This window comes from Dermochelys coriacea, chromosome 27, assembly GCF_009764565.3.
Source record: "Dermochelys coriacea isolate rDerCor1 chromosome 27, rDerCor1.pri.v4, whole genome shotgun sequence".
NCBI classification, from domain to species: Eukaryota; Metazoa; Chordata; order Testudines; family Dermochelyidae; genus Dermochelys; species Dermochelys coriacea.
In genome coordinates, this window is record NC_050094.1 from 6,042,754 (window position 1) to 6,186,396 (window position 143,643).

Below are 143,643 nucleotides of genomic sequence, written 5' to 3' on the forward strand. Positions count from 1 at the left end.
CCAACTCATTCATCACCCCTCAAACACACAGGCTTGGAGAAGGAAAGAGAACACATACAAAGTTTTTGAGAGAGTACTGAATATGGAGTTTCAGAACATGTGCATTTCTGGACAAGTGTAGAAGAAGTGCGAAAGGCTGGCCCGTGGCTGTTTGCATATCCAGTATTCACTGTGCATTGCCTTAAACACATGTTCTAGAGTCAAGTCATGCCTGTTTAATATCTTGTTCTGGAAGAATCACAAGGATAAAGAACTTGAAGTATCTTGCACATTAACCCAGATAGCCTTTATTCTCACAATGGAAACCTGGGAGGATACTTTCTTTTTCCCATTTTCCTTTGAGACTGAGATTGAGAGGATACTGCAAAGCATTACGCCATCTAAGTAATTCCTACAAAATGGCTTTTGTTTCCATATTTCTTATCATCCCCTTCTAGAGGTGAAAGAGTTGAAATGGACCAATTGTCCCCTCAACCTGCATGAATCCTTGAACATAGCTGCTGAAAGAAGGACGTGTGAGGCAGTAATAGAGGATACTTCTTACATGTAGAATTGAAGGAGGCCAGTCTATCATCTTGTATTACATCTTTAATTTTTGTTAATTCTTTTTCTATCCAAATTGTCTTAATCATAGAATCATAAAATATCAGGGTTGGAAGGGACCTCAGGAGGTCATCTAGTCCAACCCCCTGCTCAAAACAGGACCAAACCCAACTGAATCATCCCAGCCAAGGCTTTGTCAAGCCGGGCCTTAAAAACCTCTAAGGAAGGAGATTCCACCCCTCCATAGGTAACCCATTCCAGTGCTTCACCATCCTTCTAGTGAAAAAGTTTTTCCTGATATCCAATAAGCATGGAGTTGGCCTTGATCCTGATGCATGGGTTATCCCGTAGTGGTACGAGAAGAGAATTAGTAAGATCGGATGCTGTAAGCATCTTAGTGCATTGCAGGGTGCCCCATGTAGATGCAAAGATTGGACTTTTCCTTTAGGGTATGGGTAGCCTCTTAAGGCATATAAAATAAGAGAGGGAACCAAATGACATAGCTAAGCTTTTTTCTATTTCAAACCAGGCCAATGTGTATGCAGAGCAACTGGAGGGGAACCACCTTATAATAGGACGCATTTTGGAATGGTAGATAATACAGACACAGATCTAGCAACCCCCGACCTCACGTTGTCCAATATTTTTAAGGGTCTTGTGTGACAAGTGAGGCTGGTTTTTATCTCATATAAATTGCATGATTAGCCTATTTATTTGAGCAACGAGTGAGGGAGGGAAAGACCTTGAAAGGCAACAGGCTAATGATATAAAATCAGTCTTGTGCAGATATTCAGTCTGGCTATTTCTATTTTCCCCAGTAAGGATACAGGGAGGAGATGCCACCTCTCTACGTCCTTGGACAGTTGTTTTTATATGTAGTACATATTTATAGAAACAATTTTGGGAAGATTAGGACAAAATACCTAAGTAAGTTATTTCTTTGCATATTGGAAATGGAAAACACTGAGACTGAGAAGGATCTGGTCTTTTGGATACATTTGTTGCTTGTGATTTATTCCAGTTAATGCAAAAACGAGAGCTCTCCAGAAATGTAAGCTACACTCTATAACGATGAGATTAATGAGGATGGATTCTTCAATAGTACAAAACTGTCATCTGCATATAAATTGATTTTGTATTCTTTCCTGTTTATAGTCACACCTTCAGTGTGTACATTGCTAGTGGTTCAAGAGAGAGATTAAAAAGGAGAGGCAAGAGGGGACAGCCTTGTTGTCCCTCTTTCTAGTTGAAATATGGGAGAAATAATTCCATTAGTTGATAGTGCAGCGATGGGAGACTTGTATAATACACTCAGACAATTCAGGATATTGGTGCAAGTCCAATTTTTGTTTTGGTTTTTTAGGACATCCATTAGATAAGGCCATTCAACCCTATCCAAGGCCTTCTCTGCATCTAGAGATAGGGCTATGGAGGGAACATCTGACAGCAGAGCTTGCTGGATCAATTGAGTGATTTTTCTCATATTCTCAGCAACCAGGCTTCCTTTCATAAATCTACACTGATCTGAGTGTGTAATTGATGGGATGCGGCTGCTAAAATTTTTGCAATTAGTTTGCAATCTGTGTTGAATAGAGATATGGGACAGAAATTGACACTGTTGCTACCATCCTTGTTCTTCTTTAATATTAAAGTAATTAAAGCAGTTCTCATGTTGTGAAACACGGTTCTCTTTTGGAATGTTTCATTGAAGACCTTTGAAAGAATAGAAGAAAGCTGATTAGAGAATGTTTTGAAGAAATCTGCCAGAAAGCCGGGGGGCCTTGCTGGAGTTTGTTTTTGTAGCCTGTTCAATTTCTTGTGTTGAGAAAGCTTCGTCTGTAAACAACGCTTGTTCTGAAGTTAGGGTATTAAAAGGCAGGTCTTCAATTAAATGATCCAATTGATTAGAGTCAGATTGGTTGTCTGATTTCTAGAAAGCTTGATAGAATTGCGTACATTGATTATTTACATCTGTTGGTTCCAGGATGGCCCTCCTGTCTTCTTGTAATAAGGAAGAAATATTGTTGTTGGCTAGTTCCATCTTAAATCTTCTGGCAAGTGGCTTACCTGTGTTATCTTCCCATTCAGAATATCTTTGTTTGACCCTGTTGAGTGTAAATTTCAACTTGGTTGGATAAGCATTCATTATATTTATATTTGGCATTGATAATGTAGGAGGTTTTCATTATTGGGTCCATCTTGTGTGTTTTCTCCAACTCATCTATTTCCGTGGCCGAAAAGTCTAGTAACTTGAGTCCTTCTCTCTGCTTTTGGGAGGCCTACCTTATGCACTCACCTCTTACAGCAGCTTGCAGAGCTTCCCAAAAGATGTAACTGAGGTAACCGAGTGCTTATTTTCTTGTATAAAGTGAGAGATGACAGAATCCACTGTGCAATTAAATTTTGCATCTTTTAGTAGCAGTATGTTCAGATTCCAGCAAAGACTTTAATGAGGTGTAACCAGCATCTATGGTAAGTATAATTGGAGCCTGATCTGAAATTATCAATAGTGCTTCCAGGCATGCTGGAATCAGTTCTGAAGACACAAGAAGAATTCAATTCTGGAGTAAGATGAATGTACTGTGGAGAAATACGTATATTCACGCTCCGTGGAGTGTCTTAGTCTCCAAACACCTTTTAAATCAAGTTCATTCATTAGTAACGAGGGGTTGTCCTATTGTGCTTTGAGTGCTGGGTCTCATGTAATTGGATTTGTTCAGACATCTGTCTAGCATTGTATTCCAGTTACCTCCCAGTATTACAGGAGTGTCTTTTAGAAAGAATGTCTGCAATGTCTTTGAAAAATTCAGAATTACCTCCACTTGGATTGTAAATGCTTCCTAGAATTAACTTTTTTGAGTTGAAACATCTTCAGGAAGAATGTTTCTTCCTTCAGAATCAAACCAAGACTGTATACATTGAAAATTTAATATTTTTATGAATTAAGATGGATACAAAAAGATCTGTAGTTAAATATCATGTGCCTTACAAATATACTTTGGAACAGAAAACAAAAAAAAGTAAGACTTAAAACAAGCCAGAATGGGCAAGTTCAGATCCTGATGGCTTCAGTTCTATCTCTCCTCCCCTCCCTATATTATCTAATAATATCCTAAACATCTCTAAATGCATATTTTAAGTCAAATCTTACCCTGTAAATGCCATTGGGTAGTCTAAGAACATGTATAATGTATTCCTACCTACAGAAGTTTTGATGTATAGTTATGTATATGCAGACTCATCACAAGAAAATTTATAATTGGTTTGGTAAATCAAATACTAATTAGTACAAAATCTAAATACGAAAAATACAACATAAAAAAAGTTTCATATTCATAGTATGTCAAATGCCCTGCGCAAATTGAATAACTAGTGCTATTTAAGGTTAGGTTGTAGTCTGTTTTACATGTCGTGAATATTGACTGTTCCACAAGGGACTTGTGGTTACCCTAACACAACCCATCAGAGGCAAAGCTAGTGAAGAGATTCTGTCTAGCAGTGCAAGCTGTGATGATAAGTGCAGATAATACTTCAGGCAGTAGATGGTGCTATATCCCCCAGCTTAGTGTTCATAGTGTGAAACGGTTACTCTGCGCCTTGCGATGCTATACATTTGTTATTGCTCAGTTTTAAAGGAGATCAACTGAAGAGTTCAGCCTATCTGGTTATTTGCTATCAATTGGAAGTTTGTGTAAGTGACTATTAATATGTTTATAGGGATACCTAGAAAAACAAACTGATTTTTAAACTTGTTGAGGTTTGCTTTTTATTGGGTTAAAAAAAAACCCATTCTGCTATTTTTTGGTCAAATCTGATCTCAGTCTTTGAAGTGTCTGCCAAGCTTCAGAAGGGGTTTGGCAAAATCTGGCGGTGCATGCTGAATCCATGGGGAAGGTGAATGGGTACTCGATCCTGTATCCGACGTTGATCCCCCTCAGGATTTGCTTTATGGAATGCAGCCCTCTTTTTGTTAAGCTCAGCTGAGAAGTCAGGGAAAAGAGATTTTGTGGCCTTTGTACACAAGGGCTTCAGCTCTTCTAGTAGCATTCATTAATGTTTGTTTACCATTGAACTTCAGCGGCTTGAAGACGATGGGCTTGGGCTTGTCAGATTCCCACCATCTAATACCAGGCATTTTATGAGCCCTTTCAACATCTAATGGGGGAAGCTGAGGGTGGGTTTTAAATAGGGATTTTAAATAGGTCAGGGAGAAGTTTCTGAAGAAATCTGATAATATCGGCCTTCTCCAGACCCTCAGCAATGACCAACAGGAGAAGTTTGTTTCTTCAAGTTCTCTTTCCTAAGTCATCCTGGGTTTCTTCCAGTTTGTCTAGTCTAAGCTTTAAGGAGGAGGCCATTTCTTCTTTAATTTCACTGATTCAAGGGCAGCCTTTGGCAGCTAATTTTCCAAGTGAGCCATTTTGGGATTTTGCATCACGCACATCTTTAGAGAGCCCTCGGATACCTTTGGAAATTGAATCCAGGCGGCCTGTGAGGAATTCTTTCAGTGTCGCGATATCCTGGGCTAGGTTCTGCTATGGCCTTCTAATCCCCCTTCAGCTGTTTGGGTAATGCAGGCTGAGGTCTTTAACTGCTCCTCATTTATTCATTGGGATCCATCTTCAGCAGTTTGAAGTTTATCCAGAGGTTTAATTTAACCTTTTATGACAGAAACTTATTGCCAGTTTGCTAGGAAATTAATAATTAGAGATGAATTGACATGCGGAGGTCTAGGACTAGGCAGCCATCTTCCTCACAGGTATCATGTGATCCTGGGATTTCATTCTTTCTAACGCTGTAACTTGGCAAAAGCTGGGGCCCCCCAGATCAGCTACCTCACTACTGGTGCTTTCTCCCCACTGCTTTCCAGGGGAGGAGAGGGAGCAGGCTCACTGGGTGGGTGGCCAGCAGTGGCAGAGCTAAAGATGAATGGCTTGGTGTTTCCCAGGTGCTGAGCACCCACATCTCATGTGGAAGTCAGTGGGAACTGTGGGGAATTCAGTCCTTTGGGGATCTCAGCCCGTAAATGCCAAAGTCTTTATGCAGCCCTGAGGAAGTTGAAGGGATTGCATAAGAGGGCAGAATCAGACTCTAGAAGTGTCTCCAGAGTGACCCTACAGCATCTCAGTGGTGTTCACATCTGTGTACAACTGATGTGAGAGCAGAATCAGATAATAAACTCTTCTCTGTTAAATGAAGGCAGCCCCTCTGAAGTCAGTGTGGTTGCACCAGTATAGCTGAAAGAGACATTTGGCCTTTTGCATCATATCCTGCCCTGAATCCAGGTGCTCAACTGCTCTTCCATCAACAGGAGCTGCACATCTGCAGAGGAGTGTCGGTTTGCATCTTTTAATTGTCCTTCTTTCTTCTTGAATGTTGTATGGCAGGGAGTTATCTGGCATCCTCCTAGACAGGAATAAGTGCAAAGCAGCGAAGAACCTGACCATGGACCAGCTAGAAGGTAAAATGCCCCAGTTATCTGTCTTTCACCTTGAAAGGCAGGTTGACAAAAAGACTGTTCAAGGTTTATTCTTTAGCTTGTTAGATCTTTATTTTTTCTACTGCAATAGCAATTGTGGGGACAGCCCCCACCTGAGGTCAGGGCCCCCTTGTGCTGGACATTGTACATACCCAATCCCTGCCCCAAACACCTTACAATCTCAGCTGACCAGACAGACAAAGGAAATAGGGCTGTCAAGTGATTAAAAAAATTCATTGTGATTAATTGTGCAATTAAAAAAAGTAATTGTGGTGAATTGCAGGATTAATTGCACTGTTAAACAATAATAGAATACCATTTATTTAAATATTTTTGGATGTTTTCTACATTTTCAAATATATTGATTTCAATGACAACACAGAATACAAAGTGTACAGTGCTCACTTGCATTGTAAAAAAACAAAAGAAAGAGTATTTTTCAATTCACCTCATACAAATTCTGTAGTGCAATCTCTTTATCGTGAAAGTGCAACTTAGAAATATAGAATTATGTACAAAAAACTATTTTATTTTTGAATGCAATGTAAAACTTTAGAGCCTACAAATCTACTCAGTCCTACTTCTTGTACAGTCCATCACTCAGACAAACAAGTTTGTTTACATTTTCAGGACATAATATTGCCCCCTTCTTATTTACAGTGTCACCTGAAAGTGAGAACAAGCATTCGCATGGCACTGTTGTAGCCAGCGTCGCAAGATTTTTACATGCCAGATGCACTAAAGATTCATATGTCCCTTCATGCTTCAACCATCATTCCAGAGGACATGTGTCCATGCTGATGATGGGTTCTGCTCGATAATGATCCAAAGTAGTGCGGACCGACACGTTTATTTTCATCATCTGAATCAGATGCCACCAGCAGAAGGTTGATTTTCTTTTTTGGTGGTTCATGATCTGTAGTTTCCGCATCAGAGTGTTGCTCTTTTAAGACTTTTGAAAGCATGCTCCGCTCCTCGTCCCTCTCAGATTTTGGAAGGTACTTCAGATTCTTAAACCTTGGGTTGAGTGCTGTAGCTATCTTTAGAAATCTCACATTGGTGCCTTCTTTAAGTTTTGTCAAATCTGCAGTGAAAGTGTTTTTAAAATGAACATGTGCTGGGTCATCATCTGAGACTGCTATAACATGAAATATATGGCAGAATGTGGGTAAAACAGAACAGGAGACATACAATTCTCCCCCACAGAGTTCAGTCACCAATTTAATTAATGCATTATTTTTTTAATGAGCATCATCACCATGGAATCACGTCCTCTGGAATGGTGGCCTAAGCATGAAGGGGCATACAAATGTTTAGCATATCTGTCAAGTAAATACCTTGGAATTCCAGCTACAAAAGTGCCCTGCGAACGCCTGTTCTCACTTTCAAGTGACATTGTAAATTAGAAGCGGGCAGCATTATCTCCCATAAATGTAAAACAAACTTGTTTGTCTTAGCAGTTGGCTGAACAAGAAGTAGAACTGAGTGGACTTGTAGGCTCTAAAGTTTTATATTGTTTTAGCTTTTAATGCAGTTATGTAACAAAAAAATCTACATTTGTAAGTTGCAGAGATTGCACTACAGTACTTGTATGAGGTGAACTGAAAAATATTATTTATTTTGTTTGTCATTTTCCCAGAGCAAATATTTGTAATAAAAAAAATATAAAGTGAACACTATATACTTTGTATTCTGTGTTGTAATTGAAATTGATATATTTGAAAATGTAGAAAAACATCAACAACTATTTAATAAATATCAATTGTTATTCTATTGTTTAACAGAGTGATTAAAACTGCAATTAATCATGATTAATTTTTTTAATTTTAATTTTGTAATTTTAATTGTTTGAATTAATTGTGTGAGTTAACTGCGGTTAATCGACAACCCTAAAAGGAAGTGTCACTCCCTCTTTTGCAGATAGGGGACTAAGGCACAGAGGGAATAAGTGACTTGCCTGAATTCACACAGGAAACATGTGGCAGAGCCAGGAGCTGAACCCAGGTCACATGAGTCCCATAACCACAAGATCCTCCTGCCTTTCCTCTGGTTTCATGATTCTCTTACCATATTGTTTCATTGACCTGGGTAGAATCTTTGTGTTGGCTTAAAAAAACAATCCTAGGCATTATGCCCCTTGGTTTCCAAAGAGCGTAGTACATGAAGTTCATACATCCCACCTGATGTAACTGGTGGTATTTTCCCTACATGCCCACAGCTTTCCACCAGGCCTATAGTTTCTTCAGTAGGGACGTAGATGGCAGTATTGACCTAGAAGGCTTGGAGACTACTGCAAAGAAGCTTGGGATTAGTTTAACCGAACAAGAGGCCTATGATGAGCTGTCATATGCTGATATGAATGGTGAGTGTACACAATCATCCCTGGTTTAGTCCACAGTGGTACGTTCCAAGGGTCTGTGTTTGTGAGTGTGTGGTGTTGTGCTCCCTTGAAACTCCTGGCACTGGGGGAGAGCAGGGTGTGGTGCTAGACACTGTTCCTACATGTCACATGAAGCAGTCCCTGCCCTGGGGAGTTTACAGTCTAAATAGGCAAGACAGAGGGTAAGAGGAAGGAAGGATTAGGTCGGCATTTGGTGACTTGTCAGAGGCAGCCCAGCGAGTCTGTGACAAGCTGGGAACTTGCACCAGCTCTTCCGTGTGCCTTTAACTCATCATCTCCTGCACCTGATTACAGAACGTGACTCCTATAGGGAGTACAAAGAAAGCACATTAAGGCTACATGAAGGGTGAGATCTCATAGCCTCAAAAATCTGAGAGAGTTAAAGGTGCCACAACATCCTGACCTCTGTCCCTTGGGGCGTGGGCATTGGGATGAGGCGGTCCATCGCTTGCTGTCTGGCAGAGGTTTGTGCTAACTCCAGCTGGAGCAGTGGAGGGCCCGGTCTGTTACAAAGTGAGAGACCAACTCAGTATGAAAGCAGGGCTCTTGCAGGGGAAATGGGCAAAGTGGTGGGCAGGTGGGGGCAGCTGTTCACAGGGCTAGCTCCAGGATGGGCAGGAAGTGCACGAGGCTGACAATATGCTGATCCAAAGGGGTAGGGGCAAGGGAGGATGGGACTATGCCCATCTCCTCATTAGGCAGCACTGTGAAGGGCACCATGTGAACGGGTGATGGGAGTTTGCCCTGCCGCTGTGCCTGCTCCCTCAAGAGGAATCCTGGCTGAGTCCACAAGAATTCTTCCTTGGGCTGCCCTGACATTAGCACACATCACTCACACACACACGAGGAACCCAGACTAGAATCCCAGTCTTTCTGCTCCCAGAACCGCCCCTCTGCCAGCCAAGCTAAAGGACACCTCCTCAGCAAGTATCCAAAGCAAGTCCCCCTGTGTCCTCTCTGTGACAATACAGACTCATACATACAAGACCCCTCCTCAGCCCTTTCCAATGCAGCCAGTGGCTTAAGGCCACGTTTGGGCCCAAAATGTATTGGCTCCTTGGGTTTCAACCTGGGATTCACTAAGGTTTTCTTCTCTTGTAGACCTCCCCCCTCCCATGCACACAGGTCAGAAGCAGGCCAGCCATACAGCTATCACTAGGGCCCTACCAAATTCACGGTCCATTTTGGTCAATTTCACGGTCATAGGATTTTAAAAATAGTAAATTTCATAATTTCAGCTATTTAAATCTGAAATTTCACAGTGTTGTAATTATAGGGATCCTGACCCCAAAAGGAATTATGGGCGGGTGGGTTTCACAAGATTATTGTGTGGGGGGTTGCAGTACTGCTACACTTACTTCTGCACTGCTGCTGGCTGCGGCGCTGCCTTCAGAGCTGGGCTGCTGGAGAGCGGTGGCTGCTGGCCGGGAGCCCAGCTCCGAAGGCAGAGTCGCCGCCAGCACCAGCGCAGAAGTCAGGATGGGGTCTGGTATCGCCACCCTTTCTTCTGCGCTGCTGCCTGCAGAGCTGGGTCCTCAGTCGGCAGCTGCTGCTCTCTGGCCGCCCAGTTCTGCAGGCAGCAGCGCAGAAGTCAGGGTGGCAATACCACGAACCCTGTAAAATAAACTTGCAACCTCCCTTCAACTCCCTTTTGGGTCAGGACCCACAATTTGAGAAACACTGGTCTCCCTGTGAAATCAGTATAGTATAGGGTAAAAGCACACAAAAAAAACGGATTTCATGGTCCGTGACATGTTTTTCATGGCCGTAAATTTGGTAGGGACCTAGCTATCACTCTCTGACACAGGCTCCCTTCAGCAGCCTGGTCTCAGAACTTAGACAGACCCATGCTGATGACAACCAATGGAGTGAGGGAGGTATTATTATGCACTTGTCTAGCGTGGATCTTAGCAACAGAGCCCCTTCTCCACCAGCACTCAGGGGAAGGCGGCTGTAGCCAACCTGGCCTGGAGTAGGCCCATCACTACCCTCTCCCTGGGGTGAAAGGCGCTTGATCAGTGGGAAATGCTGTTTACCTTGCAGGAGATGGGAAGGTGAACTTCTCTGATTTTTTGACCATTGTCAGCGACAACAAGCGCTTCATCCAGGCTGTAGGTGAGTGCGGTGAACCGGGCCCAGCCAATGGGATTGGCCACAGTCCCCCCGGCGATGTTAGTGTGTGGCCAGAGAATCCCACTTGCGTAGAGGCATTGGTGTTACCTGAACCTTGGGGCAATTGGGAGTTCACGTGATGTGGACTCAAATATCAACATCTGGGGTCCCCCAAAGAATGAGCTCGCGCACAGCGGGCCCCCATTCGAAACAGCTGTACAAAGCCTTGACAATCCAGCTCAGGGGGAGGAGGCATCTGCTGGGCTCCATGCTGAGGGGCCTGGGGGCACAGAGAAGAGTGCAGGTACTGGCACAGCTCCCCAAGGTAGCCTGGCTCATGAGGAGGAATCACCATGAAAGGGGAGTGATGATGGGGAGCCCAGGAACCCTGGGGCATATAAGCAGGGTTCAGATAGCCAGGGTAAGTAAGTCAAAGCTGTGCTCCACATACTCAGTCTGAGTCTCTCTGGCTGGAATACCAGGACCAAATCTGCCTCTTCCAAAGCAGAGGGGGAGCAGCATTATCTGGAGATACTATGCTTCCTTGGGCTATGGGAGAGGGCAGTGAGAAGTACCCCTTGCTACAGGTGTAGCTAGCACTTGCCCCAGTGCATCAGGCAGGAGACATGCTCCCACACATGCATACACCATACTTTGCCCAGACAAAACATTGTTGGAGGTACCTAGTGCTGACTGGGGTCTCTGAAGGAGATGGGTTGGTGGAGTGGGTGCTCTGATTGACGTGCATCTCCTCCCAGCCCCCGAGAAAGACAGCATGGAGGACCTTGATTCTGTCGACACCTCAGGAATCCTGTTCTTTGAGGTCCTGTCAAAGCTGGTGGAAATTTCGGCTCTGCCAAGGAAGGCCATGCTTGAAATAGTCAGGTGAGTGCTAAAAGCTCTAGCAAGGTCTCCAAAGAGGGAAAGGAGATCTCCATTTCATAGGCTCGGCGGACTCAAACAGCGGGCCCAGGGCCAGACTTACAAAAGTATTTAGGCACCTAAAAATGCAGCTAGGCACCTAATGGGGTTAACAAAAGCACCTAGGTGAGTTAGGTCCCTAACTTGATTGGAAGTCAATGGGCATTAGGCCTCTAACTCACTTAGGCACCTAGTGGAATTTACAGTAGTGGTTATCTGCATCTTTCCATACCTAAATACCTTTGTAAATCTGGCCCCAGTTCTTTAAGCACATAAGTGAGCAGTGTACCTGTGTAGGCAAGGGCAGCCATATAAATGAGGAAAAAACAGGGCCCTGTAGATATATTTCATACCTCCCCCCTCTGCCCCCTGGAGAACAAAAACACACCTGTTCTATCTGCTGTATGGCACACACCAAAAAGCACATCGCTCTTCTCTACATAGCCCTTATGACCTTACCTCCAGAACACTGCCTAAGCCTCCCAGCCTGGCTGCTTGCATCAAGCTGGAGCATTGTCTCCTGGCTTCTCCTTGGCAAGCTACACCTTTCCAGGGTATGAAAGACGAGGATGGCTGCAGGCTGCATGAAGGAAAGTTGTGGGTAGCAGGGGCCGACCTCCGGGCTAAATCAGGATCGGCAACCTATCTTTAAAGGTGACCTGCAAAGAAAAAGAGGTGCTGTGGTTTGCTTCCTTATGATGGGTAGAGAAGGCCTTGAAAGGATTTTTTCACCCTTAGGAGTACGGTTTTCAGGTCTTGCCTGTCCGGGTCTGGTTGGAGGACTTGGAGGTATGGTCTCAGAGCTTTCTCTGCTCTTTATCAGCAGGGCGGGGAGCTGAATCCTTAAGACAGAGAGCCCTTCTCCCAAGTGTTTTAAGATGCTTTGGAAAAATAAGGGCGCTAGACTTGGTTACTCTTCCTCTCAATGAACCGTCTCTTCCACCATGAGCAGTCTTACAGAAATCAGCAGGGTACAGTGCTATTCAGCTTGCACCAGGGTATCCCAATGGGCTCCAAAGAGCGTTAATCTATCTGAGTAGAAATCCCTTCCTTCTCATGGTGAATCAGGATTCTGTTTCTAGATATTGCAGGTTCCATAATCCGACCAGTTCTCTAGCTGTCCAGAGTCTCCAAGGAGACGTAAGAGCTGAATTTATGCTAAAGTTCAAAAAAAATTAAAAATAAGAAAAAAAAAAGTTTCAAATCATCCCCAGCCTCCTCTATGCAACATAAAGCAGGAAAAGGACACAAGCTCCATTCACCTTTGCTAGCTCCCTTTAAAGAAGGTGAAAAGGGCTGTTCACTGGCTATAGCTGTCCTGTGTGCAGAGTGTTTGGTGACACTGCGCCATCTTTTGTCTTCTAGTTACTACCGGCAGAAGTTCCTGGCGTCCACTGGCAGGCGGGCCTGGATAGATGCTGGCAACTTAATGGATCATGGGAAGAGACTCCACACGCTCAAAAAAGCCCCGACTCCTCGGAGAGGCAAAGTCACTCCTATGTCTGCCTTTGCAGGCGCTGCCCGCATCTCAGTGATGAATGACAAAGAGCTGGAAGCCTATGTGGAAACCCTCAGGGGTAAGAACTGCACGTGGCTCAGCCACTTGTGTTGTGTGTCTGAGTGGCACCTCCACTGAAATTCCCAAAGAGGCAGAAGGCCCATTTGGGGGTCACTGGTATTCACTGCAACATCCTAAGTCCTCTTTCCCTACCGGACTTTTGGGCTTTGGATCAGGGCCTAGGTTAGCAAACATTTTTTTGCTACCTGCACTCATGCAAAATAGACACTGCTTGGACTCCTTCGGGGACTGCACAACGACATGAGTGACAGGAGGAAGCATAATCTTGTAGTGAAAGTGCAGTTCTCCTGGGTTCTCTTCCCAGCTATGCCACAGACTCATTGGGTGATCTTGGGCAAATCACTTCAGATTTATAGAAGTGGCCACTGATTTGGGATGTCTCCAAGCCAAGACTAGAACCCAGATTTGCCAGTTCCAGATCACTTATTCGATGAGAAATCAAATGGGGAGGAGGGGCAGGATGGGACTCTTCCAGGCTGCACCCACAACATAAGCTCCACCCCTGTGAATAACCATATCAAAATATGATCATCTATTCTCTGAGCTGCACAGGGCACCTTGAATGTAGTTCCCCCTTCAGTGGGGCTTGAATATGCCTCTGGGTTCTGATAGGCTCTTTAGATTTGCTTCTTTCTTGATCGGTAAAAAAAAAAAAAAAAGTCTCTCCCAAATGCCACCCATTGATGGCACCAAAATGGGAAGTCACTCACAATAAATTTCTTACATGAGGAATGAAATCGTTGACACATGCATTATCAGAATGGTCACCCTGTAGAATAAACATAAAATGGGAGAATTAAAGTTAGCTTAAGTTTGGTTAAAGAAATATGGGTTGTAAAGAAAGGCCTTGAAAGTAAAGAGTTATAAGGCCCATAGCAATGAAGTAGGGAGGCCGTCTGGTTCAAAGGATAACTAATGAGATAAGGGGAAGTCTCTAAAAAGGCTTCTGACCAGTACGGGTGACTGGTTTTAAATAAGACAAAGAGAATCTGTTTCAAAAAGAGCCAACATGGCCCTTCCCACCCCACACACCAGTGTTATCTCAAAAAACAGGGCGTATGTTAACCCAGATACAAAGGAAAACCTGTGTGTCAGCAAGAAGGAGGGGAAGAGATAAGGAGGAAAGGCCTTGGAGAGAAAGGTTGTAATCTTGTCTGGGTTAAGACTGGAAATAAGGGTGAACTCTCTCCAGTTGGCTTTGACCTGAAGTCAGTAATTGGCAATGACATCACTCGTTTGTTAAAGGGTACCAAAAAGTAAACTCTTCAAGGGTTCGCTGCTAATACTACCTGACCACATCCGAGCGAACTAATATGGGTCTAAGCACCCTTGGGTCAAATGCTTGTAAATGCTTATAAATGTTTTGTTACTCTTTGGCTGTAGTAAATTGCTTATTATTTAGGCTTTGTAGGCATGTTTAGAGCAGTTGTATAAATACCTTTCAGCCTCTGGATTTAATAAAGGAATTTATGTTTAAATTAGTGTCATAAAATATCCTGCATAAACAATAATTCCAATATACCACTTAGCTCAAAGGAACCTTAAATAACTGCTTAGTTCTTCTTGGTGGCTGCTTAGTGTATAATAGCTCATGGGCTACCAAGGAGTCCATCTCCAGTTCTTCGGACCTATGGCTAAGACTTTCAGAGGTGGTCTCTAATTTGGATGTCTCCATTTATGGTTTCCCAACTTTACATGCTTGTGGGTTGATAATTCAGAGGTCCTGAGCACCCACAACTCTGCCTACAGCTGGAATAGTCAGGGCTCAACACTTCTGAAAATTAGGTATTAGATCTGTAAAGCTGGGCACCCAAAATCAGAGGCTACTGGCTCATATTTTCAATGTGTTTTACGGAAAGTAAGGTACAAAAAAGGAGGAAAAGTGAATAGGGGAGACCTCAGAATGTGTGTAGTCCTGCCTTGGTTGGATTGGTCATAGAATGGAAGAGCCAAGGGCTAGAAAACAGATGGTGGGTACTGTGTCCAATACGTGATATCCGTTCTTTTCTTTTCCCCTTTGCTAGCAAACACTGTCCCCGCCGACAGTCCTTATGCTCAGGTACCCATCTTCCCATTGCTTCCCAACCGGGATGGAATGACAGTACCGAAGCCAAAAAAAGACTTACAGAAGCTGGAGATTCAGAGAAGGAAAGAGCCTATATCATCGTTTGAAAACCACTTTTTCCATAAAAGAAACTGGCTGCGCGAGGTAAGATAAGGAAGCAGTTAATCTATGTAATAACAGATGACGCACAAGGGCAAGTCTGAGTTGTTGTGCTGTAGACTCTTCCCCATTGAAATGTGTGGGGTTAGCACACATCCTTTCAACACTTAAATTCCCTTGGACTAAGTGGGTCAAATTCAATGATGTCAATGGGGCATGACTCTGCGTAAGCCTGGAGTTGTCTAAGGTGATGTAATATACACATTGAGGGTGACGGAAGGAAGTGTAAATTACACAAACTTAACTTCCTTTTAGACCTTTTTAGAGTCACACTGAACACGGCCAACAGAAAATTGTTCCCAGAAATGTTCTTGAAATTAATCTATGAGTACTATATAGTTTACCCTGCAGTTGGTGCAGCTGGCATACTGTGGCTGTATACATGTTCGAGATTAGATAAAGTGGGGAATTCTGGTGGTTTGTATATCTGGCATTCACCAGAGGTATAATGGATAGAATAGCTCTCCCCTTTGCAGCCTAGAAAGCCCGATACCTCTGGGTGACTATTCCAGGTAAGACAGGGATACACTTTTACAGGGAAGCAAATACCCTTGATTTCTCTTAAACATATTAGGCTAGCTGAAAAGGGTGTGGGTTTGATTCCTGTCCTAAAAGATTTGAGGCAGGAGATGCTGGCTGAATTCCCCCATATTCCCAACTGCCACAGATATAAAGAATATATGATAACATGACAGGTTTCAGAGTAGCAGCCGAGTTAGTCTGTATTCGCAAAAAGAAAAGGAGTACTTGTGGCACCTTAGAGACTAACAAATTTATTTGAGCATAAGCTTTGGTGAGCTACAGCTCACTTCATCGGATGCATTTGGTGGAAAATACAGAGGGGAGATTGATATACACACACAGAGAACATGAAACAATGGGTTTTATCATACACACTGTAAGGAGAGTGATCACTTAAGATGAGCCATCACCAGCAGCAGGGGAGGAGGGAGGAAAACCTTTCATGGTGACAAGCAAGGTGGGCTATTTCCAGCAGTTAACAAGAACATCTGAGGAACAGTGGGGGATGGGGTGGGGGGGAGAAATAACGTGGGGAAATAGTCTTACTTTGTGTAATGACTCATCCATTCACAGTCTCTATTCAAGCCTAAGTTAATTGTATCCAGTTTGCAAATTAATTCCAATTCCACAGTCTCTCGTTGGAGTCTGTTTTTGAAGGTTTTTTGTTGAAGGATAGCCACCCTCAGGTCTGTAATCGAGTGACCAGAGAGATTGAAGTGTTCTCCAATTGGTTTTTGAATGTTATAATTCTTGACGTCTGATTTGTGTCCATTTATTCTTTTACGTAGAGACTGTCCAGTTTGACCAATGTACATGGCAGAGGGGCATTGCTGGCACATGATGGCATATATCACATCGGTAGATGCGCAGGTGAACGAGCCTCTGATAGTGTGGCTGATGTGATTAGGCCCTATGATGGTGTCCCCTGAATAGATATGTGGACAGAGTTGGCAACGGGCTTTGTTGCAAGGATAGGTTCCTGGGTTAGTGGTTCTGTTGTGTGGTGTGTGGTTGCTGGTGAGTATTTGCTTCAGATTGGGGGGCTGTCTGTAAGCAAGGACTGGCCTATCTCCCAAGATCTGTGAGAGTGATGGGCCGTCCTTCAGGATGGGTTGTAGATCCTTGATGATGCGTTGGAGAGGTTTTAGTTGGGGGCTGAAGGTGATGGCTAGTGGCGTTCTGTTATTTTCTTGTTGGGCCCATCCTGTAGTAGGTGACTTCTGGATATTCTTCTGGCTCTGTCAGTCTGTTTCTTCACTTCAGCAGGTGGGTATTGTAGTTGTAGGAATGCAAGATAGAGATCTTGTAGGTGTTTGTCTCTGAGGGGTTGGAGCAAATGCAGTTATATCGTAGAGCTTGGCTGTAGACAATGGATCGTGTGGTGTGATCTGGATGAAAGCTAGAGGCATGTAGGTAGGAATAGCGGTCAGTAGGTTTCCGATATAGGGTGGTGTTTATGTGACCATCGCTTATTAGCACTGTCGTGTCCAGGAAGTGGATCTCTTGTGTGGACTGGTCCAGGCTGAGGTTGATGGTGGGATGGAAATTGTTGAAATCATGGTGGAATTCCTCAAGGGCTTCTTTTCCATGGGTCCAGATGATGAAGATGTCATCAATGTAGCGCAAGTAGAGTAGGGCTGGAAATATCCTACCTTGCTTGTCACCATGAAAGGTTTTCCTCCCTCCTCCCCTGCTGCTGGTGATGGCTCATCTTAAGTGATCACTCTCCTTACAGTGTGTATGATAAAACCCATTGTTTCATGTTCTCTGTGTGTGTATATCAATCTCCCCTCTGTATTTTCCACCAAATGCATCCGATGAAGTGAGCTGTAGCTCACCAAAGCTTATGCTCAAATAAATTTGTTAGTCTCTAAGGTGCCACAAGTACTCCTTTTCTTTTTATGATAACATGATAACCTGATGGGTTGTCTTGGTGGGATGATTAAAGGAATGAACCCCACCACGGATGCAGAAGAGAACAGCCGGCTGTCCGTCCCACAAAACAGCCTTGTTTTCTCACTTCTGAATCTCAAGATATGATCAAGTTACCCAGACCACACAAGACACTTACTGAGGATGTCTACTTTCTCTGTTCTCCTCTGCATCACACACCCTGAGACATGTGGACAGCTGATGGGAAATCATGGCTGTGCATGAGAACACTGAAAGATCTTTTCCAAGCAGCAGGCTGTGCTTCCTCCTCTTGGGGACAGTACTGGAGCATAGCAGTACTGGAAGTAGATAGGGCCAAACCCTGCTCTTGTATATTGCAGTGTAAATCTAGACTAGTAACCCCATTGTCTTCAATGGATTTAGTCTGGATTTATACCAGTGTAACTGAGAGCAGAATTTTGCCTTGTACATATGTTCTGGTACCGTTGCATTGCTGAACTAGGGCTAATCAGGTCTCATGTTTCAGCCTGAGTGCTGCAGGAAGGGATTTCCCCAAATGTGATACACTAAACAATTGGCCAGGTGCCGTAGACAGGGTTTTGTTGTCCCTGAAAGCAGTAGTTCACAGCCACTGCCTGAAGCAAGAGGCCTGTCTTGATGGACCATTGGTAAAGCCTCTCTTTCTGTCTTTTTCAATCAGGGAACTGCGTTCAAACCTTCTGCTTCCTTCAGAGACCGGAAAAACTCCCCTAGTCTCAGCCCTCACTTGATGGAGAGGCGACACCGTTTGACTATAGAAGACCTGCGTGAGATACGACTAGATGTGAGTATGAAGTCTACCTCCCCGTCCAAAGAATTCCTCCCTCCTTTGTCTCTGGTATTTTAGGAGATAACCAGTTTTACACTCTATCGGATCCTCGCCAATCAAACACACTCTTCTTCCAAGGACTGGTTGACACAAGGCATTAGGAACGGCCTATGGAGTCCCTTTCATCACCAGGGCACTAGTTTGGATGCCAACTGGGTTGTTAGCGATGAAAAAATAGCTATTTTATGGCCTTTATAAAAAGAGTTCAGTCCTGGTGAACTGGGGCCACATCACATGAACCAGTATCCATAGATTCATAGATACTAAGGTCAGAAGGGACCATTCTGATCATCTAGTCTGACCTCCTGCACAGCGCAGGTCACAGGATCTCACCCACCCACTCCTATGAAAAACCTCACCCATGTCTGAGCTATTGAAGTCCTTAAATCATGGTTTAAAGACTTCAAGGAGCAGAGAAGCCTTCCTCAAGTCAACCATGCCCCATGCTACAGAGGAAGGCGAAAAACCTCCAGGGCCTCTCCAATCTGCCCTGGAGGAAAATTCCTTCCTGACCCCAAATATGGCAATCAGCTAAACCCTGAGCATATGGGCAAGATTCACCAGCCACATACTACAGAAAATTCTTTCCTGGGTAACTCAAATCCCATCCATCTAATATCCCATCTCAGGGGATTTGGCCTATTTACCCTGAATATTTAAAGATCAATTACTTACCAAAATCCCATTATCCCATCATACCATCTCCTCCATAAACTTATCAAGTAGAATCTTAAAACCAGATAGATCTTTTGCCCCCACTGCTTCCCTTGGAAGGCTATTCCAAAACTTCACTCCTCTGATGGTTAAACCTTCGTCTGATTTCAAGTCTAAACTTCCTGGTGGCCAGTTTATACCCATTTGTTCTTGTGTCCACATTGGTGCTGAGCTGAAATAATTCCTCTCCCTCTCCTGTATTTATCCCTCTGATATATTTATAGAGAGCAATCATATCTCCCCTCAACCTTCTTTTAGTTAGGCTAAACAAGCCAAGCTCCTTAAGTCTCCTTTCATAAGACAAGTTTTCCATTCCTCGGATCATCCTAGTAGCCCTTCTCTGTACCTGCTCCAGCTTGAATTCATCCTTTTTAAACATGGGAGACCAGAACTGCACACAGTATTCTAGGTGAGGTCTCACCAGTGCCTTGTATAATGGTACTAAAACCTCCTTATCCCTCCTGGAAATGCCTCTCCTGATGCATCCCAAAACCGCATTAGCTTTTTTCACAGCCATATCACATTGGCAGCTCATAGTCATCCTATGATCAACCAATACTCCACGGTCCTTCTCCTCTTCCGTTACTTCTAATTGATGCGTCCCCAATTTATAACTAAAATTCTTGTTATTAATCCCTAAATGCATAACCTTACACTTCTCACTATTAAATTTCATCCTATTACTATTACTCCAGTTTACAAGGTCATCCAGATCCTCCTGTATAATATCCCAATCCGTCTCCGAATTGGCAATACCTCCCAGCTTTGTATCATCCGCAAACTTTATTAGCACACTCCCACTTTTTGTGCCAAGGTCAGTAATAAAAAGATTAAATAAGATTGGTCCCAAAACCGATCCCTGAGGAACTCCACTGGTAACCTCCCTCCAACCTGACAGTTCGCCTTTCAGTATGATCCGTTGCAGTCTCCCCTTTAACCAATTCCTTATCCACCTTTTGATGTTCATATTGATCCCCATCTTCTCCAATTTAACTAATAATTCCCCATGTGGCACGGTATCAATTGCCTTACTGAAATCTAGGTAAATTAGATCCACTGCATTTCCTTTCTCTAAAAAATCTGTTACTTTTTCAAAAAAGGAGATTAGGTTGGTTTGGCACGATCTACCTTTTGTAAAACCATGTTGTATTTTGTCCCATTTACCATTGACTTCAATGTCCTTAACTAATTTCTCCTTCAAAATTTTTTCCAGGACCTTGCATACTACAGATGTCAAACTAACTGGCCTGTAGTTACCCGGATCACTTTTTTTTCCTTTCTTAAAAATAGGAACTATATTAGCAATTCTCCAATCATTTGGTACTACTCCTGAGTTTACAGATTCATTAAAAATTCTTGCTAATGGGCTTGCAATTTCAGGTGCCAATTCCTTTAATATTCTTGGATGAAGATTATCTGGGCCCCCCGATTTAGTCCCATTAAGCTGTTTGAGTTTCGCTTCTACCTCAGATATGGTAATATCTACCTCTCTATCCTCATTCCCATTTGTCATGCTACCATTATCTCTAAGATCCTCTTTAGCCTTATTAAAGACTGAGGCAAAGTATTTGTTTAGATATTGGGCCATGCCTAGATTATCTTTAACCTCCACTCCATCCTCAGTGTTAAGTGACCCCACTTCTTCTTTCTTAGTTTTCTTCTTATTTATATGGCTTAGAACCTTTTACTATTGGTTTTAATTCCCTTTGCAAGGTCCAACTCTACTCGACTTTTAGCCCGTCTCACTTTATCCCTACATGTTCTGACCTCAATAAGGTGGCTTTCCTTGCTGATCCCTCCCATCTTCCACTCCCTGTATGCTTTCTGCTTCTTCTTAATCACTTCTGTAAGATGCTTGCTCATCCAGCTTGGTCTACAACTCCTTCCTATGAATTTTTTCCCCTTTCTTGGGATACAGGCTTCCGATAGCTTCTGCAGCTTTGATTTAAAGTAATCCCAGGCCTCCTCTACCTTTAGATCCATAAATTCTTCAGTCCAATCCACTTCCCTAACTAATTTCCTTAATTTTTGAAAGTCAGCCGTTTTGAAATCAAAAACTTTAGTTGCAGATTTATTTTTGTTAATCCTTCCATTTAGTTTGAACTGAATTAGCTCATGATCACTTGAGCCAAGATTGTCCCCTACAACCATTTCTTCTATGAGGTCCTCGCTACTCACCAAAATTAAATCTAAAATGGCATCCCCTCTAGTCGGTTCAGCAACTACTTGATGAAGGAATCCATCAGCTATCGCATCTAGGAAAATCTGAGCCCTATTATTATTACTAGCACTGGTCCTCCAGTCTATATCTGGGAAGTTAAAGTCTCCCAGGATCACGCAGTTTCCATTAGTATTTACTTTATTAAAGACATTAAAAAGGGCTCTATCCATATCCAAATTAGATCCCGGAGGTCTATAGCACACCCCAAGCACTATCGTAGGAGAGGCTTTACTAGTTTTCTTCCCCAATGTAATTTTTGCCCATAATTTTTGTCCATCCCAGCTGGCCTCATTGTTCCCCTTTTTGGAGGTCAAAGGAGATGGCTGTGGCCACCTAATACTACCCTTTCACCTAGCAGCCATCCCGTCAGGGTAGGGCTGAGACACGAGTGAGGGGCAGCATACAGATATTTGCATTGCCACACTGCCCAAGCTATAGAGAAAGGACTTCAGCTCCCAGTGCTGTCAATCTGACTCCTTCCAGACAGAGAATAAGCAATGTCTCTCTGGAGTTGCTCCATTTTGCTTGTTGAAACATAAAGCTGCTTAGTATATGGAACAAATTCAGACCCGATGTAAGCAAATACTACTGCCACTGAAATTGCTGGACATGCGAGGTGATCAGCGTCTCTGAAAATCAGACCACTTTTATAGGGACTTAATTTTAAGTACTCAGTTTGGAAACGCTGGCCCTGAGCCTCACTGCTCTGCATGGACATTAAAGATTCCATCTGCTATTATCTGTAACAGTTAGAGGAGCTGACTCAGTCTATTTGACTTCCCTCCCCGCAAATTGTTCGCAACTTTTCAGACTGATTGCTGCCCTCTACCCTCCAGAGGTGGCTGCATTTCAGTGGTGCTTTGAAGCCTTTTGAGACAAAAGGTGCTACAGAAATGAATGATTATCAGTAACTCAGATAGTACAAATTAGTGGGTTGCTGGTTCTCCATACCCCTGTTCCACCCTGATTGTCTCCTGGCATCAATTGCTCCTCTCCCAGAGGCATATGCAAGAGTTAGGAGCAGCAAGTACAAATACCTTTGGATATTACCACTTAGATACAGTAGCAAAAGGATGGGGACTTTAGAAATATTGTAGGCACTGGGATATATGCACAACCCTTTATAATACAGTGACTGTAGTTACACTGAAGTTCCAGTGTAATTACAAGGTGTAACCCATACAATTAACTTTCTGGTGAAAGGATTTTAACTAAGGATCTGTATTACTTCATAGTAATTTCAAGGAATTGCATGAAGTGTGAAACCAAAGGGATAATAATGAATAAATCAGTTAATCTTTCAGTTACATAAATTGGTGATATTTACTGGCATCTAATTGCAGTCAGTGCTTGATAAAGGGCATCTAGGATCTTTTTTTGACAACCTCACACCTCCCATCTGTCAGACTTCTGCAGTAGCTGGTTTCCATTTGGGTGAAGATCTGGCTTCATGCTATTCTGCAGCCTATTTTATTCTCCATAGGTGAAGAGGGTAACTGAAATGTACAAGCAGGGGATGGCACTCAAGGAGAGGAACAGGATGCTAAGACTGTGGCGGAGGTTGCATGGTGGCCAGATTGGGCTGGAGTCAGGGAATCACAGTTTCTACCACACTTTCTCCACCTACTCCTGGTCATGGAACACTCACCAGGAGCTGGTGACTCCCAACGAACTTCAGCACTACGATAACAAACTGTACCGCAGAGAACATTCCTCAGCCTGCTCTGATGACAGCGAAGTCAAGGGTGGGATAAGGAAAGGAAAAGAAAGGAAATGAGAAGAAAGAGCCATGCTGTTCCATTTTCTTACTGTCATCCTCCCCACCCCATTCCTTTTCTCTATAACAGTCTCAGACTCTTACACGGGTCAGACTGTCCAAAGGTAGGAAAGAGAACTGTTCCCCCTTTGCATACTGGCGAATACAATGAGAATTAAAAGAGAAACATGTTTTTCTTCTATCAGTCTCAGCTCTTTCTCTGTAACAATCACTGAATTCAGGAATATCACTATACAGGTTACACAAGAGGATAGATTTGGGGTAGGGGTGTCAAGATTCCTCTATTCTATTCCTAGCTCTGCCACTGACTTTCTGTTCCTTGGCTTTCCAATCTCTGAAATGGGACTCACACCTTCGTCAGAGGGAGGGAAGCTGTAGGGGATTCAACGACTTATGACCAGGGCTGTCGATTAATCGCAGTTAACTCATGCGATTAACTCAAAAAAATTAACTGTGATTAAAAAAATTAATTGCAATTAATTTCATTGTTAAACAATAGAATACCAACTGAAATTTATTAAATAGTTTTGGATGTTTTTCTACATTTTTGAATATATCAATTTCAGTTACAACACAGAATAAAGCATACAGTGCTCACATATTATTTTTATTAATATTTGCAGTGTAAAAATGATAAACAAAAGAAACAGTATTTTTCAGTTCACCTCCTCTAAGTACTGTAGTGCAATCTCTTTATCGTGAAAAGAAAAGGAGGACTTGTGGCACCTTAGAGACTAACAAATGTATTTGAGCATAAGCTTTCGTGAGCTACAGCTCACTTCATTGAATGCATTTGGTGGAAAATACAGTGGGGAGATTTATATACACACACAGAGAACATGAAACAATGGGTGTTATCATACACACTGTAAGAAGAGTGATCACTTAAGATGAGCCATCACCAGCAGCAGGGGGGGGAAAGGAGGAAAACCTTTCATGGTGACAAGCAAGGTGGGCCATTTCCAGCAAACAAGAACATCTGAGGAACAGTGGGGGGTGGGGAGGGGGAGAAAAAAAATGGGGAAATAGTTTTACTTTTTGTAATGATTCATCCATTCACAGTCTCTATTCAAGCCTTAGTTAATTGTATCCAGTTTGCAAATTAATTCCAATTCAGCAGTCTCTCGTTGGAGTCTGTTTTTGAAGCTTTTTTGTTGAAGTATAGCCACTCTTAGGTCTGTGATCGAGTGACCAGAGAGATTGAAGTGTTCTCCAACTGGTTTTTGAATGTTATAATTCTTGACGTCTGATTTGTGTCCATTCATTCTTTTACGTAGAGACTGTCCAGTTTGGCCAATGTACATGGCAGAGGGGCATTGCTGGCACATGATGGCATATATCACATTGGTAGATGCGCAGGTGAACGAGCCTCTGATAGTGTGGCTGATGTGATTAGGCCCTATGATGGTATCCCCTGAATAGATATGTGGACAGAGTTGGCAACGGGCTTTGTTGCAAGGATAGGTTCCTGGGTTAGTGGTTCTGTTGTGTGGTGTGTGGTTGCTGGTGAGTATTAGGTTCAGGTCGGGGGGCTGTCTGTAAGCAAGGACTGGCCTATCTCCCAAGATCTGTGAGAGTGATGCGTCGTCCTTCAGGATAGGTTGTAAATCCTTGATGATGCGTTGGAGAGGTTTTAGTTGGGGGTTGAAGAATTATAACATTCAAAAACCAGTCGGAGAACGCTTCAATCTCTCCGGTCACACGATTACAGACCTGAGGGTGGCTATCCTTCAACAAAAAAACTTCAAAAACAGACTCCAACGAGAGACTGCTGAATTGGAATTAATTTGCAAACTGGATACAATTAACTTGGGCTTGAATAGAGACTGTGAATGGATGAGTCATTACACAAAGTAAAACTATTTCCCCATGTTATTTCTCTCCCTTACCCCACCCCCCACTGTTCCTCAGATGTTCTTGTTAACTGCTGGAAATGGCCTACCTTGCTTGTCACCATGAAAGGTTTTCCTCCTTTCCCCCCTCCTTCCTGCTGGTAATAGCTCATCTTAAGTGATCACTCTCCTTACAGTGTGTATGATAAACCCATTGTTTCATGTTCTCTGTGTGTGTGTGTGTGTGTATATAAATCTCCCCTCTGTATTTTCCACCAAATGCATCCGATGAAGTGAGCGGTAGCTCACGAAAGCTTATGCTCAAATAAATTTGTTAGTCTCTAAGGTGCCACAAGTCCTCCTTTTCTTTTTGCGAATACAGACTAACACGGCTGCTACTCTGAAACCTAACTTTATCATGAAAGTACAACTTACAAATGTAGATTTTTTTTGTTACATAACTGCACTCAAAAACAAAACCACGTAAAACGTTAGCGCGTACCAGTCCACTCAGTCCTACTTCTTGTGCAGCCAATCGCTCAGCCGAACAGGTTTGGTTACAGCTGCAGGAGACAATGCTGCTCGCTTGTTTACAACGACACCTGACAGCGAGCCCAGGCGTTTGCATGACACCGTTGTAGCCGGCCGTTGCAAGATATTTACATGCCAGATGCGTTAAAGATTCATATCAAGCCTTCATGCTTCAGGCACCATTCCAGAGGACATGGGTCCCGGCTTTTGATGCTCGTTAAAAAAACAATGCATTAATTAAATGCAGGACCGCCCTCCGCGGGGAGAACTGTATGCGGCCTGCTCTGCCAGTGCAGCTGTCACATGGGGGAAGAAGGAGCAGCTGGGCCCTTGCTCCCTGAAACCCAAGGCTGTGCGAGGGGGGCTGGGTGACCCCACTGCTCTGGGTGGGACGGGCCCCGAGGCCCGGGCGCGCCAACACCCCTTGCCCCACGCGGGGGGCCGGTGACCTCCCGGCTCATGGGGCTCAGCCCCCGCCCGGGCCAGCTCTCCCGCGCACGCGCACGCGCCCCGGCAGCTGCGCGCGCAGGCGGCGGGCGGGAAGTGGCGCGAGGGCGGGCCAAGGTAGTTCTCTCTCCGGTCGGAGCTCGGGTCAGGCGGCGGGTTCCGGGTCCGGGTCGCGCAGCCTGTCATGGCGGCGCCCAGCGGGCCGGAGGAGGAGGAAGAGGCGGCGGCCCCTGGGAGGAGGCAGCCGTTCGGGAGCCGCTTTCTGACCGACCCGAGCCGGCTCTTCCAGCACAACGCCTGGTGAGGGGACCCCCCCCCCCCGCCCCGGGGGCACGACCCCCCCTTTCTGCGAGCGGCTTCCCCCAGCCCGGGGGGCACCGAGCCCCCCACCACGCGCAGCCCGACCCCCAGCCCTGGGGGGGCACAGACACCCTCCTGCGGACAGCGCCCCCCCCAGCCCCGCTGGGTACTGACCCCCCATTTCTGTGCGCTTGCGCGGACTCCCCCAGCCCTTGGGGGTCACTGACATCCCCTGCACACAGCTCCCTCTCCCAGCCTGGAGGCGCCAACCCACCCCCAGTCCAGAGAGGCAATAATCCACTCCTCTGTGCGCCCACACAGTCTCCCTCCGCTCACAACCTCCCCCAGCCCAGTGGGCACTGACACCCCCCACGTGCAGCCCGACCCCCGGCCCCAAGGGGTACTGATCCCCCCTCTATGCGCTTGCGCAGACTCCCCCAGCCTACGGGCCACCGACCCCTCACCACACACAACCAGATCTCTAGCCCCGGGGGGCACTGACGCCCCCACTGTCCTGAGGGACAATGATCCACTTCTCTGTGCACTCACACAGCCCCCGGGGGTGCCAACCCCCCCCCACACACACACCTCCTCCAGCCTGGGGGGCACTGACACTCTCCATGCGCAGCCTGACCCCTCAGACTCGAGGGGCACCCTGCGAAACGGGGAGAACCGCCCCCCTTTCCATGTGCACACAGTCCTCCCCCCTAGGCCCCAGGGGAACCAAGCCCCCACCCGCCTTTCCATGCAGACCATCCCGCCCCAGGGGAACCAAGCATCCCAATGGGAACTGTTCCTTCTTTCCAACTGCACAACCTGTCTCCTTCCTCACTTGGTGATAGGGTGACCAGATATCCTGATTTTATAGGGACAGTCCCGATTTTGGGGTCCTTTTCTTATATAAGCGCCTATTACCCTCCACCCCATCCCGATTTTTTTACATTTGCTGTCTGATCACCCTACTTGGTGATCCAGTTTTGGATTATATGACTCAAAGGCGCTTCATAAAAGTAAATCCTCAATTTCCTTTCTCTGGAAATGAGGCATTCTTAGGGATCTACTGTTCTGTTTCTTTAAGTCTTTTGTCTCTATCAAATAGTATTGAAAGAATAACCCATTTTAGGTCCTGAATAATTTCGCTAGGCCCCTACATTCTTCTTTGTCCTGTCTCGTTTGCATCATCTTGCTTCGCTCTTTTTAAATTATCACTTACTTTAATGTCTGCACAGCTGTGTATGCACATTAAAACTGTCAACATGCTTTTAAAATCTGAAAGTTTCCCTGTACCCAGTGCTATCTCTAGGATATTCATGCATATTGTTCAATATTAAATTGTGTATGAATTAAAGTGATTTTAGTATATGACAGGAGTGTTGTCTGCTTTGTCAATAAAGGATGCCTATTTGTGTCAAATGTGATAGTGATTTAGTGGTGTGGATTTGTGTCCATTGAAACTGGATGGGCATCCAAAACCATTCACACACACCTCTGAACAGCCATCACATGTTATGTGATCAGCTTTAGATCACTACCTAACTGGCCCAGAGTTGAATTGGAGACCAACAGTTGAAAACCCTATTATTACCAGTTCAGTGAGCCGGCTAATTCCCTCCCTTTGTTTGCTTATTAAGAGTGGTTTTGGTTCTTAATTTACCAGATATTGAAATGCTGTTACACTGCCAGCAGCTTTCTTTCCCCCCCCCCCCCCCCCCGTCTTAACCTTCCTAGCTAAAGCAGCAAAGAGTCCTGTGGCAATAACGTCTGTTAGTCTATAAGGTGCCACAAGACTCTTTGCTGCTTTTACAGATCCAGACTAACACGGCTACCCTTCTGATACTTTTCTAGCTAAGTAGCTTATTTTATTTTTCCTAACAGGGATAATGTAGAATGGTCTGAAGAGCAGGAAGCCAGTGCAAGGAACAAAGTTCAAGAGAACAGCAGGCAGCTTGTTCCACAAGACAAACAAGGTACTTCTAGATGTCACTCTATTTCTTACAAATCTTGATGTAGCAATACAATAGCTGACTATTCTAGCCAAAAACAAAGATTCATCTTCATTTATTCCCCCCAAAATTTTCCAAAACTGCTGATTTTAAAGATTCAGGGTCTGTTTAGTATGTGCCGCTAGATGCCTTTTGAACTTTTCCCATAACTCATCCCATTAGACTTTAATGACAGGTTTCAGAGTAGCAGCGTGTTAGTCTGTATCCGCAAAAAGAACAGGAATATTTGTGGCACCTTAGAGGCTAATTTATTAGAGCATAAGCTTTCGTGGGCTACAGCCCACTTCATTGGATGCATAGAAAGGAACATATAGTAAGAAGATATATACATACAGATAAGTTGGAAGTTGCCATACAAATTGTGAGAGGCTAATTAGTTAAGATGAGCTAGTATCAGCAGGAGAAAAAAGCTTCTGTAGTGATAATCAAGATGGCCCATTTAGACCGTTGACAAGAGGGTGTGACTTTAAGTGATCTTGGTTGGGAGGATCACTTTGGCCTTGAACTCCCTTGTTGATGTTTTATGTATTAATAGGAAATGCCATAAATCATATAAACAAACTTCACCTAGTATAAGGCAAGGGGCTGATTCTGTTCTGCCTTCATAGCTGTCTATCTCTCTAGCAGCTTAATGACTTCTAACATTTAATCTTCAAGTTCCTTGCATCATGATATGCTGCTTGTGAAATAAACTCAGTCTTTCTCCTGTTAAGCTATAGGCAGTATTGGAGGTGCCTATATTTATCTGCATTAAGTTAATGGTAATAGTTGAAACAGAGACTAAGAAAAAGGTTAGTTTATTCAAGATCATGCATTGAATGTTTGGCATCAAATCATAGGATTGGAAGGGATCTCATGAGGTCTTCTAGTCCAGTCCCCTGCACTCAAGGCAGAACCAAGCATCATCTAGATTAGGGGTGGGCAAACTTTTTGATCCAAGGGCCACATCGGGGTTGCGAAACTGTACGGAGGGCCAGGTAGAGAAGACTGTGCCTCCCCAAACAGCCTGGCCCCTCCCCTATCCGCCACTTCCCACCCCCTGACTGCCCCCCTCAGAACCGCCAACCCATCCAACGCCCCTGCTCCTTGTCCCCTGACTGCCCTGACCCCTATCCACATCCCTGCCCCCTGACAGGCCCCCCGGGACTCCACTCCCAACCCTCCCTGTTCCCCGTCCCCTGAGTGCTCCACCCCATCCAACCTCCCCCTGCTCTCTAACTGCCCCCCTGGGACCTCTGCCCACTTGAGCCAGAGCGGTGGTGGCACGGCTGTGGGGGAGGGGGAACAGCAGGGGAGGGGCCAGGGACTAGCCTCCCTGGCTGGGAGCTCAGGGGCCGGGCAGGATGGTGCCGCGGGCCGTAGTTTGCCCACCTCTGATCTAGACCATCCCTGGCAGGTGTCTGTCCAACCTACTCTTAAAAATCTCTAATGACAAAGATTCCACAGCCTCCCTAAGCAATTTATTCCAGTGCTTTATTACCCTGTTAGGATATTTTTCCTAATGTCTCATCTAAACTGCCCTTACTTCAATTTAAGCCCATTGCCTCTTGTCCTATCCTCAAAGATTAATGAGAACAATTTTTCTCCCTCCTCCTTGTAAGAAGCTTTTCCATACTTGAAGACTGTTGTGTCCCCCCTCAGTCTTCTCTTCTCCAGCCTAAACAAACCCAGTTTATTCAATCTTCCCTCATAGATCATGTTTTCTAGACCTTTAATCATTTTTGTTGCTCTTCTCTGGACTTTCTCCAAATCTTTCCTGAAATGTGGCACCCAGAACTGGACACAATAGTCTAATTGAGGCCTAATCAGTGTGGTACTAAAGTTCTAAGCTGGTTCTTTCAAATTCCCTTCACTTGCTCAGACCTTGGTGCAGGAGATATTGGCGTATCCATCACTTAAACTCACAGTAGTTTTAAATCTGAATCAAGCTGGAGAAGCGTAGCTCTGCAGCTAATGTTTTGGTTAAAGCTGCTCTAAAATTCACCCAGCACCTTTCCTCTCCTGCTCTGAGATCTAATTCTACTTTACAAAAGACAGTGAAAGTGTCATGCTGTCCTCTGCTATATCTTTCTCTCGCGCAAGACCAGGGATTTGGTTGATGTTACTTGTTATATCCCACCTCACACTTGGATGTAGCTAAATAGGAATAGTCTATGTTGGTATTTCTTCAGAAGGCTGCTCCTGGGTATCGAGCTGGACTTTCTTCTTTAATTAAAATTAAAGGGGCGTGAGTCTATTACATCTGTAAGGCAAAAATGCAAATTTGGATGGGGCTATTCAAGCCCTTTCCATTTAGCATTCCGTTGTGTTCACAATAGCAGGCTTTTTACTATGGCTAAGACTGACCCTCCTAAACACTTGGGTCTAGATTCTCAAAAGTGCTCAGTACCCAGCAGCAGCAATTGTGATATCCAACGTGCTGAGTTCATTTGAAAATCAGGCCATTAGACAATACTGCCCAACTATCCACTAGCTTTGCTTACTCCTAGAGTAGAGGAGAGATGGTAACTCTGCCATCTCTGTGTGACTTAATATACAGCTATAATTCAGTGCATGGCACTCCTTAGTGGTATTCTAGACAGAATGGAATCCCTCCTGAAGCTCTTGTGATCTAAAGATGGGTAGCTACGCTACAGACCAATACAATGCAAAGTTGGATATTGGTCATTACAGCTGCAGTATCTTGTGGAACAGGTGGGCCTTCAGAATTTATTTTGAAGGAGAGGGGAGGGTGTCTGGGAAAGGGTATTAACTAGCGGGGGGTATGGAAAAAGCAGTGTGGCTTCCACTCTTTCCCTTTGGAGACAATAATTCATTGGGTCCATGGAGTCTCTGATTCCCTCCTCATCTTCTGTGGCCATTAATTTTTGTTTGGGGACATATTTCATCCAGGATATTCCTCTCATGTGAAAGGGTGAGTATGGGCTGGACTTTGTTAGTTGTCCTCACAAGGAAGAGCAGAGAGATCAGGACTTCCAACCAAGGAAAGAGATCTGCAGGAATCCAGCTCACACATGGTCGTCCTCTCATACTAGAGTTCTGACTAAAGGGAATATTTTTAATATTCCTGATCTTGAAGCAGGAATTATGGGTGAAGTTCATTGGGCCATGCTGGGAAAACGTCAAATTGGATGATTATAATGGATCTTTCTGGACGTAAAATCTATTTTGTGAGTGATACTTATCAGCTGGTCCTTGATTTCTTGTTCTTATGGTGCTACTAATAGTCTGCGCTGATCTGAGGTCTTTGTTGTTTTACAAACAGTAAGTGCTACAACATCTCTGAGGTAGGTAAGGCTTTATACAGGACTACTAGAAGGACCACCACACCTCTGGGATAGAAAATAACCGCTGTCCAGTAATGCACAGCACTACTGCATTATTCTTCAGGACGGGAAATGCATAGTATCTTATGCAGTGGATATCACAGGAGGCATTTAGGTCAGAGGTTCTCAACCAGGTGTACACATACCCCTTGGGGTATTCAGAGGTCTTCCAAGGGTTACACCAACTCATCTATATATTTGCCTAGTTTTACAACAGGCTACATAAAAAGCTCCAGCGAAGTCAGTACAGACTAAAATTTCATACAGACAATGACTCGTTTATACGGCGCTATATACTATACACTGAAATGTAAGTACAATATTTATATTCCAATTGATTTATTTTATAATTATATGTTAAAAATGAGAAAGTCAGCAATTTTTCAGTAATAGCATGCTGTGACACTTTTTTGTATTTTTATGGCTGATTTTGTAAGCAAGTAGTTTTTAAGTGAGGTGGAGCTTGAGGATACGCAGGACAAATCAGACTTCTGAAAGGGATATGGTAGTCTGGAAAGGTTGAGAGCCACTGATTTAGGTAATTAGAATGTAGATCGCTGAGTTGAAATCTTGCCAAGATACCAAGGGTAGCATCCCCTACGTGTATGAACATGTGGAATTTTATCAGTGCCTCATGTTTTCTCATCTGAAAGATGGCACCACTAGCACTGTACTTCCTTGCCTCCACATTAAGGCATTGGTTCCATGGAGCTCAGGAAAAACCACCAGCTACTGAATCAACAATACTACTTCCTCTGGAACTTTAGTGGTCTTTGTCTCCCATGTTAACATTGAATAGGCTTGACTCTGCTTAGTTTGAGATCTGATCGGATCACAGCATGAGGTGCTATGACTGCAATCTACTGTCAGATGTTAAAATCTCTCTTGACTTGGTTCAGAGGACATGGCTCTTTATGAGGCCCTTATAACTGAGATAAAGTTAGAGGGATTATTTTTATATTTAGTAGTTTGTGCTTCAAGATAAATCCTGCTAAAAATACACCCAGAACTGACTTTTCAATTCTTTGCCAAAACAATTTTTTTCTCCCTTGCCCAAGCCTTTTTTTAGACTGAGACTGCATTTCTCCCCAGACATTTCCAGCCTTCTTTTCTTTATCCTCCTTCAGACCTCTCTTATACAGTTAGGGAGATTCCAGCTTAATTTTCTGTATCGCAGGCTGGCTCAAGAGTAACTCCAATTTTAATGGATGCCCCTGCTTCAGCCTTCTATCCTTGGTGGGTGGTAGAGAAATAGAGTGAGAACTGTAGAAGAGGGTGAGTAATCATAATCGTAGGTGAATTTTCTGAGTTCAGTAAATAACAAGTCACTGTCCAAAGTTGTTTAAGGACTTGCATGTTGTTGAAATGCAGTTGGAGTCTGTGGCCCTCAGCCATAACACTTACAAGCTGATCAGCAGCATAAGGGTACTGAAATCAGTTATCTCTTCCCAGCACAATAGGCCAGGACTGCTCATGCCAAAACCTCACTTGAGAGAGAGGCTCACCACATTTGGAAGATGCTAATCAGTTCCTCACCCGCTGAGTCCATTTCCCAAGAGAGGAAGCAGCTCCAAGAACGGTATTAGGTATCTGAAATCTGTGCAGTCATGTCATGGAAATTTTCAGGCCATTTCTGATCCCATTAGAAACTAACTCAATCACCTCCACTCCACATCCGCAACAGGGGGAGTTCTTCCTGCTCTTGCTCATTATTGTGTTACTCATTTTATTAAATTGATCCAGGAGGTCTGAGAGATTGGAATCTGCAAGTGATAACACTCCCCACTAAGGTGTCTTGGCTGCATGGGGGAAAAGACATTTTCCTTAGTCGTCTTTTCGTGTCTGTAATATCAGAAATGTCTGATGCTCTAAATTGCACAAAACACTGGAAAATAAAATACTGGGAGCAGTCCTGTGCTGGCCGTAAGACTAAGTTATAATAATGTTTCTAATTTCACACAATTTCAAAGCACGCTACAAATACTACCTAAGCCTTGCACCACCTCTATGAGGTAGCTCAGTACTACCCCATTTTTCAGATGGGAAGCTAAAAGGCCTGATCCCAAAATATACGAAGTACCTTCATCTCTCATTGATTTCACTGGCAGTAGTAGGTGCTCAGTACTTCTCAGGAGTGAGGCCCTAAATGACTTTCCTCAGGTCCCAGAGAGAGTCAGTGGAAGAGATGGGGAATAGGACCCAGAGGTTCTTTATCAGTTCTCTACAAATAGGCCTTTTCTATCTCAGTGCAGTGAAATCCAGCTAGAAAGACAGACAACTTCTTTCACAAACTCCTTCCTTTTTTATTCCTAATGAGGTAGTGTGGTGTCTTAGCTGGGGAGAGGGCTAATCGCTCCTCATGCGAGGCAATTAGACTCAAATCAGGATGCTCCTCAATGAATAAGCCTAATTCTTAAATAAGTTGCTAAATACAGCATGGAGTTTGTGACCCCTGTTTGATTAAACTGATTGCAAGCTAAGAACTTTGACTTGTCTTCTGTTGACCTTTCTTCTGTGTCTTTGTTTACAGATGAATATGAGCTCAATGCTAATGAATACTGGAATGATTTCTATAAAATCCATGAAAATGGCTTCTTCAAGGACAGACACTGGCTATTCACTGAATTTCCTGAACTGACACCAAACCAGAACCTAAGTCAACCTGAGGCTTCTGCATACAAAGATGGTAGCACCAGAAAACCCAGAAACACCAGGCTGGGAAGCTGTGAAAATGGTCTTTGTTCATTGGAAACCAGAACACAAGAGCATCATCAATTGGACTTGATGAAAGACAGTAGTAATATCATCAACAGACTCAACACAGATAGAGAAGGAATACTGAAGTTGGGTGACCTGAAACTAAGTGATGGTGACTTCCCAGGATCCTCTGCCACTTACCGTATACTAGAGGTAACGTCAGTGAATGAGAGAAACAGCATCTTTCCCAAGTTTCAGAGTAGCAGCCGTGTTAGTCTGTATTCGCAAAAAAGAAAAGGAGTATTTGTGGCACCTTAGAGACTAACAAATTTATTTGAGCATAAGCTTTGGTGAGCTACAGCTCACTTCATTGGATGCATTTGGTGGAAAATACAGTGGGGAGATTTATATACACACACAGAGAACATGAAACAATGGGTTTTATCATACACACTGTAAGGAGAGTGATCACTTAAGATGAGCTATTACCAGCAGGAAGGAGGGGGGGAAGGAGGAAAAGTGATCACTCTCCTTACAGTGTGTATGATAAACCCATTGTTTCATGTTCTCTGTGTATATCAATCTCCCCTCTGTTTTTTCCACCAAATGCATCCGATGAAGTGAGCTGTAGCTCACGAAAGCTTATGCTCAAATAAATGTGTTAGTCTCTAAGGTGCCACAAGTACTCCTTTTCTTTTTTGCATCTTTCCCAAGAGAATCAAACTTGCCGTCAGAATCTTTGTTCACGAAGGTGACAGACTTCAAACTAACAGGTCATCGTGTACAACCTCACCAAATGCTGCAGCCAACACAACTTTACATACAGAACCAACCGTCTTTCTTACAAATCTATCCCAAAGCTCATTACAGAAATCAATAATAGTAGAGAAGCTGTAATATAGGCAAGGAGAGACCTTCATTTTCAGCTGAAATTTGATATAAGGGAAAGATTCAGGAAGGCTGCTGCAGAGGAGAAGGCTCTTGTACCAGCAGTAATGAGACTAAGCAAAGGAATAGACGTAGTCACAGAGATTGAGGCCAGAAGGGACCACCAGATCATCTTATTTGACCCCTCCTTCCCCATATTCCACAGACCACTATCATTACCCAGCACCTGTACAATAAACCCAACAATGAAAATCAGACCAAAGTATTACAGCCCGCAGGAGACGAAACTGTTATGTGCCACAGGCAGAGAATAGGATTGCCCAAGACCCCTGTAATGGCAGAGAAATGATTAAATGAGATATGCCCAGATAATCCTGACAAGTGACTTGTACCCACATGCTGCAGAGGAAAGCAAAAAAACCCCACAACAACCGGAGTGTAGGAGGATAGAGAGAGGACCACAGCTGTGAGATGGACTGGAGCAGCTCTGTGGAGGGTGTTTAAAAACAAAGAGGAAAACTTTGAACTGAATTAAACCTGTTGGGTTTTGGTTCAGATTGGTCTTTGTGACCAACTAGTTCCCAAAGGGATCCGTATCTGACTGTGTCCCACACTGAGGCCTTCTGAGATTCAAAATGCAAGTTATTACTATCTGATGTTAAAGTAATGGCTGAGGTCTCAGCATGAATTCTCGTTGTGTAAAGAGCTGGTTTGTTAACCGGGTTCAAGAAGCTTCCCTCTGTCCCTGACTTGTGGATTCTGCTCCTGAGTCTGTCTGACTTGAGTGACATAAAACTCTGAAAACTATATTGCAGACCAAACAAACCTTTGCAGTACAGCTAAGGAATTCTCAGGTAGTTGAGGTCTCAAAATGGTGATGCATAAGGGGTATAAACAGCATTCCTAGAACAGATTGTAGAACTCACCGGGCTAATAAACTATTAAAGCTGAAATATTTGTGCTGAGTTTGCCCACACAACCTGTCACTGTCAATGATCAATCATCATATATCTGTGGCTGGTTCAGTTTAAGAGTTGCGTTTACAGCAGTGGCCTGCCACCTGTTCTGTTGGAGCCCTGGTCTCCCAGAGGTGAGTCAGCATAAATAGCTTTGCAGCTCTCTGCAGGATCCTAGCACCTAAAACCCTGTTAGAGGCAACTTTCCATACTATTAAACCATCTCTGCTTTCATATCCCACCCGTATGCTTTCTGCACCCGCCGTCATTTCAAACATCCAATAGTACATTCCATTCTGCTTACTTCAGTCCTTCCACAGAAGTCCCTAAACATTCAGGAAAAAGCCACTGAACTAAATTGTATGGCTTCTCTTCTCTTCTCTTCAAATGAAAGTGAGGGGCAAGGGGCAGTAGCACCGCAGGCCCAGTTATAACGAGGGATAGTAGGAGAGCCATCTAGAAAGGGAGACTGAAATAATAGGGTGCAACTATAACAGAAAGAAAGAGAGCAAAACAAATTTCCTTCTCCCCTACCCTTCCTCATTGTCTCTGAATGGAAATGAAACTGACTAACCCCTGGCTTTTGAGGCTGCCTGAGTGACTCATACTGGTTGTTATGCTTGCAATTCCAGCTATAACAACTTTCAAGAATATCAGTGATCCACACAATCTGCCAGACTGTTGGTAGAATTAGGTAGCTAGCTTGGTGGCTTCCTGTGGATGCTTGGCTGCAGGGCCTGATCCTGAAAGGTGCTGAGCATCTTCATCTCTTATTAATGGGAGTTGCAGGTGTTCGTTGCTGTTTGGGATTGGTCCCCAGTAGGTTGCTGGAATATCATTTTGTGGCTCGAGGGTGATGCTTTGTAACAGCTGCTAAGTTCAGATTAGAAAGCAGGAGTCAGTGAGGAAAACAGTACAGGTGTGTAACTGGCTGCTCTTTTTCTGCAGGTTGGGTGTGGTGCTGGAAATACAGTCTTCCCAATTTTGCAAACCAACAAGTAAGCAGCTTTGATTATTTACTACTTGTAGAGAAAAAATTAATAACTGAAAATGTTGTGTTCCACTCTTTTTTTTTTTAATGCATAGACCCATTGCATATAAAAGAGGCTAAACACAAACACACCCACTTGTCAATTCTGTCCACACACATCTGAATGATTGAATTGAGGTTAAAAGGTTGCTGAGACTCCTTAGGATGCGTTTGATGGTCATGAAATTCTGCAGATCCACTCACCTGTGGCTTTCAAAGCACTTTACAGACAAGCTTCCCAATCTCTGTTTTCCATCCTTTCCCCCAAGATTTTAAGCATCATTGTACAGGTGGGGATGATGGAAGCACAGAGGCACTATGTAACTCATCCAAGACCACACAGCAAGTCATTGGTAGAGATGCGGATAAAGCCCAGTGCTCCTAACTCCCAGCTGCATGCTCTAACCATTAGACCCACTTCTTCCCTAAAACTTACTCTGCAAGTTAAATTGATTTTAAATCAACAGTTTTAATCCTAATTTAAATCAGCAAGCAGGAAACCTTGATTTAAGTCAACAATTTTAATCTTGTTTTGCATTTGTACTTCTTAGTTCTTTTCCTAAAGAAAGATTGCTTCTCATTGGCTGGTAACCATTAAAACGTTGATTTGCTAAACTAAATATAGCCTTTACATTAAATTTGGTACTGCTTGTTGCTAACCAGGAGGATACACTATCTCAATACACATTTATTTTAGCAATTATATAGCTTAATTTTACATTATTCAGATTCATAATTTTTAATTTTTTTTATTGTGTTAGAAAATGGTGAATGATGCATTTCTTTTTGATTAGATGAAAATTAATTTAGATGGAAATTGGAATTCAATTAAAATGCACAAATCCAGCATTTAATTTTTTTTTATTGCTTAAATACAACTACCTTAAATATGGTGGATACATAAGAAAAAAGAGGTAAATAGTGAGATGGCAAAGTTACATAAGAAAAAATAAAGGGGTGAACAGCGATTTGGCAAAGTTTGCAGGTGATACTAAACTGCTCAAGATAGTTAAGACCAAAACAGACTGTGAAGAACTTCAAAAAGATCTCACAAAACTCAGTGATTGGGCAACAAAATGGCAAATGAAATTTAATATGGATAAATATAAAGTAATGCACATTGGGAAAAAATAACCCCAACTATTTATACAATATGATGGGGGGCTAATTTAGCTACAGCTAATCAGGAAAAAGATCTTAGAGTCATCATGGATAGTTCTCTGAAGACATCCACGCACTGTGCAGCGGCAGTCAAAAAAGCAAATGGGATGTTAGAAATCATTAAAAAAGGGATAGAGAATAAGACGGAGAATATCTTATTGCCCTTATATAAATCTGTGGTATGTCCACATCTTGAATACTGTGTACAGATGTGGTCTCCTCATCTCAAAAAAGATATACTGGCATTAGAAAAGGTTCAGAGAAGAGCAACTAAAATGATTAGGGGTTTGGAACGGGTCCCATATGAGGAGAGATTAAAGAGGATAGGACTTTTCAGCTTGGAAAAGAGGAGACTAAGGGGGGATATGATAGCGGTATATAAAATCACGCGTGGTGTGGAGAAAGTGAATAAGGAAAAGTTATTTACTTGTTCCCATAATATAAGAACTAGAGGCCACCAAATGAAATTCATGGGCAGCAGGTTTAAAACAAATAAAAGAAAGTTCTTCTTCACACAGCGCACAGTCATGTAGAACTCCTTGCCTGAGGAGGTTGTGAAGGCTAGGACTATAACGGGGTTTAAAAGAGAACTGGATACATTCATGGAGGTTAAGTCCATTAATGGCTATTAGCCAGGATGGGTAAGGAATGGTGTCCCTAGCCTCTGTTTGTCAGAGGGTGGAGATGGATGGCAGGAGAGAGATTATCTGCTAGCTTCACTCCCTCTGGGGCACCTGGCATTGGCCACTGTCAGTAGACAGGATACTGGGCTGGATGGACTTTTGGTCTGACCCAGTATGGCCATTCTTGTGTTCTTAAGATTCTTAACACATGTTTAGTATTTAAAACTAACTGATTTATTAAACAAATGAAATATTGCGTGTAGGTAGAGAATCGAACTGAATGTTTCTGGTCACCATTTCTTTCAGGAATTTAAAACTAGTAGTTTTCATCCTCTTACACCTTGTTTTTATTCATAGATTAGGAGTTGAAAAAGCAGGAAAATTTTGTTTATTTTTCCAATCAATTTCTCAACTTTGAATGAACTAGTCATTGAACTGAAATAGTTGCATAAATTTAAATGAAAAAAATATTCACTTTGCACCTGCATAAGAAACTGCTGTTGTCAAAAGATAGTTTAGCACTTCAACAAAATCTAGTTATAGGTGCTTAGCCAGTGACTGCCACCACTTCAGTGCTTTGATTTTCTTTAAAACTTTGGCAGCAAACATATACTGCTTGAATATTTTTTACTTAAATTATTTTAATAGATTATAGCAAGTGTAGGTATTAATGTAGGTGGTCATAATTTCAAATTTAATTTTAAATAGGCTTATTTTTAAAAATAAAAACATATTTCAATTAAAAATCCAGGTTTTTTAATGATCAGTTTTTATCCACCCTGAGAACCATATGAGGCACGTGACTGTTTCCTGTTTCTTTTGCATTTATTTCAGTGATCCGGGGCTCTTTGTTTATTGCTGTGATTTTTCCAACACAGCTGTGGATCTTGTCCAGGTAAACTAAATATTGCATAAGTTCTAGATGAAGTCACAGCTAGATGGAAGCAGCTGATCCTGTGCAGCATTTGCAAAGAACTACAATTAGCACTGCCTTCATTAGTTCAGTTCTGCTGGTAGCTTCATATTTAGCTAGAACTGGATGCTTCCTCTCAGTGCAAGCAGATTAGGGGATCTGGCCATTGGAGGCTGCAGGAAGGAAGGGAACAAGATTAAATTTTTTAAAAAAGCGGGGGGGTGGGGGGGCAGTTTAACAATGGTTCTGGAAAACTAAGTCTGCTTTCCCTTCTCCTGTTATCAGCATCGGTTTTTCCAGACCAGATGCTGTTTAATTGGGTAGCTGCTGAAGTTTTGAAATCTTTCAAACTATTTCTTACAGCCTCAATCAATTAATGTTATTCTTGATTCACTTGTATCATTGATGTAACCACAGGTCTGGAAGCAGCATTTAATTGCTGCTGCACAGGCAGCTGGCGTAATGTCATGGTGGATGTTGACCTTGTTGTTTGGGGCAAGGGTTGACTTTAGCTATGAAATAGCAGGTATTAACAAACAAATCGGTTTAGAATGGAGTTTGGGAAACTTTGCTAGAGTGTTAAATTGACCAGCCAGTTTGATAGGAGAGATTGTGAGGGGGAGAAGGAAGGCAGCAAGGGGAAGCTACTCCAGCGTGACCGTTGGTGCTCCCCACCTTCCCAAGTAGCCACAGAGTGAAACTGACCAGAGTCTGCCTGTCACTGTGGGTGGGGTTGCTCCGCATCTCTGTAGAACAGTCCCCTTCTGCTTAAGAATCTAAATATGGTTTTGAGAGCCTGGCATTAGATATCCTGGTTTGATATCAACAAGGACAAGTGCAGAGTCCTGCACTTAGGACGGAAGAATCCCATGCACCGCTACAGACTAGGGACCGAATGGCTCGGCCGCAGTCCTGCAGAAAAGGACTTAGAGGTTACAGTGGACGAGAAGCTGGATATGAGTCAACAGCGTGCCCTTGTTGCCAAGAAGGCCAATGGCATTTTGGGATGTATAAGTAGTGGCATTGCCAGCAGATCAAGGGACATGATCGTTCCCCTCTATTTGACATTGGTGAGGCCTCATCTGGAGGACTGTGTCCAGTTTTGGGCCCCACACTACAAGAAGGATATGGAAAAATTGGAAAGAGTCCAGCGGAGGGAAACAAAAATGATTAGGGGACTGGAACACATGATTTATGAGGAGAGGCTGAGGGAACTGGGATTATTTAGTCTGCGGAAGAGAAGAATGAGGGATGGATTTGATAGCTGCTTTTAGCTACCTGAAAGGGGGTTCCAAAGAGGATGGATCTAGACTGTTCTCAGTGGTAGCAGATGACAGAACGAGGAGTAATGGTCTCAAGTTGCAGTGGGGGCGGTTTAGGTTGGATATTAGGAAAAACTTTTTCACTAGGAGGGTGGTGAAACACTGGAATGCGTTACCTAGGGAGGTGGTGGAATCTCCTTCCTTTGAAGTTTTTAAGGTCAGGCTTGACAAAGCCCTGGCTGGGATGATTTAGTTGGGGATTGGCCCTGCTTTGAGCAGGGGGTTGAACTAGATGACCTCCTGAGGTCCCTTCCAACCCTGATATTCTATGAAATGTTTAACCTAAGGGCCCAGTGCTATCCTACTGAAATCAGTACGAGTTTTACCATTGATTTCAGTGGAGCAGATTTAGTCCTTGACACTCTGTGCAGCTATAAAGGGGAGAATTCCAGCTTAATGGTATAAATCACCCATTTCTGGTCTTGATCGTTTGTGAGAGGTTTTACCTTAAAGCTGTTGCTGGTCCCACAGTCTGGCACTGCTTTTTTTGGTAGTAGTGAAGGACTGAATAGAGTGAGTCCAGAACTCTCTTATAACTCTGCCGTATCTACTTAATAATTTTCCATAGTTCCCCTCCACTTCCCTTTCTGACATCGCTCGAATATTCTAATTATAATAGCTGTACACACGGGTTATTCTGAGATGGACTCAAGGCCTCTGGGGATATGTCTACACTGCAGCAAAGGGCATGCCTCCCAGCCCACATACGCAGACTCCGCTCTAATTCGTGCACTTAAAAATAACATGTGGAAATTGCGGTGTGGGCAGTGATTCAGGCTAGCTGGTCAGGCTGGCTTGGACTTTGGATGGCTACCCCGAGCCATCGCCCATGCCACAGTGTCCACACAGCTATTTTAATACATCCGATGAAGTGAGCCGTAGCTCACGAAAGCTTATGCTCAAATAAATTTGTTAGTCTCTAAGGTGCCACAAGTACTCCTTTTCTTTTTGCGAATACAGACTAACACGGCTGCTACTCTGACAGCTATTTTTAGCACTCTGCCTTGAGCAGAGCTAGTGTGAGTCTATCCTGGGCTAGGAGGCACTAACCCAACTGCAGTGTAGACATACCCTGGCTCTTCCAGCTTTTCCACATGAAAGTGAAATGGAGACTGTGCAGCCAGGTAGCACTGGTATTTGTGTCTGACAGTTTCTGTATCCTCTTGTGTTGCTCCACTTTTAATTGCAGACCAATGAAGCGTATGACTCTTCTCGCTGTTTTGCCTTCGTTTATGACCTGTGCAAGGACCAAAGCCCATACCCAATGCCAGAGAAGAGTCTTGACATCATTATTCTCATCTTTGTCCTATCAGCTATTCTCCCAGAGAAGTAAGTCAGCCTCTACCACAGCACCAGCAATTCACTGTAATGAAAGGAGAAAAGGCTGCACATGACAAATGCAGTCAAAGGTCCTTCATGGGGGATATTAAAGTGATATTGTCAGGTTAAAACTTCGGTAGTGAAATAATCCTTACCTATGTTACTGAAACTCTAAATTTAGCCTAATGTACTCATCACCCTGTACTCTTTATATACTTTGTGTATTTCATTCCACTTGGACAATGAACAAGCAGTAGGGTCAATTTCACTTTATGGATTTGCCACCTTAGAGCAGTGCCCCAAAGTATGAGCTGCAAATGCTACCAGGGAATGTCTGAATCCAAGTAAACTATTCCTATGGACTTTTTTTTGCTCCTGAAATGGCTTCTATTAATATTAGGCTATATGAAACTTCATTTTATTTACATGCCTGCATTTTGGTCCTAAACTCACCGGGCAGTGTCATTTTTACAGATGAGCAAAGTGAGCACAGAATTTACGGGCAGTGTCCCCATTAACTCTGTGTTCACTTTACTCATCTATAAAAATAGGTGCAGTATAATATTTACCTACCTCACAGGAAGGTTGAGGTGAAGAGCAAGATATGTTACCTATATTCAGAATACATCAGTTGTATGTAGTGCATCTCTTGGCAGGACAGAGAGACTCTTGGTAACAGTAGGAGTACAAAGAGGATTTCTTATTCTGATCTCTGGTCACATACCAACCCTGTGACTCTTTTGGCTTTCTTTCTATGGGTGTGACTAGCACAGCATCTGCTGCTGAATGTCCCCACACAGGGCTTCCCACAGTTTGGCCTGGAAAGTACAGTCATGGAAGGGACTGCTGACTCCACTACATAATACAGATTATAGTAATGCCTTTTAAAATTGGAATACTTGCCAGATAGTAACATGGTGTGAAGATAAATGCAATTTACAAACCAGTATGTACTTAAATAATTACCTACTGTTCATTGTGTGGTTAGTGTTCAAGAACCTTGTCTGAGGTGACAAATCAGGACGCCTGAGTAGCCAACGCGATGTCATAATGCCAAATGCCTCGAAAACAGTGGTCTCTTCTTCTCATCTGAACCATATCCAGGCCAAGAAGACATTAAACATCAATTTCTGAAGATTAGCATTGATGCACAATCATCATCCACGATACTTGGGGATAACCCTGGACTGCGCACCCAGCTTCCATTGCCACCTTGAAGAAATCAGAAGGAAAACAAAGGCCAGAGTTCACATCATACAGAAGCTTGCAGGACCATCTGGGGAAAGCGACGCGTGCATGCGCCAAATGTTGACACTAGCCCTGGTCCATTCTGCAGTGGAATACTGTGCCCCAGTTTGGAGAAGAATCCCACACACCATTTTAGTGGACACTGAAATTAATGCCGTTCTTCGCATAATTAGTGGCACCCTTACATCAACACCACATCCATGGCTATCAGGACTGGCTAACATTGAGCCAGCAAATATCCAACGAGATGCTGCGACAGTTAGAGTACATAAAGATCATGGCAAATACCCCACTACCACTCTACCCTGACCTAGAACACCCGCCTTGCCACCGACTAAAATCAAGAAAATCCTTCTAGTCTCGTGCCATAGCCTCCTGGCAGACGATGGTCTGAAGCCTGGGCAGCTGCAGATGTACCAAACAAAAATCTAATTGACAAACCAACTGTGCAAGTGCCGGTTTTCTCCTCCGCATGGTGCATATGGACAGCTCCAAACCATATCCACACCGACGTGGAAGAAGTGCATAATTATTCCATAGATGGAAAGTGAAGGATTTGCTGAAATGCAACTGTGGTATGGTGCAAACTGTCGGAAACATCATGGATGATTGGCCAATCCAAGTTTATCGTGGAGGTGTTGCAGCCATTCCCATGGCCACCACCCCCTCTGCTCTGGGCTGAATAAGAGACCCAAAGATCCAACTGTAGTCATGCCTTTGCTCTCACTGTTTCACTATCGCCATACGAAAGAAGACGAGGACAACTGTGTGGCTACATTGTCTATATGTAAAAGAGAAGCTGCTTGTGGTCAATAAACACATTATGATTAGTGGGCACTGCCCAGTGGCACTCATGGACTGTCTTTGAGTTCTGTGTTTCTACAACAGAGTCCTGGTCCGTGACAGGGGCTCTGAGACACCATGATAATACAAGAAACAAAAATGAGTGCATCTGTGGCACCCATGTGATAACATTCTTCGCTGACGGCTGATACCTAGCATGGCAAAGCCGCTTTGAATGGTTCAGGCTCTCTTGGAGAGGTTGTTGGGCCAGGTCTCATAGAGCTGAGCCCATGCCAGAGCATATGGAAATATGATCAGCCAAGCCCGGGAAAGCTGAATGCTGTAAACCAGGGTACCTTATGTTTTGGGATCACTTAGGTCTATGTTTCAAAGCTACTAAGTACCAACAGTGTCAGCTGAAGTCCATGGTGGCTGCAGGTGCCAGCACTTCTGAAAATCCGGCCCAAGGTGCCACAGGTTAGACACTCACGGAAATTTCATGGATACGTTCATAGATTCTAAGGCCAGAAGGAGCCATTATTATCACCTCATCTAACTTCCTGTAAAACACCAGCCAGAGCACCTCGCCCAATAATTGCTGTATCGAGCCCATGACATGTGGTTGAGCTGTTTAGCATATCCTTTAGAAAGTCATCCAGCCTTGACCTTTAAGACTTCAAGTGATGGAGGATCCACTACATCTCTATGTCCATTGTTCCAGTGGTTAACTGCCCTCACTGTTAGAAATGTTCTAGTCTGATTTTTGTCTAGCGTCTAGGATTCCTGCCCAAACTCTCACAGGGAATCCATGCAAAACCATGGATAGCACTTGAGGATCCTGTGCTAAACCACATGACCACTTCTCATGTGATGCCATCTTACAAAAACCTTTTCAGATAAACAGAGTTATAGCCTACATGTCCACGTGTATAGATGCAATCCAGTTTATCAGCACAACTCCTGATAAAACCACAGCAATCTTCATATTCTCCACTATAAACCCACCCTTTTAAAAACCTTAAATCAACTGAGCTGTTTAGAATGAGAATTTTTCACTCAAGTCATATTTTGTAAATAAAAGCCTAAACATAAAGGAACTCTGTCTCTTTGGTAAGCTCAACTCATTCTAATGTTCTGAGGGATGAAGGAAGCAAGCATAACTTTGAAGGGTGTTGAATTTTCCTAATTTGCCCTTTTCCCAGGATGCAGTGCGTCATTAACAGACTGAGCCGGCTTCTGAAACCAGGAGGAATGATTCTGTTACGAGATTATGGTCGTTATGACCTGGCACAGCTTCGGTTTAAGAAAGGTATTTCCTCCTTCCGTGCTTGAACCCTTGACGCATCAGGGATGTGAGAGTGTCTGCAGGGGAGGCTGCCGTGTCTAGGAGACAGGCTGATAACTTCCCCTTCAGCACAGTGTGCAGTAGGGGGTAGGGATTGCCATCTGCCTTCTTGTGCGGCTGATTGGCTGATTTAAAATAAGTTAAGTGGATAATACTGTCCGAACAACTCTTGCCCCCAGGTCGGTGTCTGTCCGATAACTTCTACGTGAGAGGCGATGGGACCAGAGTTTACTTCTTTACACAAGGTACAAGATTAGATATTGTATTCCTAACCTTCTCACCTTCCTCATTCCTTTGTGTGGGGAATTTCTACAAACCCACAGAGGCGAGCAGCTGACTCAGACGTACCCTCCCTGGACCGGGCTGAAACGATAGAGGTTTATCAGTTGCATGGAGAACTGGGCCTGTAGATCATTGTGAAATATGGCTTAGTGCATTCCTTCGTGTAGTGGAGAATCCTTCCCCATCTGCCTCACATGCAGGGGGCCCTCTTGCAATGGAACTAGTGTGCTTGCTACACTGGGGAGTCGGGGGGAAGAAGGACAGGGAGCAGAATTTGAGGAGGTGTGGGGAGGGGCGTTCCCTGGATACTGTTGCACGGGAGAGGTTACATAGGGGTGGAGCCAGAGGGGCCAGCACTCTGAGGATCTTGCCTTCTGCCTCCCCCAATGTGGGGGCACTAAAGACTACTCTGGCTGCTGGGCTGGGGTAGCCTCAGCAAAACAACTCGCTGCTGCACCATGGGGCTTGTACTCTTCTCCACCCATCACCCCTGCTCTCCAAATCCCCAGCCAAGTTAGTGATATTGGGCACCTCTATCCTACTGCTGGTAATCCTTAGTCAGGTCTAAAATGATCAGTGGATGTAGGGCTGTGGTACTACTGCAACAAGCTGGTTCAGTTCACTGCACAGGGCATATCGGTTACAGCTAAATTCTAAAATGGGTGCTTCAAAAGGAAGAAAATGGCTGTCTGGCAAAGGTTGCAGCATGGCAGGTATGGGATAAAAGAGCACAAGCTGGAACTTGTTAACCCTTTGCTACAGAAACACTGTAAAATCACATGCTCCCAGAGCTGCAGTTACACTGGATCTCTCCCCAGCACGACTAGGTCTCTGACTTTACATGCAGCCAGTGCGTCAGGGCACCCTGGTACAAAATGCATCATGCCGCCTATCGCTTGTGTTTGGACTACTTGGCTAAAGCATTGTTCTGGCCTAGAGGGTGCTTGGTGTCTTGATCAGCCCCATCTTGATGTGGCTTTTCTGGGATGTTTTTGGATTAATGACCACAATCCATATCAGTAGGGCCCTACCAAATTCATGGCCATGAAATACGCGTCACAGGCCATGAAATTTGGTCTCCCTCTATGAAATCTGGTCTTTTGGGTGCTTTTACCCTGTACTGTACTGTACTGTATTGATTTCACAGGGCAGACAGGGGTCCTGACCCAAAAGGAAGTTACAAGAGAGTCACAAGGTTATTTTGTGGGGGGGTCGCGGTATTGCCACCATTACTTCTTCACTGCCTTCATAACTGGGTGGCCGGAGAGCGGTGGCTGTTGGCCAGGTGCCCAGCTCTGAAGGCGGTGCCCTGCCCACAGCAGAGTAGAAGTAAGGTTGGCAATGCCAGACCATGCCAACCTTGCCTCTGCATTGCTGCCTTCAGAGCTTGGGAGTGGCAGCGGCTGCTGACTGCGGGCCCAGCTCTGCAGGCAGCAGCGCAGAAGTAAGGGCAATACCACACCCCATCCTTATTTCTGCACTGCTTCTGGCGGCGACTCTGCCTTCAGAGCTGGGCTCCCAGCCAGCAGCCGCTGCTCTCCAGCTGTTCCGCTCTGAGGGCAGCTGTGGCCAGCAGCAGCACAGAAGTAAGGGTAGAAGTACCAACCCCCCTCCCCCACAATAACCTTCCAACCCTCCCACAACTCCTTTTTGGGTCAGGACCCCTACAATTACAACACTATGAAACTACAAATTTAAATAGTTGAAATCATGACATTTACTATGTAAAAAAATCTTATGATCATGAAATTGACCAAAATGGACCGTGAATTTGGTAGGGTCCTATATATCAGACATACAGGACTATAAGCTTAACCCTAGAGCTTTACAGCATAGGCCTGATCCTGTAGGGTGCTGTGTGTCCTTCATTCCCAGGGACTTCGGGATTTGAGGGTGCTTAGCATCTTGATCAAGCCCCTTGAAAAACACATTCCTGTTTCAACTATCCCTAATCTTGGAAAGTCCATCCCCTCAGACATTCATGCATGGACAATGCCCACCTCTTCATTCCAGGGTTGCTGCTGTCTTCCCTTCCTCCTCCCCTTTGCTTTCTGTGATGCTGATCATCCAAGCACTTCTCTTCCCCCTCAGTAGAGCAGAGCAGAACATGTACCCCAAGGTCGCTGTTAACTCTTGCCATGAATTGACCGCAATGGTTGGCAGACAAGGTAGAGGTCACGACACATTCAAAGCCAGATATCATGTGGTCCTTCCATTTGACTGTGGAATCAAAAGCACTGGATTTTTCCAGAACTTCCTTGAACATTCAAAGGAATCTTGTGGCTCCCACTTAGAGCAGTTTAACCTACAACAAGCAAGCGTTGATCAAATTAATGCTTCTGCCCACTCCTCCTAGATGAACTGGATGCTCTTTTCACCACGGCTGGGTTGGAAAAAGTCCAGAATCTGGTCGATCGGCGCCTACAGGTGAATCGAGGGAAGCAAGTGACAATGCATCGAGTGTGGATCCAGTGTAAATACTGCAAGCCCTTCCCTGCAGGACATAAGGAGAATGGGCACGTTCATTAGCAAGGTGTGTCTATCACATGTGCTGTATTTGGACTTGCTGGGACTCTCCTCCTGTGAAGCATGTGGCACTGAGCAGACCTGCCATATCATGCTGAATTCTGGTGCCTTCTGAAATGACCAGACTAGTCCTAAGTTCACATGCTTTGTGTGCAAGGTGGAGCTATGCTCAGGACAACTCCACAACAATATCTAGTTACTAGTCTGTTTTTTAAATTTAATGGTGACTAACAATTTACCTAAGAAATGGGCACTCACTATCTCTTGTTGAGCCTGAGCAAAATGAGTAACGAGTCCTCTGTCTTCCGAGTGCCTACATGAAAAGGAACAGGAGTTTGGACCTTATCTTCAGGTTTTGCAGTTTGCAGCACAGTGGGGTTCATTTCAACCATCCACTCTATCTACCCAGATCCTCTTGTCCCATCACCTTTTTGTCACTCGCTGGTCTAGATGTTGAAAATCAAAGTCATATAAGTTGCCCTAACAGTTTTAAAAGGCAGGCTGGCTAGTGAGTGCAGATTCATTCCAGCCCTGTGCTACTCATGCAGGCTCACATAGAGAGGATCACCTTCCATCCTACGTAAGGTAATCAACTGACTCGATGTGGTGGACGGTGTCTAGTAGTTAACTTAGTGGAAGCCTACCACAAGGTTCAAAAGCTATCCTTGTGTTCTACACCTTTGGGAGCCAGGTTTTTTTACTCTGTGGAATCTGTTTTAAATAGAGTGCGAGGATACAGTCTGTGTTACAATTATAAAGAACTGATTTACAGTAAACTTTTCCAGCCATGGTTTATACCACTACTTAAGCCTTTCCAAGCAAGCTAGTGTGCTGTACTGCAGCTGATCTGCGGGGGGAGGGATAGCTCAGTGGTTTGATCATTGGCCTGCTAAACCCAGGGTTGTGAGTTCAGTCCTTGAGGGGGCCATTTAGGGATCTGGGACAAAATTTGGGATTGGTCTTGCTTTGAGCAGGGGAGTGGACTAGATGACCTCTTGAGGGCACTTCCAACCCTGATATTCTATTCTATGAAGAGATCCAGGTTCAATTCAGTCAAGCATGGGGCAAAAATAGCATGCTGTGATAGGTGTCAAAGTATAGACCAGAATAGACAATCATTTCTGATTGTGGACTTTCATGTGTATAGAGTGGAGAAGGTGGGGGAAATTCCATCAAGCCTATGTTTAATTATCAAGATCGGAAGAAGATGACCAAGTTTGGGGGGGACGGGGGAGGACTAGAGGGGATTTGGGATGCTTCCAAGTAGCTGCTGGCTTGTGACCCTCCTCCTCTCCATCTACCTTCCCCTAGAGCCTACCCCTCTCAGGATCTCTGTTGGAGAGAACTCAGCCTGACACCTTCCTAATGACTAGTTTTGGCTGACATTGCTGTGGGGAGAGGAGCCAGGGCTGTGCCTATGCAATCTGGTGCACCTCACATGCCATTCCACTCACAGCGCATATATTTTGATGGTGAGATGATCATGGGTACCTACATAGAAAGGAGATGTTAGCTCGTTAGGGTCTGTTTCATCTCACTGACAAAGATATAACAAAAACCTACGCCTGGAAGGGTGAAAGAGGAAGTAGAGAGAGAAGAATTTGCTCCTGGTCCCTTAGAAGTCAATGGGAGCTTTGTCATTGAGACAGGATTGGGTCCATTGGCTTGACTGTTGCTGGGAGAGCCTACAGGCATCATGATGACATCTCCTGCAGCCATCGTCATGTTTAGGAGCCGGCCCTGTTGATTCGTGACACTGCCACCACATAGCCAGCCTGTCCCTCTGCAATTGTCATTCCTAACTCTGTCAGGTGATGTGTTCCGAGGCTGAATACAGGTGTAAAGGTGACCCAGCAAGTCCCTTGGAGCCTCCCTTTGAGTGCTGTGCAAGTTGATGCTATTTTTGTGTTTAAAGTCAGACTCCAAAACAGTTCTTTGCAAATATCTGGTTAATGCTTGAGAGAACAGCTGGAAGGAAATCTCTTGTTAAAGGTGCTACAATCCTGCTCCTTCTGTTCAGGGTTGAGAGAACTTTAAACCACGTGGATGGAGGAGAAGACCAGACTCAAAATGCCTACTATTTCTATGGCAAAAAATGTATGGAGAAGGCATCTTTCCTTCACAGATATTTAGGCTTGGCAGGATTCAATTTTGAATGTTTATGATTTAGATTGATACTGAATTTTATGCATTTTTATCAATTTTCACAGTTGTGGGAAACTATGGGGGGTAAGACTATAGCAATTTAATGGCCACAGGCATTGAGATTCAAAAAGTTAAAGCTTTATAACTGTTAAAACACAAACTGTCAACCTCACATATCAAAATATACCAAGTAAAAACCCTTAAGTCAAACTCTAAGTTCTCAAACAGTATTTTTCTTTGTCTATCTTTAAATTTCAGTTATTATTAATGGAAATATTTTTTCGTGTGTGTATGTACAGTGAAATCATTTGCCAGTGTTTACTGATAAAGATCTAATCCTTCCAAGCCTACAGATGTTCTAAGTAGAAGAAAAAGCAAAAATCCAATTGTCCCTTTCCTTTACAGATCCCCTTTAAAGCCGAGGGATTGCCCCTTGCCATGGGATGGCCACATTGCTAAGCTATAGCCCTAAGAGAACTCCTCAGTATTTCAGGTTTCAGAGTAGAAGCCATGTTAGTCTGTATCCACAAAAAGAACAGGAGTACTTGTGGCACCTTAGAGACTAACAAATTTATTAGAGCATAAGCTTTCGTGGGCTACAGCCCACTTCATCGGATGCATAGAATGGAACATGTAGTAAGATATATATATATACACATACACAATCTCCTGTATGCCATCATGTGCCAGCAATGCCCCTCTGCCATGTACATTGGCCAAACCGGACAGTCTCTACGCAAAAGAATAAATGGACACAAATCTGACATCAGGAATCATAACATTCAAAAACTGGTAGGAGAACACTTCAGCGGCACTGCGATGGGTACCCGCATGGCCCCACAGTATGCCAACATTTTTATGGCTGACTTAGAACAACGCTTCCTCAGCTCTCGTCCCCTAATGCCCCTACTCTACTTGCGCTACATTGATGACATCTTCATCATCTGGACCCATGGAAAAGAAGCTCTTGAGGAATTCCACCATGATTTCAACAATTTCCATCCCACCATCAACCTCAGCCTGGACCAGTCCACACAAGAGATCCACTTCCTGGACACTACGGTGCTAATAAGCGATGGTCACATAAACACCACCCTATATCGGAAACCTACTGACCGCTATTCCTACCTACATGCCTCTAGCTTTCATCCAGATCATACCACTCGATCCATTGTCTACAGCCAAGCGCTACGATATAACCGCATTTGCTCCAACCCCTCAGACAGAGACAAACACCTACAAGATCTCTATCATGCATTCCTACAACTACAATACCCACCTGCTGAAGTGAAGAAACAGATTGACAGAGCCAGAAGAGTACCCAGAAGTCACCTACTACAGGACAGGCCCAACAAAGAAAACAACAGAACGCCACTAGCCATCACCTTCAGCCCCCAACTAAAACCTCTCCAACGCATCATCAAGGATCTACAACCTATCCTGAAGGACGAGCCATCGCTCTCTCAGATCTTGGGAGACAGACCAGTCCTTGCTTACAGACAGCCCCCCAATCTGAAGCAAATACTCACCAGCAACCACACACCACACAACAGAACCACTAACCCAGGAACCTATCCTTGCAACAAAGCTCGTTGCCAACTCTGTCCACATATCTATTCAGGGGATATCATCATAGGGCCTAATCACATCAGCCACACTATCAGAGGCTCGTTCACCTGCACATCTACCAATGTGATATATGCCATCATGTGCCAGCAATGCCCCTCTGCCATGTACATTGGCCAAACTGGACAGTCTCTACGTAAAAGAATGAATGGACACAAATCAGACGTCAAGAATTATAACATTCAAAAACCAGTTGGAGAACACTTCAATCTCTCTGGTCACTCGATCACAGACCTAAGAGTGGCTATACTTCAACAAAAAAGCTTCAAAAACAGACTCCAACGAGAGACTGCTGAATTGGAATTAATTTGCAAACTGGATACAATTAACTTAGGCTTGAATAGAGACTGGGAATGGATGAGTCATTACACAAAGTAAAACTATTTCCCCATGGTATTTCTCCCTCCCACCCCATCCCCCACTGTTCCTCTGATATTCTTGTTAACTGCTGGAATTAGCCTACCTGCTTGTCACCATGAAAGGTTTTCCTCCTTCCCCCCCCTGCTGTTGGTGATGGCTTATCTTAAGTGATCACTCTCCTTACAGTGTGTATGATAAACCCATTGTTTCTCTGTGTGTGTGTATATAAATCTCTCCTCTGTTTTTTCCACCAAATGCATCCGATGAAGTGAGCTGTAGCTCACGAAAGCTTATGCTGTAATAAATTTGTTAGTCTCTAAGGTGCCACAAGTACTCCTTTTTCTTTCTGGCCACTCAGTAAAAGATTTAAGGGTGACAGTTTTGCAACAGAAAAGCTTCAAAAACCGACTCCAAGGAGAAACTGTTGAGCTTGAATTAATATTCAAACTAGATACCATTAACTTGGGTTTGAATAAAGACTGGGAATGGCTGGGTCATTACACATATTGAATCTATTTCCTTAAGTTAAGTATCCTCACACCTTCTTGTCAACTGTCTAAATGGGCCATCTTGATTATCACTACAAAAGTTTTTTTTCTCCTGCTGATAATAGTTCAGCTTAACTAATAAGCCTCTCACAGTTTGTTTGTATGGTAACTTCCAACTTATCTGTATGTGTATATATTTTACTATATGTTCCATTCTATGCATCCGATGAAGTGGGCTGTAGCCCACAAAAGCTTATGCTCTAATAAATTTGTTAGTCTCTAAGGTGCAACAAGTATTCCTGTTCTCAGTATTTCAGTTAGCCTTTAAAAAAAATTGGCTACTGGACTTGGAAGAGGTTTTAATATTTATAGAGTAAGTGCTTTACAGTCATTGAATAAGACAGGTCTCTGCCCTGAGGAGCTTACAGGGGAATGGACAAAATACCTAGACAAAAGTGTCTGCTTGCAACTGAGACTGGAAGTATAAATGTCTGCTTTTAATGTAATGATTGCATCATTGCTTATAGGAGCTCCTTTTCCTCTGCGTCCTGGTGATGCTTGTCTTTTTATCTCATCCCATTCAGGAGATCAAGTCAGGTTTAGGAAAGAAGAATCCTGTAATTCTCCAGCATGACATTCCTCTGACTCTCGTCTAACCAACCCTGCCTTTGCTTAAATGTCGCCTTTCCAGAGACTGCTGGCACCTGAGCTAGTTTACTGCAGTCCCTCTTCCTCCCTCTCCCCCCCCCCCCCCGATCCCCAGAGGGAACTATTCCTCTCGGGGATAGTTTTATCTCCCTTGAAGGAGAGTTATTTACTGATGTAAACAAGCAGTATAATTGGGGGGAATTAAAGTAATTAGAAAAATTTCTTATTAATCACCCAAGGGTTTGTTGTAACTTAAGGAAGGCTATTTCTTTCATTATAAATTATTCATTTAAAGCTGATGGATCCCGTAAAAACAGTTCATACTCTTTTAAAAGAGATAAAATGAAGTTTCTTATGGTTATTCTACTAGCTAAAAGGCTCTTACCACATCTGTCTGGTTTTAACTTAAGCTTCATGCAAAAACTTGCAACCATGTAAGCATGCAGCCATGAATGTAGCTGTATTTTTTTTTAATCTTGTTTGTTCTGTTTTAGCATTTAAACAGGCACTTGGAATAAAAAAGTACTGGTTAAACATGATTTTGTTTTAGATGTTACTGGTCCATCAATGGCTATTAGCCAGGATGGGCAGGGATGGTGTCCCTAGTCTCGGTTTGCCAGAAGCTGGGAATGAGTGATGGGATGGATCACTTGATGATTACCTGTTCCATTCGTCCCTCTGGGGCACTTGGCAATTGACCACAGTTGGCAATTATTTAATCTCATGATTTCTGACAGCCTGACTCATGATTTTTGACCATTTTCAGTTGGCAGTATGATGTGAGCCAACAAACACATTTCACATGGACCTCCGCACAGCCACCACGTTTTAACAAATTTTGGTTGCCATTAACCTAGGTTGGATTCAAAGCTGTGACCTTGAGGTAAAAAGTCTCCAATGAGAGACTGCTCAATTGGAATTAATTTGCAAACTGGACACTATTAAATTAGGCTTGAATAAAGACTGGGAGTGGATGTGTCATTACACAAAGTAAAACTATTTCCCCATGTTTATTCCCCTCCCCCCCCCACTGTTCTTCAGACGTTCTTGTCAACTGCTGGAAATGGCCCACCTCGATTATCACTACAAAAGGTTTTTTTCTCTTCTGTTGGTAATAGCTCACCTTACCTGATCACTCTCGTTACAGTGTGTATGGTAACACTCATAGTTTCATGTTCCCTGTGTATATAAAATCGTCCTACTGTATTTTCTACTGCATGCATCCAATGAAGTGGGCTGTAGCTCACGAAAGCTAATGCTCAAATAAATTTGTTAGTCTCCAACGTGCCACAAGTAATCCTGTTCTTTTTGCGGATACAGACTAACACGGCTGCTACTCTGAAATCTACCCTATGGTTAATCCTATTGCTTCATGTTCAAAATGCATGAATGGAAAAGTATTTGGGGAGGACTCCATGAGTGCCTACTAAGCCAAACTCAAGGAGAGCGATATGGCTGTGAAGGATGGACCATCAAAGCTAGCAGACAGATGGACGTTTTTTCTGAAACACGTAACAAGTGACATATAAAGAATAGTACTGATGTCACAGAAGGCCCGTCGAAGAATACAGTGATTGCCATTGGGGAAGATCAAAAGGAGGCAAGAGCAATATTTGGAAGAGATCATCTGGAGAGATGGATGCTGCAAAAGAGAGGATTCTAGCAGAGAAAAAGATGGTGTAGAAAGGCTTACCTATCCTCTTGAGTGAGGACAGCATTTGATTGAGCATGTAGTTATTACACACATGTATAAATTTCCTATTGCTATAGTATCCAACCTTTACATCATCAAGAAAATACATTTATCCACATTAAGGAATATATATTCTGTGTCTCTCTCACCACTCAGTTCTTGTCCACCTTCCCCCAAACCATCAAAACCAGCTTCTTTATAAAGACCAGAACTGGGAGACTAGCCAACCTCTACAGTTCGTTAAAAACAAAAAACAGAGAGTTGAGTTTTGCCTCATATTCAGTTAGGAGATGGATGGGAAATGGTGCTCCTGTCCTATAAAACCATTTGAGATTTCAAAACATTTTCCCATCCCAAATCTGGATGAAAAGCTGAAATCTCAAAAATTGTTGCCAGCTGAAAATCTGGAGAAAAAAAAAATCTGTTTGGGTCAATCAGAATATTTTTGTTTTGGAGTAGCAGCCGTGTTAGTCTGTATTCGCAAAAAGAAAAGGAGTACTTGTGGCACCTTAGAGACTAACAAATTTATTAGAGCATAAGCTTTCATGAGCTGTAGCTCATGAAAGCTTATGCTTAAATAAATTTGTTAGTCTCTAAGGTGCCACAAGTACTCCTTTTCTTTTTGTTTTGATAATTTTGAAACATTTCATTTAGATTTCAACCGTTTTTACAATTTTTTTTTTACTTTCTAGTAATTTTAGCTTAATTCTAAACAAGAAGTCATTTAGAACCAGAAAACTGAAAATTTTCATTTAAAAAAGTCAAAAGGCACCATTTCAACAACTTTGACAGATTTTTCCAAAATAAAATTTCTAGTTTAAAAAAATCTGTTGAAACCTTTCCCCTAAAAAAGGTTTGGTGTTGATTAATTGGGTTTCTGATTTAAAAAAAAAAGTTTTGTTGAAAAATTCCCCACCAGCTCTATGCTCAGTCAGGAGCTGGCATTTTTCCAGCAGCAGCAAATGCCATCGCGGCTTGCCCATCAGTGAGAATGTCCAGGCACATACTATCACAAGGTCTTACCTTAGAACCCACAGTCTTATTAAACATTTGTTTTACAATAGCACCTGAAAGGCCCAAACAGGATGGGTGGGCAGAGTGATGTACTAAGATACAGAGTGAAGTTGTAAGCTTTCTAAGCAGAAACTCTTAACACCTAAACAGAGCAAGGATGGGGGGTGGGGTTATAACATACAAGCAAATGACCACTGGGATGAGTTGCACTGATGAAGCATTATACTGAAGGCAAGTGCTGTGATGAAGTGTAGGGAGAGGGTGTCTGATATAACTGAGTTGTAGGCTATGTCCACATTAGATAATTGTATTCAAAAAATTCCCACCGGAGTTACCTACTTCAGCTGTATGGGTGGGAATTCTGATGCAAAATTCCTTAGTGTCAGAGCACTGAGGGTTTTACAGATAGTAATCAACAGCCTGAATTACACTTGTAAGTGTTTTGAAGTCCGTGCAGAGCAGGAACCATGGCTGTCGTATGCAATTATCCATCCACCCTATCTAAAATGTGTCATGCCTCATTCTGCACTAGCTAAAGTTTCCGTGTGTCCTGCAAGAGAAGCCCCCAAATAGTGTGTGCTGCTATGGAGTAGTCTGGAGTTGGCAAAGACATGGATAGCCATGGTTTCGTCTGCATCAGAGAAGGAAAAGATGAAATCTTGTGGCCAAGAAAGGATGGTTGTGGCCCAATTGTGCCAGGTGCTGTACAAACACACAGAAAAGGACAATCCCTTGCCCTAAAGAGTTTCATCTTGCTCTCCAGTCTAACAGACAAGACATTAGCAGATGAGATGAACAGGTAAGTGGGGATAGGGGGTGTGGGAACATAGGGTCACAAGAACAGGATGTGTGCAATTCTTAGTCAATTGTGTGGTAATCACAGTTCACCACCTATTCATCTTGTCTGGCTTTACGCACAACAGGCCACAGAATTTCACTCGGTGCCTGCTCTGAGCCCAGTAACTTGTGGTTGATCTACAGCATAATCTTTTAGAAAAACATCCAGACTGGGTTTAAAGAATCTAACGGATGGAGTGTGGACCACATTCCTTGGTAAGCTGGTTCTGAACCCTGCTAGAAGAGCAGAGCAGTTGCTGACCTTGATGAAACAGAGAGCTAGGCCCAGATCTGCAAAGGAACTGAGACAGTGTGATGCTGAGCATTGCCATGACTAACTTTTAGGCACCTAGAAAATCACAGGAACAGCCCTGCAACCACAGAGCCTGAGTTAGGCGCCCAGGGTTCTATACAGTGAAAGGGGAGAGAGAGGCATCTTAGCCCTGGTCTACACTATGAGTTTAGCTCGAATTTAGCACCGTTAGATCGATTTAACCGTGCACCCGTTCACACGACCAAGCCTGTTTTGTCAAAGGGCTCTTAAAATCAATTTCTGTGTTCCTCCCCGGCGAGGGGAGTTGCGCTAAAATCTACCTCGCTGGGTCGAATTTGGGGTAGTGTGGACGCAATTTGATGATATTGGCCTCTGGGAGCTATCCCAGAGTGCTCCATTATGACCACTCTGGACAGCACTCTCAACTCAGATGCACTGGCCAGGTAGACAGGAAAAGCCCTGGGAACTTTTGAATTTCATTTCCTGTTTGGCCAGCGTGGCAAGCTGATCAGCACAGGTGACCATGGAGTCCCAGAATCGCAAAAGAGGTCCAGCATGGATTGAATGGGAGGTATTGGATCTGATTGCTGTATGAGGAAAAGAATCTGTGCAGGCAGAACTCCGTTCCAAAAGAGAAAATGCCAGTATATTTACCAAAATCTCCAAGGGCATGATGGACACAGGCTACAACAGGGACACACAGCAGTGCCACGTGAAAGTTAAGGAGCTGAGGCAAGCCTACCAAAAAACAAAGGATGCAAACGGTTGCTCGAGGGCAGAGCCTCATACATGCTGCTTCTATCATGAGCGCCCCTACCTGTTCCCCACCACTATCCGTGGACACCTGCAAGTGGGGAGTCTCACGCAACAGGGATGAGGATTTTGTGGATGAGGAGGAGGAGGAGGTTGAGGATAGCGCACAGCAGACAAGCCGAGAATCCCTTCTCCCCCGTAGCCAGGAACTGTTCATCACCCTGGAGCCAATACCCTTCTAACCCTCCCAAGGTGGGCTCCTGGATCATGAAGCCAGAGACGGGACCTCTGGTGAGTGTACCTTTTGTAAATATAATATAAGGTTTAAAAGCAAATGTGTTTAATAATTAATTTTCCCTGAAGACTTGGGTTGCATTCGTGGCCAGTATAGCTACTGGAAAAATCTGTTAACGTGTCTGAGGATGGAGCGGAAATCCTACAGGGACATCTCCATGAAGCTCTCCTGCAGGTACTCTAAAAGCCCTGGCAGAAGGTTTCTGGGGAGGTCAGCCTTATTCCGTCTTCCATGGTAGGACACTTTTACCATGCCAAGCCAGTAGCAAGTAGTCTGGAATCATTGCAGAACAAAGCATTGCAGCGAAGGGCCCGGGCTTTGGTGGCATTCAAGCAACATCTGTTCTTTATCTCTTTTGTGTTAGCCTCAGGAGAGTGATATCATTCATGGTCACCTGGTTCAAATATGGGAAATTTGTTTAAGGGGACATTCAGAGGTGCCCATTCCTGCTGGGCTGTTTGCCTTCGACTGAAAAGAAATCATCCCCGCTGTTAGCCACGCGGTGAGGGGAGACCCGTTCATGCTGAGCTGTTTGCGTTTGACTGACAGGGATCTTCCCTGATACTAGCCACATGGTGTAGGGGTGGGGGTGGGGGGTTTGAAGCGATCATCCCAGAGAATTGGGGGGGAGGGGTTGTGCTGCACATTCACCTAAAGCCACAGTCCCTCCTTTTAAATAGCCAACCCAATGGGCTTTGCTTGGTACGGGAAAGGAGGGCGCTGCTGTTTGAAACCGTTCCCAGGTGTTATGAAGGTTGAAGAAGCCAAAACCCTTTGCCTTACCATGGTTGCCTGCAAGCCGAATTCTGTTGCCCAGCCAAGCATGTGTGATGTCTCACACCAAACTGGCAGGCACTCAAAAAAGAAGCAAAATGTGACCTTGTATCAAAAGCACATGTGCTGTGTAATGTGAATCGCTTCATTCAGTGTGAAATAGTCTTCCCTTTGTTCTCTAAAATGTATCTTTTAAAATACTACTCTCCATTTTTTCCCCTCCTGCAGCTGCAAATGTTTCTATGCTCCCCCTATAATCTCCATCCCAGAGGCTAGTGCAGATTAGAAGGCGAAAAGAACGCACTCATGATGAAATGTTCTCAGAGCTCATGCAGTCCTCCCACACTGAAAGAGCTCAGCAGAATGCATGGAAGCAAACAATGGCAGAGACCAGGAAAGCGTTAAATGAACGCAATGAGAGGAGGGAGGAGCGCGATGAAAGGAGACAGGATGCAATACTGAGTCTAATGGGGGAGCAAACTGACATGCTCAGTCGTCTGGTGGAGCTGCAGGAAAGGCAACAGGAGCACAGACCACAGCTGCAGCCCCTGTATAACTGCCTGCCCTCCTCCCCAAGTTCCATATCCTCCTCACCCAGACAACCAACAATGCGGGGCGGGGAGGCTACCGCCACCCAGCCACTCCACCCCAGAGGATTGCCCAAGCAGCAGAAGGCTGGCATTCAATAAGTTTTGAACTGTAGTGTGGCCTTGTCCTTGCCTTGTCCCCTCATCCACCACCCCACCCGGTGCTTCCCTCTTCCCCCACCCCTCCCAGGTTACCTTGCGAGTTTTCCCCCTATTTGTATGATGAATTAATAAAGAATGCATGATTTTGAAACAATAATAACATTATTGCCTCTGAAAGTGGTGATTGAAGGGGGGAGGTCGGTTGGCTTACAGGGAAGTAGAGTCAACCAAGGGGGCAGGTTTTCATCAAAGAGAAACAAACAGAACTGTCGTACCGTAGCCTAGCCAGTCATGAAACTGGTTTTCAAAGGTTCTCTGATGTGCAGGGCACCCAGCTGTGCTCTTCTAATCGCCCTGGTGTCTGGCTGGGCGTAATTGGCCGCCAGGCAATTCGCCTCAACCTCCCACCCCGCCATAAACGTCTCCCCTTTACTCTCACAGATATTGTGGAGTGCACAGCAAGCAGCAATAACAATGGGAATATTGGTTTCGCTGAAGTCTAACCTAGTCAGTAAACTGTGCCAGCGCGCTTTTAAACATCCAAATGCACATTCTATCACCATTCTGCACTTGCTCAGCCTATAGTTGATCTGCTCCTTACTACTGTCCAGGGTACCTGCGTATGGCTTCATGAGCCATGGCATTAAGGGGTAGGCTGGGTCCCCAAGGATAACTATAGGCATTTCAACATCCCCAATGGTAATTTTCTGGTCTGGGAAATAAGTCCCTTCCTGCAGCTGTTCAAACAGACCAGAGTTCCTGAAGATGTGAGCGTCATGCACCTTTCCCAGCCATCCCACATTGATGTCGGTGAAACATCCCTTGTGATCCACCAGTGCTTGCAGCACCATTGAAAAGTACCCCATGCGGTTTACGTACTGGCTGTCAAGGTGGTCTGGTCCCAAGACAGGGATATGTGTTCCGTCTATTGCCCCACCAGAGTTAGGGAACCCCATTGCAGCAAAGCCATCCACTATGACCTGCACATTTCCCAGAGTCACTACCCTTGATAGCAGCAGCTCAGTGATTGTGTTGGCTACTTAGATCCACAGCAGCCCCCACAGTAGATTTGCCCACTCCAAATTGATTCCCGACTGACTGGTAGCTGTCTGGCATTGCAAGCTTCCAGAAGGCTATCGCCACTCGCTTATCAACTGTGAGGGCTGCTGTCATCTTGGTATTCTTGCGCTTCAGAGCAGGGGAAAGCAAGTCACAAAGTTCCATGAAAGTGCCCTTACACATGCGAAAGTTTCGCAGCCACTGGGAATCATCCCAGACCTGCAACACTGTGTGGTCCCACCAGTCTGTGCTTGTTTCCCAGGCCCAGAATCGGTGTTCCACGGCATGAACCTGCCCCATTACCACCATGATGTCCAAATTGCCAGAGTCCGTGCTTTGAGAGAAGTCTGTGTCCATGTCCTCATCACTATCGTGATCGCACTGTTGTCGTCTCCTTGCCTGCTTTTGCAGGTTCTGCACATACTGCAGGATAATGCGTGAGGTGTTTGCAGTGCTCACAACAGTAGCGGTGAGCTGAGTGGGCTCCATGCTTGCCGTGGTATGGCATCTGCAGGAGAGCAGAGTTGCAGCGGAAGCGGTAGATGACGACGGATGCCACGAGAATAGATATTTATACAAAACGACAAGAGGACCTGTGAGGTGAATTCATGGCACCAGGAGAGCAGAGTTGCAGCAGAAGTGGTGGAGGACGACGGCACCACGCACATTTCCTGAGGAAGAACACAAGTACCCGAGAGAACATGACAGAAAACATGGAGAAATTCACTATTGAGACAAGAGCAGCAGAGCAGAGTTGCAGCGGAACCGGTGGCTGATGACGACGGTTAGCAGTCCTACTGCACCGTCTGCTGACAGCAGTATGGCATCTGCATGGAAAAAAGGTGTGAAACGATTGTTTGCCATTGCTTTCACGAAGGGAGGGGCGACTGACGACATGTACCCAAAACCACTCGCGACAATGTTTTTGCCCCATCAGGCATTGGGATTTCTACTCAGAATTCAAATGGGCGGTGGAGACTGCGGTAACTGTGGGATAGCTACCCACAGTGCAACGCTCCAAAAGTCGACTGTAGCCACAGTACTATGGATGCACTCTGCCGACTTAATGCGCTTAGTGTGGACATATGCAATTGACTGTATAAAATCGATTTCTACAAATTGACTTCTGTGAGATCGACCTAATTTCGTAGTGTAGACATACCCTTAGACTGTGAGCCACAAGCCAGCATGTTATACAGGGAGATACCTAAGCTAGCCAACGGGAAATGCTGACCGAAGGGGATGTGCTAAGCCATGCCCCCTCTCAGAGGTAGATACAAAACTAGGAGGGAGTCCTTGCCTTATAACCCTTAGCCTGTGGCTAGGGTACCCCCTTTCTTCTGTGAGGGAGAAGGAATTTGAACAGGGCTTTGCCGCTTCTCAGATGAGTGCCCTAACTGCCAGGCAATGGGGTATTTTGATGTGAGGCTTCCTCAATCCCTCCTCCTATTGAAATTGTTCCCCTTTAATGAAAAATTGAATGACTAAATATTAATTGGGGCCGAGAAATAGTTAGAATGACTCTACAGTCTAGCAGTTGGAGCACTCACCTGAGAGGGGCTGCAGACTGTTCAAATTCCTTCTCCCTCTCAGGAGGAAGGGGGACTTGAACCAGGAGTCTCCCACCTACAAGGTGAGTACACTAGGCTAAAGGTTAGAAAGGAGCTCCTTCCTCTTGTTTTGTGTGAGCTCACCTGAGGTAGCTTCTGGGCACACCTACCACATTGGGTCCCTGCATATGACTTAGATGGCAAAATGCCTATCTTCCCCGCTTTGTGAATTGCACTGGGGCTTAAGCAGGAGACAGCTGTCTGGGCAACTAGCGTGAAGCAGGAGCGCACATGCCCAGAGCCAGAAACATGAGCGCCTAGGTTCCTTTTACTCCAAAAACTTAGGTACTGAGCAAGTTTAGGCGCCTACAGGTTTAGAACAACAGCCAAGCAGGAGTTTTGTGGATCACAGTGGTGCCTAACAGAACTTAGGAGTCTAAGTACCTTTGTGGATCACACCCACAGAGTGCACTCTTCCCCCAGGGGCTCCACATGTTGAACAAGCAATATGAAGACACTGAACCCTAAGAGGCTCCACAACTGAGGAAAAGCAGCACATGGAAGAAGAGCAATATCCTAAATCTCATCAAAGGAACGAGCAAAACCATACTGAAGTGACCACATACATCCCACTACATGACTCAAAGCTGCTGGTATAACTAAATAGCTTTATAGAGAGGTTATTGGATTCTGCTGGAGTTGGCCTGCTTATTTGATACAATTCTCTCTTGCTGATTTTAACTTTTCAAATGAAGTTTACTTATATAACTGAATATTAACTCCAAATGTCACTAAACTGTGGTCATTAGTTCTAATAATGTGGATGGCTTGAGAAATATAAGTACTACAGAAGTCTCTTTTTAAAAAAGAACTTTCAAAATAGTTTTTAGAGATCCCTGTCACTGTTTATGTCCCCATGGTGCATCTCTTGGTGGGAGGTGAAATTTTGCTTCTACTTCCTCAGATTGGATCTCCTGCTGTGAAATAGGTTAAAGCACAGGAAATGCAGTTTACGAGAAAAGACAGACATTTTCAAAGTGATTTGCAGAGCAAGTTCCCCCCTCCCTTCCTCAACTTACTAATTTTAACCTCTGTTAAATTAACCATTTTAAAATAAAATATTAGAAATTTCTTTACAGTGCTGCAGGTCCCTGCCTTTTCTTGTGCACTCAAATGGGATCTATCATGCCATGAGTCCTACTCTATATCATCAGATTTGCCAAACTGGCAGAGATTCCTGTTTGACTGTACATTTCTCTTTACTCTATTTGCAGTAAAACAAGTCTGACTTCAGTGACTGATCCTCCTTTGATATGCAGACATACTGACTAGAATACCTTTTCCATTACATTATGGTTTTGGAAGGCAAATCTTTTATCCAAAGCCCCAGCAACTTCCTTTCCCGTCCTTAATCCACGCCTGCCTCCACTTGGACAGGCATGGCCACTTCCTTTCTGAAACCTCCCCCGCCCTCCCAATTTGTTTGCTTTTCAGAAAGCTGATTCAGCCTTAAAGCAAAGAGAGTTGCTATGCCTTTCAGTGGCACTTTACATTCTCTCTGATGATGCCCCCAGGATTTGGAAGAAAAGGGAATAAGAACAAACTACAAGGTAATCCACCACAGTAACCAGACTAGTCCTTTTAATGTTGGAGTTTAGCAAGAGGCAATTGCCAGAGCAAGCCCCTGGCTTCAAAAGTGCAAGGAAAGACTACAGTTAACATAAAGTCACTTTGTTTTCTTCAACTGCCCAGCCTGCTTTTTTATGTGCAATATCCGTATTTAATCAGAAGCTTGTCAAAGAGATTTAAGAAACGGGTAATCGGGGTGGAGGCATGCTTGTTTTCTGATGTCTTTCTCTCAATTTCTCAGAGGCGCAATGATTGGAAGGTTAGGGATGTTCTGTATATAAACCCTTCCCTAAAGGCCCCTTTGCTCCTCACCAGGAGGGAGTCATACGGTGGGGAAGAGGTGACTGGCTTTGCAAACAAGGTCCCTTGTTGCTCAGGAAGAGGGAGGAATTCCCTCTGGGTGGAGATGAAGAGGAATTTTCCCTTCACGCCACAGGGAGTTGAGAGGAAAGCAGGGAAAGTGGATTCGTGCTGATCATCCTTCGGCATCAGCTCGTCTCCTCCCTCTGTGCCTGGTCTGTTGCTGCCAGTGCTCATTGAAAGCCCCCTCTTGGCTGGGGGAGCAAGGCATCCTACCCCTGAATGTTAAGCATATCAGCCACCTGCTTTGCCCCCCAGCAGCAGTCTTGCAGTTCATTGGAGAGTGAAACACCCTGGGTGGGTGTAAATCTTCACCAATCCCCTCCCTTCTGCACTAATCCAATTCTGCTGACCCCCAGCCCCAACACTCCCCATGCACGCGGGTCCCCTTCCACACAGCATCCAGAGATCTTCATCCCAGACACTAGCTCCTTCCCTTGGGGCAGGCACTAACCTCTCACCCTACCGAACCCCTCCTCCATGATGTAGCCCCTCCCCTCTACACTTGCCCCACTGCTCCTATTAGGTGCCCTGGCCCCCCATGCACTCTCCCCTCCACCTGCACAAACCCCTCCCCCCTCTCAGCCCCATGCACTGGCCCCTCCCAGCCCCCCATTAGCCCCTCCCCTTCCTGCATTCACCTCCCCACCCCAGGCACTGGCCCCTCCCACCACTGACCTCCCCTCCCCTCCCCCCTCCCGGCACTGACCTCCCCTCCCCCCAGCCGTGCAAATCTCGCGAGAGAACACGCGCTTTCACTAGTGTGTCTTTGCACCAATCGATCCCTATCGGACCGGGCCGAGTCGGACCAGGGGGCGGACCCGGCCGCACCGACACCCGCCCCACCCCCACTAATCGCCGACTAGTCGGGCTGACCGTGCAGGGAGGGGGGTGCCCCGGATTCTCGTGCCCCCACCTGCGGCTCATCGGAGCCGCCCCCCCCCTTCCCCGGGGCCTTTGTCCTCAGAGACCGTCGCCGCCCCCCGCCCCGGTCCTCGCGCACCTTAGCCGGGAGGGGAGTCTACGCGAGGCCGGGGATCCGCGGCCTCCCCCGGCGCGGGCCAGGGGCTCGCCCCGCTTCCCCCCGCTCAGAGCCGCCGAGCTCGCGTGGAGCCCGCTGCCCACAGCGGCGGGGCGCCTGGCTCAGGAGAGGCCGCGGAGCCGCCCCGGGCCTCCCCCTCCCGCCCGGGTGGCCGCAGCAGGTTCCCCCCGCCCTCCTCCTGCCCCCGGCGGCGGCGGGATCCGAGCGGGGCCCGGGGAGCTGCTGGGCCGGGCCGGAGGGGAGAGGAGCGGCGGGGGAGCAGCGCCAGGTGAGAGCCGCGGGGGGCTAAGCCCCGGGGGGGGGCGGGCGGGGAGACGCCGCTGGAGGGGCCCCGGGGCGCGGCCCCTGCCCCGGGGACCGGGGTCAGCGCGGCCTGAGGGCGGCCGGGCGGAGGCCTGTGTCCCGGGCGGGCGGGGAGCGGCCTGGGCCCTGGCGGTTGCTAGGGCGCTGCTGGGATGGGGGAGCGCAGGCCCGGCCCCGGGGGTAAGCGCCAGGCCAAGGGGCCGGCGAGGGCGGGCCGGGGCCGGGGCCGGGGCCGGCCTGTGGATCCCCGGCCTGGTAGTTGGGGTGGTGGCTGCCTCGGGGGAGAGGGAGGCCGGGAGGTGCAGGAGCCGCCGCAGCAGCTGGGATGTGGGGGTGGGGGGCAGGGTAAACTCGTCCTTGTAAAAACATGGTCCCCAATGACAGCCAGGGCCCCCCAGTTCCTGGGAAACACTGAGAGTCTGGGCTGCCAGCAGCTCTCGCCCAGGGGCATCCCGAGCCCTGGGAGGCCGATAAACCGATGGTGTCAAACCCCCTATAATACTCGGTACTCCTCTGTCCCAGCCCATGGGCACTATAGGGCTGGGACCCCCTGTCCAGGCGGTCCCCAGGCCACTCTGCTCCCTTATTTCAGATGATTGAAGTATCTGCATCTTTGTGGGCTTGCTTCGCTGTCATCCCACTTCTCCCATCTCTAGCTTTTCTAATTTCCGAATGAAAAGAGGCCACTGACAGCTTCGTTAAATGCAGACCAGAGGATTTGATTAACCAGACGTCTCAATTTGTTAGGGGGTTTTATGGCTTGTTCAGGGTCTGAGTGTGTGCGTGGAAAATGCTTCCCCCCCCCCCCCCATGGATTTGCTCAGCGCCTTGGAACTTAGATCTGCAGCATTTAGAGGAAATGAGATTTATGGGGACAAAATGGACAATAAATTGAAGGAACAATTGTACGGTGGCTTTTCTAGAGGGCACTTGCTGCCCTTCAAGAACTTTCCATGGAGCATATGATCTTTATACAGCAAATCCGTATTCTCTCATTTTTTTCTGTCTTTAGCTCATGCGGAGAAATGAAACTGGAACAGATATTTCTGGAACTTACCAACTTGCTCAAAATGCAGTTGGCAAGATGTGAATAACAGTTCTAATAAATTCTGCAATTCCTCCCTTTTTTCCCCCCCAATTAACTCTCAAATTGTACATTTCAGGAATTAACCCAAACTACCCAAGGATATATTTTTTTTAAACCTTTCATATAATGGCACCAATTTTAATGGCTCCCCTGGAAGTACCCAGAAGCATCCAGCTATATGTGAGGAACTTGTATACTAGAAGTATCTGGTACATTGCCCAGTAAAGGGAGAGATTTAAAAAAAGTGTCATTCTCTCCCTCCCTCCCATCCCTTTCCTGGAAGAACCCAGGTTTTGTGTCTGAGGTTGTTATCCCCAAACGCCATACAGCTACCTTTTTTGCTTTTGTGATATTTAGTGCTTTAGGGAGTGGCAGAAATAGAGAATCGCAGAGGGTGAAGGGTGTCTTAGCCTTTCAGTAGTCAGAAAACTCTAAAGACTTCAGCCATGAACCCTCCCTCTTCTCTGTTTCCTCTGCAACAAATTTAACAAAATACCCAATAGGAGAGGGTGGAATCATTGTTAGCAGTAGAACTGGGGTTATTCAAATTAAGAAATTTCCAACAGCTGGTAATAGTGTCAAAAGATGGAGCTCTCCAGAATAGGCCCTCATTAAAATAATAACAGCTTGATGGCAAGTCCCATTTTACTGCATGACCATTTTGAATCTATATTGCATGACAGAAATTATTTGTATACAGTCACTTGGTACTACAACTATTTTTGTGCATCATCAATACGTTCTTTTCCTTGCATTGCGTAATATGGCATATTTTTCTCTCATAGCAGCAGAAATGATGGAAGAGTTGCATAGCCTGGACCCACGACGGCAGGAACTGTTGGAGGCTAGGTTCACTGGAGTAGGTGTTGCCAAAGTGAGTAAAAGTACCTGTGATAGCAGGTGCAAATCTTGACCTATTTTGCACACTTCAGTTTGGGTTTTTTTTTTACATAACTAGTGCTGTTCCACTAAGGGAAAGTTGTTCACTATTAGTTTTGTTTTGTCCACTAACTTATTTTAAAGAGTGTGTAAAGAGGAATGTACAATACTAAAAATAGTATGAGGCATTTGCCTCTGTATGCATAGACACTACAGTGTGTGTGCGTTTGATTTGTAATGAAGAGTTAGTTTTTAAGGTTTGCTCAATTTTTTTCATGGACCACATCATCGTTTCTTTTGGAGGAGGCAGTGTAACTCACCTCTTTCCTATCTCAAGGGCTTGTTTGGGAACCGAATACGAGTCCACGTAAGCGTGGACACAGTTATGATGAACTTGCATTAACCAGGGTTAAGGCCATCAGGAACTTGTCCATTCAATTCTTCTTTGAGAACCACTGAACATGTGTGAGCTCAGTTATATTCAACTAAAATTTGCTTATTCAGAGGTAAGCTTGCATGCTCTTGGGTTTGCAACCTGCTAGCAAAATCCTACCCTTCTTTTAATGTATGACTTTGTAACTGATCAGTAGTTGCATTTCTTGCGTCAGACATTCAGTAGTAATTTGTGTAACTCATCCTTTTGTTTGAAATACTACTCTTGGGTTTGATCTCCATATGTTTGTGTGTGTATAGTGTGTTAGCTCCTGTAGTAGCGTCTCTTCATTTCTCCCACCATTCTAGTTCTTAAGATGACAGTGGAACAGTGATAACATTCCAGTTTGCACACTTTAAACACACTGAGTTTCAGACCGTATCAAGCTGGAAAGGAAATATAACCAGATAACCTGTTGCTATAAAAGGTTTAGCCACTTGTTAGAATCATATTGGGAAGAGGGAACTCAGTAGCTGATTTGCCTTTTTCTTATGAAAAGTACAAAATAAATCGAAGCTTGGAATGGTGCTATCCAAGTTTATATTTTGTTTCTGAACTAATTTATGCAGCAGTTGTATTATGAAGCCCTGGAAACAGATCAGTAAGTAAACAGTTTGCAACTTAAAAGAAGCTTACTAAGGCCTGGTCCAAACTTAAGTTTTACTTTCCGTTAGGTATGTGATTTTTTTTTAACTGAAATAGTAATATAAGTAAAAACACTAATGGGATGCAGTTTTTCTGGTATGAAGAAGACTTGTACTGGTATAGTTATTCCCCTTCTTGCATGGGGTGAGCTACTGATATAATTGTGCCCATGGTTGAGCGGTGGGGGTGGTGGCGTTAGACCTCTTTAACTATACAGGGTATACAAATATAGTTAAAGCAGTGCAAATTTCTAGTATAGACATACCCTTAGATTGTAGGCTTCTTGAGGGCAGGACCCCCATCTCTTTATATTATATAGTGGCTAACTACTTTGAGGAGAGCGTTACAAAGAAATAATTTTAAGAGATCTAGGAAACTATACATTGGGAGAAAAATGCCCTTCCACTGTTCAGGTTAATATTGAAAGCTACCTTGCTAATTCTCATGCCATTGAACCATAACTTGATCTCTCTAAAGAGAACAGGTTTCAGAGAAGCAGCCATGTTAGTTTGTATTCGCAAAAAGAAAAGGAGTACTTTTGGCACCTTAGAGACTAACAAATTTATTTAAACATAAGCTTTTGTAATGAAGTGAGCTGTAGCTCACAAAAGCTTATGCTCAAATAAATTTGTTAGTCTCTAAGGTGCCACAGGTACTCCTTTTCTTTTTTCTAAAGAGAACAGCAATTTCCCATTATTTCTCAGGCTTCATGGCAGAAGCAGAATGTACAGTAGTAACTTTGTCTAGTATAAAATATGTACAGTACCACAATCTGTGGGTGTAATCTTAATCCCAGATACTATATGCCCCACTGGGTCAATGGTTTTTCAAAATCTCTGCCCGTCACGCTTGGCACTGGCATCTATATCTCAGTGTTTCGAAGTGAGCATGTTTGGAAACCCATGATATGGTTTTTAATAGACTTAAGGAAGATTTTCGCTCTCTTTAATTGGGTGTGGAAGGAAAGCCTCTTCAAACAAGTTAGTGCCATCTAGTGGGATTGGCATCAGCCTCTTGGAATGGAAGGTATTCTATTGCTGTTTGTTGCATAAAAGGAAGAAAGTAAATGTCGTCTCAGATGCTTTCCTATTGGGTGAGTAGGACAGGCAGCTGTAACATTGAATTAACTGCCTTTTATTAATTGGGCTTATTGCTTGTTGTTTATTCATAAACATAAAGCACAAATCAGGCCTGTGCAAAATAAACAAATGCTAGTTTGTGTTCTTACTACTAATTACAGCATATATAGGTTTTTTTTACTTTTGTTCACTTGCAAATCTGGGGAAATAACACCGTTTATAAGAGCGTTTCCACCTGAAAACCAGTATGGACTTGCACTGAATTTCCTCAGCCTCGGAAATTAAAGAACATGCCTTTTTAGAAACTCTTGAAACAACTGAAATCACAGGTACATGAAAGCAGTGTTTCTAGGCAGTTGATGGAACTCCATCTCCATGAAACAACCATGTAGCTAGACATCTTCAAAGCAATGGTGACTTGTTGGACACCTAGCATTGCTATACAGTTTAAATGTATTCCTTTACCAAATTCATGCCTATGTTGATTCAGGAAGGTCTTGCTTTGTGAATTCCTGACATGAGCTGGTACTTGGTTATTTATTTAATAGCTCACATAGCTTAGGTTTCATTTAGCAAATGAACAGTAAAGTTCAATTGTGAGGCATACTTCTAACTAAACCTCTGTTTCCCACTTTGGGTCAGTCAGTGTTGAAGATAAGCTGTAGTTTGAATTCCTGTGGATAACATTTAGTTTTGTGTCTCTTCTCTTCTGCATCACCTTCCTTTATCTCACTGCTGGTAAGATGCAAAGTGGGATGGTTCCAAAGGATTTGTACCATTTCAAGGTATTTGTACGAGATATGAAGAGGGATAGCTAGTTGGGGGTGGAAAAGTGCACATACACTCCTGCCTTCACCATTCAGGCTAAATCAGGATGGATCATTATTGTAACATACCCGTCATCCACCAGCCTGCTATTGGGAACCAACAAGTTAAATGTGTCCCAGTTTGCTTTCTTGCAGCTGTGCTGATTCACTCATGGTTAGAAAAAAAAATTCTAAATTTAAAAACTGCAATACTTCAAGACAGCACTGACCCTCTTTATTTGGCTATAGTAATTATCTAGGTCCAAATGGGTACACTAGAACTCAAGAAGCATTGGTCTCTCTGTCACTACTGTCTTTGAATTTGCATGTAGGATACAATAAAGAGGGACATGGAAACAAATACAGCCTGAATAGTGTTTGTGTTGCAGGATATCTAGATCCAAAAAAAAGTACATTGTTTCCATAAAAACAAAAATATTTTTCAACCTGTTTTTGCTTTGTAAACCCTGTGTCTGCCCAGAATTGCGTTTCTTTTATCGCCAAAATAAGCTTAGCAACTAGACCTCTCAGATTTAGCTGCAAAGTTACCTAGTAGAGGACTGAAAGTTGAGTGGCTGCATTTTTTCCTCGGAGGGAAATAATGCTCTCCCAAAAAGTTATCTACCATGTAATTAATGCAAACATTCATAGAGAAGGAGTTGTTTCAGAGTCACAGCCGTGTTAGTCTGTATTCGCAAAAAGAAAAGGGGTACTTGTGGCACCTTAGAGACTAACAAATGTATTTGAGCATAAGCTTTCGTGAGCTACAGCTCACTTCATCGGCTGCATTCAGTGGAAAATATAGTGGGGAGATTTATACACAGAGAACATGAAACAATGGGTGTTGCCATACACACTTAAGATGAGCAGGGGAGGAAGAAAATCTTTTGTAGTGATAAGCAAGGTTGGCCATTTCCAGCAGTTGACAAGAACGTCTGTGGAACAGCGGCAGGGGGGTGGGAATAACATGGGGAAATAGTTCTACTTTGTGTAATGACCCATCCACTCCCAGTCTCTATTCAAGCCTAAGTTAATTGTATCCAGTTTGCAAATTAATTCCAATTCAGCAGTCTCTTGTTGGAATCTGTTCTTGAAGTTTTTTTGTTGAAGAATAGCCACTCTTAGGTCTGTAATCGAGTGACCAGAGAGATTGAAGTGTTCTCCAACTGGTTTTCAAATGTTATAATTCTTGATGTCTGATTTGTGTCCATTTATTGTTTTATGTAGAGACTGTCCAGTTTGACCAGTGTACATGGCAGAGGGGCATTGCTGGCACATGATGGCATATATCACTTTGGTAGATGCGCAGAGTAGGAGTTCTGAGTTATATAAATGGATTAATCTGCTAGCAAAGGAATTGCCTAGAGTACTTTGTCTCCTTTTAATCCTGAAAACTTAATAATTATCTGGATGGATTTGAAATAAATAATAAGCACATATAGCTACTAAAGCACAGAATGGAAGTCAGATCTGGGTTCTACTTCAGCTCTGTCACTGACTCAGTGTGACCTTTAGGTAAGTAGACCTGTTTCTGCCTCAATTTTCCCATGCATAAAATGAGAATACAACCTTTGTTGCTGGGAGGTAGTGATTAATTCATCAGTGCTTGTAAAGCACTCTGAAATTTGTAGATGAAAGCTGCCATAAAAGTGTGCAAAGCATTAGCATATGTCTATCCTATGGACACTATACTGAGGTTTTCCTGTCATTGTAGGAACACCAACAGTGTAGAAACGACGTTAGCTCAATTGAGGGAAGCACTCTTCTGTTGACATAGCTGCGTCTACACCAGTGGTTCTCAACCCGCAGCCCACACAGCTGTGGCCCATATGACATCCTCAGAGCCATACCGGTAGTATACATATTGTGTGGATGCGGCCTGCATAACACAGAGAGCTGCATACATGACCCAGGGTGGTAAATAGGTTGAGAACCACTGCTCTACACTGAGGGTTATGTCAGCATAACTGTGTCAGTCAGAGGTGTGGTTTTATCACACCCTCAGCAATGTAGCTATAACGATAGAACTTTCAAGTGTAGGCCAAACCTGAGAGATTGACTCACTTTTCACGAGTTACCTAGTTTTCAAAGTTGTAAACTTACCTACCTCTCAAACGCAGCAGAGGTGACCTATAGAAACTTTGTTGGTAGCATATTTATCTTTTTAACTAGATGTTTGGAAAGATCCAGATTTAACCAGTATTGCAGAAGTTTCAAATATCACTTGTGTGTGAAGGATGTCTTTCTTATATTGAGATAAATAAAGCATGAAATAAGGAAGAATATTTGTGAAACGTTTCATCTTGGGGTGGGCTACTTACTAACTAGCACAAAAGTAATTAGATCAGTTGTAATTCACACCTTTTATCAACATCAGGGGGTAGCCTTGTTAGTCTGTATCCACAAAAACAAGGAGTCCGGTGGCACCTTAAAGACTAACAGATTTATTTGGGCATAAGCTTTTGTGGGCTAGAACCCACTTCATCGGATGCATGGAGTGAAAATTACAGATGCAGGCATTATTATACTGACACGTGAAGAGAAGGGAGTTACCTCACAAGTCACACCTTTTGGTTATCTTGGTTCAAATTTGTGTAAGTGACCCTAACTTGCAATGGAATTGGAAAGGATCAATTGTTTGCATTTAAAACTGAGAGAACAATTTATATAGCCCCTTCGCTTCTCTGTGGACTTGCAGATGTGGAAATTGCACAGGTTTGGGTCACCTGAGAAGGATCATCCTGGTTCGGTCTAATCAAGTGTGCTTCTGCAGTTGAGTTGAAAGGAGGTTTTAGCAGAGGTTGCTATTCAAAATTATCCTCTGTGACTCCCTGTAGATTTCATGTTACCTTTCACCATGAGGAATGCATCCACTACATTCAAGCAGATGGTAAATGTGGTACAAATAACTCTGGGCTAGTTCACTGTGGTTGAGATTGATGAGAACCATCTAAACCAAGTTGTGAGAGGATCACATACGGTGTGTTGTAAATTGTTGTTTGATGTCCACTTGGAGGTGGCTGAGGTAATACATTTATTTCACATTGGGGAATGGATAGACTTAAGCTGGAGCCAGACAAGGTGGATGCTGTTACGCTTGTCCACTTCCACTAAACAATGTCAGATGAGGGCTTTCCTAAGGGGCGGTGGGTTACTTCCATCGCAATGTAAGCCAATACAGCTTGACTGCAACCCTTCCCATGGTTCTTACAAAAAAGGAAATGACTGACCAGCTTGTGTGAGTTGCCAAATGTGAGCAGGCTTTCAAAACCCTTAAGGAAGATTCTTGCCGGTCAGTAATGCTTTTGCAGCTAAATTACAATATGAAGATTGTGTTGTGTGCAGATACTTCAGACGTGGGCCTTGGAGCAGCACTGTCAGGTAAATCACAAGTGGGAAAGAACACCCTGCTTTATATCATCGGGAAATTGCTTCCTTGGGAAGCAATGAATGCAATTATGGAGAATTGCCTTGCCAGTGGGTAGGCCCTCCAAAAACCCCTTTTTTTAAATTTAAATGGCCTATACTTCAAGATGGTGAGTGACCCCCTGTTTCCTTGCACTGATTACACTAAATGAGTAGACTTAAGGCAAAACTTCTCCAGTGGAGTATTATCTTGAAACAATACTCTTAAATTAGTCATCTGTAACACAGCCAAAAATGCAGTGCCGTTGGACTTCCTAGTAGCAAGGAAGATCCTGGGCAAACTTCTCCTGATCCAAAAGTGACAGTAAGGAATTGGCAAGTTCCTTCTTGAGGGTTAATTGACTCTACAATACATTGTCACCAGACTTTTATTTTGTTTTGTATACTCTATGCCAAGTGTTATTTCCCTGCTTTCTTTGATAAGATCTTCTATCTTCTTTGGATTAATTCTGTACCTAATTTTAGTGTATTTTTTAATTTTAAACAGTCACAAGATGAGTGGAAATTAAGTGCTGTACATTTGTTCTTGTGTCAGACACATAGAGCTAAATAGGAAAAAAAAACAGGAATGAATATTGTAGTTTCAACTTCTTATAGTTAAATGGGGGGGGGACCTAATATGTACAGACTTAGTGTTTTATCTAAACCTGTTGCTATAAGTAGTTTTGCTAAGCACTTGATTTCTCGTGTCACCAGGAAGATCAGTGGGCGTCTGATTAGATGACTTGGGGAAACTCAAGTAGCATTGTGAGACGGGATTTAGCTGAGAACTTCACTATGTTCCTTAGGCTTTCTGGGTCATCAGAAATCTTCACCACTCCTGTTTAGCATGTATTCTAGTGGTCAGAAAAGGCAATGTGCTGTAATAGAAGACTGGGAGTCAGAAAACCTGTGTTCTATTACAGAGTCCTTTGCTGACTTGCCTTGTGATACATAAACCAGTTGTTTGACTTCAGTTCCTTGTCTATAAACCTATGGTTAAAGCTTTGCAAAGTACTTTGAGGACCTAAGATAAAAGGTACTATATAAACCACTAGAGGAGGGTTTCACTGAGGAACACTTTTGTAGAGACAGGCTTCGATACACAATCTTGTTCCCTGTTAATCATTGTCCATCTTCTAGGGCTGCATTTTAAATACAGTGTATCTTGCTATTCATGTAGAACTGGAGCCTGAGTGTTCTTTGATTTTGGCCGTGGTATGGGATAGAAGAATGGACGACTAGTCCATTCTCTCTTTCCCTGGATATTATTGGTGTTGGAGGCATGAGGATATTTGTCTCTTGTGATTTCCAAGAGGAGTGCTTCTTTGAGAGAAGCCTCAGAAAGAAATTAAGGTAAAACTAAATTCGGCACTGCATTCTGAATTCTGTCCTTCAAGAAACTGATTAGAATTGAATAACTATTTTGTTGATTTGTGAAGCAGACTCAATTCCAGCTTGCTCTTCCGTAGCTGTACCTAGACCTTAATTAGACCTGCCATGTTCAGATGCAGAATAGTTATTTCTGGTGATGGTGTCAAAGGTCAGAAGAACACTGCGTGACTTTCAGATTCCATGTTGAGTTTTCAGGGTGAGCAGTTAAGAAAACAATTTTGTTAACTCAGACTGAATAGGGTCGTCTATGTACATCATTGAGGATAATTACACATCTGACATTTCTAGAGACCCTTTTCTGACTGCCCACAGCCTACATCAAATTATCCCTCTGACTTTCCTAGTATACAAGTCAGTGGGATGAAATGTAGATCCTCCTTAAACAAATTGAAATATCCTCCTGAGCGCAAGGTGCCTTGAAAAGCTCAAATGTGGCATTTTAGGAGCAGCTGTTTTCTGTTGCTTAATCTCCATGAGTGAAATGGAGGCAGTGAGATTGTGGGAAGAGTGTTCACTTTCATCTTCATAATATTAGAAACCGTTAAGGTGTCCGAGGCAGGGCACAAATCTGGGACACTTCTGTACCTAATAAGCTTTATTAAGGTGTAGAAGCAAAGCTGTAACATTGTACCAAATGCTGACGTCTTGATCGTACTGTTGAGGTTCAGGTTCATAAAAGGAAATGATGGATTTTAGAGAACATCATTTGTGAAGTTTATAAACAAGCTTTTTTACATGGGCAAAGAGATTAACCTTCAGTCACTACTTGCTATAAGTGCCATATTAAGTTTATTACAGCCACATGAAGGCTGTGTCTGTATCTAAGGTTAGCATTGGCACTTCTGTTAAATCCTGTTGTCAGGGGTTTATCACTTGGTCATTTTAAAAAATGCACCCAGATGGTAATTGGAGTACAAGAGTCTGTCAAGAACAACTTACTGTGAATAAATGTTTAAAACCAGTTAGATTTTAAATTGCCATGTGTTTTGGGGGGAAGGGAGGAATGCATTTTTTTTTTTAAAGCTTGAAACCATTTTTTGTGCTGATAAATGGTTTTGGGGAGGAAGTAAAGGGCCTTATTTTGAACTTTTTGGTTCTGACTGGGATGTATCACAACCTTAACTTTATTTAAACATACTAGTGCTAGTACTCCTGGAATATTCGGTATATAAATCTGAGGTGGGGGGAAGGGTTTCCTCACAAATCTGGCTTGGTTATGCTGTTGTTTCAGCACAGTCTCCATTTCACTCATATGGAGAATTAACTTGGTATAATAATGAACTACGGTGATGGTGTCTCTTCTATGATGGGTTTCAGAGTAGCAGCTGTGTTACTCTGTATTCGCAAAAAGAAAAGGAGTACTTGTGGCACCTTAGAGACTAACAAATTTATTAGAGCATAAGCTTTCGTGAGCTACAGCTCACTTCATCGGATGCATCCGATGAAGTGAGCTCTAGCTCACGAAAGCTTATGCTCTAATAAATTTGTTAGTCTCTAAGGTGCCACAAGTACTCCTTTTCTTCTATGATGGCGCATCAAAGCTTTTGTTTTTGGATGCCTCATAAGTAGAGCAGATATAGCTCTTACACCAAGGGAGGAGGTTTCTCTTGGCCAGACAGTGGGACTTATTCTTTCAGTGAGCCATGAGGTGGTGGTAACGTTGAAATCTACAGTGCTGCCTTTACACTGTTCCAGTTGGAAAATATGCTTAGTGTTGATTACCCTTTCTACTTGCTAATTAAAATCATCTTGTATCTTAAGCCTTTATTATGCTGTTGCAAGCCAACCCACCATCCTCCAAATTTAAGGGGTGAAAAGGAGTAAAAACAAAAACAACCCTCCCCTCCCCCCCGGAGGAGTGGTTTTGTCCTGTCACTTCTCAGTAAAGGTTTTGGATCGTTAACTATGAATCTTGATTTTTATGTCTTTGGAAAGATAGCCTAACTAATTTTCAACTATTTGTGTGAGGGTATTACACCAAACTGCAACTCCAGTTTCCTTTTAGATTGGATTTACTGCAGTCTTTGGACCAGATTTACAAAGGTATTTAGATGCCTGATGTTGCAGATAGTCACCTAGTGGGATTTGCAAAAGTGCCTAAGACAATTAGTGGTCTATCAGCATCTTTTGGTGCCTAAATACCTTTGTAAGTCTGGCTCAAAGTCTTCTTTCAGACACTAATTTTTGGTGTGACAGGAGCAAACGTCTCTAGTTTGAGGTCAGTCAAGGATGAATGAAATAGTCTAGCAAGAGAAGTTCCCTGAAATCTCAACCAGTACCACTAATACATGACAGCAGTAACAGCCAGCTTGCCAAATGGAAAATACCTTAAAATTCTTAGCCCTGGGTCAAGCAGATGTTTGCTGGAAGAGCTGCTTTGCTTTACTATTCAGCAATTCAAAATGTTTTCTTTCACAAGCTAATTGTTTTAGACCTTTACTAATGTTACCAGGGTTGTTAGAATGTGATGTTACAAATGGGCATGAGAATGTCATTGCAAAATGTTTTGAAGGCTGAGCTGAAACTAAGACATGTCCACAGCTTTCTTGCCTTATATGAAAACTTTGTTTTTGTTTTTCCTCCTGCAGGGTCCATTAAATAGCGAGTCTTCCAATCAGAGCTTGTGCAGCGTGGGCTCTCTGAGCGATAAAGAATTGGAGGTAAGCAGCAACTGTTCCTAATAATCATCAGTTATAGGTTAAACGTGAATGGGCTAACAAAGCCCAGAATGAATTACGTGAGCTGGAGACGAAGATTTCCTAGTTCAGGGCTTTTGTGTGGAACAGGTTACTAGAAGAATCTAGACTGAGTCCAAGTCATATGGACGTTAGAGCATCCTGCAAGGCCCACCTAGTTAAGGTTTTCTCATCATAACAGATGCTTTTCTTTATTAAAGATAAAAAAGGAGGGTGGTTTTACTGTAGTTAGAATGGTGGTTTGTGAAACTAAGCCCTCAATTGCTGTTTTCAGTACTTGGTGGCTGTTTTCAGTTGGACTTTTCCAAGCAGACTCCCTTTTATTTTGGTCTGCCCAAAACTGCAAGTCTTTACCCACCCTCCTTCACACTTTATGTACATGTGAAGTTTTAGAAATATGTACAAGATAAGGATTTATATAAACTGACGTAGAATGAAAAGGAAATAAGGCATGGTAGTATTACATGCTTCCTTTTGGTTACTTTCAATATATTTTGGATTAAGAACTTCAAAAAACCAGCTAAAACAACGAAGTTGAACTGCAGTTACTTTTTAATTTAAATTAAGATTGCCAGTTAGTAATGCAGGATCTAATTTAAATAGTTTGTTTAAACCCACAATAAGATGACTTCCTACTTCACTTGCCAGCCAAGTGTTGAGTTTTGGATCATATTTCCCCTTTAATACATTACAGTACAGGTATCAAGTATCTGGTGCAGTCAGTACTGTAGGAATACACAGTATCTCGAACTCTGGACTTGACAGGTAAGTACATTAGGAAATGGTCTTCAATTATTTGAAGATCATGAGTATTAAGTATCTACATATTTTTGTTTTGCTCTGGCTTTACAGTCTACTTCTAGTGAGTTTCACTTAGATTAACTAAGGAGATCCACTTGTCTGCCACTCTTCACTTTTCAGTCTGGTGTTTTAGCAGTGGATAGGTGATCTTCTATATCCTTGTGCAATTGGGTGAATGCGAGTGACTACTTAAAATTGAATTTTGTTAATTTAAGGATAATATGAAGATAAAATACACTTGCATTCTCCTGTTGTAATCTTATTGACGCTGTTATAGAGCCTTTGGAATCACTATTGCACGAGGGTATTTGTTAGATGCTCCTGTCAGCAGTGGAGTGCAGATTCCTTTGACTTTGTTTCAGAGTAGCAGCCGTGTTAGTCTGTATTCGCAAAAAAAAAGGAGTACTTGTGGCACCTTAGAGACTGACAAATTATTTGAGCATAAGCTTTCGTGAGCTACAGCTCACTTAATCAGATGCTTGACCAAATGCATCCGATGAAGTGAGCTGTAGCTCATGAAAGCTTATGCTCAAATAAATTTGTCAGTCTCTAAGGTGCCACAAGTACTCCTTTTGTTTCTTTGACTTTGTATTAGTCAGCAGTTTCTTGTACCATATTGTATCTACATAGTGGCCAGTATCAAATGTTGTCAGTGAGAATCTGTTCATTGTACTGATATCATTCTATAAAGTAGCACACAGGTACAGTAGCTACTCTTCGTATGCTTTTTTTTTTTTTTTTTTAAAGCACCAAACCACCCTTTCTGCCCTCCCACCCCAAACAAAACCAAAGACCAACCTCATCTCCATTAGGGACTGCTGGCTGGCATGTTATGGCCTCCTCCATTCCTTGGATCTTAGGTTAACTTCTGGTTGTGTTAGCTTCATTCCTTTATCTCTTCAAAATAGGTAGGTTGGTTTCTGTGTTTGTGTGGACATCAGTTTCTAAGAACTTATGAATCTTAAGTTTGCCACAAAAGTTTTGGCCAAGATTTCCCATAACCTTTTATTGTGGCAATGGGGCACTGTGGCTTTCCTCCTCTGTAGTTTCAGTGGTGGCTGACATGATGTGTAAACATATAGCCTGGAAAATGTTGGTCCCCTTTGGGATAAATGTATGTGATAGAAATGAACCAGTTTTTCTCTGTAGTAACTTGATAGGTTTTTTTCTAATACATAGAACTTCAAGTTTTGTTTTCTTGTGTCTCACTTTGTTTTGAAGGTCCTGCTGAAGGAACACTTCACATCTGAAACACTTCACATAATGTGTAAATGATTTTCATGTAACTTATGCAAGACAGCACGTAGGCACTAAGAGCACAGAAATCAATTATTGAATGGCTACAGTCAGTTGGGTGGGATTTTCAAAAAATGCTAAAGTGACTTAGGAGCATACGTCCTATGAAAGGCAAAGTAAACAGACTGGGCCCAATTCTCAACTGTCCTGCATTTATTTAGCCATTTAGATTAGTGAAAAGTGGGTATTAAACACCGCTGTTCTGATTTGATTGAATTTTATGCTCAATCTGCAGCAGACTAAAAGACTACATGATGTACAGGGCAATGGAGAATCAGTCCTACTATGTCTAAGATAGAAAATCTTTCCCTGTTCCCACCCCCTTCTGATTTCTAACATGTTCTCTTATCTTGCTGTGCATAGGTCTGAAGGTAGTCTCTCTCTAAGATACTGAGTGCAAAAATTAATGCACTGGAACTGAACGACCATTGGGGACCTGCAGCCTATGTATTTAGGTCATTTATTTTGGTCATTTTTAAATTCTGGAATAACAGCAGAAATGTTAATTTGAAGTATTTTTTAACAGACTCCTGAGAAGAAACAGAATGACCAGCGGAACAGGAAAAGAAAAGCAGAAGCATATGAGACCAGTCAAGGTAACCCATTCTCCTGACCCCTCACAGGATTTCCGACCAGCTGATAATTGGCCTCACTTCTTAAAGAGTTGTGGTGTCTAAGGAGAGTAATGGTTCATCTCCGGGGTGTGTCAGGCAGTTTGTTAGGAATTTATTTGAAGTACTTGCAGAGATCGTGTAGTACTCCTTTGGGAGTCGTTTTAATTGTAAGAAAAACATTCAGTCCTACAACAACTTACTGCAACATTGGTGTTTACTTCTAAACTCTAGAATTCTTATTGGAGATATATGATTGGGCCACTTTGCACAAGGAGAGACTGGATGTGGGTCCTTGTATGGGTTATGTGAATATCATGTGCTTAGTCACATGGGAACGGTCTGCAGCTGAAATCTTTCTCATTTTTGCTGTGCTTTGAAAAGCTTTCATTCATTTTCTACATCTTGTTCCATGTAACATTGGAAACCTACTTTAACAACCAGCTAGAGAACAAGTTGTACTCAAAAGTATAAAACAACAAATGTCATCTTAAAGAAAAGAGTGAGTCTGATTTCAGTCCAAGCTCTCATGCTCCTCTTAGTGAGTGAACATTAGGAGGATGGAAGGAATAGTTATTTTGGAAATAGGAAGCTGCTCCTACAACAAAATAACAGATTCTGTTGATAGTAGACTGTACCTATAGTGTTTGGAAAGAGAGGTGGAACAACAGTTAAACTTTAATGAATCTGTATTAAATCACCATTATCTCTCTAGCTCTCGGAGAAGGATTGTGGGAGGCTTAATTTACTCACAGTGAGTACAGTAAATTATGTAAAGGCAAAAGTAGATTGTGTATAGTAACCTTTATTATTCTGTTACCTTCAAGGAAGCTTTGAGAGATCCACATTGCACACTGTGAGAGCAAATATTTCCCTTGTTGTTTGCAGAGAAACAAATGTCATCTAATTGGGTTTGTCAACTCTCCTAATTTAAAAAAAAAAAAAAAATGTAGGGATTCTAATCCTGAAACTAACTATTGCTGTGTAGAAGCTCCTCTTCTGTACTAGGTGCTGTAAGAAGCACCTAAGTGTACATCTTTATTTACAGGAATAGGTTTCTCAAAATGGCATCGGATGTTTACGTTTACAAAATCAAATATAAAATCAAGTTTGCCTTCCTTCTCTGTTTCCCTTTCAGGAAAAGGCACGCCTAGGGGACATAAAATTAGTGATTATTTTGAGGTAAGCCTACTTAAAATTGAATTTTCAGAGAAATCTGTTCTTAAATCCTTGTTTGAGGTATCTTTTTTTTTTTTTTTTTTTTTAAATGGAAAACTACACTGTAACTTAAGTTACTCTCACCACTGCATTAAATCATAGCTTCTGGTGTAAGTCATTCACTGTATCAATCTGATAGGCTTCTGAGTTTGATTAGGGCAAAATATTTGAATCTTGTTGCTAAATTAAGCTAATTTCTATTTAATTTAAACAATTGACTGCCCAAATGTTATAAATATCAACACCTTAAAACAGTTTTGAAGCTGACTTCTATTGGGATCTGAACCTTGCCTCATGAGACTGAGCCCCCTTTTGGCAAGCCCACTGCAGTTGTATTAAAAGCCCCAGTCCTGCAAAGGAATCTGCCAACAGAGTCCCGCTAACTTAAGTAGGACAGATCCTGTTCAGAGTTAAGCAGGATCTTAAGTCTTTGCAGGATCAAAACTAAGAAGTTAGCCCCACTGAGAGACCAGCTCCAAGCACAGAATGGAGATATCAAAACAGTGATGGGTACCTCTAAAAACTTTAAGAAAACTCTTTTAATATATATTCTTGGCACTTTTTCTTTCCAAGCATGTACAAATTAGAACTTGTTACTTTTTTCATCCCTAACAACTTGTTCTTCACTTTATTCTGAGTAGTTAGTTGGCTTGGAGTTAGCAGTGCTTTTGCTAGCACCTCTTCCTTACTGTCTTCAGACATTGCTGAGTTAAAGCATGGCACAGTCCATAGTACAGGAACATAGGAACTTCCATACCAGATCAGACCAGTGTTTCAGCAAATCTGATACCCTGTTCCTGACTGCAACAGATGATTCAGAGCAAGGTGTATATCTTCTTCTCCCCATCCCCTCACACACATGCATGTGTACATAGAGTGCACAATTAGACATACCTGCCGTGGGGAAGGTCTTCCTAAACCTGGATTGTTAGAAGTTGACTTATCCTGAACCATATCCCTTGGTTTAAAATAAGAAATTCTATCTAATGTAGCTGTGGATATTTAACCATTGAAAGCATTCACAGTCCCCTCTTGGTATTATGGACATAATAGATAGTTTGTGCTCATTTCTTTTGTAAATGGCCAAACCTCAGTCAGTGAATTTATTTTTTGTTGCCTTCAGTGTCCACTAAAACAGGTTGCTAGGGCTTATAGAGAAGGTCTTTATACTTTAAGATAAATATGCAGCTTCTCTCTCCTCTTCTCCCCCCCCCCCCCCAATCTTGCTTAAGCATAGTATCTTTATGAAGTGATTGATCATATGTATCTTTTTGGTCAGTTTGCTGGGGGAAGTGGTCCAGGAACCAGTCCTGGCAGAAGCGTGCCACCTGTCGCCCGATCCTCGCCACAGCATTCCTTATCCAATCCCTTACCAGTAAGTATTCCCTCTGAGGAAGGTGCTAAATGATGCAGTGGATATGCCCCAGACAGGAGAATTTTCTGAGCAAATAGGACAGAATGTTACCACAGTTACTGAAAGGGACTTGGATTTTGTTTAGTCTCTGAATTAGTTTGTGATCCTGCAGTCTATACAAAGCTAATAAACTGGATCATAGCTGTCCAGGGCCTGATGTGGGCATGTTTGTTTCCAAGGAGCTAGTCCAATCTTAAACAGTTTATCTTACACACTTCAAACCCCAGATACCATTTCTTGATACAGCATAGACGAGTTCTGTCTTAAAGGGTTGTGGATTGGCCTATGTTCCTAGTAATAGAAAAAGTAAAACTAACATTTTCCATTCTGTCATTCTGATCACTCTGCTTGTCTGTTGCATCCCTCTTCCTGCACAGTTTTGTCTTGTCTATTTCGATTGTGAGATATTTTTTTTTCCAGAGAAGGGCCCGGCTTTCAATGTCTGCATGGTGCCTAGCTTAGTGTTATCCTGCTCTTCGCTGGGGTTCATAGAGCTGCTGAAATACAAATACATCATTGTTAGTGCTGAAAAATATTTTATTCCACACTGATTTTTCAGATGCTTGTAGCTTTTGGGGGTAATCAGTAAAAGCGTTCCAATGTGTGTGCATGCCCATTCCCCGACTTCTTTCACTGAGAAAGTTTCGTTGTGCCATTTGCCATTTGTCCCTTTTGCAAGGCTCAAATGTGAAGAGAACCAATATTTTAAAAAACTTTAAAGATATTTCAGAAGCTGCTTTTCTGTTATGATCATGTAAGTACCGTTAAAAAACACCCTTTGAATATGGCCTGGACCTAATCCTCAATTTTTCTTGAGCATTAGGAGAACAGTGTGGCAGTTTGGAGTCTTTTCTGGAGCATAGTATACTGACAGTAAACCAGATACAATGAAGCATATGAGCTTTTCTGGCTAGTCTATTTTGAAGTCATTTGCTTACCTCCTAAATTCATATTTGTCTAAATTCCAATGCTGAGTGCTCTGGGACCGTACATTGTACCCTGCAGAGTGCCACAAAAGAGAGAGATTGGCCCTCAGAGTCCATCATAATAACCAGATCTGAATGAAAGCCTTCCAGTGCGGCCTTAAAGTTAATGGGGAATTAAAACATAACAGCACCTCCCCTATTTAAAAAGAAAAGTTAAATGCAAAAACTGCTTAATGACACCTCATGGAAGACACTTTACATGCACAACATTCAAGACAATTCTTCTCCCCAGAATCTGGGATCCTGTGGTAAGTGCATAAGGGGCAGTCATTCCTTGAGTACATTTTTTCGCATTTTAATATATTGAGTATATAGAAACCTGGAGAGAACCCACCCCATGCAGTCAAAACTGATGTCACAGGCAGCATCAGCTAAGTCCTTTGTCTTTTTTTTTTTTTTTTTTTACAAAGGTGCTTGTTATGAGTCTGTTGGCAGAACACCGTCTTCAGGAGCTATTTTGGGAGCACAAGCATGCATGTCTAATTGTCCCACACCCATGTGCACTGCAACATGTGTCAGTTTAGAGGGCTGGCTGGTGCTCAGCCCTCTGACTGAGGCTGCTTGGCTATTTCTTCCCCTCATGGTCCCAGGTGAAAGAAACAGAACAGTCCACAATCACCAGACAAAGTAAAATAAAAGCATAAAGGAAAAGGAGAACCTGTAGGTGGCTTCAATGAGGATATTGGCCTCTTAGTTCAGAGGGGCCGGGGCGGTATCTCAGTTCACCCCCGAGTGCACTGGTCTCCAGTGGACGTCTCTCATTTCCCATCTTAATGCAGGGAATCCGTGTTCTGCTGTCTGCAAGGGCTGGGGCTCAGTTGGCTCTCATCCTCTCTGGGAAGCTCAACAGCCTGCTCCTTTCTCAGAGTTGCCCCCTTCTGAGTGGAGTTTCCCCCTTCTAACTCCTCCTCCAATGCTGGCATGATTTGCAGGCGTGGAAGGACAGGATCACCCTAGCCCAAAGCAGCTCCTTAACCGCTTCCATGCTGGTGCGGGGTTTTATTTACCCTGTCACAGTGCTCTTCAGATTCCTTGTCTTCAGTTCTGGTTCTCCTTTCTCCTGCACTTTAACTTTATGCCTGTATTGTGCTAGTAGCATGCATTTGTAAGACCATTGCTTTGGCTACAAAAGGAAAAACCAACAGTAGAAACAGGGAAAAAGAAGAGAAAACTGAATATCACTCCCAGTTTAGGGAATTAGTGTGTGAGTAAGGAAGGTGTTAAGCACTTTTATGAAAAGACTGTAGTGGTTATTCATACTGCAGGGTAAGCTTGTCTGTGCCCAGGGCTAAGGGAGGAAAGGTAATATCTTTTTAGTAAGGTTGCTCAGCTTTCCTAGACTATCCCTAGCCTACTTCAGATCCCTTTATCCCCTCAGTTGTAGATTTCACAGCCCTCTGCTCAGATTTCAGCTCTTGCAATGTTCCCATCCCATAAAGCTTTCTATCCAAAAGGAAAGTAGTGTTTGTAATGCTGGGCAGAAAAATTTTTTTGGATGAGCAGTTTAAAAAAAAAAAAAAATCTTTAGTTCATCTTTTAAAATCTGTGTCTTGCCTTTGCGGCAGTTGCCTAGCAGGAGAAGAGGCTGCTGGGTGGGAAAATGTGTAGTGATGAGGAGGGAGAAGTTTCCATGTACAGTGTTTTAATGAGGCAACGTGCAGTGCACTGCTTCAGAGAACATCTGATCAAAACTAAGTTTAGGGCCACCACAATTTTCTGTGTCTGATTCAGCCGTGTTCTGTGCTGGCTCCACTCTCCTGACCCTGAGTGCTGTACAAACAAAGTTAGATGAGCAGTTCTCAGACTTTAAGACCTATCCCATCACACCTAAAACAGTCCAGTACTTGGCATTCTGCTGTCGTAATTAATCAGTGTAACTAATATCTTTTCTTCTGATGGTACCAAGCCATGCACAACAGTTAGAAACCCACTGTACAAGATGTGAAAGTGGTTTCTTCTTAGCTGCTGCATATGGGTACTTCCTGAAATAGGGCTAGTGTCTACCTATCTTAAGCAGTTTATTTTTGCCATTAAAACGGGGGCCAGGTTGCTCTGACTCCTGGATCCTGATCATGGTTCAGTTGCTTATCTTGAGCAACTCTGCCTCGATTCACTTATCTGTAACATGGGTATACCTGCACCTCTTGTGAAGTTGGATGGTTGTTAATGACTTTGAAAAGTACTAAGCATTTGTAGAATGAGGATGATACTGACCTAAAGTGCACTGAGAGCTATAAGAGCTAAGGATCATTGTTCTGAGCCTTTAAAGAGCGCAAAGGCCTAAATTAAAATAGTCTGGTTAAGGCTTTGAGTTTCCAGCTCTTTGCTTGAATGGCCCCAAAATGTGCAGACGTGGAGAAGGGCAGTATTTCCGTTAACTAGGAGAATCCTGTTCTGCACGTTCACATGCATTGCAGCACATTTCAAACATGTTATTCCAGTCACTCCTATTGACCTCTGCTATCAGAGCGATCTTTCCAGGAGCCCTGCCTTTGTTAACAGATCCTCTCTTTGCTAGCTCTCCGTTCCTGAGCTGCTGCTTTGCTGACAACAGTTTTGGCAGAACCAGAGAATCCTTTTTTTTTTTTTTTAAAGGTTTATTGTATTTTTTTAAATGTATTGCAGCGGCGAGTGGAGCAGCCACTATATGGGGTAGATGGCAGTTCTGCAAAGGAGCCGCAGGAAGAACACTCTCCTCTGCCAACGCTGATGTCTATGATGCTGGCAAAACAGCGGCTTGAGAGTGAGCAGCTGGTACAGAGGGGAGCTGGCCTCTGTTTTGCTTTTGTTTCGGTGAGCAGTTTTTAAAAAACCCAAGCCCAGGGCAGAGGCTGTTTTAAGGGATTGGGAATGGGATGTGGAGTCTTTCAGCTCTAGGGCTCTGGTTCACATCCAGCCTGGGTTATTAGTGACCGTCTTTACCATCTAACAGCTGGTTCGTGACCTATGTGAAAAGTTGCTGGATCTCCAGACTTGCCTTCTGGAGAAATCTGTCTGGTGTAGATGCTTTTATTTCAATTTAAGAAGCTAAATTGATAAAGCTGAAGTAGATTCCTGACTGATTTTAGGCTAAACCAACTACTCTCAAAGCTGGAGTAATTGCCAATACAGCTGAGAGACCAGGTGAGTTAGGGAATATCTTTTATTGGACCAACTGCTTTTGGTGAGAGAGACAAGCTTTTGAGCTTACACTGAGCTGCTCTTCAGGTCTGGGAAATGCGCTCGGCGTTGCAGCTAAATACAAAGTAAACAGATTGTTTAGCATAAGTAGTTAAACATATTTCAGGGGACCATTCAAAGGTGAAGAGGCCTGTTAACACCTCTCCATCATGGGGAAGTAAAGTTGGGGGGGGGGAGCTGGCAGAGGGGGTAAGTGGGTTATATGGCTGTAATAAGCCATAAATCCAATGTCTCTATTCAGTCCATAACTTTCAGTATCTAGCAGAGTTGTGCATTTAAGCTCCCAGGCCAAACAAGGACACTTTGCCAGAGAAGTAGATCACCTCATGGAATGGGCCACCCAAATACCCCAAGTGAACCTGCTTCAGTACAGAAATGAAACCCCCTCCAGCCGCACACTTCTAGTTGTCATTTAATTGCAGCAAGTGAGTCTTAGGTTGGGCATTAGGAAAAACTTCCTAAGGCTATGTCTACACTGTGCACCTTACAGTGGTGCCGCTGCAGCCAGGCCATTGTAAGATGCACGGTGGAGACAAAATAAAATCACCCTGAACAAGGGGTGGTAGCTTCATCCGCAGGGGAGCGGCTCCCACGGCTCTGTCGAAGTGCTGTCCACACACGTGCTTTTTGTCATTAAAACTTTTGTCATTCAGGATTTTTTGTTTTTTACAGCCCTGAGCGACAAAAGTTTTAACAATGAAAGTGCAGTGTAGACAAAGCCTAAGTGTGAGGGTGGTTAAGCATTGGAACAAATTGCCTAGGGAGGTTGTGGAATATTTGTAATTGGAGGCTTTTAAGAACAGGTTAGTCCATCACCTATCAGGAATGGTCTAATTATTACTCAGTCCTGCCTTCAGTGCAGGGGACTGGACTAGAAGATGACCTATTGAGGTCCCTTTCAGTCCTACACTTCTATGTTCATCATCCTACACTGGAACCCATACAGTTTATCATCAAACAATTATAACCCATACTCAATGGGGATGCTATCCTGAAAGAAATCTTTTCTGAATCCCCCTCTTCTGGCCTTCAAACAACCACCCCCTACCCAGCCTCACTAAGCTAATCATCAGAAGCAAGCTCCCCATAGACCAGAGCAGACCAACTCAAAGCAGCATCAGACCCTGCCAGCACAACAGATGCAAAACCTGTGGACATATCTCCACTGCTGCAATTATTAACATCCCCCACAGCACTCCATGGGTTCAAGATCCATGGGTTCTACACGTACCTATCACGTGTGGTGTATTAGTGAACTAAATACCCAATAATAACAGTGGGTGAAATGAGACAACCACTGCACTCTCAAATGACCTTTCACAGAAAAATGATAAAAGACCAGTGGGTGAACAGAGCACAAAGCGATAACTCTATATCTGACCTCTTCTCATCCTCAAAGGAAAACTGCAGGACACCTTCAAAAGATGAGCCCCTCCTAGCTTTTTTTTCTTTTCCCCACTATGATGGAGAGGTGTTAAATACTTATGCTAAACAATTTATTCCACCTTATACTTACTGTGATATTCTGAGTACATTTCCCAGACCTGAAGAAGAGCTCTGTGTAAACTCAGAAGCTTCTCTCTCTCACCAAAAGCAGTAGGTCCAATAAAAGATATTACCTTACGCATCTTGTGTCTCTAATTTGCTGGGACCAACATGGCTACAACAACACTGCATAAAGACAGCTGAGAACATTGATGAAATGTTACTGAAGTTATATTAAAGTTCATAGAAATGTATCTTTTACAGTATTGCCAACCCCAAATGTTCAAAAATCATGTCAGGCTCACCAAATATCATGAGATTGGCTTTAAAATCATGAGGGTATTTAAAAATAATAGATTTGGCATTTATTTGCTTGCTGCTTTTTTGAGGCTGGGGGAGGGAGTGTCACATTTTGAAGCTTTCTCCACAGCCGTGAGGTCTAGAAACTTACTTTTTCTTAAGGAATGAAGGACAAAATTGTTGCACATCCACTTGACTCCAGGAGTTGGGGCTTTAAGGAAAACAATAATTATCATGAAACTTATGATAAAATCATGAGAGTTGGCAACACTGCAAGTTTTAACAGATTGAGCTGGGCTTTCTGAAAAGGATCGGTTTTCCTTTTGATAGCCCAAACCTCTGAAGCACTTTTTAAATGGTTTTAGCTGAACAACATGGTGTTGAGACCAGAAAGCATCTTCCATATAAAATGAGGAGTCTGTGTTTGCATGAACAATTGCAGTCACGTTAATACCTGGTAGTATATAATTATGCTGGCTTTCTGTTGCAGGCCCAGCAAGGCAGCCCCTCTTCTACCGGATCAGGGAACACAGAGCATTCCTGCCCCTCCCAAAAACAGATTTCCGTCCAGCACAAACAGACACAGGTATAGGCCAATAAACAGTAACGCACGTTGCCCCTTTCCATCTAAGCTTTACATTTTGGTGCAGTTTCGGCATTGGAGGAGAGAAGAGGGACATGAGTCTTGGTAGGTGGCAACCTAGTGACTTCATCAAAGGACTGCATTTGGACTGTTGGATCTATTTGTGGCACTGGCAGTCTATTGTCACCTTGAACAAGTCCCATGACCTCTTTGTGCCTGTTTCTCACTGTAAAAGGGATACTTCCCTACCTAACTGATGATGGTGATTACTTGCTCTTTAGAACACTTTGAGACCTGATAAGACATACTCGGGGTCTAACTGATTTTCATATTTTGGGTCAGGAAGGAATTTTTCCCCAGGTCAGATTGGTAGAGATCTTGTGGGATTTTTTTTACTTCCTCTGCAGTGTGGGTCACTTGCTGGGTTGAAGTAGATTAAATGGTGGGTTCTCTGTAACTTGATGTCTTTTTAAGTCAAGATCTGAAGTCTTCAGAAGCTCAGCCAGAGGTCATGGGCCTATTGCTGGCATGGGTGGGTGAAGTTCTGTGGCCTGTGATGTGCAAGAGGTGAGACTAGATCAGTGGTTCTCAACCTGTGGGCCACTTGCAGCCTAATCAGCACAGAGCTGCAGCCCATGTGACATCCTCAGGACCATACAGGTCGTATATTGGATGCAGCCCATGATGGTAAATAGGTTGAGCACCACTGGACTAGATGACGATGGTTCCTTCTGGCCCTAAAGTCTGAGTCTAAGAAACAATTGTCAAATGGTATGGGCTGTTCTTTCCCACTGTACCCATAATTCCTGTTTGTTACAGGGAATCAAATACATAAGTTTTCAGAAACAAAGACTTGTATCTGATTCTGCTGTTAAAAGGGAACAGTTCAATTAGAGGAGGTTATTTAAAACAAGAGCATACAAATGGAAAACAAACGTCAGATGTAACACTTCCCCCATAAGGCCGTCGTAGGGCTGTGTGAAGACTAACGTCCTGTCTAAGCCAATCTGAGATCTTCAGTGTGTGCAGTCTTACTCTATCTGCTGAAATTTTAGCTTGGAACTGAAATACATTTGAAATCGTGGCTGAGAGGCTGTGCATTTTACGCCTCCTCTCATGCTAGCTGTGTTGTTGCCTGGGAGAACACTGAGAACCAGAGGCCTTAAGGGCACTAAACAAAATTTGGGAATGCAATACAAGCATCTATATTTACAACAGAAGGTGGGGCTTTTGCAGCTCTTCAGATGCCACTGCGATTTCGGTGTTTCCCATGGCCAAATTTTCTAACACTTGTCTGCTCATATTGTCTGACCTTCATGCTAGGGGTGTGCACCCTGTAGAATGAGAAGAGTGAAAATAAATCCTGGCTTCACCAGAGTTCTAGAATGCACAAAGCCCCACTTTCTAGAATAGACTATTGAGAACAATGACAAATGACCAAGATGAATTTATAGCAAGCTTTCTGTAGCTGAAATATTACCTATTTTCATCTGACTTCGTTTTGTGATGTTTGTCTCTGCAGTCTGACCTCACAATGGAAAAAATATCTGCACTAGAAAACAATAAAAACTCTGACCTGGAGAAGAAGGAGGGGAGAATAGATGACTTATTAAGAGTAAGTGTGAACATGAAAAGGCTCTTGTAAAAACCTGCTTTTTGTAGCATCCTGGTATTGCAAGAGTGGAACACGTGCGCAAATCAGTCTGCAAATCAGGATTTTCTGTACTACATTTGGGGAAACTGACACTCGTAGAGAAGGAGATAACGTGAATACCTTTTCAAAGGATAATTGGCAAATTGGTTAGGCTGAGAATAGGAGTTCTTGAGGTAGAAGCTATGGGGAGGCTTGCCAGTATATGTAGAGATACCAAGTATAGCAGTTAGGCTGATCTGATGGGTACAGCTATTCTGTCTCATTATTTGTAAGTAAAAGAACTTCTTCTGAAGAAACTGTTTCATTCTAAATGATGAGATCTAGTAGACTTGTCACTTGACTCTCAAAGGAAGTGATGGAAGCTATCCTCTAAATTAGAAAGCATATAAAGCACTAGAAAATACGCAGTGGGGCAGGGAACCCTACCTAGAAGACTCCATCGGACACGTAGGCATGTCGTCTACCAGAAGAAAGCAAGAGTCAAGGAGTAAAAAGCAAAACTGAACTTTTCCTTTTATTCCAGACTCTTCTGTATTGAAAATATTCCATAAAAAATGCTTGTTTCTGACCACACTAAGGCCCTTATTCTGCAAAGGCTATACTTGGGTGTCTGGCCTCCATATCTAGGAGAATATGTATGTGAAAGAGAGATGCTTTTTATGGCATGGTCAAAAACTTGAAAGTTTTTTGTGGAACACTTTCAAATAAACCAGGATGACAAATAATTCTGTTTTCTAGTGACCTCAAGAATAACTCCTAAATTTTTTTTTAAGAGGCCTACACCACTTGAGGCTTAATTGGATGCCGAATGACAGATTTTTCTGTTTTGTAGGTTTTGTTTCTGTTTTCTGTTAACACCCATGCAACCTTGATGTTCTTGAAACACATCCCAGTTTCCAGAAAGAGAGTCTATAGCAGGGCTGACCAGCTGTGCCAGAGAGCAATCCTACAGCTGAAAGTGCTGCTTTCATATTGCTGTTCCCGTCAGTGTTCAGTAGAGAGGAAGGAGGGTCCGGTGATTATTGTGAGAGCCTGGGACTTGAGACGCTAGTTCAGTTCACTGCTGTGCTGTAGACTTCCCATGTGACCTGGGGCAAGTTACTTATGCTGACATAAGCTGAAGTGTAGACATAGCCTAAATTATGTCGCTCGGGTGGGAGGGTGAATAAATCACCCCCCTGAGCGACATCAGTTACACAGATCTAAGTGCTGGTGTGGACATAATTACACCAGCCCCCACAAGTGGCAATAGCTAAGCTGACAGGAGAGCTCTCTCCCGTCTACTTAGAGCGGCTACAGTGGTGCAGCTGCACCACTGTAAACTCTAGTGTAGCCATGTCCTTTGTCTCTCTGCCTCAATTCCCGACCTGTGAAATAGGATATTGCTTCCCTACTTCCTACGGTGTTGAGAGGTGCTCAGATACTCTGGTAATGGGACCAGATACGTACTATAGAGAGTGGATTCATGTGGTCTTTTATCTTGGCAACAAGTTGGCTGCTAATTTGCTTTTCTCTGACCTGTTCCCTGGAGCCAGCTGAGTAGAGTACCTTTCAAGGTGATACATGGCTTGGCTTTTTCAGGGCAGCCTTGAACATGGAAAGTTTGTATCTAGTCTTCGCTGACCTTGTGTACTTTCTTTTTAGGCCAACTGTGATTTGAGACGGCAGATTGATGAACAGCAAAAGATGCTGGAGAAATACAAGGAACGGTTGAACAGATGTGTGACAATGAGCAAGAAGCTCCTTATAGAAAAGGTGAGCTGCTAGCTTTCCAAGTCTCTGTATCCAGATCCACCCGGCTTTGAAAAACACTCTCTGTCACGCCTGTCCTGAACTCTGGAAACTTGCTCTTCAGAATGGAGTGAAACTTGTAGCCATTTGAAATACAGAATTAGAGCTGTGCGTTTTGAATTATTTCTCTGAAATGGTAATGGGCAATGGCTTTCAGAGTGCGGAGCCTTTTGGCTTAATTTCTTCTGTCAGCCTCAAAAGGAAACCAGCATCCGTTCGTCTGAGCAGAATAGCCTGAGTTGTAGCATCTTATAATTCACTTGGCATTACTTGCTGTGGATGGTCACATCGGTATAAAGTAGCATCTGTGATCCTAGCAGTGCAAGAGAGTATTGGAGGAGACTACACAAGAAGGCACCATGGCCCCGTAAATGGGGGCAAGGACTCAGAGCTAGGTGTCAGATGTGTTTTGTGACTTAGGGGAAATTGTTTAACTTCTGCCTGTTTCTAGCTGTAAAATGGAGAATGTTCTTGTAAGGCACTTTGAGTCCTAGTGATGAAAGCACACTATAAAAATACTAGATTATTGCTTACCAGCTTTCAGCCTGCTTCAGTGTTTAAAGACTTCATTACAGTTAATGTTTTTAATTTAGTCCTTTTTTATATACTGTTAAACCATTTACATCTGATGCGTGAAGGTATCAGGAAATATTGTGGCAGTGTTGAAAACTTGTTTGAATTGCTTTAGTTGCAGCACTGATTGGTCTTAATTGGGCATGACCTCCTGTCTGTGAAAGTGAGGGATTTGTAACTAGATGGAGCTGAATGTTTGTAGAACAGGTGCTGTGCAAGCTTCGCTAACTGAGCTTTGCCAGTTCATCTTGATCCTTGTCGATGGCAATATTAAGAGTTGGCTAAGAACAGAGTATTTAAAATACTGCATAACTCTCAGCTCAGAATTGATCATTAGTGCTGCTGATTCAACACTTCTGTCTTGTCTTCCTTCAGTCAAAACAGGAAAAGATGGCATGCAGAGACAAGAGCATGCAGGATCGACTGAGACTGGGTCACTTCACTACAGTCCGGCATGGGGCCTCTTTCACCGAGCAGTGGACAGATGGCTACGCTTTCCAGAACCTCATCAAGTAAGAGTAGATGCTCTCTTGTCTCTTTCTCATGAGGCAGAAAAGAAAATCCATCTCTCGTTCCTCTTATCCCAAAGCACTTTTGACTAATACGTGAGCTATATGAGGTGATCTCTACTGCCCTTTAGATTGAAACTGAGCTACTATTTGACAATGCACAAACAATACTAGACAACATTTTTAGTCCAGACAGTAAAGAATATTCTTCCAGTAAAAACTCTATTGCAGTTTAAGGAGTCGGAATCTAATTACCAGAGTTGGGTGTAGCCAGAACGCTGGGCTAATGCTGCCTCTCACAAAAAAGGCCACAGTGACTATAAGTAGTCATGGCCTCTATCTTACACCCATTTGAAATACAGAAAAGATAAAGATTGAATGAGTTAAAGGGACACAACTTAAATTATATAGTCTTAATTATTACCTTACCTATTGATTTAAAACAAATTTACTTTTAACTCTTTGCAACTCTCTCATCTTGCTTCAGAGGAAGGCAAAACCATTCTCAGTGCACCTGGCCAACTGTGCAATCTGGGGCAGGGGGAATAGGACTGGGGAAGAGGGTAGGAATCCAATCCTGATTCTGTCTTCAGTCTGCTTAAACCTTGGATCTTTAGATGGATTTTCACAACTGCATGTGTTATGATTGGTTGCACCAGGCTGTGTGTATTATTTTAAAGAAATTTTAAAAGAGAAAATCCACAATACTTTACTTTTTTTTTTTTCTGGCAACAATGTTCAGAGAGAAAGGGAGCTGCATAACCCTGGAAATGACAAAACCCTTTTACACAAGTCATCAATAGAAGTACCCTGTAAATTTTTCCTGCCTGACCCAGGCCATTAAGTGGGACTTCTGTGCAAATAAAACATTACTTCATGTGAGATTTATTTACAAGCATGCAAAGACAAGAGCATGCAAAATCCTCTAAGATTGAGTCACTTTTTTGTAGTCCAACTTGGGAACCCATTTCATCAAGCAGTGCACAGATGGTCAGGGGCTTTAGAATCTCCTTTAAGGGACGAAGTCCTTTGTTTTTTGCTGCAAGAGACATGAAAATAGAGGTGCTTTTGAAAGTTTTACCAGCAATCTCTAACTCTCATTTTGTGACTTAACTGCCAGAGTGTAATTGAAAGCTGATGGAACTTAGCCTCCAAAGTAATTTTGGTGCTTTTCAAAATTTTACCCTGTGTTTTAAATTAAAATGACAGGCAGCTTTAATGATAGCTTTCTTCTGAAAGAAGAAGGTCCATCATTGGTGGAACTGAAATAGGTTTGAGTTGCTTTAAGAAGTTGCCTTTAAAAGCTGGGGATCATTTGACCATAACCCTGCAGTAGAGGGCTCGCTTTGCAGGGAAGGCAGCGATCTAGAATAGATCCTTTTAGGGACCTATGAAAAGTGAGTGGGGTAGCTGACAAAGCCAACCTCCTGTCATGGCGAACTGTAAATCATGGTTCATTCCTGGGTTTTCTTTAAGATGATCTCAACTCCTCACTAGTAGAGAGATCATCACCTGCATGATTATGATGATTTGGGCACAGGATTTAATCCGTTGGAGGGTTTCTCGTATTTCAGCAAATGAAGACTCCCTCGATCTATAAATTGACTAGCCTTTATCAAGTTGAAGGATTTGACATCTCCCTTCCACAGCTGGCATGTCTTTCGATACTTTGTGTTAAACACTTGATTTACTCATCCTAGGAGAAATGATTTTGAAAATCATTTTGCTAATCTGGGGGGGGGGGGGGATACTAACAACAGGTATGTACGTGTAGTTAGTCATCTGTTTCCATTACTTGTATTTTTATAGTCTCTCTGCCCCTTTCTCGCCCCACCCCACTCCTTCTCCCCAAGGCAACAGGAGAGGATAAATTCCCAGCGGGAGGAGATAGAAAGACAACGAAAGATGTTAGCAAAACGGAAGCCACCTGCCATGGGACAGACCCCTCCTGCAAGCAACGAGCAGAAACAGCGCAAGAACAAGACCAATGGAGCAGAAAATGAAACGTACGTGACATGGCTTTGTATTGGGGCATTCCAGAGCAGCAATGTTTTTATAGGATATAGATATCTTCTGGAAAATGGAATACTGCACTCACTTCTAAGCTTTAATGTTTATCTCCTAGACATTCCTTGTAAAAAAAATATTATAGAATAAATCTAGCATTCCAGAACTTGTGGCTGCAGCCCTAAATATTTTCCATTGGAGTGAAATAGGGATCAGTGTTGCTCATAGTAAGTTGGGAGAGTAGAAATTTTTTTTTCGTGTGCAAGCAGTATTTTTTTTAAGCATTGCAGCTGCATCTGTATGTAGCCTCAGACTTGAGAAATAAATGGTGCAAATTTTTTGTTCTCTGCTGAAATTTTCCAATCAGATTTATCAAATAATCTCTCCAGATTCCATCACAACTGTGCATTTCACACCTTCCAATAAAGAAATGGTATATGGGTTAGTAGTATTTATCCCGTTGGGCTTTCTTTGGAGGATTTCAAAAATAAATCTGATATATTGGGGAAAGATTCTCCACATAATATAATACATAAAGCTGTCCTTTCTATCTCCAAAGCACTTGCCAACATCAGCTAATTCCACTGGTGGGGAGGGGAAAGATCATGCTCTTTTCTCTTGTGCACAAGATGTTGTTTTCAGTGAATTTATTGCTCTCAAAACATGCCATCTTGACCCTGCTGGGGACTAAAGCCATTTTTCTCCAGAACAATTTAGCACGGATAGTGGTGAGTCTAGGCTTCGCTGCCTCCCCAGCAGGTGTTGGTCCTTCTTCCAAGCCAGGATTCTCTCTGAGGATGCGAGGGGTGGAGTTCAGTCTCCAAGCCCATTTCCTCCTTGTCTCTTCTGCTGACACTACCAAGGTGATCAATTACTAAGTGTGTTGGTTCTCTTGTGATAAGGAAACCTACCCACTAGGAAGTAGACTAATGGCTTATCTACACCAACCTATAGTATGCGGCAAGCTGGGGTGTGAATCCACCATTCACTAGCCCTCCACAAGCTAACTGTCCGTGTGCACCTTGCTGACATGCATTAACAGTTACTTCATGTGCTGTGATCTAGTCCTTCTTGAAACAGAACTAGTTAAAGTGTAAAAAGAAAGAGTACTTGTGGCACCTTAGAGACTAACAAATTTATTAGAGCATAAGCTTTCGTGAGCTACAGCTCACTTCATCGGATGTATTTGGTGGAAAAAACAGAGGGGAGATTTATATACACACACAGAGAACATGAAACAATGGGTTTATCATACACACTGTAAGGAGAGTGATCACTTAAGATGAGCCATCACCAGCAGCATTGGGGGGAAAGGAGGAAAACCTTTCATGGTGACAAGCAAGGTAGGCTAATTCCAGCAGTTAACAAGAATATCTGAGGAACAGTGGGGGTGGGGGTGGGGGGAGAAATAACATTGGGAAATAGTTTACTTTATGTAATGACTCATCCATTCCCAGTCTCTATTCAAGCCCAAGTTAATTGTATCCAGTTTGCAAATTAATTCCAATTCAGCAGTGTCTCGTTGGAGTCTGTTTTTGAAGCTTTTTTGTTGAAGGATAGCCACTCTTAGGTCTGTAATCGAGTGACCAGAGAGATTGAAGTGTTCTCCAACTGGTTTTTGAATGTTATATGTCAGCAGGGTCTACATGGACAGTTTAGAGTAGGCTAGTGTGGGTAGATTCACACCCAGCTTGCCACACTCTAAACATTTGGGTAGACAAGCACTCTGTTCAGTTGACTATCTGGGGCTTCCATGAAGCACTTGGCTACCAATAACCAAGGCAGCAAACAAACTACTGACTAAAGGTGAAAGGCTCCATCCCCTATAACCCACGAGCCATTTGTTCCCTCTCCCTGCCGCTACTCCAGACATCTCTTCATTCCTGCCATGTTTCTATCTCCCCTCTTCCCTTCAGAGTTCCTTTCATTTTGTGCTCCTTTCATTCCTTTCCTCTCTTACTCCTTCAGTCTTTCTCCTTGGTTCCTAGAAAGGTCCATTCCACACTTGAGTCCCATGTAATCTTCCTTATTACAGTAAGCCAGGATCATAATTTTGAATGGCTTTCTATATTCATGTTGCTAAAATTGCTTTATGGGGATTGCATGACTTAGTGGAGCTGATGAGAGCCAGGGCCTTTTCTGCCTTCAGTCTCTTTCAGAGTGTGCCCATGTAACAAAAGCTGCCACTGCCTTTTGGCACTCACGATAAAGATGTCAAAGAACTAAATGAGCCATGGAGAGAAATCGCCTCATTAATGGGAATGGTGCTTCCTCTTTCATGGGTGATGTGTGTGGTCTGGTTGAACTGTAGTGGAACGTGTTACCTGTGCTTAGGCAATAGGACTTCATAGCAAAGATAAATCCAAAACCATCAACTGTGGCTTATGTAACAGATGTCAGTTACTATATACTCCTTTATGGTAACACCAGTATGTATCAGCACATTCACTGAGGTCTGGAAGTGCAGACTGAATGTCTATATGTGATTATTTTAAAATCTTAGGAAGAATAAAGACTTTTCACAGCTTGCAACTATAAATTTGAAGGCACAAGAGAATGTTTATGGCTCTTTCCCACTTCCTCTAGAAGATTTGCCACTTAGAATGTATGGCTAATAAGACCAGGCCTGATGATTGGGAGGGGCAAGACTTTTAATCAGGTGGTTTTTGTGCCAGATGCAGAATCTTAGGCTAGGTCTACACTACTGTGGTAAGTCAACCTACGCTACGCAACTCCAGCTACGTACCTTAGGTTGAGTTATCATGGGGTCTACACCACGGGGGGTTGACAGGAGAAAAATCTCCCATCGACTTACCTTACTCTTCTCGTTGGAGGTAGAGTACAGGGGTCGACTGAAGAGCGATCTGCAGTCGATTTGGCGGGTCTTTATTAGACCCACTAAACCGACCGTTGGTGGATCGATCTCAAAGTGTCTATTCCTGCTGTAATGTAGACATGCCTTTAATGTAGTTAAGTTATGTATGTCCAGATGGATCTGCTGTTTCTCATGCCTTGTGAATAGCACCGATATTCTTCAAGTTTAGGGTGGCTTTTTAGTGGTTAGCACAGTTGCTGGAGACATCTTGTAAAGTTGGCTGGCACCAGGCGCATGTGGTCAGGGTGGAGTTTGTTAGCCTACGAAAACTTTGCTCTCTAAATGAGCTGGAGCAATTGGTATAATCAGAGTAAGCTTGGTTTTTACTAATTCGTTATGTTGTAGCGCTTGGTTCTACTGGAAACAATCCTGATATTAACCAACATTGAAGCTCTCACTGCAGTGTATGGAGTCCAAGGCAGTTCAGGGCTGAAGTTGATATTCCACTAACCTTTCCCCTTGGGTCTCGGCATTGTGGTATGTAAGAGATACGCAAGCTTCCCGCACTGTTCTGATAAACTTTGCTAGAGTGGGGCAGTCAGAATTTTGAATGTTCTTGTTTCGTCAGTATACGTCAACATAGTATGAATGTGTTTGATTTTTAAAAGCAGTTGCCTGCTAACTAATTATATTATGGGTATATGTCGGCAGTGGCCAAACTTCCTGACCCTCCGAGCCACATGAGATAATCTTCAGAAGTTTGAGAGCTGGGTGCACCTGCCAGGGCTCGGGGCCTCTGCCCTGTGGCAGGGTGATGGAGCTAGGGGCTTCAGTCCCACAGGAGGTGCCTGCCGAGGCTTGGGGCTTCAGCAAGAGTGGGGCTGAAGCCCTGAGCCCCATCAGGTGCCTTGTGCTGGGCTGCAACTCCCCCCCCCCGCTGGGTAGAAGCCTCTAGCCCCACCCTCCTGCTGGAAGGCAAAGCCCCAAGCTCCCCCTCACCCCCCCCAGTCTGATAAGTGGAGGATGTGGGAGGCTATACAAGCCACATTTTAGGCACCCCTGGTTGTATTTAGGCTGGGGGGGCACTTTTGCCCTACACAATAAGTGTTATATTTTGATACTTTCAAACTCAAACTGTTTAGTTGTAGGTGATTCTTTTAATTTGTATTTAAATTTCTCCACCCTTGAAATAGTATTGTTTCCAAAGAGGGTTGTGCACATCATCTCCTCTTAAAGTAACTTTGTCAATCTTGTAAAATTCCCTTTGCATGCTTTTCAACTTCAAAATACCTTACAAAAATAACTTACTGCAAAAACTAGGATTTATTAACCTCATTGTATTGCCTTGGGCTGCCCCAAAATGCAATTTCTGGCTGACAGTGTAGACAATTCTGCAGGCTGAAAGTCTGGGGTTTTACCTACAAACCATTTCAAGGGTCATGGTGGATTCTCCATCACTGGCAACTTTTAAATTGTGATGGGATGTTTTTCTAAAAGATCTTCTCTAGGAATTACTTTGGGAAGGTTCTCTGGCCTGTGTGATACAAGAGGTCAGACCAAATGGTCTCAATGATCCCTTCTGGCCTTGGAACATATGGAAAAAAATGGGGTTTTCCTTCAATCGCCAGTAATAATCTTTGAGTGTTTCTCAAATTCCTCCTCCTAAAAAATAGCCATTTGTAGTGTTTTAAAAATTGCCAGCGTAGTGAATTGTAAATGCCATTCAAATTCAGTGGGAGTTGAGTGCTAAGTCCTTTGGGATCCTTTTAAAAATCCCACCCTAACTGTTTAGAACTCAGTCTGGGGGTTTTGAGCACAGATGTATCCTCTTGTTTAGAGTGCCTTAAAAGGGAGGAAAGGTGCTTCTGTGGTAGGAGCATTGAGCCATGATTTACCCAAGAGTAGTTATGAAATTCAGTCACCTCCTGAAAATAGGCATCTATAATGTAAACATAGACAAGACTGTAATTTAAGGCAGGAAGCTGAATTTGTAGGGGTTTTTGTGGTCCAGTGTGTTCAGTAGCATAGCTCAGCCTGTCACAGAGCCCTCAGCTATAATGGAAGTAGTGTATTTCAAGTGTGTTTATATTAAATAGGACAGTGTTTGTTTATTTTCCAGCCTTCTTGGCTTTTTTAAAATACTAGAATCTAGCATGTAGCTATTTCTGGAAATACTAGGCCAGTGATGGTCATTCTATTGCTTGTCTGAAATAGGTAGATTGTCACTGTTTAACCCTATCTGTCTCTTACACACAGCCCACATTTGGTTTATTCAATTGTTCAGGTACCCCAAATCCTGCAACAGCAACCAGTTGTCAAAGCTTGCTGAAAACAGTGTTCAGTCTGGGAAGGCTTCTTTAAAGCAAAGTAAATTTGAGATTACAGAACAATCTGGATTAACTGGATCTGATTTAAATGTAGGTCATTTTATTTCTTGAGAGCTTGTGTTGTAATCTGTTCTCCAAGGAAGAACTACCAATATGCCACAAAACTTTTTGTTCCAAGTCCCTCTGTAAACATTGATGGTATTGGTTGTATTTTTTAGTACAGTATGTTAGTTTGGAAAGTAGTGATGTTTTGCAGTAAGGTGGATTTACAAGGAGAACCTGCATCCTGAATATGGACTAAATGCTTGCTCATACAATGGTAAAGCAGGCAAATGCCAATTACACTTACTGTTCAACTGTAGCTGAATTATAGCTACCACTAAGAGCTACCCATTCAAGGAGCAGATATATTAATTGGGAAATTGAGTAATCCTGGCTCTTATGTTTTAAGGGCTAGCCATTGTTTTAGGAAATGTTTGTGGAGGAGGGCAAGTTGGGATTATAAGGTCCTTCTAGGCTGCTACGCACCCTTCTGCAATTGCCTGGCATGCCCACTGCTATAATCAGGCTGTCTCCTGCATTCCAGGAGGTGTACAGGAACAGAAGACGCTAGAGATGGGCAGGATATGGCATAGAGCCCAAGCGTTCTGCACAGGATGTCTGTGTCAGCATGGAGCTCAGAGAGTGGAGCTGCCTTCTAACACTCAGTGTGCTACTGAGTTGTTATGGAAATGAGAAGCCATAACATTGTGGAGCTGAGGAGGTGCTAGAGTTTGGGAGGAGTTGAGGCTTCTGTCAGGGGGAACAAAAGGAGGAGATAATTAAAGCTGTATATTCCTGTCCACCTCGCTCCCCATATAAATCTTGTGGGTATAACATTGTCAGGCCGCAAGTAGTAGTGTGCTTTCTACATAAGTCAGTTGGATCCTGAATGAATTCTGAAGAGATTGAAATTCATGTAATATCGCATCTCGGGGGTAGTTCTTGGAGATTTGTAATGAAATCTGATCGAATAGGTTTTTCTTTAAAATAAATAAATACAAATAAAAAAACACGGTAAATTTCAGAAATAAAACAAATCAGAACTTCAAAAGTGAAAGCTTTCTGACGCAATGTTCAACTATTTACACATATCTCCTCTTGGTGTACTTTGTTAGAGTAAACCTTAAAAATTAAATATGTACCATGAAATAGACTTCAGACATGTGCAGTGCTCTATTACAGCATGTCAAGACTGAGCACTATCTTCAGTATGAGAGAGACTGCAGAATCTGCGATATACAAAGTTCAAGGTTTCAGAGGTTCAGAGTAGCAAAACAAGTTCAAACAATCTGTCAGTTGCTGGAAGGATATAGCATGTGATGGCTCCTTCCTATAAGTGAGCAGATTATTAAAGAAGTTGTATTTGGCCGGTACACTGACAATAGTCCATCTGCTGGGCAGAATTGCACTAGAATGGAACTTACTTACCAGTGCCGTGGTAAATTGGCTGCATTGAAGCTTATGTCCTGTTTAGACCAGCCTGGCTACTTGAAACTGTAACAGATACTGTGCTTATAAATGTGTTGGATATGTCTGTGAAATTGTTTCTCTATGTATGCAGGTTAACATTGGCTGAATAGCATGAACAGGAGGAAATCTTCAAACTCCGACTAGGTCATCTTAAAAAGGTAAATTAACTCTTTACAGCAAAGCTCTAAGAAGCACTGGGCCAGCGACATATGAACAGTAGTGGTTGCTATCTTTGTGTAAGAGCTATTGGCCTGAATGCAGAAAAGGAGACAGGCACCTAAGTCCCAGTTTTGCCTCCACTGCGAAGCACAAAACTCTTGCTGAACCCTGTAAGCTTCCTAAACTTACCGGCACCAATGTTTTCAGGGTAAAAGTTCCCAGGGTGCCTGTGTTCCTGCTTTGGGCATATATATTGCTTGCCTCCCTCTATGCCGGAGGTCCCCAAAGTGTGGGGTTGTGCCCCTCCCCCCACATGGGAGTGTGGAGGAAACTCCAGGAGGTAAGAATGCTCAAGCCATATTTATCCTGTAGCTTCCTCCATTTTTACTACCAATGGAGGAATCACAGGTCCACTTATTGTCAGTATAATATGTAGCCCAGAACAGAAGAATCCATTTAGAACTTGACCTTTACAGAAAACAAAGTAATGCTCTAGGATTGTCTCTTTGTCTGAGGCTGTGCTTACCCTCCTCCACTTTTCGGAACTGGCTTATTTTTAATCAGTGAAAATGGAATACAAGTTGAAAAGGAGTGGAGTCTAATGTAATAATCTACATATAATTTGAAACCTGGTGAAAGCTGTCAGTAAAAGCTTATGTACCCTGATTCAACCTTCTGTGTAAAAGGGCAGAATCAACTACTTAGAATCTTCCTTCCTTTCTGGGGTGAAGTTAAAACTACGTGCAGCACAAAAAGCCAAATCTCTGGGTAGCCCACATCCTCCCACTTCCTGGGGACATTTTGTTTTCTGTGGCTCTTCTGGAAACCACTGGGCTTTTTATAAATCTGAAAAGATATCAAGATGCTGCTTAAGATATAAAGCTACAGCTCTGTTCCAGAATCTGTGTAACTTTTAGGAGGATCTTGGCTGTTTTTATCATCAGTTTTCAAAGTAGCAGCCGTGTTAGTCTGTATTCGCAAAAAGAAAAGGAGTACTTGTGGCACCTTAGAGACTAACAAATTTATTTGAGCATAAGCTTCGTGAGCTACAGCTCACTTCATCAGATGCATTCCGATGAAGTGAGCTGTAGCTCACGAAAGCTTATGCTCAAATAATTTGTTAGTCTCTAAGGTGCCACAAGTACTCCTTTTCTTGTTATCATCAGTGATATTTGTTAGACTCCACATGACACACTTTAAACTTTCAGATTACCTGCTGTTAATCTTCCTGTACAATTCTAGGATACCCTTTTTGTTTGCACTGAAAGTGTATCATTTAATCAGTGTGTTCCTAACTGCTGAAACTGAGGAAAAACATAATTCACATATTGGCTGGGGGAAAGGTGAAGAACTTGTATCAACTCCCACCTGTAGTTCCGATGCATAGTCACAAGCAAAAATCCCAATAGTCCCCCCCTCCCCCACACACACACACAAACTTGCTATCTTGAAGTTGACTGTAATCATGTTTTCATTTTACCAAACCCGTGATGTACTATTAAATTCCAGTTATGTGTCCATAAATCAGGTGAAACTAGCTACCAATAATGTCTTGAACTGCTTGTCGTCTTTTTTCATACAGGAAGAAGCAGAGATCCAGGCAGAATTGGAACGACTAGAGAGGGTTAGAAATCTACATATCAGGGAATTGAAAAGGATACACAATGAAGATAATTCACAGTAAGCACTGGGAGTGCCATGGGGGGGAGAGAATAGGCATCATAATGGTAACTTCTCAAGGAAAGCTAAATTCTCTTTAGGTACATTTGTCTGGTAATGGGAATGCCCATGCTTAATTCTGCTTTTAATATCCTGCCACCTACTGAGATATACAGTTGCTGTGCTGACTTAAAAGCATTTGTGTGTCAATATGTAGGATTTAGTACTTGGGAAGCTTTTGCAGTGTCCAGTGGTAAATGACTATCCAATCATTGTAAAATTGTACATAAATAAACTTAACCACCTTTTGAGTCTTAATTTGAAGTGTCCTGCTCTGAGCTGTGTAATAGCTGTGACTTCTTATTAGTAGGTGGCATTACCATTGTCAATGTTAAATTGTCCTTCCAGATTTAAAGACCATCCAACGCTAAATGACAGATATCTTTTGCTACATCTTTGGGTAGAGGAGGCTTCAGTGAGGTATATAAGGTAAGTTGGAAGAATTAGTCTGTTATATTGTATTTTGAGTCTGCACAGAAATAGTAAAGCAAAATCTGACATTTTGTTCTTTCAAATGGAGAGTGTATGTGGTTGTGGGGGAAAAATGTAGAAATACATGTTGCATCTGGCTTTGATTTAGACAGCAGACTTGATATTTAGTTTCTGTTCTCCGCAAGCTTTTATTGAAACATGCATTTGTTGGGGAATGTCACACTGGTATGACCAGGAGAATGACAAGAAATACCTCTTGAGACTTAAACAAGTGTTAGAAATCTGTTTTAAAAAGGTGTATTTGAAATGTCTACATTGCTTTAAATCTGACACATTATTGTAATGAAAGAAAATAACTTCCTAGACTTAAAAAATGAAGGCTGTGCCATATATTCCTGGAAGTGTTTTGTATCCCACCATTGACGTGCTGAACAAACAATCCTTAGTCACATGGGTAAGGATTATTTAGATGATGTTGTTTTGCAAGATCAAGACCTATGATGTTTAGACTAGGCCATGCTGCTAATTGGAGAGATAAGAGATTAATTTTAAATAATTGAAAGCAACTGTTTCCCCAAGCAATCCATATGTGCCCTGTAGTTCATAGACTAATATAAGAATCAAATTGATTAAATTAAAATATAACTGTATAAATTCAAGTATTGGACACTTATATGGATAACTAGACTATCTAGAGCCATCATATTAAGTTTGAAAAGGGATATTGAACCTCATGTTTCAGGATTTAGGGTAATCTCTAACATTAGGGGTTAGAACAAGATTGGGTTGGGGGCACGATTATCCCACATCTGCATACAATGGGATGTCTTGCACTGTGTTCCAAAGCATCTGATGCCAGCCACTGTCAAAGACAGGATCCTGGATTAGACGGAACACTGCATTGATCCAGCAGCACAATTCCAACATGTGTGTGTGCTGGGCTGCTCTTCAAGATCCAAAGGGGTGAAAAATTTCAGCATGAGCTATGTAGCTGAACTATTTGGCTCTTCAATTACAAATGAGTTAAAACTTCTTCTACCTGGAGATGTAACATCTAGCAATGGGTATTAAACTAATACATGTCCTATGCATTTTTTTAAAATTAAGTACAAGTGACTTTGGTGGCTCAAGGCAGAGAGCCTTCCTTGCCAGTTCAAATCAAATATAGGTTGTTACTATCTCATAGCTGTTTGGCTTGTGTGAAATGATTGGTGCACTCAGTCTAGATCCTAGTGGATGGACTAGTGTTCCAAAATCACCAATTGTCTTACACTAATTGACTCCCTTATTGGCAGGTAAATTAAAGGACAGACTCTTAAGTTGTATTCAGAGTAGTTGATAGCATTAGTGACACTATCTACAGCATATTGCCATCTATCCTTTGCTTTGGGACACTAGTATGTAATCTCTTGTTCACATTTGAAGTATTAATTTGAAATTTCAACTGTACTGATACTTTTTCTTTGTAGGCATTTGATTTAACAGACAGAGGTACGTAGCTGTGAAAATTCACCAGTTAAATAAAAACTGGAGAGATGAGAAGAAAGAGAATTATCACAAGTAAGTGGTGCTGTAAAGCCGAAATACCAGATAGAACAATGCATTGCTGTTTTTTCCTCATTTTGGCCTGAGAATTGTTTCCTATCTATTGATACTGACTAGAATATGTTTCAGAGTAGCAGCCGTGTTGGTCTGTATCCGCAAAAAGAAAAGGAGGACTTGTGGCACCTTAGAGACTAACAAATTTATTTGAGTATAAGCTTTCGTGAGCTGTAGCTCACAAAAGCTTATGCTCTAACAAATTTGTTAGTCTCTAAGGTGCCACAAGTCCTCCTTGACTAGAATATGTATTTTAATGCAGCTAAATGTAAGGTGTACATCTAGGAACAAAGAATGTAGGCCATACTTTCAGGATGGGGGACTCTATCCTGGGAAGCAGTGATTCTGAAAAAGATTTGGGGATGCTGGTGGATAATCAACTGACCATGAGCTCCCAATGTGATGCTGGGGCCAAAAGCACTAATACGATTGTGGGATGCACAAACGGGAACCTTAAGTAGGAATAGAGAGGTGGTTATACTTCTATATTTGGCACTGGGCAACCACTGCAGAAAACTGTGTCCAGGTCTGGTGTCCATACATCCAGAAGGATGTTGATAAATTGGAGAGGGTTCAGAGAAGAGCCACGAGAATGATTAAAAGATTAGAAAACATCCCTTACAGTGATAGACTCAAGGAGCCCAATGTTATTTAGCTTAACAAAGAGAAGGTTAAGGGGTGACTTGATTAGTCTGTAAGTATCTACCTAAGGAACAAATATTTATTAATGGACTCTTCAGTCTAGAAGAGGAAAGTATAACATGATCCAATTGCTGGAAGTTGAAGCTCGACAAATTCAGGCTGGAAATAAGGTGTAAATTTTTAAAAGTGAGAATAATTTAACCATTGGAAAGATTTACCAAGGGAGGTGGTGGTTTCTTAGTCGCTGACCATTTTTAAACCAATATTGGATATCTTTCTAAAAGATTTGCTCTAGGAATTATGTTATACAGGAGGTCAGACTAGATGATCACAGTGATCCCTTCTGGCCTTAGGATCTGTGAAACTATGAATTCTCCTCTCCTTCCTCACTATTTGCTGCAAAAGTGAAGCCACTTCCTCCCACCGTGTTAGTATCACCTCAGAAATGTCTGAAATGAGCAAGAAAATTGAGTGGATGCTTGCAAAATAAGTGCATTGTTAGGGTCTGGACCAACAGTGGTGCTGTAAGTTTTCTTTCCCCTTAATAAGGGGATATCTCTATATAATGACTTGGCCTCACTCACGCAGAGAACAAAAGTCCTAAGCTCATTCCCAACTTCCCAGAGACACGCGTGGGGTGTGTGCTTTCAAAAAACCGTACACCCTGCTTTCCTAGAATGTTTAATACTTTCTGAATTGTATGAATAAGCATCCATTTGAATGTGGAACTCTGAGAGCTGTACCAAGATCATTATATCTAAAGCGCTTAATGTAGAACCCAAAGTAAAATCTCTGTGCTAATGCTCAGAGTCTTGCCTTTCAGACATGCATGTAGAGAGTACAGAATTCACAAAGAACTGGATCATCCTCGAATAGTTAAACTCTATGACTACTTCTCGCTGGATACTGACTCGTAAGTGATGTGTTGATGTGTCTTTGCACTGTATTTGCCAAGTTCCCCACAAAGCGTTTAGTCAAAAGCCTTCCAGCAAAGCTTAGTGATCCTGCAGTCAGGGTGGATCAGTACTTTACACAATGGCTCTTGTCACCACTGAGTATCATTTGGACATGAGCTTAGAAGTCAGAAAAGGGATTATCCATTTATATGGATAATGAACACCCACAATTGCATAATAGGGGATAAAAATGTATAAGGGACCGTCATGTTTCATGGAATAAGGCAGCCATGAAGGGCTTGTCTGTACGGTTACACAGTGCCTGGCAAGCTTGGGTGCAAAGCTGCAGCACTCCAGCCTGCAGTGCTCGAATTGTCCATGTGGACCCTGCTGCTGCACATAAGTTTCTTGGTGCACTTTGCCTACTGCTCTCTGAAACAGTAGTATGCAAAAGACATTAACAAACTTTTAGTGCGCTGCAGCAGGGAATGCAGTAGATCTACACCCCAGTTTGTCACGCGCTAACTGACCATGTTAAGGCCTATCAGTTAGGGCTTGTGTGGCCCTATGGGCAGACGGTTATGTAGTTGTCAATTATGGGGTTTATTCACCTTCTCTGAAGGTTTAGTGCTGTATCCTGTAGCCTAGACACACCATTAGTCTGATTTGTTATGGCATTTGTTCCTGTGTTCTTACACTCATTATTCAGCAGATCTTAGTTCTAGCACAATCCTGTGCCCAAGTGAGGTGCTACAGGGGACGTCCATAATGAAAACGCGTGTACAAGAAGACTAGTTATTTTTAATGCATTCATGTTGGTTTGCCTGGAAAATCAGTTTTGCTCTGATAAAAGTAGATTTCAGATTTGGCTGTATGTAGATCCAAACCTGTTTTCTGTATGTCTGTGATGGAGGCATCTGAATATGTACAAGTTTGATGGGGAATGACCTACTTGAGGAGATTTACAAGGAAGAGTAAATACAAAATATGACTGTTTCTCTCAGGAAACTTAATTTTGGTGTGTGTTCTCTTGCCTTCAGATTTTGTACAGTGTTAGAATACTGTGAGGGAAATGATCTGGACTTCTACCTGAAACAGCACAAGTTAATGTCCGAAAAAGAGGCACGATCCATTATCATGCAGATTGTGAATGCTTTAAAATACTTAAATGAAATCAAACCGCCCATCATACACTATGACCTTAAACCAGGTATGTTATGAAGCAGAATGGCACGTGTTTACCCTCTTACCTCTTGTTAGCAACCTCTCCAGACAGTTCCTAAGGAACTAAGGAACAGTTCCAATTGGCCAAAGCCAGGGACAGGACCAGGTCTATTGGTACCCATTACAAAACCTGGGTGCTTAGCTTGCAGCATAGAAGGGACTGAAATGCTTGGTTTTGCTCTGTAAATGAGTATTGGCTCCTGGAGTTGCAGCGTTAAGAGGGAGTAAAATTCAGAAAGGAGCCTTCCTGTTCTGGACAAGCCCTTGTGCCATCCTGTGTCAGCAGTTGGTTTCTGTGACCTGGTTGTCCTTTGCTTTCCTGTACCTCATCTTCCTTCATATAGATGCCCAGTAATGGCCAGCACATTCCTCACTCTTGTTTTTTCCTTTGTGATGCTCAGTAAATGGCACCAAAAACTTGCTCAAAACTTGTTACTTTTATGGGTCCTCATAGCAATACGTAGAGGTTAGATAGTGCTTTTGGAAGTCTGAACTTCCAGACTCACCGATGCCTTGCAAATCAGAAGTGTCCTCCCCAGATGTTGTCAGACAGTTTCCATCTGATAGATCATGCAGCTGAGAGAGCAGAGCTTCTTTGCTTGCCTTATCTGTTAGGGGTTGGATATGCTGGATAACACCTATTTTTTACCCCAATAAAAGTTTTCTGTATTGGCGACAGTTCACTGGCATTGTATATCCTAGATCGGTGTGGTTTCTTGTACTGATTCAGTAGATGGTGCAATTGCACCAATTTATATTTTGTTGCCCTGCTTCTGTTCTTGCGCTTCCCAAACCACTGTTTACTGGTGTCTGTTTGAACGTGCTGCAGGGCTCTCCCTAAAATTTGTTGAAACCATAGCTGATCTACAGACATTGTGTAATTTTGCTTCTTCAAAAGTTAATAACTTTGAGGCAAATTATACAGTTTAATCTGTTGGAAAGTTATGTGCTGCTGTTTCATTTAATCCATAGAAATAGCTGATTCTTAACTTGATCTGTCCTAAGAATTGGCTATTTTTCCAGGGTTCTGCAAATTGCTAGGGGGCACTATACCATAGAGGAGAGAATTTCTGGCAGCTAAGAAGCCAGGGCAAATTAGGATTTCTGGATGGAATGAGTCACAGTTGTGTATATGTGCATGTCTGTCATCGACTCTCCTTTCCCTGACCTGCCCTCCCAACTCAAACAGTCTCCCTTATTGTTTTGACCTCTCCCTCAAGCCAGGAACCACCAAGGAGAAACTAATTGCATTGGAAAGCCAGGGTCTAAAGCCGAAAATGGGGAGGCAGGTGGGAGGTCAGAGACCCATTTGAGGATGGGGAGCATAGGTGCAGGCACTTGGTGTGTTCTAGGTGCCAGGGCTCCTCTCAGGAGGACTCCACTGAGTCCTCAAACATCTTCTCCAGCCTAAAGGCTGCTTTAGCTGGCTGCATTTTGCAGGTCATGGTGCCTTTGTACAGTGTGTCCATAATTTAATACCCAGTGTACTCCACTGCAGTTCTGGTGCTGCTTTTTCCTCTCCTCTTTCCATAATAGATGTCTCTAAAAAGCTATTTTTCCCTTCTTTTAGGTAACATTCTTCTAGTCAATGGTACAGCATGTGGAGAGATAAAGATCACAGATTTTGGGCTTTCCAAGATCATGGATGACGACAGCTACAACTCCGTTGATGGCATGGAGCTGACATCGCAGGGGGCCGGTACTTATTGGTAAGTATTCTATGTGGCTGATACCAACTGAGGGTTCTAGAAAACTTGCAAATAACCATTAAAATCCTGATGCTCCAGACTTGGAGTTTACTTTGAATTCACTTTCCTTGTTGTCAGTCCATTGTACTACAGTGTAGCTCTGTAAAGCACTTTGAGATCCTTAAGGATGCTCTCAAACTAGTTGCACACAGTGTTGTTTCTAGGCTGCCAGCCTTTTCATCTTCAATGGGTTAATATTTCTATCTTTAGATAGGTTTCAGAGTAGCAGCCGTGTTAGTCTGTATTCGCAAAAAGACAAGGAGTACTTGTGGCACCTTAGAGACTAACAAATTTATTAGAGCATAAGCTTTCGTGAGCTACAGCTCACTTCATCGGATGCATTTGGACTTCATCAAATGCATCCGATGAAGTGAGCTGTAGCTCACAAAAGCTTATGCTCTAATAAGTTTGTTAGTCTCTAAGGTGCCACAAGTACTCCTTTTTCTTTTTATCTTTAGATAGCACCCCTTGTTCAAAGGGCCTGACAGGACAACTATAAACTGCATGTACAACTACTGCTGAAATGCAGCCAACTCTGGGGTGGAACTTGGCAGCTGTTCAATAGCACATATTACCATGTAATTTAGGGTAGGAAGTGAAGAAGAATCCCATACCCGCTTGAAAATGCAGGTAGACTTAGGAAGGCAGGAAGAATTTTCCAGTTGGAATTTAATCACCATCCTAGTGATAACAGACTTACCTTTATAAAAAGTGCAATAGGGCTTTCAGTGCCATGCATGCCCAGGACTCCAGTTTCAAATTTCACATGAAAGACAATATCTCCAGCAGTACAATGGCCCTAGCACCACATTGTGGTATTGCATCAGTCCTGACTCAGAGGTTTGGACCTACAATAAAGCTGCTGAATGCAAAGACAGAAGTTGCATTTATAATATTACTATTCACAGTGGTTAGCATAAACGTTGTTCATGTCACCATAATTTTTTTGCAGGTATCTGTTATAATCTCATGTGTTCTATGGGTTTGTTCTCCTCAAATTCACTCCAAGCTGAGTCTCCAACAAGGATATAGCATCTAAGATTGCACTTTCAGAAATGTGTATTTTGGCTGGATGTTTCCATTGTGAAATTATTGTTAAAAGGACAATAAATACTAGCTTCTAAATGAATGGGGGGGGAAAAAACCTTTGTTTTCTCAGCATGTGTGACTGGAGTTAAACTCTGGTGAGGGGGAAGCATTCACTGCAACAGACTTTGCACAAAGGATGCACAATATGATGATGATTTGGGGTATTTCTGGATTTTCTCCATCCTTATTCTGGGAATTTGTGGACTTAATGTGCACAAACGCATAGCTGAGGTGTAAAATCCCACCACATGACAAAGGGCCGGCCTTCCTCTTGAAACCAAAATGGCTGTGGGGTAAAGAAGCAGGGCACAAGTGAAAAGTGATTAGCTTGGTCTGTTCCTGGTCCCCAGTGGGCGCGCTTTGTGCATCACACCGTAGGGCATGATTGGCAGCCAGTTCTGAAGAGGTAATCGAGTGGAGAGGTGCATTGGCAAACCTGTGTGGGAGAATCTGCCAGTCTCCCTGCCTGTGGCCAGCCAGTTCTGTGCACGTGTTTCTAACTGTTTCAAATCACTGAACTCTCAGGCGGTTGCAGTGGTTCAGATGGGAGCACATTATGCAGCAGGTTCAGGTGCAGCCTCAGGGTTCACTTGTCAGTGAATCGGGAATTCATTCTCAGGCCCCTTCTATGCTGGGGTTTGTTAGCTGCACTGTTGCAAACCCCGCTGCGGGTGCGCCCTACTGGTATATAGCAGAGTTCACACTGTGTGCCTACATTAGGGGGTTGTGCTGGCATGGCTACATCAGTGTGTTCCACTGGTGCAAATTTCCCTTCTCTGGACAAGCTATCAGGCGGTCACTAACCTGTTTCCTTGCCAGCTCCGCCAGGAGTTTGTGAGGCCAGGATGTTGTCTGTAGTGGTGGAGAAAAGCCTGAGATAAAAGGGAGGGTGTTGAAATCCAAGGACTCCACTTACAAGATCTTTGTCAATAGGATCCCTATTGCAGGGAAGTGAAAGCCTGTAAGTGACCTTCCCAAAGTCACACAGGAATTCTGTGGCAGAGTGGGGAACTGAACTCTGATCTCCTGAGTTCCAGGCTAGTGCCCTAACCACTGGGCCATCCTACCTCTCCCATTGAAACAAAGCAACTGAACAAATCTGGATGTGCTATTGATGACCCTTTGTCCCTTCCTTCCAACAGGTATTTGCCACCTGAGTGTTTTGTAGTTGGAAAAGAACCTCCAAAGATTTCAAATAAAGTTGACGTCTGGTCAGTGGGTGTCATCTTCTACCAGTGTCTTTATGGCAGAAAGGTAAGGAAGGAAGCTAAACTGCCTCCATGCAGAGGTTTATGATGTCTTTGGAGGGGAAAAGTTGGAAGACTGGGGGTAGAAAATAATTGTGCTAATGATAAAGAGCCTGAATGTTTTAAGGTAGTCAAGAAAAACCTAACCAATGAGAACACTTCCTGTTGTTCCATTGGCTTTGATAAGCTTTTGGTAACTGAACATTCCACATGCAAAGTTTGATGGACGTGCCGCTTTTGCACAGTGTCTTAAGTCAGTGGTTCTCAACCAGGGGAACACCTACCCCAGGGGTACGCAGAAGTCTTCCAGGAGGTGCATCAACTCCTCTATATATTTGCCTGGTTTTACAACAGGCTACATAAAAGCACTAGCGAAATCAGTACAAACTAAAATTTCATACAATGACTTGTTTATACTGCTCTATATATTACACACTGAAATGTAAGTACAAAATTTATATTCCAATTTTATTTTATAATTGTATGGTAAAAATGAGAATGTAAGCAGTTTTTCAGTAATAGTGTGCTGTGACATTCTCTTTTTTGTCAGCAAGTGGATTTTAAGTGAAGTGAAACTTGGTGGTACATGAGACTAACCAGACTCCTGAAAGGGGTATAGTAGTCTGGAAAGTTTGAGAGCTGCTGCCTTAAGTCGCACAGACACAACGGGCTAAGTGCAGCACTGGCAAAGCTGGAGGAACTAGACAATTTTGTTGGGAGATGGCCCTCTAGCATCAAGGCTGAAACTGCAGATCTATGAGCACATGAAGTTTCCTCCCTTTTCTGAACTGGGGACACACTCTGGAGACAGTCACAACTCAGCCCCTTTGAATTTAAAACAACTGTGACAGAGTAGTCTGCTAAGCCAAACAGACTAGGGACCTGTAGTACCTTGATGGCATTCCTCAGCGGCTTCCCTAGAAAGATATTGAATTAGATAACTTCCCACCACAAAACAGCAGCATCGTCATAGGCTTCAGAAGACACACTGTCAACTTAACAATTGTCCCTCTTGTTTCGTAGCCGTTTGGCCACAACCAGTCACAACAAGACATTCTGCAGGAGAACACAATCCTTAAAGCTACTGAGGTGCAGTTCCCTCCAAAGCCAGTAGTCACACCAGAAGCAAAGGTAAAATCTCTCTGTAGCAGGTGTGTGTCACTGCCCGACACGCTGAATGGTCTGGGGTTTTTAAAAAACTCATTGTGGTTACTTAACACAGTAATTAATCCATGAATCTCACAATGGTCTGAGCCTCTACTCTGAAATAAGTGCCTTCCCTGGATCCACAAGAGCCAGTCGGCTCTGCATAAAGAATTGAGTTTGCAGCTTGCTGCTGTTTTATAATCTCAGGTCTCACCCATAGACACTGAACACCCTCAGGCATTTTCTTGGAGTAATTTGCTCAGTGTCGTTGGCCCAAATTCCCCTTATTCTCTGCACTGTGCAGCTGTTGTCTGCCTGGTAGCAGCCCTCTTACCCCAGGGATGCCTGAATTTCATTGCTGCATAATTTGTTCAGTGGTTCAGAATCCTTTGGAATAAGAGAGACTTACAAATGGCAGACTTGTCTGTCCCTGTTAGAGCAGACTCCTGGCTTGCGAGAGATTTGCACGTGTGCAGGATACAGTGTGCCTAAATTGTTCATGGTGGACTGGACAGCAGGTTGCAATTTAACAATAGCAGTCAGTGATCACCTTGTCACTGTCAAGACATGGAATGATCTCTGGTTTGGAATGTGGCAGCAGGGAGAGGTACCCAGCAGAGAGTCTTATGCTTCCCTCATCACCACTGAGCAATGATCCTGTTTGTTTAATTCTTTAATGTGCATTTATAAAGGAGTGACTGAAACTTGGCTAATATCGAGAGAAGAACAAGCTTGTTACACAAATAGGTCACTCCCAGCATGTTGTACTGGGAGATGGGAGACCTCAGTTCAGAGTGGGACTCTGCGTGGGTGTGTATTCTGAACAGTTCGGGTTTCATAGAATCATGGACTATCAGGGTTGCAAGGGACCTCAGGAGGTCATCTAGTCCAACCCCCTGCTCAAAGCAGTACCAATCCCCAACTAAATCATCCCAGCTAGGACTTTGTCAAGCCTGACCTTAAAAACCTCAAAGGAAGGAGATTCCACCACCTCCCTAGGTAACGCATTCCAGTGCTTCACCACGCTCCTAATGAAAACGTTTTTCCTAATATCCAACCTAAATCTTCCCCACTGCAGCTTGAGACCATTACTCCTTGTTTCGATGGGAGGCAGGCTTGCTTCCTCCCACTCAAGGAACCATCCTGGTGCTGTGTGCTCAGAAGTCACCCACCCAGAAGATGGACTTCTCATTGTAAAGCATCATTTGAGTTTAATTTAAAGTGGCCATCTACAGCTTTGTATTATGAACATGCACTACAGCAAAACCCCCACAGTACTCAAGTAATTATTCAAAAAGGAACCCTGCACCCACAAAAGCTCGGCACCCTTCATCTTCCTGAGAAACCTCAGACCTTCTCCAGAATCCAACCAAACTGATGATGAAATTGTGTTTAATTCTGACTCCAGGGCTTGCATAGTAAAACAAGCAGTCAATTGGCATCATCCACACTGAATTCCTGTCACCCGCACAGATGGTTCCTCCCTCCCCGAAGCTAGGCATGAAGCACAATTTTGGGGGCGGGAGTTGTCACTGTCCATGTGGTCACTTAATAAAGAATGTCAGTTCTCAGAGTTACTAGTCTGGCACAATTCACCAAGAACCATTATAAATAAAACTCCCCCTAACTCCTTTAGTCTCCTAACATTTGTTTGCCTTTTGGGTGTTCACAGGCATTTATCAGACGGTGCCTGGCCTACCGAAAGGAGGACCGGATAGATGTTCAGCAGCTAGCCTGTGACCCATACTTGCTGCCTCACATCCGCAAATCTGTATCCACGAGCAGCCCAGCTGGGGCTGCAATTGCATCAACCTCTGGATCATCCAATAACAGCTCTTCAAACTGAGAGAGACTAATAGGCCAAAAACTGCTCTAGAAACCGACACAGACTTTCAGAAACAGCTTTGGAATAGAGGAATCCGCAAGGGTCTCAAGAAACCTGTACCAGGTGCTTTTTTTCTCTTGCTTTTTTTTTCCATCCATAGAGCATGGCAACATCAATTCTCATCAAGGAAACCTTCAGCATCTTAGGCAAAGCCACGCGGATAGGAGAAACTTGAGGTTTATTCAGTAAATGACCACAGAGGATGGCTGCTCTGAGCGAGGGGGAAAAAATATGGTTCCATGTACTGTGAACTTCTGAACACGCAGACTTGGGGAATCCATGATGCAATGTGTGCTTCAGAGGAAGAATGTGGACTTTGGGGAAAAAAAGACTGGGCTAGTCCAGTGTTGATATTTAAACATTGTTCTTTTCTTTTCATAAAGTTTAGGTAACATCTCCTGAAAAAGCTAGAAGCACCAAGATTCAGCTGGGGATGGTATGACTCTTTGCCCTTTGAAGGGGAAAAAAGTTGATCCTGCCTGTTCATGGCACTAGAGTTAGTGTTCTACCCCTGATTAATTTCAATTTTTAAAGAAAAAGTAACAATTTTTTTTTTTTTTGGAAGAAAAGTTTTCTGGTCATAAAGTGAAACCCGTATTAGCAGGTACGTGGCAATGTTAACTCCACTGATGGTGCAGCTTTCCACTTCCTTGACACGGCTTCTTTCTTGTGATTCCCCTTCTTTGGGGGGGGGGGGGGGGAGAAGAGGCCTCTGTCAATTTCTTGCTATCAGATTAGCATGCTGTTTGGAGCCTTGTTGGGTTTTCCTGCGGCTGCTTCACACTCACACACTTGACGGTTGTCCCTTTTTAATTTATTTGAAGGGGTGGGCTTTTAAAATAAAGATTGGTCTGTCCATGTGATACTGTACTCTCAGGATTGGAGAGCATCTGTTGACTAGTCAAGACAGATGGGAGGGGAGTTCAGAAGGAAAGCTCAGTCCCTCTGACGTGACTTTTCTGGGCTCGCACAGTATTGTACATTTTGTTGTTAAACTTAAAACCTAAAGTTGAAGACTCATAAGCTCTCCTCAGTTAGATGATTTACTATGGAAACCGCTTTCTCCCTTGCTTACCGTTTTTCTTTTAAACTCACTGATTTTTAACTCTGTCAATGCCTCAAACAGATGAAAAACCCGGGGGAGCCATGTTCTAAAAAGGAACAGGCTTCCTGATTATTTTTGTAATCGGTTTGAGGTGACCTCCAAATTGGGGCAGAGGTGTCCAGCTGTGCAATGGGAGCCTATTGTCCCCATCCTACCCCTTTTTCCCCCCAAAGGAAGATTGAAAATCAAAAAAGTACAGCGCTTGGACATGTGGCAGCCAGGTTGGAATGTTCCTAACATATGTGGCAAGAGTTTTTAGCCAGAAATATTTAAAAATGCAGCATCCAATAAAAAGATCTGTATTGGGAGGGGGGAAACTGAGCAGTGTGTTACCACAACTTTAGGGTGTTGTAAAAAATGTGTGTGGTGTAACCTTACTCATGCACAAAACTTCCCTTGTTTTGTTGTGGATTGTTCTCTCTCTCTGCACAGCGCTTTCTGGATTCCTTCTCACACTATCATAGTGCGTTTGTTCTCTTTGGCGTTTGGTGCCTGAATGGAGTTCTCGTAGTTATCTGTGTTCTCCAGAGTGTGGCTTTTGCAAGAACTGCCACTTGTTTGCCTTACTGTAAGCCATCTTGCACAAATGGCCGTGTTAGCCCATTCAGCAGCCAAGGAGTAGTTGGTTGAAATGCGAAGTAGTCTGTTGAAATTACACTGGCAGGCTGGGGAAGTACAGAATTCTGCTGCAGCTTTGATTTTCTTTTCTTTTTTTTTATGATTCTTGGCCTTCAGTCTGATGCATTCATCTGCAGCTGCATTAGGGTGGTGTTGAAACTCTTGTTTTTAAATAAAACTACATCTTTAAATCCTCAGCCACAGTCTTAGCCCTTTCCATTCCTGCTGTTCTCTTAGAAACAAGCTATTTAGTAAGCAGCACTTTGACATCATGTTAAGCCTACATCAGGGAAGTCAGATCTGACATCTCATCCTGTCTGCTGAAGTTGGTTATTTGGCCTCCATCCGTAGAGGGGAGAATTCTAAAAGGGTTCTTTGTATCCTAGTCTGGTTGTTTCTTGGACATAGTGTGTTCGATCTCTGTGGGTGTGATTAGTTTTGTGTCGGATGCATTTATTCCTGCTGTGTGACACCTGAACAGGGCAGCGTTAACCTTTTCTGGTGCTACTTGCTGTATCCAGTAAAGAACCCTGGTAGAATTCTAGCTGCCACACTTTTTGTTGTTAATATGGGTTTCACTTCAAGTAACAGGACCTTATTGCCACATGTGTTCATTTACTTAAAAAGAAAAAAAAAGTGTCTGAAGAATTTGTAACTTAAACCAGGCCGGACTGTTTTGGCTCTACCCAGCAGACGAGACATGGATATTAAAATAAGTTTTAAGAAACCGAATTGCTTGACTTTTTTTTGATCTTGCTGTTGGTCAGTGCTAGCTTGGACTTCTTTCTGCCCTCATCATACAGGGGTTGTATTAATATATTATGCGGGGTGGGGGAAGGGATTATGTTCTCAGTGCCAATTGGGTTCCATTCACACCAGCGGGAAGTAACCAGCCATAGTTGCCAATACCAAACTGAGGCTCTTGTGAGATTTGCCTATTTATTGGCATTCCTAGCTTACACAGCAACTGATCCTCGGGATCTGGAACACCAGGATAAAATGTCAGAGCCTGTCTTCTCCCAAACCATTTTATACTTCTAACTGCAACTGCTACATTGCTAAGCCAGTATCTCTCTCTCACTCACTCACACCCCCTACCTACCTACCTACCTACCTTACATCCACTGATGAAATGTCTCACCAAAAATGGGGTCAGAATTACTTTGTAGCTTGGAGGGACAAAGGTTGTGGTGGCTTGACATGGAACAAGTGACGACCAGAGAGAGCGTAAGAGCCCATTCGTAAGGATCCTGAAGAACTCTGCCTTTTGGATTAGTTAGTGCTGGGCTTGTCCACCTTAAAGTACAATGGAAAACCAACAAATAAAATACCTAGGCAACTACAGACGTCGTCTAAGCACATATCTGGACGAGCTGCCACGGTATCAACTCACCTTCCCAGCTCTGCTTCATGAGGACTTGGTGCCACTCATCCACCAGAAGGAAGCTGATTTCTTCAGATAAGAACGTGATACAGCCAAGAACTCATTCATTCTGCAGTGAACCCAGCCTATATTCTGTCTCCCCTTCACTGGAAGTTGAAGTAGATTTCCAGTTGAGCATTGCACACGGAACAGCAGCTCCCGTTATGTAAGGTCAGTCGATTTTACGCAGTCCCCATGTCTTCAGTTTGCTGACCCATAACTGCATTTTCAAAGCTGATTGGGCCAGCAATGCAGTTCTGGCAGTGGGGAAGTAGACTTGGCAGTAGAGAAGTATCCACAAGTCCTACATGAACGGATCAGATATGTAGTCCATATATCTGTACAGCAGGCTCATGCATTTATGCTTAAAACCAAAGAGGGTGTTCACTAACTTAGGGGTCTGGACTCTTAATTGGTTGTCTCATAAGTTGAATAGGACCCGCATGCCATGTAATGAGTCACTGCTACAGAAGGTTAAGTCCTAACCCTGTCCCTGTTTAGATGACACTCCAGCAGGATCTAGGTGCAGGGTGTGGTGCACAAGAGCATATTCACACGCACTCTAGGAGACCTCATGTTTGCTGTTGCTTATTATTTTTATTATGGCAGCACCTACAGCTGACCCATGGTCAGGCGTTTCTTTGTAGTAAACGCTGGACAAGCATAGGAAGAGGGTTCATGTCCCAAAGAGCTTGCAGTAGAAAGAAACAAAACCAAGGGAAGGCGAAAGGATGTATAATCCCCCTTTTAAAGGTGGGAAATGGAGGCATAGAATGAGCCCAGACTCTGATACCGTGCTTTTCAGCTATAGATCTCAAAGCACTGTACGAATATCGGTATCATCCCCATTCATGAACTCCATTAGGCTCCTTGGAAAAAATCCCAGCTAAAGTGATCTGCCCAAGGGTCTTGGTCTTAGTGGAAGAGGTAGGAGAATGAACCCCGCTCTCCTGCATTCAAGCCAGTGCCTGACCCCCATCCTCCTCCTCATATGTGTGTGCGCCCAGGCTAGCAGTGTCACTACAATGCAGTGATGCCATTTTATACAAAAGGTGAATGTTTGATTTGTTCCTTGAAACCAATTTTCTGTCAAATCTGCTTCCATGCCTGTCTCTGCAGTGCTGAGAGTTCTGATCCAGATCAGCAGTGAGTGGTGTAACAAGCTATTCATAAAAAGAAAAGGAGTACTTGTGGCACCTTAGAGACTAACAAATTTATTAGAGCATAAGCTTTCGTGAGCTACAGCTCACTTATCCGATGAAGTGAGCTGTAGCTCACGAAAGCTTATGCTCTAATAAATTTGTTAGTCTCTAAGGTGCCACAAGTACTCCTTTTCTTTTTGCGAATACAGACTAACACGGCTGCTACTCTGAAACCAAGCTATTCATAGAATCACTGGGCAGTATACAGGAAGGTCAGGCTATGGCTGCAAATATGCTATACAGGGGAGAGCAGCTAAGCAAACACTGTGAGCTATTTAGCCTTTCCTTAAAAGAATAACACCCAGAAAAGGGACATCTTGGAAACGAAGCGGCTAATGTTCCCACCAGGCCTGGACAGGACCAGTGTTTGGGATGGACCTTTCTTATAACCATGTACAAAACCTGTGTTTGCAGTGGGGAGAAGAAACCCATCCATTTCAATTAATGGCCTTGGTAAGTAACACACAGCTCAGCAGCACGTCAAATCAGTGGAAATGGACCTATGCTGCTCCAGCTACTCTCGCACTCACCCCTTTGATTGTTTTTTCAGACAGCCTTGCTTCTTCGCCACTACACTGTCAGTAATCTGGAAGTCTTCTCTACTTTGCTTTGACAAACTTGCCTTCTGACCTTCAAATCTTTCTTTTCTACTACTCCTGGCTGTACCTGTGAGGAGGAGTTCTTCGAATGCTTGTTCATGTCCATTCCAATCAGGTGTGCGCGTGCGCATGCGCACGGCAGCTGGAAGATTTTTTCCCTTGGCAGCATCCATTGCGTGGGTGCCCCTGGAATCATGCCTTCATGGCGCTTAACCTGCCAACCAGCCACCCCCTCAGTTCCTTCTTACCGCCAGTGACAACTGGAATGTCCCATAGCTCTTGCTTAGCAAGCACCTGTGTCCGTTTAGTCTGTTTATCATTCTTCTGTAGTTAGTAGTAGTAGTTTTATAGTTAGTTTTAGTGTGTTGGGGGTTCCCCCCCTTTTGACTCCCTGGAGCCGGGGTTCATAAGGTGAGGTTTGCGCTAAGCACATGCCAAAAAGTGAGCCATACGCCGCATGTTTAAGCTGCCAAGGTAAAGGTCACCAAAAGGACTGTTGCAGAATCTGCCGCACGTTTCACCCCAGAACTTTGGAAGAGTGGAAGCAGCGGCTCAAAGTTCTGCTCATGGAGGCAGCTCTCCACCTCCCACTCAGACCCAGGATCGGGGGATCCTGCGCCCAGCACCACCACCTCGGTATGGAACACCCCAACACTGTCATCCTGGGACCTTGTGCTGCGAAAGGACTCTTTGCGAGACTCTCGGCACCATCAGGGCCCTGCCCGCGTCCACCCGGCAGGTAGGCATCAGTCTAAATCGCTGGTACTCAGAAGAAAAAGAAACCAGAGAGGGATCGTTCTCCCCCAGCCAAGTCTAAAGAGTCGACGACTGAGAGACCCAATTGGGCCACAGCACCTCGTCGCCTGTAAAGGTCATGTCGACTCCTGCCCCAGTGGGGCAGTTGAGTCCGGGCCCACCCCACTCACTGGAATCTAGGAGTCGGCAGCTGCAGCTCCCATTGACCCCGGAGGCATTTGAGGCAGCTCAGGACTTATTACGCCTCACGGTGCCGTTCTCGCCTCCAATACCTGCTGCAGCACTGACAGAGACTCCTACAGCCCCGGCATGGGTGACTTCAGTCCCGGCACCGAGGGGCACGGCACCATCTGGGTTGTCAACAGCCCAGGATTCACGTGACTCCTTGGGCGTTGACAGAAGGGAACAGACACCCTTTATGGGGGCTTCTTTCTCTTCCTCACCAGATAAGGCATTGGCGGGCACCACTATAGCCCCAGCCCTGGAGGACAACAGGGTGTTGCAGCAGTTGCTGCGGCGAGTTGCCCAGGGCCTGGGTATTCAGGCAGGGGAAGTAACGGAGGACATAGATCATGTGGTGGATATCCTCGCACCTCCAGACCTGCATGCATTGCCCTGACTCTTATCAAGACCACATGGACACGATCAAAACTTTATGGCAGACCCCACCCTCGTTGCCCCACACAGCTAAGCATGACGAAAGGTGCTATTTTGTGCCATCTAGGGGCTATGAGTGTCTATATTTGCACCCACTGCCTGATTCCCTTGTCGTGGACGCTGCCAATCAGCGCAAGCAGCAAGGTTACCAGGACTCTCCCCTAAAAACAGGGAGGTGGAAGGTCTATTCTATGGGTGGTTGCAGTTCCGCATTTCAAATCAGCCGGCTGTTGTCAGTAGGTACCGCTATAATACATGCAGGGCAAAGGCAAAATTTGCAGAGCTGCTGCTGCAAGATTCCCGTGCTGAATTCTCTGTGTTGGTCGAGGAGGGTAAGCTGATCTTCTCTGCAGGCGGTGCTGGACGGAGCTGATGTGGCCATGAGGGTGATAGCTACAGGGGTGGCCATGAAGAGGGGCGCCTGGCTCTAGGTCTCTGGTCTCCCTTATGAGGTCCAACAGACAATACAGGACCTTCCCTTTGAGGGTGGGACTCTGTCTTCCAAAAAGATGGATAAGACTTCACAGCCTGAAGGCCTCCAGAGCCACCCTCAAATCCTTGGGCCTTCACACTCCCACCACACAGCAGAAATATTGTCAGGCTGCAAACTCCGCCACGGTTCTTCCAACAACAGAACCGTTGGGTGCTCCATATGGTAGAGAGGGGATACTCCATCCAATCCTATGCCGTTCCACCCCCCTTCCCTGTCTGTCTTCAGGGACCCCTCTCACAAGCAACTCCTTGTACAAGAGGTGCACTTGCTCCTCTCTGTAGGGGCAATGGAAGAGATTCTTCCGGAGGAGAAGGGCAAGGTCTATTCCCAGTATTTTCTAACACCGAAAGCCAAAGATGGCCCCATCCTAGACCTGCAGGAGCTCAACAGGTTCAAGAAGAAACTCAAATTCCGCATGGCTCCTTGGCTTCCATCATCCCTTCCTTGGATCCAGGGGACTGATATGCCCCCTCGATTTGAAGGACGCGTACTTTCATATTGCAATCATTCCATCCCACAGAAGATACCTTAGGTTTGTGGTGAACAGCCACTATCGGTTCACACCCCTCCCGTTCGGTCTGTCAAGTGTTCACCAAGTGCATGGCAGTTGTGGCCGCGTTCCTTTGCAGGCGGCAGGTACAGGTGTTCCTATACCTTGATGACTGGCTCATCAAAGGCCACTCTGGGGCTCAAGTGGAGGCGCAAGTCGACTTCATAAGAACGACGTTCGATGAACTGGGCCTTCTCCTCAACGTGGGGAAATTGGATAGAGTTCATAAGGGCAGTACTGGACTCATCACAGGCCAGGGCATACCTTCCGGAAACCTGTTGTCGCATGGCAAAACCTTGAAATGCCAGCAGTTTTGTTCCTTCCTGAATCACAGCCCAGGCTCCATCGCAGATGTGTTCCTCCTCCCATGGGGAGGCCATCTCCTCTATGCATTCCCGCCCATCCCTCTCATTCACAAGGTGCTCCTCAAGATATGGAGGGAAGAGGCATCAGTGATATTAATAAAAAGAAAAGAAGTACTTGTGGCACCTTAGAGACAAATTTATTTGAGCATAAGCTTTCGTGAGCTACAGCTCACTTCATCGGATGCATTCAGTGGAAAATACAGTGCGGAGATTTATATACATAGAGAACATGAAACAATGGGTGTTACTATACACACTGTAACAAGAGTGATCAGGTAAGCTGAGCTATTACCAGCGGGGGAGGGGGAACCTTTTGTAGTGATAATCAAGGATGGCCATTTCCAGCAGTTGACAAGAACATCTGAGGAACAGTAGCGGGTGGGGGGCGGGGAATAAACATGGGGGAAATAGTTCTACTTTGTGTAATGACCCATCCACTCCCAGTCTCTATTCAAGCCTAAGTTAATTGTATCCAGTTTGCAAATTAATTCCAATTCAGCAGTCTCTTGTTGGAGTCTGTTTTTGAACTTTTTTTGTTGAAGAATTGCAACTTTTAGGTCTGTAATCGAGTAACCAAAGAGATTGAAGTGTTCTCCAACTGGTTTTGGAATGTTATAATTCTTGACATCTGATTTGTGTCCATTTATTCTTTTACGTAGAGACTGTCCAATTTGACCAATGTACAAGGCAGAGGGGCATTGCTGGCACATGATGGCATATATCACATTGGTAGATGTGCAGGTGAACGAGCCTCTGATAGTGTGGTTGATGTGATTAGGCCCTATGATGATGTCCCCTGAATAGATATGTGGTCACAGTCGGCAACAGGCTCTGTTGCAAGGATAGGTTCCTGGGTTAGTGGTTCTGTTGTGTGGTTGCTGGTGAGTATTTGCTTCAGGTTGGGGGGCTGTCTGTAAGCAAGGCTGGCCCCGCCAACACTGGTACACATCTCTCCTGTAAATGTTTGTGGAAGCCCCAGTCACCTTGCTGCTAATCCCGGACTTAATAAACTCAGGATCATTGCCATCTCCAGCACCCGAACCTCGAGTCGTTGCACCTCACGGCATAGAAGCTCCATAGCTGAACCCCATGGAGCTCTCCTGCTTGGATCTGGTTAGACTAGTCCTCCTTGGCAGTAGGAAACCCTCCACCAGGGCTCCCCTCCCTTGCCAAATGGAAGAGATTCTCAATCTGGTTGCCACAGCATCGTTTGTCCCCAACGCTCGCCTCTATGCCACTTTTATATTGGACTACCTTCTCCACCTCAAGCAGCAGGGACTATCCATGTTGTCAATAAGGGTTCACTTGGCTGCCATCTCTACCTTCCATCCAGGTGCAGCGGGCTGGTCGGTCTTTGCTAACCCTATGGTCAGCCATTTTTCTGGCTATATCCTCACATCCAACAGCCGGTCCCAGCCTGGGACCTCAATCTGGTCTTTTTCAGACTGACGGGGCCGCCCTTTGAACCACCGGCGACATGCTCCCTGCTCGCGCTCTCATACAAGGTGGCATTTCTGGTAGCTATAACATCAGCCAGGTAGGTCTCTGAGCTCAAGGCCCTAACACTGGAGCCTCCTTACAAAGTGTTCTATAAGGACAAGATTCAGCTCAGGCCACATCCAGCTTTCCTCCCTAAGGTTGTCTCCCATGTCCACATCAACCAGGACATCTTCCTCCCAGTGTTCTATCTTAAGCCACAATCAAGTGGCAGGGAGAAGAGGCTTCACTCATTGGATGTCCGAGCACTAGCCTTCTACATCAAGAGAACAAGACTGTTCAGAAAGTCCATTCAACTGTTTATGGCCGTGGCAGACAGGATGAAAGGTCTTCATCTCCTCTCAATGAATTTCATCGTGGATCATGTCCTGCATCCAGGAGCGCTACACCCTGGCAGGAGTACCTGCTCCTCTGCTCACGGTGCACTCCACCAGGGTGCAGGCTTCTTCAGCAGCGTTCCTGGCACAAGTTCCCCAGCCAGGAAATATGCAGATGTGGTCCTCCCTCCATACATACTTTCACTGTGCATTATGCAGTTACCCAACAGGCCAGAGATGATGCAGCCTTCAGTAGAGCAGTGCTCCAATCAGTGGATAACTCTAACCCCACCTCCATAACTTTGGCTTGGGAGTCACCTGATTGGAATGGACATGAATAAGCACTCGAAGAAAAAAGTTACTCACCTTCTCATAACTGTTCCTCGAGATGTGGTGGTCATGTCCATTCCAATACCCATCCTCTTGCCTCTCTGTCAGAGTAGCCGGCAAGAAGGAACTGAGAGGATGGTGGGTCAGCAGGGCCCTATATTGGGAGGCATGAAGGCACGACTCCAGGGGGCGCCCAGACTGGCCCGACGGATGCTGCAAGGGGAAAAATCTTCCGTCTGCCATGCACATCTGCAAGCACACACTTGATTGGAATGGATGTAAACAACTCATTTAGGAGAACAGTTACGAGAAGGTGAGTAACCGTTTTTTTCCTCTGGACTGTTATTACTCAACACTGTGGGCCACATTTTCAAACATGGGCACCTGAATACCATGTACAAACCTCTGCATGCTCAGATGGGTACTGTGGTCTATGTATGTCCACCTTTCATGCTCAAGTACAGATATAAGCCTTTAGCTGCAGGGTTTGGAGACAGTTTCCCAAAGCACAAAGCAGAGGGCTAGTTGGGATCAAATCTAGACCTGTCTGTGCATGGTCGCTAGCCACCTGCGGGTAACTCTTCATTCATCCTTCAAAACGTCTAACAGTTTTGCCTGCTAGGTGACAGGTAAAAGACTATCCTTGCAGGCCCCTGCTATGTTCCTTGAGGTCCAAAAAGCAGGGCAGGTAGATGGAGGTTCTAATTTCTAAAACAGAATAAGCACTGAAGATCAGGGGGGTAGAAAGTTAAAGGGTGGTCTTCTCCCCAGCTCCACTCTTCCAGTGGGAGGCAACTTGCAATATTGTGCAGCTCTTCCAAAGGTGGTTCTCTCTCTCTCCTCCCTCCTGTTCTTTGATCCGTGGTGATGTGGTTAACCCTAGGGTGACTTTAAATGGAAGTCACCCAGCGCTGTAAGCTGCCCCTGTTTCTCTCAGTAGATTGACAACTCTGGAGCGTAATGACCATTTCAGGTGGTCATCAGGCAGAAAGATCCTTGGCTATAACAGAGGATGTAAAAACGTAAAGATGGCTGTCCAATCTGGGATTAAAAAGGCAAATGCAGAAACTCACTACTGTGCAATAGAGAACCTTGATGGCCTTCTGCTCTGTCCTCCACAGTCTGGAGTGAGGCTCCTATCTCTGTACCCACCCCTGATGTTCATGTAAAATCCTGGTTCAAACAGTAATGGTGAATCCAGGCCAAGGTAGCAGTGGCCAAAAGTTATTACCAGTTTGCAAGCTCTTTGGCCAAGCATATCCCTACAGCCACTCCTGAGCGAGGAACAAAATCACAGCACCCTGCTTACCCTTATTCTTAGTCATGGTACAGAAGTGCCTAAACCCCAATTGAGATCAAGGGCCCCATTGTGCTGGGTGCACATACATAGTAACTGAGATGGGGGATGTTGTGGTAGGTGCTGTACACATGGAGGGTGGGATGCAATCAGCGTTGGCCTGACTGCTCCCCCTGAAGTCAATGGTGAAAATCCCATTTGCTTTACTGGGAGCAGAATTAGGGCAATGCTGAGCACTTTTGAAAACTCTATCCGTGGTGGGAGCCCATCCTTGTCCCCAAAGAGTTTCCTGGGAGGTGAAACAGAGGTACAGAGAGGGGACGTGACTTGCCCAAGGTCACCAAGAAGACCAGTGGCAGAGCTGGGAATAAAACCCAGGTCGCCTGCCTTCTAGTCCAGAGCCTCTACCCACTGGACCACGCCGCCTCTCCAAGCACTGATTTAGCATTGTTGTTAGACTGGTTTGAATGGGCTCTGGTGCCTGAACAGCATCCTCAGCTAGGTCAAAGCCTCCGCTCTGCCCCTCCACGTCCGAGGACAGGTGCCTCAATGGAAAGGAAGTAGGGCCAGGAGGGAGAAGCAGGGGCTGCAGCCACCTGTACTATCCCTGCTCTGTGGATACCTGGCTGACTGCTGTCTCTCCGGCTTATTTAACTAGTGCTCGAGTCAGGCAGGGAAAGGGTTGTGGAGGCGGTTAAGAAATATTTCTTATATTTTGTTTGAATTCCTCTCTGCCCCTCGTCCAGGCCCTTCTGGAGACCTATGTCTGATGTCCAGGGAGGAAGATGATGGTTTACAGACCCAGAGGAAAGGGTCCCACCCCTCTGGCAGTCCCTGGCCTAGTCAGCCCCCGCACCCCTCTGAACGTGATGGAAGGGCAGGCATCTCTGTGTTGGCCCACGCTGATGGCTGGAATTCCTCACTGCAGCTCTGAGCGAGCCCATCTGTTTTTAATAAATTATTGGAAGAGTGAACTCGGCTGACTTTTAAGGTCTGCAGGAGAATGAATATCCTGTTAGAAAACAGCAGGGGGAAAAGTCCCGAGAGCCACACTGGGGGTCCAAACAGGCCCAGTCCCACACAAAGGGGGACCCTGTCTGACTGTCCCTGCCATGCTGGGCCCTCAGAACTAGCAATTCGACTGCAGGGGGAAGGAAATGCCAGCGGCTGGAAGGGCGCCTGGAGCTCAAATCCCCCAGCTGGAAGCAGAGTTACCAGACAGCAGCAGCATTAACCCTAAATCCCTGGGAACCACAGGAGTTTCCATCTGGCTGGGAGTGGCCACCCCCTCAGGTAGGAGGCCACTGGGACCTAGGCCGGAACATCCAGCCCTGCCTGGCTGATGCCACTTGGCTGCAGGAGACGGAAGAGGTTGGCTCTGCTCTGTGCGTGGTGACAGACTATGCTATGCCCCCCTTGGACAGCGGAGGTTCTGGGAGCTAGGACAGAATCTAGCCAGGTGTTCTCCTGGGGGCGCAGGGGGCCAAGTGATGGGGAGAAGATCACACCTTTGTTGGGCAGACTGCCGCCTCCCAGAGCCTGAGAAGGCCTTGGCTACCAATGGCTGGGCCAGATTTTGTGATGAGCTTTAGCTGCATAGAATGAGGGTTAAAGCATTGGACGCAGGACAAGCTCTCACCCCAGCTGCGGACAGAGTGTAGGACAGCACAGCTCTCCTAAGCTGGGGGAACTCTTCCTTTGTGTTTTGCTCCCCTGGGCAGAGAGATGATGGTTCCTGACTGTCCCCACCCCATTTATCCCCCTCTCAGGTCAGTGCTACGCACAAGCCCTGCGACGGGGGAGAGCAGTGATGGTGGACGTGGCTCTGAGAGTCTGACCGAGGGCAGCGTGGAGAGTGATGAAGGCCCTTGGCTGAGGCGATGGCAAACACAAATTTTTTCTTCTCTTCTGCCGTTATGCCCCTGAAGCTGTGGCCGGCGGAGCTGTTCTCAGAAGCCGACACCATGTGATGCCCGGCTGCCTCCGCTTGGAATCGCACACTGGTCCCAGTCATGCTGAGGGATTTTCTGCCAGCTCCCTGGCCAAGATCTGAGGGAATCTGCCTGCCACAGCAAGAGCAGAGCAGTGTCGGCAGGAGTCTAATAGGAGAGCGCTGGGGGAGTTTGTATCATGGCTGAGCGCCCTGGAGGAGCTGAGAATCGCAGCCTGATCCTTGGACCAATGCCCCTTGTGGCTGGTAAACGCAATGGGCAAGGTGGGGTCTACTGATGGGTGAGACGAATGCCTGCTCAGGGTGCTGCCTTCCCTCAAGTGAGGAGTAGTTAGGCCTTGGCTCAAGAAGCCTCAGCTGGACTCTAGTAATGTCGCCAGCTTCCGTCCCTAGTCGGTTTGGTGTCCTCTGGAGTCCTCCATGTTCCTTTCATTTCTTCCCAGCGAGATTCGGGCCTTACCGGAGAGCAGGGGCCGCGCTGCTTTCTCTGGTTGTTAACCCCACCCTGGTGGGGATGAACAGTGCTTGGAACTCCATTCCCCACCTGCTGCAGTGGATCTCGTCTGCCGCACAGCCACGCTAATTGGCCTGCAATTGCTTTGGGGGCAATTTTTGGCCTGCAATTTTTGGGGCGGTCTGTTTTTATTCACTGGAGCTGAGCCCCGAGCCCTGTTTGAGGCACCAGCTGAGCAAGCTTTGCCTGAAGGACCCTGTGGAGACCCATGGGCAGAATCTGGTGAAAACCCAAGGATTGCATGGATTCAGAGAGGGTACGCCTATTTAGGGACAAGGGGGGCAGCATGGGAAGCTCTCTGCTGCCTGCACTGTGGATAGCAAGGACCTCACCTCATGAATCTGTCAGCTTTCAGCAGCTCTAAATCCACTATGTCTGCCCTGCTGCTGTGTATGCACTTCCCCTATGCCCTGAAGGTCCTGTACTAGCTACTGGCCTCCAGGAACTCCAGATATTTTCATTGACCCCTGAGCTCTCATTTCAGAACAGCCCTACTCTCTGTGGCTGGGATCCTCTCCTCCAAGCTCCAACCCTGTAGGAGGTTTGGAATAAATAAGTCCATGAAGTGGAACGTTGGCTCCGAGTCACTGACTGTCTTGCTACGATCTGTGTCCAATGTTTCCATTCCGATGAGAAGCTGCAACCATGCACACCACGTCCATGTGGCTCGTGCAAGCCAGATCCAGATTTTCCAGTCACACGGTGAGAAGAATGGGGAGGACTGATGCTCCAGCCATACCTAGCTAAATCCCTGCTATCACAGCAACATGCCCACCTGGCCTGAGCAGAGGATCTGGGCTCCATCCCTCCAACGTCCTGCCCAAGCACCCCGAGGGGAAGCTTCCTTCCTGAGCACTGACTTGGTCGTCATTTTAACCCTCCAAAAGCCTCTCTGGTCTGGCATAGGATGCGTGATAGCTCAGGAAAAAGAGAGCAGAGACAACATAGTGAGAGCTCCGAGTACTTCGCAGCGTGGAGGCTGGGACAGCCTTCACTTAAGGGTTAGGGTCGTTGCATCACAAGGAGGGGGGGCATAGTAACCAGTGATTAAAGCTCAGCTCGTGCGCTCACATTGGGGCTGTGACCATTTACACCAGCTGAGGCTCAGCTGCTCTCCGATTTAGAGTCCTGCCTCCACCACGTGATTTTGTGGTGCGAACTTGGCCACGCTCGAATGAGGACAGCAGCTGCTCACCTCATAGGATGGCAGACCTTCCTGGACTGCAGCCTGGCCAGGGCTCTGTGGCTAGTGAGTGACTGGAAGGTGCAAGAGAAGGGAGCGTGTTAGTACTGAGCACCTTTTCAGCGCGATTTGCAACAAATACACACCAGAGCCTGCCAGCCGCACGTCTTGTGTGATTTCATTGACAAACTGCTTAATACCTTGTGAGTCATGAATAGTGTCCAGACCTCCCACCCCTCAGCATGTTCCAGACAGGTCTCCACTTCACTGCTGCCAGCTGGAGTGGTGTCAGGCCAATAAAAGAACTCAGACCAGCAAAGCATGTGACTGTCTCCTGGGACTAGAATAAGGAGACTGGCCTCTGTCCTTACATGGGACACTGATGGCATTGGCGTTCTCCCCACTCAGTGACAAAGGATGCCCTGGGAGCTGCCCTGCGGATCAAACCAGTACTCTAGCTAGCCTGCAATCCTGTTCATACCAGCTGTTTCAGGGAATGGCGGAAGAAACCCCATTGTAGACAGTTACAAGAGAACCTGCCCCCAAGGAAACTTTCACCCGGCCGCCAATATTTAGAGAGCAGCTTAAGCCACGAAACGGGCACGTGCTAGCCTTACCAAAAGTGTTGGGTGGTCTTTTTTTTTTTTTTTAAAGTATCGTCTCTCCTAGATTGCTATTTACATGGAGAATTAGACTAATCCTTATTTGAGTCCTGCTTTGCCCTTCACTCCATGGGATAATGAGGCCAAAAGTCACTGTGTGAAAATGCTACAGAATTTGCCATGCAATATATTTTGAATATTGTATTCTATCTGTTGTATATTCTAAATTCGGATTTAATTGGGATTGGTCCTGCTTTGAGTAGGGGGTTAGACTAGATGACCTCCTGAGGTCTCTTCCAACCCTAATCTTCTGTGATTCTATAAGACTGGTATCTGGACATGAGATGTGAGCCAGGACCTTGGGGGAGACCAGGACAGAGGATGGATGGGATGGGGTTCAGGATGCACAGGGGGACAAATGGGGTTTGGGGAACTAGGACACTGAGCAGCAGATGAGAGTGGGAGCTAGGAAAACGGGGAGCCAGGAGCAGATCATGGGGCAGATGGGATGAGGGGACAGGAACCTGGGGCATACAGGGCAGGATGCTAGAAAAGGAGGCTGATGGCATGTGGAACAGGACCCCAGGAGTAGACAGGGTGGAAGGAGGATAGGGAAGGGGCAGACCCCCAGTGGGCAGATGAGGTGGAAGATAGATGGTGGCAGGACCCTGGTTGGCAGATGGGCTAGGACACAGCAGAGGAGATGAGATGCAAGAAGGCTAGGCCGAGGGGCAGGACAGCAGTGGAGAAGGGCAGGAGGGCTCTGATGGGGCAGATGGGGAAACCAGGGGGTGCCACTTATCTGGTCACCACCCACCCCAGGGGGACCCTTGTTCTGGGACTTGTTCCGGGAGAGGCAGACAACGGCTGGGCCAGGCCCCCCAGCCACATGGGCCATGCAGGGGCCTCTGCATGTGTACATGCATGCAGGGTGCATAAGCTGGACACTCGCCGCTAATTTGCTTCACTCCAGTCCCCTTTCTGAGAGAGCTGGTATCAAAGCACACAAAGGACGGGTTAGCGGGCGGCAGGGTGAATGCAGACAACGCGCGCCACGGCGGGGGTACATCACAGCCACCTCACCACGAATCTGCCACCCAAGGCAGCTGCCTCTGCAGCAACTTCTGTGCATAACCATGCTGAAAAAGGCACCGCATATACCTAAAGGCCACCAGGGTGTGGGGAGAGGCAGTCACCCCCTGGAACCCCTCATTATCTCTGCCACTGGTCCCCATACCTCTGTGAGGGAACCCAGCCACTGGGTCCCCAGGCGTTTCAAGCCTCCAAAGCCTGAACAGAGCCTAGCTGCTGCCCCAGACTTGGGGTCCCTAGGCACACTTTAGGGGCACAGACCCTCTGTCTTGTAACCCCCCACCCCCTGAGAGCTGGAACACACAGTCCAGCTGCTTACTCCATTGGTTCAGTGCTGACCCTTCAGACTCCCTTGTAGCTGAAACACCCCTTCTTCCAGTCCCCACCCCCACAGCAGGAGCTGCTGTTTACAGTAGCTCTCCCAGGAGGCCCATGGTACATGTCAGGCATATACCATATGCTTTGCGCAGGATCTATCATCTTTGCTCTTTTACTTACCACATAAAGCACAAGGGAGTATAGAACATGACAAACCTCCTAACCACAGCATCCAGCACTCGCCCTTCCCTTGGGGCCCATCTGTGTTCAGGAAGGATCCTCCATGCTAGGTTGCTTCTCACTCCTCTTGTCTTGAGCTGGGTGGGAAAGGGCCCCCAAATAAATCAGCTCCTCCTTTTTTGTAACTTTCCAGTCTCCTCTGTGAGGTGACCAGAAACCAGAGAAGTCACCCTGTAACTTCATTACCAAGCAACCTTTCCCCTGCTAAACCAGTTCTCCTGGTTGGGATCTAGTCTACATTGTTTAGAGCACTTCCGTTTCAATGGGAGAGCACTTCAAGTCAATGACCCTCTTTTGTTATACTTCTGCCACCAGCCCTTGGAATTTCAGTCCAACATGGCAGCAGTCAGTCAACAGAGAAGGCAAAGGGATTGCAGCTTGGTAAAGATACATAGAGCACCTTTAGAATCTCACCCAGAATCAACAGTTTTACAGACATTCAACAAATCCTAATGCCACCACTTCTTCATTCCCAGCACTGGAAGGATGCACAAGTGGGCAGAATTAGAATTGCATAGACAACAGTAAATCTGACATTTCCTACACTGCAACCTGAATATCATTTGTTTAAACACAGTTTTGTGTGTGTAATACAAAGATAGAACACAGAGAACCCCATTTATGGCTATCAGGAAGCAGTTCCTGGGTGGTGGTGGTGGTGGGGGGGTCTGTGGCAACAAACACACGCACACACACATCCCAACTTCTCATCTTCTTATGTCTCTGTCCTCCCAGATTCTGGCCTGAGCTGGGAGCAGCAAGTCAGACCAAGGGACTGCCAGAGATTGATTGTGTGGATTTTTTTCTAAAGCAAATGGAAGCAGGAAGCACCAGAAATCTTGGGGGGGGGGGGGGGGAGATTCTTCTCCGAAGATTTCTAGCCAGTTTTGCAGCCTCATGCACATTCAGCTGAGGATAGCGTACACAGCCAAGCTGCTGGAGATCAGCCTGTCACTCATCCCCACAGGAGACAGGGCTACCCAGAGCAAAGTATCCGTTAGCTCAGGCAAGTCCAGTGCATGCTCTCCACAGAGATGTCCTGGTGACATATACCCAGCTGATTCAAAGCACAGCAGATGGGAAGATTCTGCCAGGGATGGTGTAAGCTCTGTGGTATGTGGCAGCATTTCAAGCTCTGGCAGACGTACAGCTGTCTTAATGATGCCTCTAGGAGAAAGCGACTTGGGAAGCAGCATGGTCTGTTGCATAGAGCACTGGAGTCAGGATAGTCATGGTCCTGCCACTGACTTGCTGGGTGATCTTGAGCAAGTCACTTGCCCAATTTGTGCCTCAGTTTTCCTCCTTGTAAAATGCAATAATGCAGATACTTCCTTCCTTTTCAAGGTGCTTTGAGATCTTTGCCAGAAAAGCTCTACATAAGAACTTATCCCTGAGAAGTGTTTAGAAATAAGAGGGTAGTCATGGGAGTCAGGACATCTGGGTTTTGTTAATGTCTCTGCCACCCACTGTTACCACAGGTGAGTTACTTCAGCACTCTCTGCTTCAGTGTATCCATCTGTAAAATGGGTTTGATGATGCTGCCCTAAATCACTGGTCACTGAAAGCACATGAAGTTTCTGGACAGCAGTGGGAGTATTAATCAATTGCTCTTGGATGTGAGAGATGGGCTGAATCGGAGAGAGCTTGCTCAGATGCACAGCTGCTTACAGCTCGGCAGCTAGGGCCTGTGCTTTAGAACAACAACAACAGGCCGAGTTCTACTTCCGCCGATCAGCCTGTGTACTGTGTGCGCGTACCATGCCCAACATCTGACAGCCCCGATGGCTGTTGCTATGCAGTCATGGAGCCTTCCAGCCAGGTTTCACCCACCATTACCAACCTCACAGACTCACTGTGTCTCAAACTGCTCTGAGATCTTGCAATGACCGTGTCATTATCAACATTCCTCCAGTCTGGGGAGCAGCTCAGCCTGGAATGCTGTAGGCTGGGGCTGCTGTAGGGTTCAGGGAGCACCCGGCTCCCCTGATTCTTCCTCCCTTTTCTTCTGGGAGCAGCAAACCTGTTGGATTAAAAGGAACCAAATAAGCGAAAAAATGGTGGCTTGCCAAGATTACAGGTCTCACTTTCCACTCTCCTGGGGGCAGCTCATTCGCTGGCATTGCATGTGCATCCAAAAGCACTTCCACTTCCAAGGCGGCTTCCAGCCCTTGCCAGAGTCTTTGGTTTTTCACTTGCCTTTTGCTCTTTTCTTGCCAAGTGAGAGAGAGAAGAATTGGTTTTGGATGATGGGGCTAACAGAGGGAGTTTGCCTGGGATCTGTCAGAGGAGGTACGCTAAGGGCTGCATTAGGGAGGCTGTGCTGGTGAGTATCTGAGTGTCTGTTGTGGGGACAGTTTGACCGTGTGCTTGATTGGTTGTTTGAAAAGTGTGAATTGGGAGTGCTTTGTTCCAGGTGAGCCTTGAGTGGGCCTGACTGTTATAAAAAGCCAGTCAGCTGCGAACCAGCTGAGCGGCAAATAGCAGAGAAGCTAACATGGGGAGTTCGACTGGGGAGAGCCCACTGAGGCTTACATCTTGCCGGCTTCTCTGAGTAGTTACTACAACTCCTAAGAGAGCTCGTAGAAGGAAGGTAATATGGATGGGGAGTGTTCAGCTGTTGTGACCTGCACTGGATGTGCCATGTTTGTCTTTCTTCCACAGCACAGAAGTGACTTTGTCTGTACAAAGTGCAAGCTGGTCTCCAAATTGGAAGAGAAGGTTCAAGGTCTGGAGAAACAAGTATCGACCCTGCGTTGCATAAGAGAAACTGAAGATTTCCTGGACAGACGTCAGGATATGCTTCTACGGGCACAATGTTCTGAAGATTCAGAGCAGGCTGCGCAGTGGGGACAGGAGGACGGTGAAGAAATTTGGCAGCATGTGACCTCCGGAAGAAGAAAGGGGAGCGTCCATGTACCAGCAGAGCAGATACAAGTAAGCAACCATTTTCATGTTCTCTCCACTGCTACTAGTGTGGAGAGTGGACTAGATGATGCATCTGAGGGAAGGGAACAGAAGGAGACTCCGCCAATTGGAAGGCATGAGATGCCCTGTCCTAGGGATGGGGGTTCCACGACCACTGCTCCCAAGAGGAGGAGGCGGGTGGTAGTGGTCGGGGACTTCCCCTCAGGGGGACTGAGTCACCTATCTGCCGCCCCAACTGGGAAAACCGAGAAGTCTGCTGCTTGCCAGGAGCTAGGATTCAGATGTGACAGAGAGACTGCTGAGATTCATCAAGCCCTCTGATCGCTACCCCTTCCTGCTTCTCCATGTGGGCACCAATAATACTGCCAGGAATGACCTTGAGTGGTGTGATGAAGCGGGACTGTTCTTAATGTTTCCTCTGAATATTGTGGGGATGCCTCAGTTTCCCCTATGCAGTTCTTAAGTATCTAGGTGGTGGGATAAGGGTGTATGATCATTGCAGAGCCCTAGAGGACAGGTGTGTGCAGGGGTCTGGACACAGAGAATGGCCAGCACCCTATTTCCTGGCAACTGATGGCCTGGCCCTGCAAGGTGAGAGCTAAAGGGTTGGAGAACAAAGGAATCAGGTGCTCTCCTGGCCCAGGAAAGGGACAAAGCCCAGAGGAGGAGGGGCTGGAGGGTGAGTCCATTTGGGGCTGGCTGGGGACATGGAGTGAAGTGCAGACATGGGTGTTTGGTTCACTGCACCCCCACAATGGACCCGGCTAAGTAGTCCTGTTCTCTGTACCTACAAGCAGTTTTAGACCGTGTTCCTGTCATCAAATAAACCTTCTGTTTTACTGGCTGGCCGAGAGTCACGTCTGACTGCGGAATTGGCGTGCAGGACCCTCTGGCTTCCCCAGGACCCCACCTGGGCAGACTTGCTGTGGGAAGCACATTGGGGGCAGAGGATGCTGAATGCTCTGAGGTCAGATCCAGGAAGGTGGAAGTAGTGTGAGCTATGTCCTGAAGACAAGCTGCTCACAGAAAGGAGACTTCCCCAGAGTCCTGCCTGGCTTCATGGGGAGCAGTTCCAGAACATCGCCCGGGGACTCTGTGACAAGCAGATCACTGCAGACTACGTGCTCTGGGAAGAAGGAGAAAGGAGTTTGAAGTGCAAGTGGAAGGAAAAGGCCTGGGTAGAGACTGTCTAATCGTGGAAATCAACGAATGGCTACGCAGGTGGTATCGGAGAGAAGGCTTTGGATTCTTTGACCATGGGATGGTGCTCCAACGAGGAGTGCTAGGTAGAGATGGGCTCTACCTAACGAACAGAGGGAAGAGCATCTTCGCAAGCAGGCAGGCTAACCTCGTGTGGAGGGCTTTAAACTAGGTTCACTGGGGGAAGGAGACCAAAGCCCTGAGGTAAGTGGGGACATGGCATACCAGGAGGAAGCACAAGCAGGAGAGCGCGAGAGGGGAGGGCTCCTGCCTCATACTGAGAAGGAAGGACAAACAGCAAGTTATCTTAAGTGCCTATTGTGACAGGGTCGGGCCAGATGGCTATAGGAGAGTAATCCTATTGGAATCCGGGAAGTGGGCGGGTGAAGCCTAAGAGGGGGATCCACAGGACCTGGACACCAAATAAATCCGGGGGACAACTAATGAAATCACAGGGACTGGAGTGTGGTCAAAGGGTCAAACGAAGGGCTCTGTACAAGGATACCAAGCGGAAAACCCTGGAGAGTGCCCACTGCTCTTCAAAGGTGTCAAGGGAGTCAGTGGATGCTGCCCAGAGGAACTCTACCCGGATACGTGAATGAACGGAGGATCGGAAATAGGCCCCACAGTCACAGGAGACTCCATCGGCCAACCTCCTCACTCTGGTTTTAAAGATGGCCAGTTTCGCTAGGGCCAGGAGGAGGTTGACCAGCAGATCCCGTGACTTTGTGGGGCCGCGGATAGGGAGTGCATTAATAAGAAGGTGAGGGGAAAAGTGCTACCAAAAACGTAATAAAATATTGGTGAGGAGCCGGAATAGGGGCTGCAGCCTGGCACACTCCAAATATGTGTGTGCCAGGGTTTCCCTCGCACTGCAAAAGGGGCAGGTATCCTGGATAGGGGTGAACCACGCCAAGTACACACCTGTGCTCACGGCTCCATGAAGGAGCCGCCAACTGATATCCCCAGTGGGCCTCGGGACCAAGGTGGAATATAGGCTGGATCACCAGGGCTCCTCACCCTCCAAAGGTGGCAGGAGGTCCTGCCATTTTCTATCGGGGCGGGACACGAGGGTGAGGGCATGAAAGGTGTGGAGCATAGAATCATAGACTGAGGGAGGACTGATTCATCTATCTGCCGCCCTGACCAGGAAAACCGAGAAGTCTGCTGCTTGCCAGGAGCTAGGATTCACGATGTGACGGAGAGATTGCCGAGACTCATCAAGCCCTCGGATCGCTACCCCTTCCTGCTTCTCCACGTGGGCACCAATGATACTGCCAAGAATGACCTTGAGCGGATCACTGCAGACTGTGCTCTGGGAAGAAAGATAAAGGAGTTTGTGGCGCAAGTGGTGGTCTCGTCCATCCTCCCTGTGGAAGGAAAAGGCCTGGGTAGAGACTGTCTAATCGTGGAAGTCAACAAATGGCTACGCAGGTGGTGTCGAAGGGAAGGCTTTGGATTCTTTGACCATGGGATGGTGGTCCAAGAAGGAGGAGTGCTAGGCAGAGATGGGCTCCACCTAACAAAGAGAGAGAAGAGCATCTTCACAAGCAGGCTGGCTAAACTAGTGAGGAGGGCTTTAAACTAGGCTCACCGGGGAAGGAGACCAAAGCCCTGGCGAAGTGGGATACCGGGAGGAAGCACGAGCAGGAGCGCGCGAGAGGGCAGGGCTCCTGCCCCATACTGAGAAAGAGGGACAATCAGCAAGTTATCTCAAGTGCTTATACACAAATGCAAGGAGCCTGGGAAACAAGCAGGGAGAACTGGAAGCCCTGGCACAGTCAAGGAATTATGATGTGATTGGAATAAGAGACTTCGTGGGATAACTCACATGACTGGAGTACTGTCATGGATGGCTATAAACTATTCTGGAAGGACACACAGGGCAGAAAAGGTGGGGGAGTTGCATTGTATGTAAGAGAGCAGTATGACTGCTCAGAGCTCAAGTATGAAACTGCAGAAAAACCTGAGTCTCTGGATTAAGTTTAGAAGTGTGAGCAACGAGGGTGATATCGTGGTGGGAGTCTGCTATAGACCAGTGGAGCAGGGAGATGAGGTGGATGAGGCTTTCTTCCAGCAACTCACGGAAGTTACTAGATTGCAGGCCCTGGTTCTCATGGGAGATTTCAATCACCCTGATATCTGCTGGGAGAGCAATACAGCGGTGCACAGACAATCCAGGAAGTTTTTGGAAAGTGTAGGAGACAATTTCCTGGTGCAAGTGCTGGAGGAACCAACTAGGGGCAGAGCGCTTCTTTACCTGCTGCTCACAAACCGGGAAGAATTAATAGCGGAAGCAAAAGTGGATGGGAACCTGGGAGGCAGTGACCATGAGATGGTCGAGTTCAGGATCCTGACACAGGGAAGAAAGGAGAGCAGCAGAATACGGACCCTGGACTTCAGAAAAGCAGACTTTGACTCCCTCAGGGAACTGATGGGCAGGATCCCCTGGGACAATAACATGAGGGGGAAAGGAGTCCAGGAGAGCTGGCTGTATTTTAAAGAATCCTTATTGAAGTTACAGGGACAAACCATCCCGAAGTGTAGAAAGAATAGTAAATATGGCAGGTGACCAGCTTAGCTTAACAGTGAAATCCTTGCTGATCTTAAACACAAAAAAGAAGCTTACAAGAAGTGGAAGATTGGACAAATGACCAGGGAAGAGTATAAAAATATTGCTCGGGCACGCAGGAGTGAAATCAGGAAGGCCAAATCACACCTGGAGTTGCAGCTAGCAAGAGATGTTAAGAGTAACAAAAAGGGTTTCTTCAGGTATGTTAGCAACAAGAAGAAAGTCAAGGAAAGTGTGGGCCCCTTCCTGAATGAGGGAGGGAACCTAGTGACAGAGGATGTGGAAAAAGCTAATGTACTCAATGCTTTTTTTGCCTCCGTCTTCATGAACAAGGTCAGCGCCCAGACTGCTGCACAGCGCAGCACAGCATGGGGAGGAGGTGACCAGCCCTCTGTGGAGAAAGAAGTGGTTCGGGACTATGTAGAAAAGCTGGATGAGCACAGGTCCATGGGGCTGGATGCGCTGCATCCGAGAGTGCTAAAGGAGTTGGCAGAGGTGATTGCAGAGCCATTGGCCATTATCTTTCAAAACTCATGGCAATCAGGGGAAGTCTCGGACGACTTTAAAAAGGCTAATGTAGTGCTCATCTTTTTAAAAAAAAAAAAAAAAAAAAAAAAAAAAAAGGAAGGAGGAGGATCCTGGGAACTACAGACTAGTAGCCTCACCTCAGTCCCTGGAAAAATCATGGAGCAGGTCCTCAAGGAATCAATTCTGAAGCACTTGGAGGAGAGGAAAGTGATCAGGAACAGTCAGCATGGATTCACCAAAGGCAAGTCATGCCTGACTAATCTAATTGTCTTCTATGATGAGATAACTGGCTCTGTAGATGAGGGGAAAGCAGTGGACCTGTTGTTCCTTGACTTTAGCTAAGGTTTTGACACGGTCTCCCACAGTATTCTTACCAGCAGGTTAAAGAAGTATGGGCGGGATGAATGGACTATAAGGTGGATAGAAAGTTGGCTAGATTGTTGGGCTCAACAGGTAGTGGTCAATGGCTCCATGTCTAGCTGGCAGGCCGGTATCAAGTGGAGTGCCCCAAGGGTCGGTCCTCGGGCCAGTTTAGTTCAATATTTTCATAAATGATCTAGAGGATGGTGTGGATTGCACCCTCAGCAAACTTGCAGATGACACTAAACTGAGAGGAGAAGTAGATACGCTGGAGGGTAGGGATAGGCTACAGAGGGCCCTAGACAAATTAGAGAATTGGGCCAAAAGAAATCAGATGAGGTTCAACAAGGACAAGTGCAGAGACCTGCACTTAGGACGGAAGAATCCTATGCACCGCTACAGACTAAGGACAGAATGGCTAGGCAGCAGATCTGCAGAAAAGGACTTAGGGGGTACAGTGTACACTCATACAGTGGATATGAGTCAACAGTGTGCCCTTGTTGCCAAGAAGGCCAATGGCATTTGGGGCTGTATACGTAGGGGCATGGCCAGCAGATCGAGGGACGTGATAGTTCCCCTCTATTCGACATTGGTGAAGCCTCATCTGGAGTACTGTGTCCAGTTTTGGTCTCCACACCACAAGAAGGATGTGGAAAAATTGGAAAACGTCCAGCGGAGGGCAACAAAAATGATTAGGGGACTGGAACACTTGACTTATGAGGAGAGGCTGAGGGAATTGGGATTGTTTAGTCTGCGGAAGAGAAGAACGAGGGGGGATTTGATAGCTGCTTTCAACTACCTGAAAGGGGGTTTCAAAGAGGATGGATCTAGACTGTTCTCAGTGGTAGCTGATGACAGAACAAGGAGTAATGGTCTCAAGTTGCAATGGGGGAGGTTTAGGTTGGATATTAGGAAAAACTTTTTCACTAGGAGGGTGGTGAAACACTGGAATGCGTTGCCTAGGGAGGTGGTGGAATCTTCTTCCTTTGAAGTTTTTAAGGTCAGGCTTGACAAAGCCCTGGCTGGGATGATTTAGTTGGAGATTGGTCCTGCTTTGAGCAGGGGGTTGAACTAGATGACCTCCTGAGGTCCCTTCCAACCCTGATATTCTATGGCACGAGGGTGAGGGCGTGAAAGGTATAGAGCATGAGCGTGTATAAATGTTTCCTTGGCGTGGTCTGGAAGCAGGCCGGCTGCAGCTCATGCAGCCAGCTCCCGGTGAAGGGTGTGGGGGTTGGTTGGGTCCACGGGGCAGGGGCCCAATGAAAAGGTCCGGGGGGGGCGGGGCGCGCCTTCATGCAGGACCCGGTCACGGTAAACCTGGGTGGCAAAGTGGCCTTCACCTCCTGA

At 44.5% G+C, this 143,643-nt stretch overlaps 3 protein-coding genes and 1 long non-coding RNA gene across 10 annotated transcripts; 3 read left to right on the forward strand and 1 right to left on the reverse strand.

Annotated features, from left to right (window-relative positions):
- Nucleotides 1-5,932: 5,932 nt before the first annotated feature.
- On the forward strand, nt 5,933-23,433 carry EFCAB3 (EF-hand calcium binding domain 3). Its single transcript, XM_043503382.1, has 8 exons — nt 5,933-6,004; nt 8,241-8,384; nt 10,467-10,538; nt 11,294-11,420; nt 12,822-13,033; nt 15,060-15,244; nt 18,375-18,497; nt 22,961-23,433. The coding sequence occupies exons 1-8, from the start codon at nt 5,989-5,991 to the stop codon at nt 23,252-23,254; spliced, it is 1,173 nt and encodes a 390-aa protein (XP_043359317.1). The 5' UTR covers nt 5,933-5,988; the 3' UTR covers nt 23,255-23,433.
- Nucleotides 8,374-26,140, reverse strand: LOC122457632. Of its 4 annotated transcripts, XR_006277274.1 has the most exons (5): nt 25,589-26,140; nt 11,916-13,804; nt 10,460-11,388; nt 8,827-8,926; nt 8,374-8,727 (listed from the first exon to the last, which is right to left on the reverse strand). It is a non-coding gene; the product is annotated as an uncharacterized LOC122457632 (long non-coding RNA). The 4 variants fall into 4 exon arrangements; XR_006277273.1 differs by having other exon boundaries at nt 8,374-8,926; XR_006277272.1 differs by having other exon boundaries at nt 8,827-11,388.
- Nucleotides 26,141-26,191: 51 nt separating this feature from the next.
- Nucleotides 26,192-56,100, forward strand: METTL2A (methyltransferase 2A, methylcytidine). 4 transcript variants are annotated; one of them, XM_038385512.2, is made up of 10 exons: nt 26,193-26,364; nt 28,240-28,331; nt 34,224-34,603; nt 37,183-37,232; nt 39,883-39,943; nt 42,473-42,612; nt 45,837-45,943; nt 46,159-46,224; nt 48,618-48,794; nt 53,991-54,593. In XM_038385512.2, the coding sequence occupies exons 1-9, from the start codon at nt 26,249-26,251 to the stop codon at nt 48,788-48,790; spliced, it is 1,185 nt and encodes a 394-aa protein (XP_038241440.1). In that variant the 5' UTR covers nt 26,193-26,248; the 3' UTR covers nt 48,791-48,794; nt 53,991-54,593. The 4 variants fall into 4 exon arrangements, with proteins under 4 accessions (XP_043359316.1, XP_038241441.1, XP_038241440.1 ...); XM_043503380.1 differs by lacking the exon at nt 53,991-54,593 and adding an exon at nt 50,099-51,142 and having other exon boundaries at nt 26,194-26,364; XM_043503381.1 differs by lacking the exons at nt 48,618-48,794; nt 53,991-54,593 and adding an exon at nt 55,369-56,100 and having other exon boundaries at nt 26,192-26,364.
- A 9,650-nt stretch (nt 56,101-65,750) lies between these two features.
- Nucleotides 65,751-120,054, forward strand: TLK2 (tousled like kinase 2). Its single transcript, XM_038385639.2, is given in 24 exon segments — nt 65,751-66,291; nt 68,199-68,287; nt 78,644-78,715; nt 81,375-81,444; nt 82,598-82,641; nt 83,957-84,052; nt 87,703-87,870; nt 90,533-90,628; nt 92,148-92,240; nt 93,924-94,034; nt 95,019-95,155; nt 97,006-97,158; nt 103,905-103,971; nt 105,555-105,652; nt 106,040-106,083; nt 106,086-106,120; nt 107,593-107,605; nt 107,608-107,683; nt 109,188-109,277; nt 110,301-110,470; nt 112,055-112,193; nt 114,464-114,575; nt 115,592-115,699; nt 117,387-120,054. Coding segments are annotated over 23 exon segments (2,247 nt in total). The 5' UTR covers nt 65,751-66,291; nt 68,199-68,206; the 3' UTR covers nt 117,561-120,054.
- Nucleotides 120,055-143,643: the final 23,589 nt, after the last annotated feature.

Bases quoted from the DNA above. Each gene is read 5' to 3' on its own strand.
- EFCAB3 (XM_043503382.1), top strand. The intron at 11,421-12,821 runs GTGAGTGCTAAA...TTTGTCTTCTAG, and splicing joins GCCATGCTTGAAATAGTCAG to TTACTACCGGCAGAAGTTCC. The intron at 15,245-18,374 runs GTAAGATAAGGA...TTTTTCAATCAG, and splicing joins AAAGAAACTGGCTGCGCGAG to GGAACTGCGTTCAAACCTTC.
- METTL2A (XM_038385512.2), top strand. From the start codon at position 26,249: ATGGCGGCGCCCAGCGGGCCGGAGGAGGAGGAAGAGGCGGCGGCCCCT. The intron at 37,233-39,882 runs GTAAGCAGCTTT...CATTTATTTCAG, and splicing joins CCAATTTTGCAAACCAACAA to TGATCCGGGGCTCTTTGTTT. The intron at 45,944-46,158 runs GTATTTCCTCCT...TCTTGCCCCCAG, and splicing joins ACAGCTTCGGTTTAAGAAAG to GTCGGTGTCTGTCCGATAAC.